Source organism: Bos taurus, chromosome 7 (genome assembly GCF_002263795.3).
Source record: "Bos taurus isolate L1 Dominette 01449 registration number 42190680 breed Hereford chromosome 7, ARS-UCD2.0, whole genome shotgun sequence".
In the NCBI taxonomy this organism is placed as follows: Eukaryota; Metazoa; Chordata; class Mammalia; order Artiodactyla; family Bovidae; genus Bos; species Bos taurus.
Window position 1 is genome coordinate 47,223,699 of NC_037334.1, and position 142,829 is coordinate 47,366,527.

At 46.6% G+C, this 142,829-nt stretch overlaps 3 protein-coding genes and 1 long non-coding RNA gene across 7 annotated transcripts; 2 read left to right on the forward strand and 2 right to left on the reverse strand.

Moving 5' to 3' along the window:
* Positions 1–27,527: 27,527 nt before the first annotated feature.
* LOC132345750 (uncharacterized) lies at positions 27,528–28,400 on the reverse strand. Its single transcript, XR_009495272.1, has 2 exons — positions 28,178–28,400; positions 27,528–28,022 (listed from the first exon to the last, which is right to left on the reverse strand). It is a non-coding gene; the product is annotated as an uncharacterized lncRNA (long non-coding RNA).
* Positions 28,401–28,457: 57 nt separating this feature from the next.
* Positions 28,458–33,781, forward strand: LOC112447422 (uncharacterized). Of its 2 annotated transcripts, XM_024995180.2 has the most exons (3): positions 28,458–28,601; positions 31,297–31,740; positions 33,033–33,781. In XM_024995180.2, exons 2-3 carry the CDS (start codon positions 31,297–31,299, stop codon positions 33,309–33,311), a joined length of 723 nt encoding a protein of 240 aa, XP_024850948.1. In that variant the 5' UTR covers positions 28,458–28,601; the 3' UTR covers positions 33,312–33,781. The 2 variants fall into 2 exon arrangements, with proteins under 2 accessions (XP_024850948.1, XP_059744727.1); XM_059888744.1 differs by having other exon boundaries at positions 28,458–31,740.
* A 712-nt stretch (positions 33,782–34,493) lies between these two features.
* SLC25A48 (solute carrier family 25 member 48) lies at positions 34,494–85,860 on the forward strand. Of its 3 annotated transcripts, XM_059888155.1 has the most exons (9): positions 34,494–34,578; positions 42,494–42,608; positions 45,814–45,857; positions 50,744–50,815; positions 53,043–53,301; positions 68,277–68,534; positions 71,217–71,350; positions 82,439–82,568; positions 85,107–85,855. In XM_059888155.1, the coding sequence occupies exons 2-8, from the start codon at positions 42,515–42,517 to the stop codon at positions 82,559–82,561; spliced, it is 984 nt and encodes a 327-aa protein (XP_059744138.1). In that variant the 5' UTR covers positions 34,494–34,578; positions 42,494–42,514; the 3' UTR covers positions 82,562–82,568; positions 85,107–85,855. The 3 variants fall into 3 exon arrangements, with proteins under 3 accessions (XP_059744138.1, XP_059744139.1, NP_001030386.2); NM_001035309.2 differs by lacking the exon at positions 34,494–34,578 and having other exon boundaries at positions 42,431–42,608; positions 85,107–85,860; XM_059888156.1 differs by lacking the exons at positions 34,494–34,578; positions 71,217–71,350; positions 82,439–82,568; positions 85,107–85,855 and adding an exon at positions 69,822–71,200 and having other exon boundaries at positions 42,234–42,608.
* Positions 85,861–101,777: 15,917 nt separating this feature from the next.
* On the reverse strand, positions 101,778–105,148 carry IL9 (interleukin 9). The gene is made up of 5 exons (XM_015472222.3): positions 104,596–105,148; positions 104,445–104,480; positions 104,328–104,360; positions 103,205–103,336; positions 101,778–101,982 (listed from the first exon to the last, which is right to left on the reverse strand). Exons 1-5 carry the CDS (start codon positions 104,707–104,709, stop codon positions 101,872–101,874), a joined length of 426 nt encoding a protein of 141 aa, XP_015327708.1. The 5' UTR covers positions 104,710–105,148; the 3' UTR covers positions 101,778–101,871.
* Between the last annotated feature and the right edge of the window lie 37,681 nt (positions 105,149–142,829).

Here is a 142,829-nt window from a genome sequence, read left to right on the forward strand (position 1 = left end):
CCATAAGGGTGGTGTCATCTGCATATCTGAGGTTATTGATATTTCTTCTGGCAATCTTGATTCCAGCTTGTGCTTCTTCCAGCCCAGCGTTTCTCATGATGTACTCTGCATAGAAGTTAAATAAGCAGGGTGACAATATACAGCCTTGACGTACTCCTTTTCCTGTTTGGACCCAGTCTGTTGTTCCATGTCCAGTTCTAACTGTTGCTTCCTGACCTGCATACAGGTTTCTCAGTTAGTTTAGAACAAAACACAAAAGGCCTTTTCATCATCCTGAGTCCTCTCCTGCTCTTCAGCCCGAGGGGAATTAGGGTGGCAGACATGAGGCTTGCATGAAGCTGATGATATTCAGCTCTGGTAGATCATGTGTGTCCCCAGCCCATGGGAGAAGTGCAACCCACCCCAGGTCAGCCTCCAAGGTTCCTGTGGCCTCCTGTGTGGGTGTAAACTAACAGCAGGTGGGTTCTCAGGAATGCCCTGTGGACTGCTGTTTTCATGCAGTTTGGAGCAAAGGAGGAAATCTTCGGTACTAAAGGACACTGGAAAGAGTGTCCCAGAGAAGCAAAGTTGCCAGCATCTCCTTCCTCTCAGCAGTCCTCTTCATTCACTTCAACTGGTTCTCTCCCTATAGACCCAGGGATGTATAGACAACAAACGGAGCCTGCTTCCAAATTGATATCAACCCTGTAGAGCTCTTCCCAGCATGTTAAAATCTGTCCATCCTTTTGTGACCTTTCCTCATTGCCTGGCCTGTATTATTCAGTTACCTGGAGTTGGTGCCTCAGGATTGCAGTTGTCTCTGGACCTTCCTTCTCTACAGTTTATTCAGGGCCAAGTCCTGGTGGTTCCCCCTTTGCAGACTTTTCCTCCTGGATCCCTCTTCCTAACTTTCACTCCTGCCCCCTCCGTGGGCCCCGGGCTTTCTCACCTGCGCTGTTGCAACCACCTCCTTACTCCCCCCCTGCTCCCAGCATCCCCTCCCGCCTCTTCCCACCAGGCGTCCTGCAGGTTGTACTTTTCACAGTGCTCTCAGCTCCTCACGAGTCTACTTGAAAACTTTCCACGTCTTTCTTGGCCGTGACCCTGAATTGTCGATTTTCTGATGGAATCAGAGCATCCTTTGTTCCAAAGTTTTTTCATTGTTTTTTTTTTTTTTTTATTCCATGGGATTGTAGAAAACATCTCCCACCAGGCACACCCTACTGTTTTTGTGAAAATTATAGGCTGCAAATAACTGCTTAAGTCAACTGCCAGACGAGGTACTCTCTTCAGAGGGAAAATTCCAGCTGTTGAACAAGTTTATGGCTTTATTTTTGGAGCAAAGAGTTCATCAAGTGAAGAAGAGAATTTTCCAGGTGCCCCAGCTCCATTCTTACTGTAAAGCACATGTGTTTGACTGGGCTACTTCTTTCAAGGACAAATTTATGACTCCAGTACATAGCCACCCCCTCGTTGTGCGCCTTCTGCAGCCTTAACAGTAGACGCTTTGGAGAACACACAGACAGAAACAAAGACTTAGAGAGGACCTAAAGAAGAAACTCGGAGAAGGCAATGGCACCCCACTCCAGTACTCTTGCCTGGAGAATCCCACGGATGCAGGAGCCTGGTGGGCTGCAGCCTATGGGGTCGCTAAGAGTCGGACACGACTGAGCGACTTCACTTTCACTTTTCACTTTCATGCATTGGAGAAGGAAATGACAACTGACTCCAGTGTTCTTGCCTGGAGAATCCCAGGGACAGGGGAGCCTGGTGGGCTGCTGTCTATGGGGTCGCACAGAGTCGGACACAACTGAAGCGACTTAGCAGCAGCAGCAAAGAAGAGACTAGCCACCTCCCCATCCTAGCTCACTCCTCCTGAAATTTGAGAGCTCCCTGCCTCAGGCTCTGAGTTGATACTTTGTCCTGAAGGTAATATCTAGCCTCAGCCAATTTGTTCCCCGAATCTAAACAGTTTCAGATGAGACCCACCTAAGATCAGCTTCCTCCCCATGCACTCTTGCAGGGAGAAGAGGGTACCCAGAAGAAGTTGGCCAAGATCTGTGATCAATCCATGCTAGCCTCTCAGGTGGCCTGCGTTTCCACAAAGCATCCTGGACACAACCCAGGAAGTGTGTGCAGCTGTCCTCTCCCCCAGACCTCACTTCCTTCAAATGCCCCTGTGCCTCACCCCTGTGTCTTATAGATGGATGGACCATCCTCAGCGGCCACCATGCAGGGAAGCCCCATATTCTAGAACTTACCCATTGTCAGGCAACTCCCTCAAAACTCATCCATTCTGTGTTCTCCTCTCCCTAAATCCTACAATTAGCTGGTTGGATAAACTAATTTACATTTTGGGTTTAGTGAACTGTAATCACTCAGTGTTAACCTCATACCTTGTTACTCAAAATGTGGCCACAGACCAGCAGCAGCTGCCCCGAGAGCCTGTTAGACATGCAGAAGCTCAGGCTCACCCCAGACCTTCTGAATCAGACTGTACAGTTTAACAAGATACCCTAACACACATGAAAGTCTGAGAAGCAGTGAGACTTAACAGATATTTTTCCCCTTTTCAGCGGATTACATTCAATGTGAGACATTTCATGTTAGTGATGCCAGTGGTTTGGCATTTTCACACTTTTACTAAGCCTTTTCACCAATGTGAGCTTCTGTGGTTATCAGAGGAGCTGGACTATGCGTTTCTGGAGGCTCCAGGGACCTGGGAGATTTCTCCTGGCACCCGCCTTTAGGCCTGGCATGTGACCCCAGTTTAATTAGTAGGTGAACAAATGAATAAATTAACGGACCCCTGAGGGAGTAGACGGCAGACATTCTTTCCATTTTGCACATGAGGAAACTAAGGCTTAAATAGGTTGAGACTTGCTCGAGTTTAGTTCATGAGAACTGAAATTCCATCACTGACTTCTAACTTCCTGTCTCCAAGTGATGGAGACTTTCTGATGTCTGTTTCAGGGAGGTTTGTGTGGTCCTCACTCCCCCTGCCCCCACACCCCTTTCCTTGTCATAGTTGTGTAGTCTTTGTTACTCAAAATGTACCTTCCTGCTCTGGGGCTGGGTGGGTGGAGAATACTGCGGCACTCTGCATAGTCCACCTGAGCCCCCTTCCTGGCAGGCTGCCGCAGACCTGTGGGCACAGGGTTCTCCCCTCGGCACCCAGGTGGCCAGCTGTGGGAAACCATGCCGGAAGCAGTTCTAGGAATAGGAACTCCGGCTGCTCATCTCCCTCACCCCTCCAGGGAGGAGTACAGACAAGGCTTATTGAGAATGATTTCTCAGTTGTGAAGCTGGAATCATCTACCCTGGAACACCCCTTCCCTTTGAGGGTACTGGGCTCTGGCTATCCTTGTGGAACAGGTCAGGTGTGACCTGGTGCAGAGAGGCACATATTCACTTGCTTACAGGGCCCTTGGAGAGAGAGCAGAGTAAGTAATCAGGCAGAAGTCAGAAAACCCAGGGCCACAGGAATGCACTGAGCTTCCCACGGGGAATTACTGCAAAGGGTAGAAGCAGATGAGGGCTTTGCCTTCCCACTGACTCCTCCAGCCCCAGTCCTTGACCTTACGAAAGGGGTACATGGCCAAGGAAGCGGCCAGGAGGATAGATATCAACTTTCATAATTCCCCTCACCTTGTACTTCCTGTAATCACTCCAGCTCATCCGCAGCTGGAAGCCTGCCTTGATCTCAGGCTTGAAATGCACACCAACCCCTATGGGGCTGGCTATCATCATCCCGCACACAGGGTAGCTTAGGTGCCCTGGCTGCCCAAGCCACCGAGGAAAGTTAAAAACACTAGTGAGAGTTGACACTCTTTTTCCCCCCCTCAATTTCTTTCTTTCTTTTTAAAAATAGTTGTATTTATTTTTATTTTTGGCTGTGCTGGGTCTTTGTTGCTGCATGGACTTTTCTCTAGTTGTGGTGAGTGGGGGCTTCTTTCTAGTTGCAGTGCATGGGCTACTCATTGTGGTGGCTGCTCTTGTTGCACAGCACAGCTCTCAGGGGTGCTGACTTCAGCAGTTACAGCACACGAGCTCAGTAGTTGCAGTCCCTGGGCTCTAGAGCACAGGCTCAACCGTTATGGTGCACAGGCTTAGTTGCTCTTTCGCATGTGGGATCTTCCTGGCCCAGGGTTTGAACCTGTGTCTCCTGCATTGGCAGGCAGATTCTTTACCACTGAGCCACCAGGGAAGCCCCTGTTTCTATTAATTTATTTTTGGCTGTGCTGGGTATTGCTTTGTGCGTGGATTTTTTCTAATTGTGGTGAGCAGGGGCTACTCCTCATTGTGGTGCACAGGCTTCTCATTGCAGTGTCTTCTCTTGTTGCGAAGCACAGGCTCTAGGTACATGGGCTTAGTTGCTCGACAGCATGTAGAATGTTCCTGGACCAGGGGTCAAACCCGTATCCCCTGCATTAATAGGGAGATTCTTAACCAGTGTACCCCCAGGGAGGTCCAAGAGTTGGCACTCTGTGAACACTTCCTACCCCCGGCACCTGGCATCAGGTCATCAGATCCCCACCACAGGCCAAAGAGATAGGAAGGCCCTCTGATTATCCCCATTTTTAAGATGAAGCAAAAGAAGCACAAAACGGTGATGTGATTGCCCAAGGTCACACACTGGTGGGTAGAAGACCCCTGTAACCACGTCTGGGGTTAGTGAGTTAGGTGAAGACAGCATGGCTTGGGGAAGGAGGGGTCCCTGCAGCCCTGGACACTATCAAGGTGACCTGCAGACTACACTCTGCCCAGTGCTCTGGGCTCAGGCCTGGGGTGTGTGTGTCGGGGCCAGGGGATGACACTAGAGAAATGATGCTGAGGGGCAGGGCAAAGGGTCTGAGCTTCCCCACAAGCAAAGGGAACCCTTCAAGGAGTATGGGAATCTGACCCATGTTGCAGGAAGGTAAAGGGATGGCATCATGGCAGCCCAACTGAAGAAGCAGAAGATTGGAGGCCAGAGGCTCGGGGCAGACAAGAGGAGGTAAGGGATGGACTGGGGCAGAGAGAGTGGGGCAGGGTAGACAGACCACATCTGAAAGAAATAGCAGAGGTGCAGTTAGTAGAATGTGCCTACTGGTCCAGTGTTTGAAATGGTTCCTCTTCTGGGCTGGGCTTTTAGCCCAGAATGGGCAGTTCTCTGTCTCGTCTCTCTGTGAATGTGGGAGTCAGTATGACAGGGATGAATTAGGTCGGGTTTGTGTTCAGGTTCATGGAGTATGCCCAGGGGTCCCCACCCCAGCCAGAGTGGCACAGCTCTTCCCAAAAGCCTACCGTGTGGTGAGTGACTGATGGCTCCCATTGGCTTTGGTGACCTTTTCACCCCCACCTTCCCACTGCTCCCAGCTCTCCCCTCCCCCCTACCACTTGGCTGAGCCACCACCCCTTCATGGACTGACACAGACACTGCACCGGAGCTGCTGAATGGGCTGCTGCCCAGGAGGGTGTCAGGAAGCTATGGCTGGCGGAGGTGACTTCACCTCTCAGGACTCTCTCAAGAGCTCCAGGGGAAGTATGAAAGGTTTGGATATGGGAGAGTTGGCATACAAATGCACTTGTAGGAAAAAGCAAATTTCTTAAATTACTAATCCATCCGTTCTGTGCTAATACCTCCTGAAAGAAAACTTTCAACTTGGATAACACTGCCTTTTCTTGCTTGGAATCAATCACACCTGTAATTAGGAAACTGTGCCCCAGTGAAGCCGTGGCCCTGGGTTACAGAGCTGACTTGACCAGGGCATAGCTTTGCGCCCTTGCCCTCGTGCAGTCCCGTTTCCCTGGGCTGCATGACTCCTTCTTTGTGTCTCCTGGCATTTACTTGGTTCTCATAGATGCCTGTCAAGATTTATTCTTTAATTCCTAGCACTGTTAACTGTGCCAGTCTCCCAGAGTCTGTTCTCCAAGGCTTTGTGGTAGACATAGCTTGGGCCCCTTGTCACCAAGTGGCCTGTTTCCACTTTGAAACACAATTCTCAGTGCTGAGAAGACATTTTGACCAAACTGTCCTCCTTTCCTTAAGGTAGAGGCTGTTTCCTACAGGGAAAAGTCACCTTCAGTCTTCCCTAGCCCCCTACTCCAGGGCATCCCTCAGGATCCTCCTCAGGGAGGATCAGTGCAGGACTGAGCACATTCACTGAGAAAACTCAGGAGAGCTGCTCAAGCCCCCACCATGCACATGGTTGGTGCATTGACATAGACAGCTGAGGTTTTGATGAGCACCTTTATATGGGCCTGCGAGTAGGTGGTGGGCTGGGTTTCAAAGAAAGTGAGCTTATTGCTGACCTAAGCACTCAGCAGAATCTCCTGAGCAGCCACAGAAAAGGGAAACTGTTCAGTCATGTCTGACCCTTTGCTACCCAATGGACTGTAGCCCACCAGGCTCCTCTGTCTATGGGATTCTCCAGGAAAGAATACTAGAGTGCATAGCCATTCACTTCTCCAGTGGATCTTCCCGATCCAGGGATTCAACCCAGGTCTCTCGCATTGCACACAGATTCTTTACCATCTGAGCCACCAGGGTAAGATGAAATTCCCCACAGGGACCACTCTCTGATCTCATTGGTTATCATGTCTTTACACCCTAGTGTGAATGAGTCTGATGCTGTCTGAGGAGTAGAGTGTAAACCTCTCTTATGGTACATACTATGTCACTTAAGTCGTGGTTAACTCTTTGTGACCCTATGGACCATAACCCTCCAGGTTCCTCTATCCATCAGATTTTCCAGGTAAGAATACTGGAATGGGTTGCCATACCCTCCTCCAGGGGATCTTCCTGACCCAGGGATCGAACCCATATCTCTTGTGTCTCTTGCATTGGCAGGCAGGTTCTTTATCATTAGCGCCACCTGGGAAGATGGTTGGCTTTGCTTTCTCTTCAAGAGGTTTCAGACATCTGTGAGAGGAACCTTGTCCAGCTAAGAGTCTTTCCTGATATTGTGATAAAAAGGCAGTCCCTAAATTTATCTATATCAAAGGTTAATAAGGGATAGACCCATGGGTCTGAAACCTTAAGTTACAAGTGTGGGATCTGGTTGTGGGAAACTCCAGACTAGGAGGAGTGGCCCTTGTGACCATTTACCCCAAGCTGCTGCCAGCATGACAGCCCCTCAGTAGCAGTGTTGCTCAGCCTATTTAGATATTCTCCCCATAACTGCTGCTGCTGCTAAGTTGCTTCAGTTGTGTCCGACTCTGCTCGACCCCATAGATGGCAGCCCACCAGGCTCGCCCGTCCCTGGGATTCTCCAGGCAAGAACACTGGAGTGGGTTGCCATTTCCTTCTCCAATACATGAAAGTGAAAAGTGAAAGTGAAGTCGCTCAGTCGTGTCCGACTCGTAGCGACCCCATGGACTGCAGCCTACCAGGCTCCTGCATCCATGGGATTTTCCAGGCAAGAGTACTGGCGTGGGGTGCCATTGAAATTTGAGTACCACAGATACATCATAAATCTGTTTGTGTACTATGACCTTTTGGAGGGCCACAGCCATTACAGTAGCTAAGACTTCTTGTTCCCCAAGAACCGATTTTGTTCTGTTGGTGAGTATCCCTCTCACTGAGAAAGCTTGTTCTCTATCCTGTCCCTGAGCAGTAGCTATGCAACTTCTGTTTGGATGTCACAAGCGTCAGGCAGCTCACTACCTACCTCCTTCTCAGGGTAGCCTTGGAATACTACTTGGCAAGAGAGAACTCTTGATACACACAACTTGAATGACTCTCTGGAGAATTATGCCAGGTGAAAAAAGCCAGTCCCAAAAGGTTACACACTGTACGATATCATTTATATTATGTTTTGGAAATGATAAAATGGAAACCAGATTAGTAGTTGCCAACGGTGAGGTGTGATTCTAAAAGGGCAAAGAGAGGGATGCTATGGCTTTGGGACTGTGCAGTACCTACACATGTAATAAAACTATATTGAGCTGAACACACACACACACACAAGTACAAGTTAAACTAGGGAAAATCTGACAACAATCAGTAGATTGTATGATTGTTGGTATCCTGGTTGTGATTCTTTTAAATTTTTATTGGTGTATAGTTGTTTCACAGTGTTGTGTTAGTTTCTACTATTTAGCAAAGTGAACCAGCCACACATATACACATATCCCCTCTTTTCTGGTTCTGATATTGTGCTATAGTTTATGAGATGTTAGCATTGAGGGAAATAGGATGAAGGCACAGAGAATCCCTCTGTATTTCTTAAAAATTGCATGTAAATTTACAATTGTTTCAATATACAATATTTGATTTAAAAAATAATTAACTTTGAAAATAGAAATGAAACAAATTAAAGAGCCTATGTTTTCATTTTATAAATCTAGGATTTGTTTTTCTCCCTGGAATTTTCTCAGAGCCCATATCAACTGTCAAATCAGTCTGATGGACTTAAAAGACCTGTAAATGAGCCCACATATAAGTGAGCCACTCCTGTACCAGAGGCAGCAGAAGTGTGCATCCCAGTGCTCTGGGGGTGGGGGTGTTTGCTGGTGGGTTGGGGGAGCTGTTCAGGCATGTAGGAGAAGCAGGAAGAATGAAAACCTGGCTTCCCTCCCTGCCCATGAAGCCCCAAGGGGAGAGATGAAGGGAGGTGACGGGGGACAGGAAAGGATGCTCCCATGTCCCCCTGGGAATTGACCTTCAAAGGACCAACAGGAGAAAGAGGGGAAGGCGTTCAAGCTGCTACACGTAGAAGGAGCCAGGCAGAAGTTAGCAGCCCTCAGAGCTTTCAGTCTGGGAACTGCCTGGACCTGCTCAGGAATGTGGGAGGGGGTTGGGCAGCCTGGAGCTGTTTCTGTGGCTTGCACCCACCCTGCCCCTCCCCTCCTCACAAGGCCAGGACACGCACCATTTCTGCAGCAACTTGGAGCTCAGGGGTGAGGAGGCTCTGTCTAGCCCAAAGCAGAGAGGGCTCCGGCCCATCCAGAAAGGAACCAAATTCTAAAGGGGCTCATAGATCTGTTAGATCAACAGTCCCCTCCTCCCCAAATCATTTGTTTTGAAAACTACATGTAATCCATTTCATTCTTAAAGCTGGCTGAGTTTGCAAAATGCAGTAGCCCAACATCACTGCAGCCCCTGCTTATTTTAGTAGCTGAGCTCCTTGATATGAGGTGGGGTCTTTCCCCAGTATCCCCACCCCAGGTGGATCCAGGTGACTCAGACTAATTTCTTAAGTCCAGAGTGGACTGAAGTGGACAGCTGCCTGGACGCATGCACGGAAGGGGTTAGCATTGCCCACATGCCCTTCTGTTGCCAGAACACAGCCGAGTTGCTTTTTAAGCATCTGAAAGCCTTGGCTGATGTGGAATGTGCCCAGGCCCTCTGTGAAAGGAGGATATGGATTTGGTGATGGGTCCAGGCCCTGTACTGAGTACCTCATAGACACACACACAGCCCCACTCAGATGTGGGTCCTCCGCCCCACTTCAGATGAGGCTCACAGAGATGAAGGAGCTTGCCCAGGTCCCAGCACTGGCCATGTTCACCCTGAAACCCAGGTGTGCCCAATTCCAGAGTCGAGCTCTACACCACCTGGCTGTCTAATTTCTGTCTACAGGTCACACTCTCCACGGCCTCTTCATGCCCCTTTCTCTACCCCAGTGAGGCAAGGAAGGTGGCGATTATATCCCCTTAGTAGAGAGGAGCCCAGATCCAGAGGGGCGGCATGTGCTGAGAACCCCACAGTTGGCCGCAGAACTGTCCCCAATGCTGAACTTCACTGTCCTTCCAGCTAAACCATGAGGCTCCTCCTGTGACCTGAGAGACTTATGTGACTGTCACTTATACACATTTACAAAGGAGGAAGGCGGCTGTAATGGGAATCAGTGTTCTGTGACGCCGGTATTTCCTCTTGCTGGTACTTAGTGACAGTAGGTTCCTCAGATGGTTTGATGCCCAGAGGAAGTTTCACAACACCTTTGGTACAGGCGTCCATCTGCCCTTGCACAGCCCAGCTTCGGCACCACCTTGGTGGATCCTGCTTGCCTGATTGCCCCACAATCCATTGCACAGAGATGCCAGGGTGGGGCAAGAAGGGAAAAGAGGAAAACAGCCCTAGGAATCACTAGACTCATGCCAACAAAAGTGAGGAGTGGAAGGAATTGCCTGGTGGTCCAGTGCTTAGGAATCTGCATGCCAATGCAGGGGACATGGGTTTGATCCCTGGTCTAGGACGATTCCACATGCCTCAGAGCAACTCAGCTGGTGAGCTGCAACTTCTGAAGCCCGTGCGCCCAGAGCCTGTGCTCTGCAGCAAGAGAAGCCACCGCAATGAGGAGCCTGCATGCCACAATGAAGAGTGGCCTCTATTTGCTGCAACTGGAGAAAGCCTGCAAAAAAGCAACAAAGACAGCACAACCAAAAACAAATTAATTAATAAATAAAGTGTTTTTTTTTTTTCCTAAAATGGGGAGTGAAGCAGGGGGTATAGGTATGGAACAAGGCTGCTTTGTTTTCCTGGAGGTGGGAGAAGTGGACACCTCCAGTTGGAATCAGAAGGCCTGGGTTCTGGCTCCACCTCTGACCCTGACCCACATCCTTTTCACATTCTTGAGCATATTGGGGTACAAATGCCACCCTGATGAAGGGGTGCTCTTAGGAGCAGGTAGCAGAGGGGGACCTGGCCAGAAGGTTCTGAGCTCCAGTTCCCATTTCAGCCAGCTCCATCTGATTCAATTCACCTCTGTCTGATTATACAAGGGGGCCCAACCTAAGATTATTCTCCAGAGGATTCCACAACTAAAGCTGGTTGAAAGTTCCCAGCTAGATGGTCTGAGAACTGCACAATAGCAGCAGACCTCTGCTCTCCAAAACCGAGTGTAAGAGCCGGGAGAAATAAGAAGTAGGGATAATTCCTGCAGGAGGAGGAGACTCGTCAAGGGAGTGTGGGTCAGAGAAAGGGAGAAGAGGTGGAAAAGAACCGTGTGTCCACAGAGGCTGCTGACAGCTTTGCTCACTGACTGGACTGATGCCAAAGCTCTGGGATGATTACCTGGACGCAGCCCAAAGAAGATGTAGTTGTGATGCCCTGGAATTCCTCTCTGATTATTATAATAAGATGTGCTCTGGTGATGGCATGTTGCTGAAAACCAGAAAGGACCAGCAGGGGGGGCCTGCAGCCCAGGTGTGTGGGGCTTCTCCCAGCCTGGGCAGAGTTCAGTCTTCATCCTACAGGTTCCAGGTACCACGCTGGAGGGAAGTGGTACTGTGTGGTTTTGCCTTGGTTGTGAACAATTTCAGAAGACCCAGAGCAGAGCAAAAGTTGAAAATCAATTCTCCTCTCTTCCGAATCTCTGTGTGAGCATGTTAATTGAGCGGGCAGGGGTCAGGAGTCTGTATTTCTCTTTTAAATTTCTAACATTTCTCATTCACGTTTGCTTGACTTGAAGACAGCACTGTGTCGGGCTGTCTGGGTCTGTCTGTTGCCCCAGCCACCTGAAGTTCCATGCTGCCTGTCCCCAAGCTTCTCATGCTGTTAATAGCAGTTGGTACCTTCTGGGCAGTTTGACCTTGTCAACCAGCTGTCTGAGGAATCCATCAGTGGTGTGTGAGCCCCGAGGGAATTTTATTTCCTTCCTCTTTCCAGGCACTGGGTTGCTCCTCCACATCATTCATTACAGCAGGCAGTCAGGAACATGGTGTGGATTTGCATCGCCGTGTCATTTACAAGGACATGTGGTCTTGGACCTTGGGCGAGTTACTTGTTTCTTCAGAGACTCAGTTCTGTCCCCTGGAGAGATACATTGAAGTTTATGGACTCTGCTTGGGAGAGGCCACAGGAGCCCAGAGTCTGAGCCCCATCGTGGCTCAGCCGAGGGCAAGGCTGGCATTCTAGGGCACCTTGCAAGATCCTCGACTGTCAGGACAATGATGGGGGCTCACTGCTGTTATCCAAGTGTGAGTGATTATTACAGGTCCTGCATCTCTCCACCAGCTGCCCATGCCACAGGGGTCACCCCAGACAGGGCCTGATGTCTAAAGTGCCCCCTTTGGTCACTACATAACATCTGCTTTTCTTCCAAGAAGCCTGCATGGCTGGGTATCTTCTGGCTGATGAAGTGGCCAGCCCTGTGGGCTCGACCTGAGGGTTCAGAGTTTCTTGATTCACAGGCTCCTTGAAGGCTTCTGTTGTCATGGTCTGGCTCCCCCCAAACTTTCCCTTTGCCCTGTGTTTCTTAACCCATTATGCCAAAAGGTTTGATGACAAAGCCCAGCAATGCTTTTTCACTGGCCAGTCAATTGGCTATGCTTTCAGCTTCTGTAAATTTGCAAAAATCCCTCTTCAATAGGTCGTGTTGGGTCTGGAGCCATTTTGACTGGTAGCAAATGGGAAAGGCGTACTATCAGAGAAAGAAGAGAATGAACGAGGGGGACAGCTCTAGGGGGCGCCAGGGGCCCCCGAGCAACACCCACTCCCTTATGATCCTCCCCTCTGCTTTTTTTAACTTAAAAAATGGCATAAATTACAATATAACAACCGTAACAAAAATGTTGCTTTAATCATTCCTAATCCCATCAGTCAGGCAAATCAACTGGTTTTAATTTTCGCTTCCAGAGTTTGTCTGTAAGCAGACGTTTTTCTAAACAGATGTAATTGGAACACGGTTTTGCATTCTGTGTTCCCCCTTCTCTGCTAAGCCTGGCCTCACATTGCTACAATCTTCCTAGGTATCGTTTCTAATGGTGCACTTCATTGTGGCCTCTGGAATTCACTTACCACCCCCGTAAATAGCTATCACATCATTACTTATAAGAGCTAAAATTAGCTGGGAAACAAGTATCTGGGTTATTCTATAATTTCCCAGTGTTATTGAATTCTAGAAGTATCTGGCCTTAACATGCTTCTCTGGGAAGGCATGCCACTGTTCCCAGCCTGGAGCTGTTCTCCATGCCTCCTGTGTAAGTAAATACATTTTATATTTTCAGAGGAGGCTCCAGCCCAACCCCTTTGTCTGTCAAGAGCACAACCAGAGGTTGTGACTTTTTTGAGTATGAATTTACCTTCTTCACCATTTCCTCCTCCATCATCAGCAGCACCACCTTACTAAGAGGTGCCATTTGTTGAGCTTTTACCCTGTGCCAGGCACTGTCTTTTTCATCATTATTTTGTGTCACCCCATCACTTACTACAGTCTATCCTGTCACGGATGAGCACAGTGAAGCTCAGGACGCTGAAGTGGCTTGTGTGAAGTCTAGTAGCTCTCGAGAGTGAGAGGCCTCGTCCAGCTCCCAAACCCCACCCTGGGAGGCATCCCTCTAAGGTGACCGAACCTTTGCACCATCTAGCTCCTCACGCAAGGGCCTTTCGTCCAGGGCAGACTTTGTTAAGGGCTCCCAAGGTGGGCTTCTGGGCCCAGGGAGCCTACTGTCTTAGTCCTTCTGGCTGCTGTAACAGAATACCACAGACTTGGAGCTTCTAAACAACAGAAACTTATTTCTCACAGTTGCAGAGGCTGGGAGGTCCGTGATCACAGCACTGGCAGATTCAGGGTCTGGGGAGGGCCTACTTTGCTGTAAACCTCACATAGCAGGAAGGCAAGGGAACTGTCTGGGTCCCATTATAAGGGCACTAAATCCATGCTGAGAGCTCCACCCTTATGACCTCATCACCTCCCTACCTCCTAGAGTTGCTTTGGGCATTAGGTTTTGACATATGAATTTTAGGGCCACAAACATTCAATCCATAGAATGCACTTACTACAATGAACCTTTCTCTTGAGGTTTGAAAAGCAGAACTTTTCCCACCCCACAGGAACCCTGGGCAGAATGGAGAGCCTGTTGAAGATGGGAGTCCAGCGGCCATGTTTCCTTTACAGAAATCGAGGCCCAGAGATGCCAAGAGATGGAAAGTGCCTGGCCCAAAATTGTGGGGTGGGTCATTGGCACAACACCCACCCCACAGGAGCTGGGTCTCCTGACCCTGTCCTCCTCACTGGGAAGTGGTTTCAACACACTCCATCTAAACCTGAAGAAGAGGCCTTAGAATACTCTAACATCTCTGTTCTTAGAGCATGCTGATGCTGTCACATAGACCATGCAGGACAGGAACAGGAGAGAAGGCAGTCACTGAACCCAGCCTGCTGGCAAACAGCATCGACTCAGAGACTTCAGAAAAGCAACCCTGACTTGGCTTGTCAGACTCATTACAAAACTTCCTACCAAAGGGATTGCTGAAAAGATGGGGGCTCTTTGCTCTTTTGAGTTTCCCATAGGCAGCCAAACCCCTGAGAGGAACCTTTACTATGACCACAGCTTTTCCTGGGTAGAATTAAAGCTGCTACAGGAAGACACAGCTTCATTCACTGATTCTTTCACCAAGTCTTTGTGGAGACTTTCTGTGCCAGGTAATGGAATAATGGGGGAATAAGACCAGCTTCCCGTCCTTATGGAACATCCTATTTGGTGGGGATAACAAACTAGGACACAAGACACTTCCTGAAGATCCGTGCTTAGAGGGAGGAGGGAGGCGTGATGGGGACAGTGGGTGGAGGTGGGGCAGGAAACCAATTTGGAGGGAGTGGTCTGGGGTGGACGGCCCTTCTGGGGAAGAGGCACGTGTGCTGAGACCCAACAGAAGCAGCTCAGAACTGGGGGCCGAGCACTCAGGCCTTAAGGTGGGAAACAGAAAGAAGAGCAACACGACAGGATGAGATGCTATTTTAGGTTCAGTGTTAGTGCTGTTTCGGGCAAAGAGAGAGAGCCGCTGGGGTTCCTGGCCTGCCTCACCTTCTTTACTCACCCACCTGTATTCCTCCTTGGTGTCTGTGCATCACTCCCATCGTCACCTGTGTGCATGCTCCAGGGAGCAGCGTGTGGCCAGACGCTAGTGCCTGCAGACAGTAGCCCTTCGAGGTGCAGTGCTCCCTTCAGATTCTCCGTTCCCTCAACCTGATGGCTTGTGTACATCTCAGAGAGCTGCCTCCTCATTGGAGGCCGTTAACAGATTGAAACAGCTTTTCTTGGATTTTGTAGAGTAATAAGTCATGTTATGTTTACCTTTCGGAGAAGGCAATGGCACCCTACTCCAGTACTCTTGCCTGGAAAATCCCATGGATGGAGGAGCCTGGTAGGCTGCAGTCCATGGGGTCGCAAAGAGTCGGACACGACTGAACGACTTCGCTTTCACTTTTCACTTTCATGCACTGGAGAAGGAAATGGCAACCCACTCCAATGTTCTTGCCTGGAGAATCCCAGGGACAGGGGAGCCTGATGGGCTACCGTCTATGGGGTCACACAGAGTTGGACACGACTGAAGTGACTTAGCATAGCATAGCATGTTTACCTTTTGGTTCCTAAGTTCTAGGGTTTGCAGAAAGACCACCTGTGGTTATTTAATTGCAGAAAGCTGCTCTTATTAAGGACTTGTAGCTCAACAGCCATTAGTTCTGAGACAGCCCTGACCAGGCCCTGCCTACCCATTTGCTGGTTCCTCATGGGTGTGAACCGACTCCCAGATCTCAGTGCCTGTGGGCAGGGCCTATCCAGGTATGCACTGCACTGAGGCTGTGCTGCTGAGGTCTGGGCCTGGCTCAGCACTGACTGAGGAGAGGCCCTGCCAGCCCGTCTCCTCCCATCCTGAGGATGCAGACAGGGCAGGGGGTTGATAGGGAATCCTTCCCCTTCCCACGGCCCTGACTCTGGCTGCCACTTCGACAGTGAGGCACTCATGGGTATAGACAACACACTCGATCTGTGTCCCCTGCAGGATGCAAGGCATTTAATGAAGACCGCAGTACACGGGCCCATGTCTGCTGATTTTCTGCCTCATCTACTTCTTATTCTAATTAAACCTTTTATTTCAGGATCATTGTAGATGTACATGCAATTGTGAGCAATAGTATAGAGAAATCCTGCATACTGTTTATTCAGCTTCCTCCAACAGTAATGTCTTGCAAATAATGGTGTTAAACATCTTTTCATATGTGTTTTGCCCATCTGCATATCCTTTTTGGTGAAATATCTTTCCCTGTCTTTTGTCCATTTTCTGATTGGATTGTTTGGGGTTTTTTACTGGTCCATTTTGTAATTTGTTTACCTGCAGGGATAATAGTCCTTTGTCAGATAGGCAGTTTGCAAATATTTTCTCTCACTCTATAGCTTTCTTTTTCATTCTCTTAGCAAGGTGTTTTTCAGAGCAAGAGTTCTTAATTTTGATGAGGTCCAATTTATCAATTTATGGAACAATTTTTGTTGTTACATCTATGAAATCTTACTTGGCCTTGAAGACTTGTTTTGTTCTAAAAGTTTTATAGTTTTAAATTTATGTCTGTGATACACTTTGAGTTAATTTTCAAAATAAAATGTGAGACTTAGGTTGAAGTTCATTTTTGTAACCCACAGATGTCCAATTGGTCCATCACCATTTGTTGAAAGGCTATCCCCTCTAATGATTTGCTTTCTCACTTTTGTCAGAAGTCAGCTGGGCATGTATGTGCTGTGCTTAGTCGCCCAGTCATGTCTGACTCTTTGCAACCCCATAGGCATGTACATGTGGGCCTATTTCTGGGTTCTTTTCTGTTTCACTGATCTATGTGTGTCTCCACCAACATCACACTATCTTGGTTGCTGTAGTATTAATACATAGTAAATCTTAAAATCAGGTAGAGTGATTTTTCTCATTTTATTCTTTTTCAAAAATTATTTTAGCTATTCTAGTTCCTTTGTCTTTCCTTATAAATTTTTAAATAATCTTGCCTGTATCTTTAAATAATCTTGCTAGAACTTTGATAGAAATTTTGAGTTGTCTTTTTATAAATAACTTTTGTGTAGCTAGCACATATTTTGTGTATTATTTTTAGTAGGACTGAAATTTTTAAATTAGCAAAAAAGAGAGATGATAGCATATACAAGTACACCAAAACATACATATTCTGCATAATCTATTTCATAACCAAGCTGTCTTTCAGTTAATATATTGTGACTCTTTTTCCATAGCAATGAACACATTTTTGTGTTATAATTTTAAACTAATTCATAATATTTACCTGTGTGGGTATAATATCCTTTATCTGACCAATCTCCCATTGTTCAGGTCAAATATTTGGTCAAATTTTTAGGGACTTTTTAAATTTTATTTTTCATTGAACTTATTTTGTTATAAACAACACTGTGATAACTACCTTAAAGCCATATCTCTGAAAATATCTTCCAATTATTTTCTTAGGAAAAACTTTTTGAGTAAATAGCTGTTATCTTCTAGACTTATGTTTTCCTGAACTTAGATGGAGATCCAGTTCCCAGAACTGAAGATGTTTGTTTATTTGCTTGAAAGAGGGTTGAACATCAACCATTTTTACCTCTGGCTTGCCTTCCATCCCCGTTTATCCTCTTGGAATGCCTCCCCCCCAACCTCAGACTTGGATTGCAGGGGGGAACAGATGAGACATCCAAGTTCTCCACAACTCTCTGCTCTTAATATCTTCTCTGAGGCTCTTGCTGTAGTTCAGAGCTCTGTGTCCTATTTCTAACCCCAGATGTAAACCAGATGGGAAACGGATCCTGTGCCTTCCTCTTAGATTTCCCCCACACCCCTGCATTTGCCCAGTGAGTCTCTAAAGGTGGTTCTGCCTTTCTGGAAAAAGGTGCACAGGGACTCATGGGCCCCCCTTCCACCTCCATTGTCACTTATAAGCCTCTCCCCCCAACCCAGAGTAGCCTGTGACTGTTTTCAGAAAATTCTTTATGGGCTTCAAAGAGTAATAGGATAGTTTTCTGGGATGCTTGTTAAAATTCTTGAATATATTTAAGGGATTTACATTTTCAAAGAGAGAATGTTTTCTGTTTGATGTTGAGAAGTTTCTTTTTTTTTTCTTTCCTGTGAATTTAAATAATTTGCTTGACTTTCTAGTGGAAAGACCACAGAGTTCTTACATTCTGGATATGGCATTTGTTAGACTCTTTAATGATTGACTGTGGGGAATGTGTGTGTGTGTAAATGATTTTGAAATATGTTTTCAAACCAGTGGCCATCTGTAAGTTGTCAGCTTTAAAATAAAAAAAGATGTCTTGCATGAATAGAAGTTTCATTTCTTTGAAAGAAATGGTCACACACAAAAAAATCAGAAATAATAGTTTAAAATGATCTTTAATGATGACCCAAAATGTGCCTTCCAGAAGAAATGGAATCAGTCTTCCCCCTTGTGGATAACAAGGAAAGTACCTATTTTCCCCACTGAAAGTTACATGAAAGAGTTCTGAGGGAACTGTAGGGCATACGACTTTTCTTCCTTCTCATTTAAAAGTAATAGTCAGTACATTTTACGTAAAATTTGTGTTGAAGTAATAGAATATCTCCATAATAGCTGATTGGCTTTATGACTGGTATTTTAAAATACACACACAAAATAAGTACAAAGGTTAATGTCAGATTATATGTATAATTTACACAATATTCTTTCCTATCTATCTGTTGGAGAAGGCAATGGCATCCCACTCCAGTACTCTTGCCTGGAAAATCCCATGGACAGAGGAGCCTGGTAGGCTGCAGTCCATGGGGTCACTAAGAGTCGGATGCAACTGAGTGACTTCACTTTCAATTTCACTTTCATGCATTGGAGGAGAAAATGGCAACCCACTCCAGTGTTCTTGCCTGGAGAATCCCAGGGACCGGGGAGCCTGGTGGGCTGCCGTCTATGGGGTTGCACAGATCTATCTGTCACTTTAGAGATTCCTGACCCATGTCCTCAGAGCCCTGGCAGCCCTGTGGGAGAGGTCACTCTTCATGTCCCCATCTAGGTCCTGTGAGCTGAGAGGTTTGGGGTACTCTGAGAAGTTGTGGACAAGGAGCCTGGGTACCCATGGGAGAGGTAACAGTAATAATTACTGTCATCTGGTAGGGAGGTTACTGTGTTCCAGGCATTCTTCTTATCATTTATGACTATTCTCTACATTAATTCTTGTCACAAGCTTAGGCTGCTATTATTCCCACTTCACAGCTGAGGACTCTGAGACTCAGAGAGGGCTAGTGGCAAAGTCCCTGCAGAGGACAGGGGAGCACAGGAGCGGCTCTGGGAATCCGGGGAGGCAGGAAGCCGTTCTATCTGTGCACAGTCTGTGAAAGGGGGACAGAAGAGGGATGAGGACCTGTTATGAGCCCAATTGTATCCCCCTAAATTCACGTTACAGTCTGACATCTAGTACCTTCAAATGTAATTTGGAGATAAGTTCTTTTTTTTAATTTAAATTTATTTTTAATTGGAAGATAATTATTTTACAATATTGTGTTGGTTTCTGCCATATATCAACATGAATCTGTCATAGAGTCCTTAAAGAGACAGTGAAGGCAGAACGAGACCATCAGGAGGGGCCCTAATCCATGATGTCCTTATGTGTATGTGTGCTCAGTCACGTCTGACTCTTTGTGACCCCATGGACTGTAGCCCACCAGGCTCCTCTGTCCATGGAATTCTCCAGGCAAGAATACTGGAGTGGGTAGCTATTTCCTTTTCCAGGACATCTTCCTGACCCAGGGGTCAAACCCGCGTCTCCTGAATTGGCAGATTCTTTGCCATTGGAAGCCCGTAGAGGCACATGACGGTGTCCTTATGAGAAGAGGGGACTAGGACATGGACATGCGCGTGGGGCGACACAGAGAGAAGGGACCCATCTGTAAGGGGAGGAGCAGGGCCTCAAAAGAAATCAGCCCTGCCTGCGCCCGGACCTCAGACTTCCGGCCTCCAGGACTGCGAGAAAATAAGTTTGAGTGTTTACATCACCCAGTCTGTGGGATTGTATTCTGGCAGCCCTAGCAGATTAATACAGCCTCTGGGGTCACCTAGGAGGTTTCTTGGAGGAAGGCTGCTGGCTTGCTCGGGTGGGAGTAGAGCTGCCATGAGACAGCGACACAGAGGGCAGCGTGCCAGGTCTGTTAGGGGCGTCGCAAGTTCAGTTTCCCAGGGGGCACTTGGTTAGTGGAGAGAGGAGCTAGATGGTGAAGGGCCTAGAATGCCAAGTCAAAGAATTTGGATTTGGTTTCCTAAGCAAGAGGGAGCCATCCAAGGTATTTCAGCAAAAATAGTGATAGGATAAAATCAGAATTTTAGCAAGAGAGGTCTGGGAGCCGGTTGGGTTGGCAGGGGAGTATCTGAAGGTTGGGACCAGCTGAAAGAGGGTGCAGTTGTCTGGGTGAGAATTTTAAGGGTCTAAGTGAGCATGACTGGGAAACAGGTCAGAAGTAGATCCCCAGAAGGAACAGTTCATGGGTGACATGGCAGCCACACAGTAGGGCTCCACGTGGCACTGTCTGAGGCAAGAGGTGTAGGGGGAGGCAAGGGTCAGAGAAAGAGGAGGGCTTGGGTAAGAGCTATAGCGCCCCTAGTGGTACCTGTCCGTTACTGTGACTGGTGTGTATAAAAGTCTTTGTTTTTTTGTTGTTGTTTTTTTATTTTTTTTTATTTTTAAACTTTACAATATTGTATTAGTTTTGCCAAATATCGAAATGAATCCGCCACAGGTATACCCGCGTTCCCCATCCTGAACCCTCCTCCCTCCTCCCTCCCCAACCCTCCCTCTGGGTCGTCCCAGTGCACCAGCCCCAAGCATCCACTACCGTGCATCGAACCTGGACTGGCGACTCATTTCATACATGATCTTTGATTTGACACTGAGCCATGTTAGCGTCTTGAGATCAGCCAGGTGAGAGTGTTTATACCAAGGAACCATCAGAGCTTGGTCGTGTTGTTTGTTTTTGAGAGCTGGTTTACTAGAACACCACTGAGCAAAAGGGATTTTAGGGGGATAATTAAACTGTTCTCTATTTTTTATTGACATATAGGAGATGTACAATGTTGTGCTAGTTTCAGGAGTACAGCACAGTGGTTCAGTTATACATATACACGTATACATATTTTTTAAAATTCTTTTTCCTTATAGGTTATTACAAAATATTGGGTATTTTGTAATGTTGCCTGTGCTATACTGTAGGTCCTTGTTGGTTACCTATTTTATATATAGTAAAGTGTATATGTTAATCCCAAACTCCTAATTTATCCTTCTCTACCCTCCTTTCCCCTTTGGTAAGCATAAATTGGTTTTTCTATGTCTGTGGGTCTATTTTTGTCTTCTAAATAAGTTCATCTGTGTCTTTCTCTTTTTTAGGTCCCACATATTAGCAATATTATATATTTGTCTTTGCCTGGTTTACTTCACTTGTATGATAATCTCTAGGTTCATCTTTGTTGCTGCAAATGGCATTATTTCCTTCTTTTTCATGGCTGAGTAATATTCTATTGTATTTATGTACATCTTCTTTATCTATTCATTTGTTGATGGACATTTAGGTTGCTTCCATGTCTTGGCTATTATAAATAGTGCTTCAATGAACATTGGGGTGCATGTATCTTTTTGAATTGTAGTTTTCTCTGTATATATATGTCCAGGAGTGGGATTGCTGGATCATGTGATAACTCTATTTTTAGTTTTTTAAGGAACCTCTATACTGTTCTTCCTAGCGGTGATACCAATTTGCATTCCCATCAACAACATAGGAGGTTGAATGGTTCTATAGTTTGATTAAGGTCAGATTACATGTTGGTGTGTGTTTGTCAAAATTTGTAGATCTGTACACTCAATAGGGTACATTTTATTAACTAAAAGAGAGAGAGAGATAACTTAAAATATTTATAAATTAACATAAATTTATATGAAAATGCAAAGGACATACCATATGTTGATTTTTATATTTTAAAACTGTAAAATATTTTTTTCAAGACTAAAGCTGACAGACCCCCATAGCTTATTTCAAGGCATATAATAAATTTATAGCAGTGGTTCACAACTGAAGACTATTTCCCCCCTCCCCAGGGACACTTGGCAATGTCTGTGGACATTTTTGGTTGTCACAACTCAGGAGCGATGGGCGCTACAGGTATCTAGAGAGTCGTGAAGTCATGAAGTCGCTCAGTCATGTCCGACTCTTCATGACCCCATGGACTGTAGCCCACCAGGCTCTTCCATCCATGGAATTTTCTAGGCAAGAGTACTGGAGTGGGTTGCCATTTCCTTCTCCAGGGGAATCTTCCCAACCCAGGGATCGAACCCGGGTCTCCCGCATTGCAGGCAGACGCTTTACTGTCTGAGCCACCAGGGAATCTAGAGAGTAGATGCTGTTAAATATCCTACAGTGCACAGAAGAACCCCCACAACAAAGAATCATCTGGCTCAAAATGTCAGTAGTGCCAGGATCTAGAAACTCTGATCACAGTAGTCGAGGCAGTGTGGTATGTATGGATCAACAAAACAGAACAGAGAGTCCAGGAAGTATGGACCTACTCATCTATGATTTATTTCTCACAAAGATGCTAAAGTATTTCAATGAGGGAAAGGAAAGTCTTTTCAACCAGTAGTGTTGTCATAATGAATATCCAAATGGAAAAATAAATCTTGATTCCTATCTCAAATCATATCCATTAACTCAAAAGAATCACAGACCTAATATAAAAGCTAAGGCTATAGAGCTTCCAGAAGATAACACAGAAATATATATTCACAGACTTGGGGTGGGCAGAGATTTCTAAGGATACCAAAAGCACAAATGAAAAAAAAATGTATTTCATCAAATTTTAAAATTTCTGTCCCCTAGAAAGATGTTGTTAAGAAAATGAAAAGGTGAGGCACAGCTTGGTAGAAAATATTCACAATTCCTATTTCTGACAAAAGACTTGCATCCAGCACGTATAAAAGCTCTTACAACGTAACAGTAAGACAACCTTACAAAAATATATATATTTTGAAAAGGGGGTTTGTGTGCCTGCATAATAGCATAAGCTTACTATAGTTCATTCCTCCCATTGACTGTAATTCAAGATTCTGAACAAGATACAAAAACCAACTACCTAAGAACTCTAAAAAGTAGAAACAGATTGTGAGAAGAGTCAAAACTTGGACAACTGATCCATGCAGGGATGGTTTTACCAGGTTCTTTTCTCTGTGTGTCTGTCTGTCTGCTTTGCATAGAGGGCCAGCTACAGTAGTACAGTAGCAAAAGCCGCAGTGGCAGGAAGCGGACTCTGGAAGGACAGAGAACATGGAGGAAATCCAGGAGGAGAGAGGGCCAGAAAAGAGGTCCTTTTTAAAAAAAATAATAATAATTTTAATTAGAATATCGCTGCTTTACAATGTTGTGTTAGTTTCTTGCTGTACAGCAAAGTGAATCAATCATACGTATACACGTAGCCCCTCTTTTCTGGATTTCCTTCCCATTTAGGGCACCAGAGAGCACTGAGTAGAGTGCCCTGTGCTCTATAGCAGGTCCTCATTGGTTGTCTGTTTTATATATAGTAGTGTATTTAGTGTTAAGTCTTGACCTAACCCCTGAGCTACACATGAGTGGGACAGACCCAAATCAGCACAGCCAAGCTTTGGGGCCAAACTCAGGTTTAAACCAGGTACATGAAAACTGTTTAAAAATGAGTTTTATGCTTTCAGGGACCCATCTTTTTAGCCTGTTCACTAAATAATGTGAGCACAGGACAGACCCAAACCACCACTGCAAGACAACAAAGGCTTAGAAAACTGAACTCAGATTTGAACCACTGCATACAGAAGGTAAGACAGAACTTGCAGCTTGAACCTGAATTGATTGCCTTCTAAAACAAAAGCATCAGCCGTCTCCAGAAGATTCTCTACAGGACCCAAATCTACAACATAATATTCGTAACGTCCAGGACATTTCAAACTTACCTAGCATATAAAGAACCAGAAAAATGTGGCCAGTTCTCAAGGGAAACCAGATGTTAGTTCCAAGGTAAGCCCGGTGGCAGCAGTGGTAAAGAAACCGCCCGCCACCGCAGGAGACACAAGAGACGTGGGTTCAATCCCTGGGTCAGGAGGATCCCCTCAGAAGGGCATGCCAACTCCAGTATTCTTGCCTGAAGAATCCCATGGACAGAGGAGCCTGGCGGGCTTCAGTCGATAGGGTCGCAGAATTGGACATGACTGAAGCAACTTAGGAATCAAGGTAACCCATGTGTTGGAATTATCAAAGACTTCAAAAGATGTGATAACTGTGTTCCAGCAGGTTAAAAAAATGTTGGAAATGATTAAAAGGATAGCAGTTCTCAACAGAGAAATAAAACTATAAAAAAGAACCAGATGGAAATGTTAGAACGGAAAAATTCAAAATCTGAAATTAAAAAGTTCACTGGATGATTTCAGTAGCAGATTGGTGATGGCAAGAGGAAAAACCTGTGAACTTGGAGAAATCAATAGAAACTAAACAATCTGAGGAACAGAGAAAAAAATAAACTTAGAAAAAATGAACAGAACTCCAGGGATCTGTGGGAAAATGTATTTTTAAAAAATAACATGTGTGTTATTGGAGTCCCAGAAGAGGAGAAGCAAGCTGGGAAGAAAATATTTAACAAATATTTGGCCTAAAGCTTCCCAAATTTGATGAAAGAAACTGACATATTCAAGAGGCTCTACCAATTCCCAAAAGGATAAACTATGAAAAATAATCTATTGTGACAGAGAGCAAGTCAGTTGCCTGGGGATGGACCTGAGGGAGGGACAGAACAGAAGTGCAGGAGGAAATTTGGGGGGATGATAAAAGTATTTGTTAACCTGATTGTGGTGATGGTTTCTCAAGTGTGGATATAAGTGAAAACTTATCAAATTGTACACTTTGAATAGATTCAGTTTACATTAATTTTTTTTTTTTTTTGCCATGCTGAACTTGTGGGATCTTAGTTTCCTGACCAGGGATCAAATCCGGGTCCCTGGCACTGAAAGCCCATGTCCTAACCACTGGACTGCCAGGGAAGTCCCACCAGGACTTTAACAATAACAATAGAGTTGTTAGAGATGGCAAAAGATTTGGACAGAGATGAAGATAACATAAATGGACAACATGCCCGTGTTTGTTGTTCTGTTGTCCAGGTCGGGTCTGACTCTTCAACCCTGTGAACTGCAGCACACCAGACCTCCCTGTCCCTCACCATCACCTGGAGTTTGCCCAAGTTCATGTCCATTGAATCAGTGATGCCATCCAACCATTTCATCCTCTCTTGCCCTCTTCTCCTGCCTTCAATCTTTCCCAGCATTAGGAAAAGACCATGCACATGAAAAGATGCTAAATATCATTAGTAATTTATGCAAATTAAAGCCATAAAGATACACCACTACATACCCACTAGAATAGCAACATTTTTAAATGATGGTGAGAATGTGTGATGGGCTTCCCTGGTGGCTCAGGCTTTAAAGAATCTGCCTGCAATATTCAGGAGCCTTGGGTTTGATCTCTGGGTTGCGAAGATACCCTTTGAGAAGGGAGCGGCAACCCACTCCAGTACTCTTTCCTGGAGAATTCCATGGACAGAGGAGCCTGGCAGGCTACTGTTATAGTCCATGGGTTCGCAGAGTCGAACACGACTGAGCGACTAACACACACACAACACACAGGAATGTGAAGCAACTAGAACCTTCATACATTGCTGTTGGGAATGTAAAGATGGCGTAACCACTTTGGAAAGTTTGGCCGTTTCTTATTTAAATATGCACTTGCTATGTGACCAAGTTGTGTTTTTTTTTTTCATTCATTTGGTTTTATTTATTTATTTTTGGCTGTCTGGGTCTTCACTGCTGTGCAGGCTTTTTTCTAGGAGCAAGCAGGGGCTACTCTTTAGTTGTGGTGCGCAGGCTTCTCTGGTTGCGGAGCACAGGCCCTAGGGCACGAGGGCTTCAGGTGTTTGTGGTTCCTGGGGTCCAGAGCACAGGCTCAGTAGTTGTGTCACTGTTGAGCTTAGTTGCTTTGCAGCATGTGGAATCTTCCCAGACCAGGGATCGAACCTGTGCTTCCTGCATTAGCAGGCAGATTCTTTAGCACTGAGCCACCAGGGAAGCCTGTGATCAAGCTATTTGAATTCAAAATATTTACCTGAGAGAATTGAAGACTATGCCCATGTTAAGTCCTGTATATAACTATTCAGAGCAGCTTTTTATTTATAATGGAAACAATGGAAATGCCTCTACACAGATGAATGGATAAACACATTGTCATGCCATACAATGTTATACTGCTCACCAATAAAAAGGAGCAAACTGTGCCACAGTAGGAATGAGTCTTAAAATGTGGAACTAAAAGTCACATGTTAAAGAATACATATTGTGTGGTTCCATTTATTCTAGAATGTATCTTTACCATCAAAAAGCAAATCGGTGGTTGCTTGGAGTTGGGAAGCAGAGAGAGGATTACCTGAAAAGAGGTATTTCTGTATATTAATTTTAGGGTTGTCACATGGGTGTATAGATTTGTTACTGTTGTTCAGTCATGTCTGACTCTGCAACCCCATGGACTGCAGCCCACCAGGCTTACCTGTCCTTCACCATCTCCTGGAGCTTGCTCATACTCATGACCATTGAGTTGGTGATGCCATCCCACCATCTCATCCTCTGTCTCTCCCTTCTCCTCCTGTCCTCAATCTTTCCCAGCATCGGGGTCTTTTCCAATGAGTTGGCTTTTTGCATCGGTGGCCAAAGTATTGGAGCTTCAGCTTCAGCCTCAGTCCTTCCAATGAGTATTCAGGGTTGATTTTCTTTAGGATTGACAGATTTGATCTCCTTGCTGTCCAAGGGATTCTCAAGAGTCTTCTCCAGCATCACAATTTGAAAGCATCAATTCTTTAGCACTCAGCCTTCTTTATGGTCCAACTCTCACATCCATACATGACTGCTGGAAATACCATAACTCTGACTATGTGGGCCTTTGTCAGCAAAGTAATGTCTCTGCTTTTTAATATGCTGTTTAGGTTTGTCATAGCCTTTTTTCCAAAGGGACTTCCGTGGTGGCTCAGACCCAAAGAGCAAGTGTCTTAATTTCATGGCTGCGGTCACCATCTGCAGTGATTTTGGAGCCCCCAAATAAAGTCTGTCACTGTTTCCATTGTTCTCCACCTATCTGCCATGAAGTGATGGGACAAGCTGCCATGATCTTAGATTTTTGGTGGACCATGTACTTTACAGTGTATATAAATTAGACCTTGATTTTTTTAAAGATGATTATAGCAATGGCAACCCACTCCAGTACTCTTGGCTGGAGAATCCCATGGATGCAGGAGCCTGGTGGGCTCCAGTCCATGGGGTCGCTAAGAGTCGGACACGACTGAGCGACTTCACTTTCACTTTTCACTTTCATGCATTGGAGAAGAAAATGGCAACCCACTCCAGTGTTCTTGCCTGGAGAATCCCAGGGACGGGGGAGCCTGGTGGGCTGCTGTCTATGGGGTTGCACAGAGTTGGACACGACTGAAGTGACTTAGCAGCAGCAGCATATAACATGAATTAAAATTATTATCAAACTAAAGAGATCAAAATAATATGGCATTGGTACCAAGCGAGTCAAAGAGAGGGACAAAACAATAATTTCAAGAAACTGACTTAAGTTTGAAACAGTTAAGAATTTAGAATGTGGGTTATGCTTTGGTATTTTAAATCAGGTTGAGAGAGAAATGATGTATCCATAAATGATGTTGAGTCAACTGACTAACCATTCAACATATAAAAACTAGAGCCTTATCTGTTACCACTTACAAAAAATAAATTCCATATGGATTCAGGAATTGAGTCTATTAAAAGAGAAAAGCTGACAGAGAGATGGGGGAGTCCTGCCTGGGCCTAGGGGTCCACTGAGTCACACTTTGCTTGGAATCTCCCATTGGGTAAACCTGTGGTCCTGGAGACGCCCAGGCCTTGTGCCCCTCACCTCCACTCCATGGTAGGCTGGGGATCTCCTGTCTTGAGCCCTTAGGCTAAAGACTAACTCTGAAGTCTGCTTCTCCAGGCTGTCCTAGTACTGAGGCTCAAGTCTCCAATCTGTACGGTGGCCTAATAGTGATGTACTTTGCAGCTTGAAAGTCTGTAGAGAGGACTGTGTGGGAATCATTCAGTGGGGTAAGAAACCAGGCAAGTGATGACAAATGCCTATCTCTTTTCTCTGAGCAGGAGCACCAGGCCTGGGAGAGAAGCTGGGGCTGCTGGCTCCACGGGAGAAGGTAGACGTTTGGCACAATCAGTCCTTGCACAGCCGTCTCACTTCGTGCTCACTAGTGACCAGGGAAGAACAACAGAGGAGGGGCCACAGAGATGGAGACCAGAGATTCAGGCCTTGGCTGCATTCCCAAGGAGCCTGAGGCATCCAGGTAAGGAAAAGTCCAGATGGTCCCAGGCAGCAGAATAGATACTTAAGACCCCTCCTCACCTTCTTCTGGAGGCCCTGGGGGACTCTGTGAGTCTCCGGGCACAAGTCTCCCAGTGAGTTCACTGGCCCCATCATGGAGAACTGATCTGATTTCCGGAAGATGCCTGCCTGCCCTTTGTCCCCCTGAGCCTCTGGGAAGGCTCTGGATTCAGCTGAATTAAGAGGCAGGAGATGATCAAGGTGTTGGGTGCTTGGGCAGGAGTCTCCATGGTAACAGAGCCATCTGGCTTTCTTGCCTGGCACCAGGCCTTGTGACTTCATGATGGAATCTTCTCTGCCAGGCACAGAGGTTTCCCAGGGGGAAGAGGAGGCCAGGAGGAAGGGACCTGCTGAGGAGGCTTTGTCTTTTCACCCAGAGTTTGAAGATGAAGCTTGATCTTATCATGACTCAGGGCTGCTGCTGACTCTCCAATGGCCGCTGGAGGTAGCATCTGGGGGGAGATAGTGTAAACAGCATTGTGCACTGGCCACCTTTGGCTGAGCCCCTTGGAGAGTTAGTGGAGGCAGCTCTGACCTCCTTCAGTCCAGGCTGGCTGGTGGAGTGGAGCCAGGACCCAGGTGGGAAAGACTGAGGTCTGGGAGAGCTGTTGGCCCACCACTGGGAGGTCCACACTGGGCCAGCAATACCACATGGCAGGAAGGGCAAGGCCTAGGTGAGCCCAGCCCACAGAGGGTGATGGGCCTCTCCCCACAAGCTGCTCGCCAGAAGAGCCCTGCCAGTCTTTATCCTTGTGTCAGAGCCCTTCATGCACACAACCAGCCATCCACCCAACCCGTGTGAGTAGTGTCTTAGGCCGCTGAAATAAGTCACTGCACACTGGGTGCTTCACACAGTGCAAACTGCTTCTTTCACAGTTCTGAAGGTCAGGAGCCAAAATCAAGGTGCGGGCTGGGTCCTTCTTCAGGGCTCAGAAAGAGAGTCTGTTCCTGCCCCTCTCCTAGCTTCTGCTGGTTGCTGGCGATCCTTGGCATTTCTTGGCTGTGTCAGCATTGCTCTGATCTCTGCCTCCATTGTCACGTGGCATTCTCCCTGTGTCTGTGTCCAAGTGTTCTTCATCTTATAAGGACACCAGTCATTGGATTTGGAGTCCACTCTAAACTAGGATGACCTCATCTTAACTGGGTTCCATTTGCAAAGGGCCTGTTTGTAAGTAAGGCCTCATTCACAGCTACCAGGGATTAGGACCTCCTATCTTACAGGGGATGTGGTTCAACTCTCGATGCCATGTAAGTCACGGTGAAAAGGCTTCAGAGCAGGGCAGACTCAGGCTCAAACCCCGGCACCATTGCTAGTCTGTCCTGTTTTCTTGACCCAGCAAAGCTGGAAAGGCGAGTCTGTCCTCATGTGCTTCTAAGGACTCCCAGAGAGACAGGACTCTCTGGGAGTGCCCATGGGGTGTCTGGGGAGTGGCAGAAACTCAGAAAAAGTGGCTTGAGTGGGGCATGTGTGATTCAGAGGAGGGCCTGGTCCCCTGTCTCCAGGAGCTCACGGTCAGCAGGGTAGCAGGCACTGACCAAGGGTTAAGACTTGGGACGGGGACCTTGTGCTCAAGCTGTACACAGGAGTTGGGGCAAGCATGGACCACATGGCCTGTGGCAGAAGGTGGCACTCCAGGCCCAGAGGCCCCATCAAGGATCAAGAAGGCCAGGGTCAGAACACAGTAGGTCCCTCCTGTGTGACCCAGAAGCCACGTGCACAACCCACAGACCCCACTATATACCCATGGTCCTGACAAACAAAGGTGGAACATGGGCTGGCCTTTCACTGACAGGTGCTCTGGGTACCTCTGTCCCCTCAGGGCCTGGACAGCAATTCCTCATTCTCCACCCCACCCTGCCCTAAGACATGGCTTCTCCCTCCTGGTGACATTGAGTCTGGAAAGGACTTTTTCCTGGCCAAGCCCAGTTCAGCATTCTTTCTTTTTTCCTCTTTCTTTCACTTCAACCTTCCTTTTATTCTTTCATTATTTGGTATCTACTGTGTGTCAGGGCTGTTGTAGACTCCAAGGATATAGAAGACAGATGGGCCTTGCCTGCTGCTGCTTCTGCCTAGGTGGAATTTATAAACAGTGAGATGAAAGGCATTAATCGAGTCATCATGCAGATAAATGTTTCACAGCAGAGGAATGGGTGCTCTGAAATGAGACGTCCCAGGGTGGTGGGAGTCAATGGTAGAGTGACACAACCAAGCCAGGAGTTAGGGAAGAGACCCTAAGCCAGGAGCTGGAGAAGTTGTCAGCTAGGAGAAAGGAGAGGGGAGAGAGTCCAGGCAGGAGTGTTAGCACATGCAAAGGCCCTGTGGCAAGAGGATAGTTGGCAAGTAAGAAGGACCTAGAGAAGGTCTGCATTGCTGGAGTGGACAGAGTGTAGGGCATGCGCATGTGTGCTAAGTCTCTTCAGTCAAGTCCAGCTCTTTGTGACCCCATGGACCATAGCCCACCAGGCTCCTCTGTCCATGGAGCTTCTCCAGGCAAGAATACTGGAGTGGGTTGCCATGCCCTCCTTCAGGGGATCTTCCCAACCCAGGGATCAATCCCACCTGTGGCTCCTGTGGCTCCTGCATTGCAGGCAGATTTTTTTTTACCGCTGAGCCACTGGGAAGCCCATAGGGCATTCTAGATGCACTGAAAGTCAGCAAGTTAGACCCATCACTTGTTGGAAAAGTATCAGTTGAGTGAGAAAAGACTGCTCACACATGGAGCAGGCAGACCTCTGATCAAAAAAACTGTTTCAGTGTAGAAGTGAAGGGCGAGGTGATTCAGAGTCAGCTGGGAGAGGTGGGGGTTGGAAATGCTCCTTTTCGCTGAGAGGCTAAGAGCAGGTTTGAGCACAGGCTCTGGAGCAGGACCTACTTGCTATGACTGTAGGAAGGACAGGAGGCTGACTGGCGTCTCCAGGAGGGAGAAGGAGGCACTGTGAGACTGCGGGTCCAGCAGGCTGGGTGCCCTGGGGCTTGTGGGTAACCTGACCCTGGCTGGGAGCCACCCTGGGTTTAACCAAGCAGAGCTGCATTTGGAAAACCCCTCTAGCCTCTAGCGTTGGCAGGAGCAGGGGAGGGAAAGCTGGAGGGGCTGAGGGAGTTGGGTGCCATGACAGATGGAACACCCTTCTCTTCCCAGATGTCCCAGGAGAGCTGCAAGGCTAAGCCCAGAGTCTTGTCCTCTCCGAGGCTCCTGGAGGAAGACAGCCCAGAGTTCCCATCCCAGCAACTGCAGGCCACCAGTTCAGGGGGCAGTGAGTCCCTCAGCAACCTTGACCTCTCCCATGGGCCCCTGGTGGCCCTGGAGTACCTACCCTTCTTCCGCACCTACGGGCAGCTCCTGGCTGAGGAGGAGTTGGCCCCACAGCCTGAGGCCTTCAGGGACCAAGGAGGAGACCAGAGTGTCAGAGAGGAGGACTCAGAGCTGCCCAGCGGCTTCTTCCCCTACTATCGCTCCAAGGAGGAGAGTTTCCCCAGCCTGGCCCTCCCTGGCAGGTCATGTGCAGGCTCCCGGGGCCCTTCTACCAGGAGAGAGGTGCAGGCCTGCCGCTGCTGCACAAGGACAATCAGCGGCGACGGCTCTGTGAGTCAGGGAGACGCAGAGGGTGTGTGGGGCAGCACTGGGTGCCCTGGGCCCAGGGAGACAGAGGGTGTGCACGGCAGCACTGGGCACCCTGGGCCCTTCAAGTCAGGGAGACACAGAGGGTGTGCGGGGCAGCACTGGGCACCCTGGGCCCAGGGAGACACAGAGGGTGTGCGGGGCAGCACTGGGCGCCCTGGGCCCTTCAAGTCAGGAAGACACAGAGGGTGTGCGGGGCAGCACTGGGCACCCTGGGCCCAGGGAGACACAGAGGGTGTGCGGGGCAGCACTGGGCACCCTGGGCCCAGGGAGACACAGAGGGTGTGCGGGGCAGCCCTGGGCGCCCTAGGCCCTTCACGTCAGGGAGACACAGAGGGTGTGTGGGGCAGCACTGGGCGCCCTGGGCCCTTCAAGTCAGGGAGACACAGAGGGTGTGCGGGGCAGCACTGGGCACCCTGGGCCCAGGGAGACACAGAGGGTGTGCGGGGCAGCACTGGGCACCCTGGGCCCAGGGAGACACAGAGGGTGTGCGGGGCAGCAGTGGGTGCCCTGGGCCCTTCAAGTCAGGGAGACACAGAGGGTTTGGGGGCAGCACTGGGCGCCCTGGGGCCCTTCAGACCTCTCCCAGGGCCCTGACCCCGGCAGGCTTGGCCAGGCCCCCCATGGCCAGCTGGAGCAGTGTGTCATTGGTTAAGAGCACAGAAGCTGGAGGCAGACTGCCTCACTTAATCCTAGCTCGGCCACTTACTCGGAAAGTAGCCTGGGAAATGTGTTTTAAGCTTCATGATTCTCAGTTTCCTTATAAAGACAGATAATAGTGGTAGCTACTATTTGTTTAGTTCTTAGGATCCCAGACAAATGATTCATGTGTGCCATTTCATTTTTCCTAATAAGACTCCTATGAGGTGGGTGTTATTATTCCCATTTTATGGAATGAGACTTGGAAAGTTAAGCAACTTGGCCAGAGACGCTGCTATCAAGAGCAGTCCTGGGATTTGACCCAAAGCCCGTGCCCCACAGAATCCCTAATAGCCACTTCCAGCACCATGAAGCTGGCACCGACCCCTGTGCCTGCAAGATGGAGGTGGTGGGATGAGTGGGTTCTAATCCCATTTGGGAGCCCTGGGCGGGGGGTGGAGGGGGTGACCTGCACCGCTGAGAGCTTCCCTTCTGTAGATCAGGCACGCCTCTCCCTTCTGCTCCTAGTGCTACTATGGAGTGGAGGCCCAGGCCAGCCCTGGGTGTCAGGCAGAACCTGGAAGCCTGGCTGACCTTCTTGTCTCCCCCTGGCCCAGGCTGGCCCAGCAGACCTCACCGCTGGACGCTCTCACTCAGCCGCCTGCTGCCCTATCCTGCTGGTCTCAGCTGGGCATTCCCATGACAGTGGCCTGGACGCCCCTCTCTCCAGCAACGCTGCCTTCAGGCCCCAGTTCCTCCTTCATGCTTCAGGATTTGTGCCTTACTACAGAAGCCCCGAGGAGGGGCTGCACCTAAGCCCTGGGCCCCCTGCCTCTCCACTGTGGGGCCAGGAGTCCACAGGAAAGCTGCCCAGGCCCAGGGCAGCCACACTGTGAGGGAGCAGGAGCTGGTGGTGGCAGGAGCCACCAGCAGACAGCCCCAGCACCTGATGAAGCACACAGGAGGGGAAGTGACTGGGGGCAAGGCTCCAGGGCTCAGCTTGTCGTGGGACTGGAGCTGGCCTGGGACTGCAGCCCCCAGGCCTTCATTTTCCCCTCTGGAGGGAGGCACCCAAGCCCAGGCTCTCCTGTTGGTCTCGAAAGAAGACCCTGCACCCTACTAGTGGGTGGCTTGACCCTGGGGTCTGAGTCAGCAGAGGAGAGCTCAGCCTGCATCCCATGTTCAGCCACACCCCCAGGAAGTGACCCTGGCTGCTCCCACTCCTCTCTCCTAGCTGGAAAACTTGCCCAATGGAGGGCAGCTGTCCCAGGAGTGCCTCCACAAAGGGGAGGGAGCAGGGTTTGCCTGAACACTTGAGAGGTGCAGAGATCAGAGACTGGTTTGTAAATAAATCATTCCACTCCCAGGGTTGGACTTGGTGCACTCACTTGATGCTTTGGAGTAATACTTGTGGCTTCCATTTATGGAGCGCGTACTGTATGCTAGGCACCTCACTGAGATCATCTCCATAATCCTGAGGTGCAAACACTGGTGTCATCTGCATTCTACAGCTGAAGAAACAAGCTCAGGGAGGTCAAGTAACGTGCCTGAGCTCACACAGCTCATAGAGAGCAGAGCTGGGAGACCTCACACCCAGGTCCATTTGACCTGGGACCCTGAGCACTTGAGCACTTGCCCTCATGCCCCTCCTCGGGGAGTCTTGACACAGCCAGGGGAGAGTGAGCTGCTGCCCGACAGGCTGCCCTGGACCTGCCCCCGCCTCCCTCCTCCTCACTGCCCCTCTGCCTTTCCTTCTCCAGCTCCCTGCTCTTTGGAGCAGCATATGTCTGCCGAGCCCCTGCCTACTTGGACCATGTGGACATGTTGTCTGGTGCCCCGACTGCAGGTTCACCCCGTGTACCGCAGCAGAGGGCCCTGAGGCTGAAGCAGGCGGGTGCGGACCATGTGCTGCACCCGGGGCCGTGCACGTGGACGCTGGCCCCTGCTGAAACCGTCCTCTAGTGCCCGGTCACGCCCGCCATGCCCCATGTTCACAGCCACTCTGTCATGCAGTGCTGGCTCCCTGTCCCCGTCTCCTGACCCACACACCCTGGTGGCTGATTTCTGTTCCTGACCAGGGGGATGCCTGCACCTGCTCCCCACTCTTCCTGAGGATGGGGAAGTTGAGGAGGATGGGAAAGAAAGCAGTCACTCATACTTCAGGTACATGCAAGAATTTCTTCTTAAAAAAGGTTTCGTTTGTGTTGTTTTCTACGATTTCCCTTTGGGCTGGGAGACTTGGGGTTGGGAGTGTGGTGGATGAAATCTAGTGGCCTTTCTGGAAGACTCATTGGCTTGGCCTGAGGGGATTGGCCTGACCCCTTGTGTGTTCCTCAGAGCTGGGTCTAGGCTGGGTCTGTGCTGGCCGGCATCCTTGAGCCCTCACTGCCCTCAAACAGTTAGGAGGTGTGTCTGGGTGTGTGTTAGAAACCAGGGCCATCCTCTCCTGTGCTTTCTGAGCCGGGCCCCAGGGATGACTCCCTGGTCCTGTGTGTGGGGCTTGTAGAGTGCACATCAGGCTGGGAGCCCTGCCGCCAAGCACCATCATCTCCAGAGCAAGCGGGCGGGACCTCACTTGCTCATGGGGCTGAAGAGACCCTGGAGCTGTTCAAGACTGGGAGCTCTCTTGAGGGAGTGGTTTGAAGGAAGGATCTGGGGCAGAGAGGTCCTGGGTGGGAGGGTGGGAGGGCTTATCTTCAAGAGCAGGTTGCTTCTCATCCATCCAGCTAGCACCAGCCGGGAGCTGCTCTGGGTCAACACAGACATGAACACACGTGAGAACACCGAGGCTGGAACAAGGTTGAGAAGTAACTTCCATTGAGTGCTTATTGTGCGCCAACCACAGTGCCAAGCACTGTACGTCACGCAACATACTGAGTTTGGTGCCACTTCAGCTAGGTACTGTTAGCAGCTCCATTTTACAGAGAAGGAGGCCCAGGCACAGGGGGATTAAATGGCCAACCAAAGAATACAGAGATGGAAAGCTACAGTCCACAGGGTTGCAAATAATTGGACACGACTGGCGTCTGAGCACGCACAGAGCACAGACACTTAATACAAGCACAATAGTTATGAGCATGGACTCCAGAGCTGGGTAGTGTTTTGATCCTGGCTCTAATGCTTTCCAGCTCTGCATTCTTTGGCTGGCCATTTAATCCTCCTGTACCTGGACAGCCTCCTCTGTCAAATGGGGCTGCTAACAGTACCTAACTGAAGTTCTACCGAACTCAAAATCAGCATCTATTTCCATGTAATATATTGGGCTTCCCTGGTGGCTCAGATGATAAAGAATCCACTTGCAATGTGGGAGACCTGGGTTCATTCTCTGGGTTGGGAAGATCTGCTGAAGGAGGGCATGGCAACCCATTCCAGTAATCTTGCCTGGAGAATCCCCATGGAGAGAGGAGCCTGGCAGGCTATGGTCCATGGGGTTGCAAAGACTCGGACATGACTGACTGACTAAGCACAGCACATGTAACATATTATCTCAAAGCTTAGTTATGTTTATGTTACGTTTGCTAGCTGCTCAGTGGGCTTCCCTGGTGGATCAGATGGTAAAGAATCTGCCTGCAACGCCGGAGACCCAGGTTTGATCCCTGGGTTGGGAAGATCTCCTGGAGAAGGAAATGGCTACCCACTCCAGTATTCTTGCCTGGAGAATTCCATGACAGAGGAGCCTGGCAGGCTACAGTCCATGGGGTAGCAAAGAGACACCACTGAGCGACTAACACTTTCAGTAGCTTAACATAACAACAAACATGAATTTTCTCCCAGCATCAAGGTTCTGGAGTCTGGGAGCAGCTTGGCTGGGTGGTTGTGGCTTGGCATCTCTCATGAAGCTGCAGGTAAGATATTGACCAGGGCTGCAGTTGCTTGAAGGCTTGACTGTGGACTGGAGGATCTGCTTCCTGCCTCACATGGTTGGCAAATCTGTGCTGGTTGTTGGCAGGAGGCCTCCGCTTCTCACCTGTGGGCCTTTCACAAGGCTACCTGAGCAGCCTCACAACATGGTGACTGGCTTCCCCAGAATGATCGATCCCAGAGACAGAAGCTGGGATGCCTAATACAGCTGAGCCTTCAAAGTCACATAGTGTCACCTCTGCCATACTCTGCTGGCCACACAGGTGAGCTCTAATTCAGTGTGCAAAGAGACCTCACAAGGGTGTGAGTGGTCAGAAGACCATCATCTTGGAGACCGGCTACCATAAGATACAGTGCCAGATTCTGGGGGTTCATGGGGAGAAAGGGCTCATTCACCAGATCAGGCTCTGTAGTTAGGGTAGGAGAGTCAGAGGGAAGTAGTCTTAACTCTACACTTGGGAGGAATGTGCTAGATAATGATTGTATCCCCAGTCCCCAGATTATACCTAGTTTCTGGTAGGTTCAGTTCAGTTCAGCCGCTCAGTCACGTCCGACTCTTTGCAACCCTATGGACTGCAGCACGCCAGGCTTCCCTGTCCATCACCAACTCCCAGAGCTTGCTCAAACTCATGTCCATCGAGTCGGTGATGCCTTCCAACCATCTCATCCTCTGTTGTCCCCTTCTCCTCCTGCCTTCAGTCTTTCCCAGCATCAGGGTTTCTGGTAGATACTCAGAGGTTAATTGTTGGATAAAGCCATCAATAAGGCAGAAAAGGGTACCAGTGTGATTTTATGTGTCTAAAGTTAGGGGAGGAGTGGTCATTATGAGGCGCTTGGGTGGCAGGCAGGAGGGAGAAGGTGGGGGTCCCCTTAGGCAGTGTTCCTGCAGTGGAGAGAGGGCTGGAGCTTGCCTGCTTTGCCAGGAGACCTGGCTTCAGCAGAACCACATAACCATGGGGCAGCGGGCAGCTTCCCTTCTGTCCACTCCCCTGCAAATGAACTTGAACCTCATTTAAGGCTGGTTCTCTTCAGCCTTCTCCCTTGGCAAATCATTTGTCACTTAGGAAGTCTCTATTTTGGAGAAAATCGAATCCATATGGTTTTGAGATTTTATTCTTTGAAGTCTTTTTCTTTGTAGTTGCATCAAAAATGAGATGTCCTGGGAGTCCTTCACATCTCCCCTCTCTTAAAAACAGGAAGTTGCTCTTTGCCATGTTCATGCTCACCCTGGAGCAGAGAGCCATGGGTTTGAGTGGGTTCAGAGCTGAGTTTGTTACCCAGACTCTTTCTTCAAGGTGTGGGGTCTTAAGTCTGGTCTCAAATTTCTTTTTTTACTTTTAAATATTTATTTATTTACTTAGCTGTGCCAGGTCATAGTTGCGACACACAGGATCTTTGATCTTGGTTGCGGCATGCAGGACCTTTAGTTGCAGCGTGTTGGATCTAGTTCCCTGACCAGGGATCAAACCTGGACCCCCTGAATTGGGAGAGTGGAGTCTTAGCCCCCGGACCACCAGGCAAGTCCTCATCAGGCCCCTGAGAGGTTCACTCTGGCACCCTCAGACTCCTCCTGAGCCTCCGTGTCAGCACCTCTTTCAGTGCCCAAGTGTATACTGGCTCTGACTGCCAGCCTAGCGCCAGGGAAAGTAGGCCAAGAATCCCTCCCCCTTGCCACAGGTAAGCCTTTCTTTTCCTCGAGAGCCCCAAATGCTGTGCAGCAGCGCCCTCTGCTGGCGTGTATTAGGAAGACATCCACCTCTGGCATCTTCGTGATCCAGAATTTCAGACTTCTGCTTTGCTACAAAAGGCAGAGGGGAAATTGAGGCCTGGACCCGCCCAAGGTGCCCCCAGTGAACAGCAGCACCAGAAGCAGAGCCCAGGCAGCCCAGCATCCTGGCAGCTGCTTGCCCCCCCTCACTTCGCAGCCAATCACCTCTATTTTTTGACTTGGAGCATCAAATTGAATGGACCCTAGACCCAAATAGTCAGAACATGGCTTTGAATAGACTTTCTTAGAGAACTGTAAGTAAGGCAAGGAATCCTGCCCCAAATGAAGAACTTCAGTAGCACCTTGAAAATCAGAACCAGACTCAGGGATGGGACCCCAGAATTCCCATTATCTGAGGCTGGCACAGAGTGATGCAGGAGGTACAAGCACCCAAAGAAGAAAGACAGCCATGCCCATGGCTACGGGGAGTTATTAAAGGTCCCTCAACAGAGGGGAGCAGGGCCATCTGAGCAGAGATGCCGAGTAGAGGAAAGACAGGTGGGAGACAAGGTTGTGGGGGTTGTGAGCTGAGAGATGACGAATGTAGCTGGGAGAGGGCCAGATGAGGGCCCTGAGCGTCCCCAAATGGAAAGAGGAGCAGGGGATGAACTCTGAGGATAGAGAGAGAGCAGGGTCTTTGCCTTGGGGGGTCAGGCAGGAGCAGCAGCTGGCCCAGGTACAGTAGGTGGGCGCAGGCAGGGGACCTGGGCTTGGCCTAGAGTGTTGAGGATGTAGAGACCTGAGGCTGGAGAGACTCAGGGTGCAACCAGGAGGCACCCATCCTGGGGGCCTTCCCTGAGTTCTGCCTGGCACACAGCTCGCCCAGTGTTCTCACAGTCGCCCCCTGTGGCGCCTCAGGCGAACAGTCCCCTCTCTGACAGAGACCTTCCTGAGAGCAGAGACTGATGCCGACTAGAAAGGACAAGTGAGAAATGGGATGTGCACCACTGATTGTCAGAGCACCGCCCATCTGCATATCCTCATTGCCACTGTGGTAGAAGCTGCTCTGGGGGCTACCTTTGGGGAAGGAGCTGAGGAAGAAAGGAACTGAGGGATCTTTCTGGCCCTAGCACCCCAGGGAGTTGACATCTTTGCCTCAGTTGCTTTACCTGCTCTCTCCCAAGGGTGGCATCCAGTGTGCACGGCAGCACCACAAACACTGCTCCAACGTAGGGATGCCAGGACCAAGCAGCAGCCCAGAGCCCGCCCAGACTCAGCGTCCTGCCGGGTCTAGGCTTCTCTGGCCAGCCCCCGGCTGCCACGAGAACCGGCTCCTCCCCACCTCCCTTGGTGGGGAGCCTCATGGGAAGATCTGTGGCCCACGTTTGGGGATGGAGCACAGAGCTTCCTTCTGGAAAGGAGCTCACACCCTTGGCACTGCTGCAGCTCATTAGCAGTTCAAGCAGCTGCTTTCTGGGCTCAGGAGGCTGTCCCAGGGCTCTGGGGCCTCTGCCTGCCAACTCGGGACCTTCCTGTTTGGTGCCAAACTGAGGGACTGAGGGAATGACAGCACCACCTCCCCCAGCACCTGCTGGGTGGTCCTCCAAAAGAGTGGACCTGGGGAAACTGGCAGCCTTGCCACCCGTGGATGGGCTCCAAGGTGAGTTCACAAAGTGACCACTCTTTGGAGACCTTTGATTTCTCATAACTGCCCTGGCATGTGTCCCAAGCATGGTGGGGCACAGTTTGGTTGATTGCTACTGGCAGCCCTCACTTGTCTCGGCCCTTTTAGGATCAAGCCTCAGTGGCAGACTCTGTCTTGCTTTGGAGGAGGGAGCCCTGGGCAGCCGTTGTGCCATGCTGACCTGGAGGATGTGACATCGCTGTGTGTGGGGGAGAAAGGCTGGGCCCAGCAGAGGCCCCTCCCCCAGACCTTACCCCCTGCCATTTCCTGCAACCTCAGGTGCTAAGGCCAGATGCCCTGCTGGGAACTAGCAGGACACTGGGGGTGCCAGGGAGCCCTCACTCCACATAGCTAGATCATGATTCTAGTAAGCATGTACCTCCAGCTGGAGCCTGGCTGGGTACAAGACCTGCCTCCAGAGTGGGACTGAGAGAGAGATGACTGTCTCCCCCCACCCCCGCCTTTCAGGCTGGACAGTGCAGGCTTGAGCCTGAGCCTGGAGGGAGCTGGGTCCCTGCAGAGTTTGACATGACCTTGGACCTCCAGGTCCTGCTGTCTCTGGGCCCAGGGCACTGAGTGGGACACAGCTGGGATGACAGTAAGCATCCTTGCTTGGAGATGGACAGGGAAGAGAGAGTCTGTGGCTGATGGGGCTCAGCACAGGCCCTGGGAGACATGAGCACCCCACTGCCATTTTGAGGCAAGGGGCTGGACAGGAAGGTGGGAGGGATGAGAAATGTGTGCAGAAAGGTCAAGAGCAATCTGTTAGGTTGTTCCTAGAATGCCTCCCCAGCTCACAGCTCTGGGGTCATAAGACCCCTGACCAGATAGGGTCTCATTAAACCTCCCTATGCCCTCTATGAGCCGCCTTGTCTCTGTTTTACAGGTGTACACAGTAAAACCAGCAGGAGATTCTTTGTGACCTAACGGTAGGGTCTGGCTGGGCAATGTGAAATCTGCAGGGCATTCTGGGAGGCTGGAACCACTCGTCTCCCATGTGGAATTTCTTCCTCAGGGAAACCTCCATGTTGGATGAAGTTTGCTCATTTATCAAGGATAAACTCCCTGACCTAAAATCAGTTGGCCACCACATCCACAAATTCGCTTCACAGCCACACCTAGATCAGTGTTTGATTAAATCACTGGGTACTGTCGCCAGCCAAGTTGACACCTAAGAGTGACCATCGCTGGGGTGACGCCAGTGCCTCCTCACAGCTCCTGTGAGGAGAAAGTGAGACTGTGCATGGACTCTGGCTTGAGCATGTCTTCAGGGCAAGGCAGCACGGGCTCCATGGGCTTGTCTGGAGCGTGTGGGCAGAGACAAAGGGGTGTACATTTGGGGTTGGCAGGAAGTGTCTCAGTCAAGGTGGCTGAGCTGGGTTTGGGCCTGCTTGTCTGCTGGGGACGGGGACTGGTCCAGATGGCCTTGGGAGTGAGGCACCAGTAGCTTCTGGGACCTTCGAGGTTCACACTTCCAGAGGCACTGTGTGCTTGCTACCTGGCCACCCAGACGTCATGTCTAGGCAGCAGTCAGAGGAAACTTCCAGGCTCACCTCACCCCTCCTGAAGGCCTGGCCAGGGACAGGCTGAGAGTTTCCAGGGCCTTAGAAATTCCTACCTGGCCCAGGTGCTCTCAGCAGGGGACTCTGTGCCCTCAGCCAGGGGTGCTGCCGGACCTTCAAATCTGGTGGGTTCTCCCCTGGGTGGTCCACTGTGGCAGCCAGGTCTTTGGGAATAAGCTCAAATCCGTCCATGCACCACTAAACTTATATTCAGGTGTGACAACTTTCATCTCCTAATTTGACCAGTTTTCTAAAATATTAAAATCTATGTACAATTTATGTGGCATACAATCATTTTCCTAGGAATGGGGATAGTGGTAACACCTATTTCATAGGGCTGCTGTAGGAGTAAGCCCAGGCACAGTGAAGATGCCTGATTTCAGTGCTCAGGACATGTTGGACATTATTAAGATAGTATTTAGAGACGATTTGGAGACCACCTGGGCTAGGTATTTTCCACACATTATTTCAGTGATTCAGGAACAGACCAGATTTTGAAACCTGGGGGCTTGCGAAAGATGTGGAAGGTGGGGCAGGATAGAGCCCCTGACTGCTAAAGTTGTTATGGAAAATTGTCCTTTGTATTTTATTGCGAAGCTGTCCATGGCTTTCGATCAGCTCACAGAATTGAGAACTTCCGGTTTAGTTGATAGTTGGATGTGTGTGCATGCTAAGTCGCTTCAGTCATGTCCGACTCCGACCCCATGGACTGGAGCCCACCAGGCTCCTCCGTCCATGGGATTCTCCAGGCAAGAATACTGGAGTGGGTTGCCATTCACTTCTGCAGGGGATCTTCCCAACCCAGGGATCAAACCTGTCTCTCCTGTAAGTCCTGCGTTGCAGGCAGATTATTGACAACTGAGCCACCAGGGAAGCCCTGATAGTTGGACATTCAATTACAATTATTTCAGCTCTGTTTTAGCTGAAAAGAAGATGTGTCCATCCAGCTAAATAATTCAGTCACAGAGTGACCTTTGTGTTTGTAATCAAATACTTCCCGACCTCAGATAGGGCCTTCCTCTTTACCTCTTGTCGTTTGAAAAACGTCCCTGAAATAATTTCCAGTGTCTCAGAGACGTGAATAACTGCAGGTGGATACTCCCTCGCTGGCCCGCGCTCTGTGCCTTTAAGGTCCACTGGGGGCGTGATGTCAGCCGCCCGCGGGCACCCGAAGCGGGGAGTGGGGCAGCCCGGGGTGGAGGAGGACCTGCCTGCAGGGAATCCGTGTCCCTGACTTAACCCGTCTGGCGCGCTTGCCCGCAGGTCCTGTCCAGAAGACACTGAATGGGCACTGACCCAGCTCCGGGAAAGCGAGGCGCCGCGGCCGGGGCCATGGGCAACTTCCAACTGGAAGACTTTGTCGCGGGCTGGATCGGAGGTGAGCGCACCCCAGGACGGGAGGGATGGAGGGACCCCCAGAGGTGAGTGTGGACTGGGACAGCTCTGCGCGACAGGAAGAGAGCGAGGCGGCGGGCGCTGCACGGACGGAGTCTCCACGCGGTGCCTGATTCGGGAGCTCAGCTACTGCCCACACACTACCCAGGCGCGCGCCGCCCGCCGCCAGGCTGGTCTTGTGGCTCCTCGCCTGCTGCCGCGAGCCCCACTCAGATTCTTCCGGAGCCTGCGATTGCCTCAAACTTCGGGTTTACAAAACTTGATCCTGATCCGTAATGATTAAACCGCCCATCAAAGTGGACAGCCAATGGAGCATCCCGGCGTGTACACTCCCTTCGGCGCCCCGATGCGCACCTGAATTTGGGCACTCCTGGGAACTTGTAGGTGAGGGTGGCGCTTGACCACCGCACGCTCCGCGCGCAGGAATGCGGAACCCGGCACCACGGTCAGGCTGGCTCTTCGGGCGTCCGGCTGTTGGGGGAGCTGGAGCGCAGAGCTGGGGACCCAGTACTGGCAGCAGACGCCCCCTGCCAGACGGGAAACCCTTACGGTTTTCAGCTGCTGCCAACTGTCACACCTCTCCTCTGGCACTGTTGGGCCGGCTGATCCCTACCTACCGCTCCTGGAGCCGCTGTCTGCTGGATGTGTTTGCTTGGGCAAGAGTCACATCCACTGCCTCCCTTCTTCATTCTTCTCTGTCCAGTAGGGGGTCGGTCTGTCCCTCCTCTTAGTTCAGCTATTGGAGGTTTGAGAGACTTCGCTTATAGTAAAATAAGTCTTTCTTTTGGCTCCATCTAAGAGGATCATTGGGTTTCCCTGGTGGCTCAGCGGTAAAGAATCCACCTGCAATGCAGGAATCGCAGGAGACATAGGTTTGATCCCTCGGTTGGGAAGATCCTCTGGAGGAGGGCATGGCAACCCACTCCAGTATTTTTGCCTGGAGAATCCTACGGACAGAGGATCCTGGAGGGCTACAGTTCATGGGGTTGCAGAGTCAGACAGGACTGAAGTGACTTAGCATGCATGCACACAAGAGGATCATCAGAAAAGAAATGTTGATGAATGCAGCCGCTCCCCAAAGACAGAGTAAAATACTGACATGCTTAGGTAAAGGCTGTGGCCATCGTGTTTGTGCCCCACCAAGTGTCCTAGGTGTGGAGACCAGGAGACTTGTAGGAAAGGGAAAAACAGAAACAGCATCTGGAATGGGGGGTTCCTCTTCTGGTGGCCCCTCCCACCTAGCAGGAGGCCATGTCTGTCCCCCACAGGTGGCTGTAGGGCTCCTGTCTCTCACCCTCCCAAGCAGAGGTAATTTCTTTCACTGGGGACAGTTCTGTTGCACAGGCTCCCTTGGGTAGGGCTAAATTTACCAGTCAAGGGGCTGTGCCCAGAGACCCAGTGGGCACACCCAGGCCCTCTTCAGACAACCTTTCAGCTGTTGAGAGGGAGAGACTTTCCTTGACTGCCCCTTCAGTAGTCTGACCAACTTCAGTAGGGCTGCCCCGGGTGTAATTTGAGAAATGTCCTGGTGGGTGAGGCTACCAGAGTGGCTCAAAATCTCTGATGACACAAAGACTCTCTCCACCTCACATGGCAAGTAGTGGGTCATCCTTTATTCTGAGATTGGTCTTACTTTGTTTACGTCAACAGAGTTTTGCTTCCATGAAATGAAGATGAATGTAGTAGCAGGGAATACTTAATCAGTATCAGGTGCTGTCGGAGAAGGCAATGGCACCCTACTCCAGTACTTTTGCCTAGAAAATCCCATGGACGGAGGAGCCTGGTAGGCTGCAGTCCATGGGGTCGCTGGAGTCGGACACAACTGAGCGACTTCACTTTCACTTCTCACTTTCATGCATTTGAGAAGGAAATGGCAACCCACTCCAGTGTTCTTGCCTGGAGAATCCCAGGGACGGGAAGCCTGGTGGGCTGCCGTCTATGGGGTCTCGCAGAGTCAGACACGACTGAAGCGCAGCAGCAGCAGCAGCAGGTGCTGTTTAAACACTGTGTGCTCAGTTGCTCAGTTGTGTCTGACTCTTTGTGACCCCATGGACTGTAGCCCGCCAGGCTCCTCTGTCCATGGGATTCTCCAGGCAAGAATAGTGGAGTGGGTTGCCATTTCCTCCTCCAGAGGATGTTCCCGACTCAGGGATTGAACCCACATCTCCTGTGTCTCCTGCACTGGCAGGTGGATTCTTTACCACTGTGACACTTGGGAAGCCCCTAAATGCTATATGGTTACTTTTAAAGCAACTTTATTGAGGTTATTTTACATATCATAAAATCCACTCACTTCAAGTGTACAATTTAGTGATTATTAGTAATTTTACTAGGTGGTGCAACCATTACTGTAAGTTAGCTTTAGAACATTTCATCCCCCAGTAAGATCCCTCACACCTATTTATTGTGAAACCCCATTCCATTCCTCTCCCTCTGGGCAACCACTAATCTACTTTCGGAATCTGTTATAAATCTATTGTCATGGAGATTTCCCTCTATGTTTTAGTATATGATTTCTATAATTTTAGTGCTTCTGGATAGGTCTTTGGTTTCTTTTGAGTTAACTTTGTCTACGGTATGAAAGTGAAAGTCGCTCAGTCATGTCCAACTCTTTGTGACTCCCTTGGATTACAGAGTCCATGGAAGTCTCCAGGCCAGAATACTGGAGTGGCTAGCCATTCCCTTCTCCAGGGGATCTTCCCAACCCGGAGATCAAACCCAGGTCTCCCACATTGCAAGTGGATTCTTTACCAGCTGAGCCACAGGAGGAAGCCCAAGAATACTGGAGTGGGTAGCCTATCCCTTCTCCAGCAGATCTTCCTGACCCAGGAATCAAACCAGTGTCTCTTGCATTGCAGGCAGATTCTTTACCAACTGAGCTATCAGGGAAGCCCCTATATGGTATGAAGGAGAGGTCTAACTTTATTCTTTTGCATTGATACCCAGTTATCCCAGCACCTTTACCTCCCTTTCTATAGCGTACTTGTCCTGGAGGCAAGGCCCAAGTTTTACTCCATTCTCTTTGCCTTGCTCTGTGTGTGAGCCCATGCCTGAGGGTCCCTTCTGATGACTGGGCATGGACTGAGCAAGTGAATGTAAGTGCCTGGGTCCTCTGTTCTGTCTTCGAACAGCTGGTGCAAGTTCGAAGTCCAGGGGCTGAGTAACCAGCAAGTCTTCTTGATCCCCAGGTGCAGCCAGCGTCATCGTCGGCCACCCTCTGGATACAGTCAAGGTATGGTAGCCATGTCACCACTACCTTTTGGAAAGAGGCCTGGAGCTAGTCTGCGTCCAGTAGTGTGCCTGCTGTTTCTGATCCCCAGAAGGTCGCCAGCCCAGGGCCAGCTCTCTGTGCCAGTCCATGGGGGTGGAGAGCTAGGAGGCCCGACCTGGAATGCTCTACCCTCATTGCTTGGCAGTGATTTTGTTTTCATGAATGCTCCGTTTCTGCCTCTAGGTTCTCAGGAGCTTCAGGGGAGGGGGTGAGGGCACTGGGAGTGTTCTCCTGCAAGCCTCTGTGAAACTAAGGAACCAGAAAAGGCTTCCAGTGTGAAGTGGCATCTGAACCAGCCTCTAAGGTCAGGCGATTGGAAAAGATATCCCAGGCACGGTGAACAGAACGGCAAAGGCACTGAAGTGGGGAGGCCGCCTGGGGGTCACGCTTAGGAAAGGCCAACATGGCCAGTTTTGCTGATGCCTCAGGTTTCTGAAAGCAGCTACGGATCAGAATCCAGGAAGGGTAGGTGGTCAGTCAATCCTTGTAGGCCTTGAATATCAGCTTAGGACTCTGGACCTAGGTTGGGAACAGGAAGCCACGGTAACTTGATGGAGCCAGCAAAGCCCCTTAGCATTGGAATCACCCACGCCCCTTGTTCTACACGTGTGGAAACTGGCCCAGAAAGGGGAAGGGCTCACCCCAGGTCACGACAAGTTGAAGCACTGAGAAGTGAGGTGCTGCAAAGGGACATGTGATTCCACCCCTACCCCTGCCTCCTGTCCCCTTGCTAAGCAGCACTCACAGTTATACCCTGAGAAGGTGGCCACTAATAGTGCCTCCTCACCTTGACTTTCACGTGCGTATCTAATGCTCTGCCAGGATTGTGCACAAAGAGGAACCTCTCAGGCCCTCCTCCAGGGGCTGCTGCGGCCCCCTTTCTCCCCATCTTCCTCCCCATGTGACTCTGGGCCCCTCCTCCGTCAGAGCCCAGGCCTGCTCTCTTCTGATGGGGAGGTCAGCCTACATGTCTAAATAGTTGAAGGTATTTCCTGGCTCCTCGACTCCCTCACACAAGCCCAGCCTTTTGCTCATGTATCAAACACATCCTGGATGCTTTCTCCAGGGCAGAGGTGGTGGACAAAGCAAGTCCGGTCCCTGCCTCTGCAGATCTAACAGCCATGTTTTTGACCCAGGCAACCACAGCCAGTGTGTTTCCCCGATAGAGTATCCTTCCCTCACCCACAGCCTGGTCAGGGGCTGGTAGAGCCTGTTTGGAAGCCCCATCCTCATCTCCTGCCCCTGGCGTGGCAAGCCTGGCCACCCTGTGCCACATGTCAGCTGTAAAGGATAAGACTCTCCTCCTTTTCTCCACTCGTCCCCCTGAACCTCTACAGGGAAGCTTTCCCAACACATAAAAATCTAGTCTTTGTTCCACCTAAGAACCTCTCTGTTGAGAGTACCAGCCTGATGATGCCACCTTCCATGGCTGGCCTCTGAGTCCAGCCCGGGGCTGGCCTGGGGCCCTTGTTTCTCTCTAGAACATTTTCTTTCCTTCTGGCTGGCATTTACTCTAGAGTTCCTATTCACTGAGAAAGGTCTGGGCCAGAGTCCTAGAGTCAGAATAGCCTGGAGTCCAGTTCCCACTTTCTGTATTTTCTCCCTGAACCTCGCCAAGCCTCAGTTTCCTCATCTATAAAGTGGACTGTGAGCCCCTTCCCCCAGTGGGGCTGTCATGAAGACTGTCACGTTGGCAGCGAGGGTAGAGCAGTGAGCGAGCCTTTCTGTCCTAAAGAACACACGTGCTGGAGTGCGGTGATGCAGACAAGCGACTTGTCCCCAGGCTCCCCCTGAAAGAGCCAAGCTGGAAGGATCCAGGCTGCTGACCTGGGGCAGAGACTCCCACCCTACAGGTGGGAGAGCCAGGCTGGCTGCTTGGGGCAGCAGGGCTGGGGTCAGGGTTCACTGCGGGCTCCTGGCACACCTGGTATGCTTAAAGTTTATGTCTGATGCAGTGTGACCAGGGTTTTCTAATCAGGGCTCAGCTCTCTATAGACCAGCGAGAACACTGTAAGAAAATAAATTTGCATTGTTTTAAGCCACTAAATTTATCATATGTTGTTACGGCAGCAATCAGAAACCTACACAGGGAATCAGTTTTTTCATCAGTGAGGTGGGGATAATATCCACACCTCATAGCATTTGTGGGATTCTGTGAGATAAGTTCCATAAGATGCCCAGTATTTCCCCACGTATGCAGTAGGCGCATATTATGTGCTAGCTCCTGTTGCAATTGGAGAACCTAGAGGTTTGAGCTGTGCTGCTGGCATGGGTGTCAACTTCCTCAAGGGCTGACAGATCTTTGCTCTGGTCTAGGCCCAGGGTGGAATATGCCCTGGGCTTTTCTGTGGCCTTACTTAGACCCTCTGCCTGTCTACAGATACCCCAGTCAGCAGAGTCAGCCTCCATTAGAGTACGCCATCATCTCATCCTCCAGCCCCTCAGTCAGTAAGTGCAAAGGGCCGAGTGCCAGGGCCATGCTCTGCTCCAGGGATGAAAGGAAAATACAAGATGGCCCTGTTCCACAGGGGGAACCCAAATACCCTACAAAGCCAACGGAGGTGACAGAATTCCAGCAGAGCTATTTTATATCCTAGCAGACGATGCTGTTAAAGTGCTGCACTCAATATGTCAGCAAATTTGAAAAACTCAGCACTGGCCACAGGACTGGAAAAGACCAGTTTTGTTCCATTTCCAAAGAAGAGCAATGCCAAAGAATATTCAAACTCCTGTACAATTGCATTCGTTTCACCTGCTAGCAAGGTTATGCTCAAAATCCTTCAAGCTAGGCTTCAGTAGTTATGTGAACTGAGAACTTTCCAATGTGTAAGCTGGGCTTCAGAGAGGCAAAAGAACCAGAGATCAAATTGCCAACATTCATTGGACCATGGAGAAAGCAAAGGAGCTCCAGAAAAAACATCTACTTCTGTTTTATTGACTATGCTAAAGCCTTTGACTATGTGGATCACCACAAATTGTGGAAAATTCTTAAAGAGATGGGAATAACAGACCACCTTACCTGTCTCTTAATAAACTTGTATTAGGGTCAAGAAGCAACAGTTAGAACTGGACATGGAACAACTGACTGGCTCAGGATTGGGAAAGGAATATGTCAAGGCTGTGTATTGTCACCTTGCTTATTTAACTTCTATGCAGAGTACATCATGCAAAATGCCAGGCTGGATAAAGCACAAGCTGGAATCAAGATTGCTGGGAGAAATATCAACAACCTCAGAAATGCAGATAATACCACTCTAATGGCAGAAACTGTAGAGGAAGCAAAAAGCTTCTTGATGAGGGTGAAAGAGGAGAGTGAAAATCTGGCTTGAAACTGAACATTCAAAAAACTAAGATCATGGCATCCGGTCACATCACTTCATGGCAAATAGAAGGGGAAAAAGTGGAAACAGTGACTGATTTTATTTTCTTGGGTTCCAAAATCACTGTGGACAATGGCTGCAGCCATGAAATGAAAAAAAAAAAAAAAAGTTTGCTCCTTGGAAGGAAAACTATGACAAATCTAGACAGTGTATTAAAAAGCAGAGACATTACTTTACCATAAAAGGTCCATACAGTCAAAGCTATGACTTTTCCAATAGTCATGTATGGATGTGAGAGTTGGACCATAAAGAAGACTGAGTGCTGAAGAATTGATGCTTTCGAACTGTGGTGTTGGAGAAGACTCTTGAGAGTCCCTTGAACTGCAAGATCAAACCAGTCAATCCTAAAGGAAATCAGCCCTGAATATTCATTGGAAGAACTGATGCTGAAGCTGAAGCTCCAATACTTTGGCCACCTGATATGAAGAGCCAACTCATTGGAAAAGACCCTGATGCTGGGAAAGATTGAAGGCAAAAGGAGAAGGGGGCGGCAGAGGATGAGATGGTCGGATAACATCACTGACTCAATGGACATGAGTTTGAGCAAACTCTGGGAGGTGGTGAAGGACAGAGGAGCCTGGCGTGCTGCAGTCCATGGGGACACAAAGAGTATGACATGACTTAGCGATGGAATAGCAACAACAGCAAAACAGATAGGCAGATCACATCACTGGAGCACTGAAGTTCAGACCCAAAAGATGAGCTGAAGAAGCTGAATAAAGAGCCTTCCAGGGGAGAAATGTAGGTGGAATGTTCTGGAAGCAGGAAGAAACTGATGGTCCAGGGTCCAGGAATGTGTTAAGTGATAGGCACAGCAGATGTGGAGGAAATTGCCTGGAGGTGGTGAGAGGCACCACAGAGGCACCACCCAGGACCTCTGTGGTGCTGGTTCAGGGTGGGATTTTTCCGATTTTGGAGGGAGGCCTCTGCAGAGCTTGATACAGCAGTGACAAACATTCATCGTTGTTTGGAAAAGATGTTGTGTCGATACAGAAAAAGGAGTGAGCAGGGGAGCAGGAGGCCATCGAGGAGCCCAGTGCATCACTGCGGGGATAGATACGGGGGTTCTGTATTTGTCAGGAGGTGAGGTGAGCAGGCCACTCCCAGGAGTATTTGGGAGGACAGGGTGCTGGACAGCAGACAGGCTGGAGCCACAGGTTAGCTCTTGTATTCAAGATGCAGCAAAACCATATGTCTCCAAACCAGTGTTGTTCTTGTGCAACAAACTGGCCTGTCTTCTTCTCTCAGCTCGAGGGGCCTCCTGCTGTATTTAGCAAGGGGTGAATGGGATGTGTAGGGAGGCGGTGCAGGTAGAAGACGGAAGGCCAGCCAGGCTGGGACGGGGTCACAGGGGCAGGCCTTCCCCTCTCTGGGGCCCTGTGCTGGGAGCCCAGTATCGTGGGAGTGGTGGGGACATGACCTGTCTCCGCCTAGCCTTCAGGCCCTTGCCTTTGCCTCTCTCCGCAGGCTCGCCTGCAGGCCGGCTCTGGCTACGGGAGCACCCTCAGCTGCATTCGCACGGTGTACAGGAGGGAGAGTGTAAGTGCTCCTGGCGGGAAGGTTCTCCTAAGGGCCAAAGTCACGTCCTCACCCCCTGTTCATGACACTCATCACCTTTGGCTCAGTGTTCCCTGTTCATCTCACACCACTCCTCAAATATTATGTATTACCTAAACTTAACCCTGTCCCCGGGTGCAATAGTATTGAGGGAAAAAACTGTGCGTCATCTCTCTGGAGAAATGTTGAGGCACTTAGGAACATGGAGTGGAAAATTCCTGCAGAAACAGGGTGACCTGTCAGGTTTTCAAAACCAGAGGAGTGGCAGGTAGGCCATGTGTTCACGAGCTCCCTTTATCCCAGAGTGGGGCGAGGGGTGGGAGTGGGGTGATTCTTCTGGTCCCAGGCACCCAGAGCAGGATTGTATCACACGTCACTCCAGACCAGGGGACCCAGGGGTTTTCTCTGCAGAGGAGAAAATCTGAGTAACAGATTTTGTAGAAGCATCAGGTGCCATTCTTGAGAATGAGTATGTGCTTTTTGAAGACTTTCCAAGACTCCTCCTTGGGGAATTGTCAATAAATTTTAAAAGTTAGGATGAAATGAACTATTAGTTTAAAGAAATAGGCATAAGCAGAGAACAAATATATGGATACCAGGAGATAAAATGGGGGTGGGATGAATTGGGAGATTGGGATTGATATATATATATATACACACACACATTACTATGTATAAAATAGATAACTAATGAGAACCTCCAGCATAGAACAGGGCACTCTACTCGGTGCTCTGTAGTGACCTAAAAATGGGAAGGAAATCCAAAAAATTGTAGGTATATGTGTACGTATAGTTGATTCACTTTGCTGTAGAGCAGAAACTAACACAACATTGTAAAGCAATTACACTCCAATAAAAATTAATTAAAAAAAAAAAAGAAATAGGTGTAAGCCCTGTGGCAGCACTGGGCTTTTCCTTGAGTCACTGGGAACATGACCCCCTTATTGACCTCTGTCCCCACCAGGCTCCCTCCTGGGAAGTGGCCTGGAGCTCAGGAGTCTCCTGCTTGCACCTGGAGTTTCTTCTCCTTGGTTGAAGTGTGTCTTGTGTCTGCATGTTGTTCTGATTCTCTGGATGGTCTGCTCAGGGTGAGCCCTGCAAACCCAGCACTAGCTGTTCTGGTGTAATGTTGTCCTACTCCTCCATCCTCTGAATGGCAGCTGTTGATTCTCCTTTTTGGGACATGTGCCCTGGGGTTTCTGTGGGGACTGTTGCCATTCCTCTAAGACACGGTGGTTCAAAGCTAAGCGATGTCCCGAGTTATCTGAGGGGCCTTGTAGAGGAGGAGTCTGGAGTATGGTGAGTGCATGCATGTGTGTTTGCATGCACATGCGTGTGTGGACGCTTGTGTGAGGTGGTGTCCAGGCTCTTGTAAACAGGGTGCAGGCATGCAGGTCAGGCTGAACTGGCTTGAGTACAGCCTGGAGTTTTTACAATTGCTTCCCAGTGCTTTTTCACCTTTGGTGCCCTGTATGTGGCCCTGACTCCTCCAAGGGCCTCTGGAATTTTCCAGGCTCAGTGGCACATCTGTGGTGTCTGCTGAGAATGCAGGATGTGTGTACAGAAGCCTTTCATGCTGTTCATTCGGGGATTCTCCCTCCAGCTCTGTCCCAACAAACGCACATGCTCAGGGGCACCCAGCTACCTGCTGGCCCAGGTGCCCCTGGCAGGGCTGTGGACCCTTCACACCCCACCACTACAGACTTAGCACATTATATTTTACTTGCCTGTCAGTCTGTCTGCCTGGATCCCTTCCTACCCCGCCTCCAGATTGTGAGCTCAGTGCAGGCGTAAAGTGCTTCTTTCTTGTCCTGCAGGGCCTGGCGCGTGCCCAGAGAATGCTTTTGTTGGAGTGGCACATGAGCAGGGAGCATGTGGTGCTTGGCAAGCCCACTGCCCACTGGGCCTCCATGGGCTGCCCTCGGCCACAGGAACCCTGCCGCTCTGGTGACAAATGCAGGTCCCAGGCCCAGCGCACCATGGCTCAAGAAACAGCTTCATGTAGAAGCCAGTTCCTCCTCAGGGCAAGGATGCTCTCTTGCTCCCCTGTTTCTCCTTTCACATCAGCACCCTCTTATTCTTTCCATCGATATACTGGCTTGCTTTTCCTGTGGTGTCTCCCCTACCAGGCCATGGGCTCCAGGAGGGCAAGGTCTGTTCCAGGGGTGGCATAGGCCCTCATGCGTCCTCCTCCTGGGTCTCCCCACAGGTGTTTGGCTTCTTCAAGGGCATGTCCTTCCCCCTTGCCAGCATCGCTGTCTACAACTCGGTGGTGTTTGGGGTCTTCAGCAACACACAGAGGTTCCTCAGCCACCACCGGTGCCAGGAGCCTGAGGCTGGCCCACCCCACGTGCTGTCTGACCTGCTTCTGGCCAGCATGGTGGCCGGCGTGGTCTCTGTCGGGCTGGGTGCTCCCGTGGACCTCATCAAGATCCGGCTGCAGATGCAAACACAGCCATTTCAGGAAGGTAAGAGGCCGGGGAGGTGGCCTGGTGTCTGGGCACCTGTGACCCTCTCATGGCTTCCTAGATCTGGGATTTGGTTAATATCCTTTTTATGGAGCAGGGCATCTATGTCAAATCATTTTTATTGATAGTGGTAACTCTCATTGGTCAAGGGTTTACTATGTACCAGACGTTTGTGAAGAGCCCCACATATGTTCTCTTAATTCGTCTCAGAACAATTTCCTGAGGCGAGAGCTGTGGTTGTTTCCATTTTGCAGATGAGAAAACTGAGGCTCCCAGAGGTTGAGATACTTATTCAAGGACACACAGTTCATGACTGGCCAGTCAGCACCAGCTTTATAGTTTGTAGCCCCTGGCGTGAAACAAAAATAGTATCTTGATTTCAAATTAGTAAGAATTTTAAAAGGGCAAGAGCAGAGCATTAAGTCAAGTGAGGGGCCCTGTGTGACTGTCCAGGTCTCAGAACCACACCTGCCCCTCACACCAAGGAGTGCAGCCAGGAGGCCTTGAGCTGGGTTGGCTGCTGCTTCATGAAGTGGGTGCCCCCACCGTGCCATCCACATTCCATTAGAGTTTCATTTCTTATCTCTGTGTAGCTAGCTACTCTGCCCCATGGTGAGCTGGAGCTGACATCTCCTCCCTGCTGTAAAGAGGTGCGTGCCTCTTCTCCTGGGACCAGTTTTGATAAAGGAGGTTGGAAAGAACAAGAAGGCACTTACTGTGTGGACAGAAAGGGCCAGCTGTAGAGAAAGGATGAGCTGGGGGCTCTTAGACAAATTCCAATACCTTGGAGTTTGGTCCTTGGCTCTCATTTTACTCTGCCTCCTCAGGGAAGATACCATCCCTTTCTGGGCCTCAGTCTCCTTATCTGTATGATGGAAGGACTGCGTCTTGGTCCTTCCTGTGACCTCAGATATATACCTGACAGATGTTGTGGATAAGACCCCTCTGCTTGGCCACCTTCTAAGTGGCCTCCCTGTGAGCCTTCTGCCCACAGAGGCTGGGTGGGGAGTCAGCTGTGCTGGCCCATGGCTGAAGCCCCAGAAGGTCACTCAGGAGCATCCTGGGCCAGTGCCTCTCCTCCCCCGACTGCTACCCAGGCTCCTTGGTTCACCTGCCCTCCCTGCTCAGCTGGGCAGGTGTCCAGGGCAGGTCTGCACACACTCCAAGCATGGTGCTGCTGCTCCTCACAGGGGCCCCTCCTACCCCAAGAACAGGAGTCACAGCTGCTAGGTGCTCAGTGCCCCAGGGCCCATGGTCCCTGTGAGCATGCAGAGAGATGCAGGGCAACACTGAGATGGTTCACCCAGAGAGTCACGGAGCGTGCCCCCCTGGGGGCCACCGAGGAGATGCAGTGCAGGGGCATCCGCACCCCCACCTGCCTAACACGCTGAGTCATGTCTTGGTGCCTTTCAGTTTGACCAAAGGGTTGCACCTCTGAGAAGAGTTCGAAGCTCACTGATATGGTCCTGTGTTAGAAGCAGAAGCAAAAATGTAGAGAAATGAAGGGGCATTGTGAGCAGGCCTAGAGTGCAGGAGTCCTGACCCCCAGGCTGGTTTTTTGTGCTCTCCTGTCTACTTTCACAAAGTTGTGTTGGTCTAGGGTGCAGAGTAGGTTTCTCTCCATAAGGCTTGGAGCTCTTTGGGGTCCACGTGTTGGATGAGTCTCAGTGATGGGGCTCCTCGGTTCATGGGGGCAGCCCTGCCCACTTCACAACCAAGGCGCCTCATCCCGGGAAGGGGAGGAGAGCGGGGCAGGTGTGCATGTGTACCTGTGAGGGCCCCCAGCCAGCCTGGACACCCAGGGAGAGTGCTGGGACACAGGATGCCGGGACATTCGGAGACAAGTTCATCGGTGAACTTTCTTGACAGTGTGGGTTCCATCCTCTGTTCTTCCCTCGCCCACCTACACTTTCCCTGAAGAGGGTTCTAGAATGGTGGCTGACTTAGCAGGCTAAGACCTGAGCTACAGGAGTCCTGAAGCCGGACTAGAAGTCTCCGCGACTAGAGGAAGGACGGGAGCAGCTCCAGAATAGCCAGATCCAAGAAAGGCCCCACCCCTGGGTGTGCAGGAGCCTGACTTTTAGGGAGCTGAGCAGCCTCCGTTAGCAGCTGCCAAAGCTGCTAAGTGCTCATCGTGTCCTGACACTGTGTTAAGTGCTGTTTACGCATGGCCCCATTTAACATCCCCCCGACAGTGTGAGGTTCATTTACCCGATACACAGTAGTTATGCACTTGCTGTGTGCCAGGCCTATGGCTAAGTGCTGAGACCACAGTGGTGGACAGAAGACTCTGTCCTGTTCCTCTTGCAGCTCTCCGTCCAGCAAACAGGCAGACAGGCATTGGGCCACTCCAGATAGGGTGGGGGAGAGTGGAGGAGGTTCTCAGCCAGGCTGGGGGTCAGGAAGGGCTTTGGGGAAGGTGGTGAGAGGGGTCAAAAGAGGGCCTGGAGGTCAGGACTGGGCACCTGCTCAAGGCCACACTGAGGGCCACCTGTGCCTGCTCGCCTGGGCCCTGGGGGCCTGGGGCAGAACTCCCTAGAACTGCCATCTGGGACGTCAAGACTCTTGTGGAGCCCTTGTTAGCTGGATAAGCCCTCTGAGCAGGGAGGATGTGGGAACGTGCGGCTCTGTTCTTCCCCAGCATCTCATCCTACTCCTGTATGGATGGGGACCATGGCCCAGGTTGTAAGTTTATCTATGATACCAGAAGGAAACCGGTTCTTAAGCAAACCCCTTGAGGCAGCAACAGAAAATGAAAATGCACTTGTTCTGTCCTTTCCAGGGTGCCAGGAAGCTAGCCTTTAGGGAATTCAGGGAAGGCTCTTAAAAAGAGACCAGGGGAGGCCCTGCACACAGAAAAACTTTTCTCAGCCCTTCTAAGCTCGAAGTCATCAGCACCTGGTCCCAGCGGGTTATCTGACAGTGCAAACACAAAGGAGTTGACCTGAGTGTGTGGAGAGAAGGTAGAAACCAAGGCTGGAGGGTCCCCCTCGGCTGTGCCCCTAGAACCTCCAATCTGGACTAAGGCAGAACACTCCTGGCCATGGGGGCAAGGAGCCAGTGTTTACTCAAGCTTACCATGCGGCAGGCACTGTGTAAAGAGCTCATGGTGTTTAATAGTCACGAAAACCAAGTTCCTGGACGTTTACAAAGGGGAGACAGAGACACAGGGAGATTCCACTGCCTGCCCGAGGTCCCTGCCCAAATCGGGGGTGGAGCTGGGACGAGGGCCCAGGCAGGTGACTCAGGACCACTGATGCTGTTTCTGCTTCTGCCCCCAGGGTTTTGTAGAAGCTGAGGCTGCAGCGACTTTGGTAACATCTGGGCCTTTGCAGAGAATCATCATATACAAAACCAATTGCAAACTTTGAGGGAGGGAAGGGAAGTGGGAACTTGACTCTAAAATGACATTGTTCAAGTAGTGGGTGCAGCCCGTGGGCTCCAAGGGGTGGGTCTGAATTCTGTGGCTTTGGGCAGCTCTTCTCTGCATGGCCACTCTTCCTTACCTCCCTCATCCCCTCAGATGCTTGAGAGAGGGGGCTTTGGTGACTGTGGGTGCTGGGCAGGATCAACTACTGGGGAAAAAGCAGGGGAGGCAGGTGGTGGGTCATCAGGCAGTTCTTTCTGCCCGGAATCCCTCCAGAAGTAGAGGAAGGATGTGGTTTTTCTTTCACTTGTTCCTCAGAAACCCTCTAGGCCAAAGGTAGGGGGTAGACTCGCTGGGCCCAGGCAGGAAGCATCAGTAAGCACGGGTGCCTGGAGAATGCACCCTTTTCCATTGTTTGAACACCTGCAGCCCTCCGAGCCTGTGCTTCATTTTCCCCCTTCTTATAGAAAAACAAAACATGCTTACTTTCCATGTCACTCTGGTATTAGAAATGCAGTCATTTAGCCTTGGTGCCTGGGAGGCAATGGGGAGTAATGGGAAATAGTTGCAGGTTGCCCAAATCCTCTCTAAGGGGGTGGCTTCGACTCAGCTCCAGCCGACTATTGCCACACAGCCTGGATCTTAAAAAAAAAAAAGAAGGCAGAGAGCTAGATTTTCCCAGGGTCTTTTAATTGGAAATTGTCAGATAATTCAATCAAAACCAAAGTCAAATGCAAACCAACATTAACACCATGTAGCCCAGACCATTGTGTGGATTAGACAGTGTGGGCTAGTGGTTAGCTGCCAGCTTGTGGTCTCTGCTCTGAGCCAAGCCCACTCTCCTTGACAACTGTGCTGAGATGGGTAAATTTAAGCTGCCTTGTGCGGGGCTTGTGGGATTGCTCATGGCTTGCAGCTTTACCCCAGAATTGCCAGTCCACTTCCTGGGTGGTGACAATGGGGGTCTGTGAGAGACCACGCTCCATACTGAAGGCAGGGGCTAGAGGCCTCTGGCTTCCCTGTTTGGGGGCAGATGTCAGGTGGAATGCAGGCCATGCTGAGGTGAGAACCCAGCTCATCTGGTTGGAGACATGCAGATATAAAGCCATTGAGTTCATCCTGATTGTCTGAATGTGGAGGGAAAGAGTTTAGCCATCCAACCAAGTACAGTCACCATTAATACATTCGTGTATTTCTTCTTCCTTTTCAGTGTGCATAGATGAAATGTTTTAAGAGGTTTTACTCATATTATCTAGACAGTTTCATATCCTGTTGTTAACAGTGTAACGAACATTTTCCATGTTACTAAAATAACATTATAAAATGAAAATAGATGGATAATATTTAAAACAGATGTACAATAGTCCATAAAATACACACACGTATTTTGAGAGGGATGATATAGCGTGATAAGAATTCAGTTTCTGGGGTTAGACTACCTGCTTCTATTATCTTCACCGATCGTCAGGAAGCCTCAGTTTGTGTGCTGTGCTCAGTCGCTTCAGTAGTGTCAAACTCTTTGCAACCCTATGGACTGTAGCCCGTCAGGCTCCTCTGTCCATGAGATTCTCTAGGCATGAATATTGGAGTGGGTTGCCATTTCCTACTCCAGGGATCCCTGGATCTTTCCTATGCAGGGATCAAACCAGCATCTTTAGGTCTCCTGCTTTGGCAGGTGGGTTTTTTATTTGTTTGTTTTTTACTACTAGTGCCACCTGGGAAACGCAAGCCTCAGTTTCCTCATCTGCAATACGGGAATAACAAGAGTAGCTCAGTCATAACTGGGATGGGATAGAATCATGCATAACACACGAAGATCTGAGCACAGTGTCTGATACATTGAAAACATGAGATAAATGTTAGCAATACAGTTAAACTTATTATTTAGAAGTCTTCCTACTAATGTAAATATAGGTTGTTTACAGTTTTTCCTCTTTTAAAAATAGTGATGTGATCAGCAAATTTGTCCATAAAGAGTTGCCTTCATTTGCAGTCATTTCCCTAAATGTGTGGGCTCTTTGATTCATGAGTAGGTCAAAGAGTATGGTCATTTTTAGGATTCTTGGTACGTGCTGTGAAATTTGTTATATAGAGGAGTTTTACCAAATGATATCAGCATTTACTGAAGTTTAAAGGGAATGTCCATTTGGCATTGCCCACCCCTCATGAAAACTCCCCGGACGGCAGTTATCCTCATGAAAACGGAGGTTTTCTCCCTGGGGTCTCTGTCACTTGGCCTGAATTCTTTCAGATCTGGCCTTGACAGTAAGGTGCCTGTGAAGGTGCCGTTTTCAAGTTACCATTCCCACGGGCATGAGCTGCACTAGGCGCCCTGCTGCGCCCGTGCTGGAATTCGGGGCTGAGGTCCAGGGCCAGCAGTTCTACCTGGGCCAAGTCACATCCAAGAGCCCAGTGGCCAGTGACACTCACTCCTCCCCCATCTGGGAGCTTTCAGGTCTGTGTTTTCATTAAGAACCTAATTAATGTGCAGATCACAAAGCCCTTAACACCACAGGAGGCCGGGGTTTGGGGGACTGGAGGAGGACTCAGCATTAACTCTGTGCTGACCTTTGCAGGAATTCCACCAGGCCCAGCTGGAGGCAAAGGGCTGAGTGTTATACCTGCTTAAATCCTCTCTTCCATTCATTCACTAGCATTTTCCCAGTCTCTGCAATGAGCAAAGCTGAGTGGGCACATCAGGTATCAGACACACACAGGCCCTGTGTTCATGGAGCCCTCAGTCTGGTGGGGAATCAAATGTGCACCGGAGTGAGAAAGGCCTGTGGAAGACTCTGGAACCTCAGAATCTGGCTCTGCACACGAGGAAGGCTCCAGAGAGGAGTGGTTGTCAATTGGGTGCTTGAATATTGGCTAGGATTTGGAAGTGGGGAGGGGGAGGTCTTTTAGACTGAGGACCGATGGAGGGAAGGAGTCAGGGGCAGGAAGAGCGGGTCTGTGTAGGGATGAGTGGGGAAGGGTGAAAGATACAGGGTCAGGTATGAAGAGCTTGGATTATTAGCTGAGTGTGAGTTTCTGTGCTATTCTGCAGGCAGTGGGGTGTCTTGGACATCAGCATGACCTGAGCAAAGCTGTGTGTCAGGAAGTGATGAACCTGACGTTCAGAGGAATGGAAGGGGTGGGAATGGTAGAGGTAAGGAGGCTGCTGCCACAGACCAGGCAAGAGGCTGGGAACCTGTCTCAGGGCCATGGACTTTGGGAACACAGGGGAGCGGTAACTTAAAGAGGCATAGATAATGCAGAACCAACAGGCCAATAAGGAGAGAAGAAAGTGTTGAAAATGACCCAGGATTTCAAAGTTGGGTAGCGACGAGGGAGGCAGTACCACCTACAAAGGAAATGGAACAGCAGATGAAGCCTGCGAGACAGAACTTGGTGGGAGTGGGTCAGCACGCATGCTCGTTGTTGCGGTTGACGGTTTGGATCCCGGCTGGAGAGGCAGTCTCAAGTGAGAGTGTGGAGACTTGGCCTTGGTTCCTGTTCTTGGGGAGAGGGGAACTCCAGCTGAAATGTTAGGGCAGGAGATCTAGACAGGAATCTGACAGACGTAAAAGTGACAGCTGAAGTCATGACATTAAGTGCAAATGCCAAGTTGAGCTGCAAAAACAAAGAGGGGACTGGCAATGAGAAAACGCTGTGAAGAAGTTTGAGAAGGAGCTGTACTGACGCTAATAGCTATAGTTAACAAGTGCCGTGCCTGGCCATGCGTTCTGTGCTAACACACACCCTGAGATTCAGTCGCCACAGCAACTCTATGAAATATGCACTGTCAGTCTCCATCTGGTGGGTGGGGAAACAGACGCTGGGTTTAAGTGACTTATCCGTGCTCTCTGGGCTATTCTGCCCCAGCCTGTGCAGTTCCACACCCTGGAAACACAGTCCTGAGAGACTAGTGTCACCATCGTGGGGAAGGAGAGGGAAAAGGGGAGAGCCGCTGAAGTCAGGGTGACAGTGAATGGAGACCAAAGAAAAAGACTCTTTTCCAAATTGGGAGAGAAGAAGGAAAGAGATAATTGAGAGAGAATTTCGAGGCAAGAGGAAGGAAGTTGAGGGAGCCTGACTCTACCATATTTAATATAATCTGATGGAATGAAGGGTAGAGAGTGTAGCCAGGATTCGAGGAGGAGAGGGTCCTACTATCTGGATGTGCCAAGAGGGGACATGCTGACAAGGGCTGGGTTGGATGGTAAGAGTGGGGAGTGCCAGCCGAGGGTGATCATCAGCCATTCACCTGAACACAAACCCCATTTGAGTCTGGAAGGCTGTCTGATGACAAAATGGGGTGAAACCATTTCTGCGATTTCCATGGACCTTCAGAAATGTCTGACTGGGAAGGGCAGTAACTGTGCCTCAGAGGCCCTGACTACATCAGTTTGTCTCTTTGGCAACATAGTTTTATTGCTCCCATAAAGATGTGAGGCTGCTCAGAAGCATATTTATCTCTAGGCAGGTTAGCCATCTGATACTTTCTAAGGATTTCCCAGTTCAGGGCAGGAATGATCGATGCTAAGCTCTGTAAAGAGATATATGTTGCTCCATCAGTTTCTAAAGAAGGAAGCCTATGGGAAGGCAGGAATTCTTGGAATGTGACAAGTGGCACAGAAACCACAGTTGGGGCCTTCTTCTCAAGTAGGCTGTATGCCAATAGGAAGTGAGGGCTGGAGCAATGGCAGCCCAAAAGTGGAGGGAGGTGTTTTGTGAAGAGGCTAAGCATATAGCCATGCAGTTCAAGAGGCACCCTTGAGTTCTGGACAGTTTGAATCTTTTTCAAGCTGTGGTCTCACATAGCTTGCCAAAATTAATGAAGATGTACACAACGTAACGCACCATTGTACAAGTTGCGTACAATAAATACGGACACACCCATTTGTTCTTTCAATTGACAAGGGCAAATATTGTCTTGATTTCTACTTGATGCTAGTGTTGGTAGCTCTCAGTGCTGTGTGGGTACCCACAGTCTTCCATAGGAGGCTTGGCAGGTCATGGCAGGTCACAGCAGGGCAAAGCTGCCTGATATTGGCAGGTCTGGCTCTTCTGGAATCTGAAATTATATCAGGACAAGTTAATAAAGACAATAGTGGTAACTATTTGCCTCAAGTGAAATACATTTGTACAACACACATTTTGGTAAACTGTACTTGCCAAAGTGCATTCTCAGTTAATTTGCACAGAAGCCCAATGAGGATATGGAGAGGCCTCTTATTCTTCCCCTTTTGTATATGACAAGGAGACTGAAGGCTAGTGTTGGGGAGTCTTTTTCATTAGGTTGTATAGAAAATAGCAACTGAGCAGCAGAGCAAACCCCAGCTGCTCCTAACACAGAGCTCTTTCTAGTAAACCATCTGCCTATCATGGACTCTTTAGATCATGAGAAAACTGCCATACCCTCTACAAACAGGAACCAGGCCAGAGCTTCCCATTGGTAATATCCTGGGGAGGGGAACCCAGGGTCCCCCAGCCTGTTCAAATCCAAACCACAGAGGTTATACCCAGCCTGTCTATTGTAGGATGTCCATCCATAGTACTGGATGCTTCCACAGCATCTTAGGCCAGTGTGGAAGCTTACACCATGATTTGGAAGTGTCTTTTAGTCTCTGGCACAAGGATCAGACAGGGCTGGGCTTGGAGGAACGTCCATCATGGGAGATGCGGCTTTGGGAGGCCCCCCCTGCTAGAGCTGTCGATCAGATGCTCAAGTGTTCTCTGAATGGTGTTGAGGCACATAAAGCCCACAGTGTCAGGCACAGGGTCACAGGGCCGGTTCCAATACCAGAAAACTCACTGAGCCAGTTAGGGGAAAACCATGTGCTCCAAAAACAGAAGCAACCAAAACAGACCATGACAGGGGTACAGCCTTGGCAGGCACTAAGGGTCCTGGTTTTTTCTATGAGTACCTTTTTAAAAACATTATCTATTTTATTTGGCCATGTTGGGTCTTAGTTTCAGCCCTCTGGCTCGGTAGTTTGGGAACTCAGGCTTAGCTGCCCATAGGCATGTTGTGTCTTACTTCCCCGACCAGGGATCGAACCGAGTCCTGGAAGGTGGATTCTTAACCACTGGACCACCAGAAAAGTCCCTACGAGGACTTTTTAAATATACGAAATGGAGTCCAACCCATAGAACAGTGGCTTTACTTAGTGTCCATGATTAAGAAAACGCATACGATAAGAAACTACTGTGGATTATCAGTGTATTTAAGTAATTTTTATTGAGTTCCCACAATAGCACCTACACATGTGAGAAAAATGGTCAGACACGTGTATGAGATATTTGAGGAATTCTATCTGTCTTCAAGGCTTGTGGATTGGTGGGTCCCTTGAAGTAACCCCGTGCTCCCGCCTTGCACTTGAGAGCCTGCTGGCCCAGGGGTATTTGAGCACAGAACACTTGGTGAGCCTGCACATTGTTGACTGGGGACCAGCAGGGCCTCATCTGTGGGTGGCTGACTTGCTAAGGATTTTCAGGAGAAACTGATGTGTTAAGAAATGGTGTTGTGTCCACCTCCAACCCCCACCGGCAAACAGAGGAGATCTGGTGTCCCTGAGGCCTGGGCTCTCCTTACTTCAAGTGGCTCTGTGACTAGTCACTGTGCTTCACCTGACTTTCCTGTCTCCAAGGCCATGACCCACTGAAGACACTGAACAGCACTGCCCTAAGAAGGAAAGAGTTAAAAACTGTTTGTGTTCGTCTGGGAAGGGTACCGTGGGATGCTGCAGCAGGTCCCTGGGTTCTCAGCAGAGGGGCGCCAGAGGCAGATCTACAGGGACCTCAGCCTGTGTCTGGGCCAGTGTAGCCTCTCTGAGGTAGGAGGATCCCCCAAGGAGTGACTGTGTGGGTACCTGTGAGGACTGGCTAAACCTGGACGCCCCCATCCCCTGAAGAGTTCTCTGAAGAGGCACCTGCCATCAGAGGGGCCTCCTGGCCCAGGCAGGAGCCAGCAAGCCAGGTGCCAGATGCTGCTGCTGAGCAGTGGGGCCAGATGGCCACAGCGTGTGGTCCAAGGAGCGATGCTGCTGCTGAGCAGTGAGCCACATGGCACAGCGTGTGGTCCAAGGAGCGAGGAGGGGACTGGGCCGAACAACACAGGGGAGCCCAGAGGAGGGGTCTTTTTAGAACTGTGGAGGCTTCCTGTGCTCTTAGGTGAAGGTGAGGAGCAGAGTGGGAGGTGATATTACTGACTTTGAATATCCTGCCTGTCATGTGGGCTTGACTTGATCCTAAATGAATTTAGGAAAACAAAGAAAACCACAGACATCATGAGTGTTACTGCACCTATTATAGTAAAAGGCTCTTAGTTTAAAGAGGACAGTAAAAAATGGCCTCAATAGCAAAGCAAATAGCAAAGCATTCAGGGTAAGAAATAATCAAAATTTGATTCATCATCTTATCCTTACTTCAGAACAAAAAGTTCTCATGAGGGAAACTAAATACATTTCACCCTAGAAGGAAATATACCTAATGTGAACCCCTTCACAGGCATGTGTGCACCCCCAAGCCCAAGCCCTGGAGGTTCCTGAACAATAGGCTGAGGGGAGGTTCAGTGTGAGCAAAGTACCCACCTCCTTCCTTGGGTTCCTTGCACAAAGACATACAAATTCACATGTATTGGTTGTGTATATTTCTGAGAGCTGCTTGCCAGCAACCTCCCAAGTCAGTTTTTAAGGGTCACCAAAATGTGTTTTACCCAGACTAATACTGGTCCAGAGTTAGAGTTACCAGAGGCTCCGATTCAGCGCTTTTCTAAGTCTGGCTGCCAGGTCTCCCTGGCAACACCTCCATGAGCCATGGAGCATCTTGTGGTTTGAGCAACTGATCAGAATGCCTGCCGTCTTCTGCCTCATGGTCCTGTATGAACTGTCCATACCACTACACTAAAGTAGGTGGGCCTGTGACAACTGTCACCTGAAAGAGATTTGCTTTTCGTCGGGTGACACATCGTTGACATCACAGAATCCTTTTACCTTGAAAAGCAGGAGAGGCTAGGTAGCCTTCAGAGTTTTGCTCTGCCTGAGTGACCAAAATGGCTTATTTCAAGCATCAGATGCCATTTTCTCAGTAGGATAGGGTACTGGTGCATGTCATGGTCAAAACTCACGAATTGTGCACTTATCAGCTACACCGTTTATGGGATGTAAATTACACCTCAGTTGAAAAAACAAGCTAATGAAAACAAGTAGAGGAGGCCAGAGAAGACAAAGGGAATCTTGAGGTTGATTGGTCTTCATGGGAAAAGAGGTGAGACTGGAGAAGGGGGAAGAAGTCCAGCCAAGGATGCATCATCTCAGTGTAATAACAAGGACACATCAAACAAACCTCAGATAAGAGGAGTTCTGTTAACAAGAAGGGGGTGGTGTACTTTTAAAAAATGTCATTGTCATCATAAAAAAAAAATAACAAAGCAAGGCTGTGGAAATGCTCCAGATGAAAGGAAGCTACAGAGACATGACAACGAAATATAATACCTGATGGACTGGATTGTGTCATGGGGGTGGGGAGAAACACTCTAAAGGTCAATGTGAGATCACTGGGAGCATGAGCACAGACAGTACATTAGATACAAAGATTGTCCGTGTGATTATGAACCTGGCTCCTTTCCCACAGCGTGTAGAATGGCATCCTGATTCTTAGGAAACACAGACTGAAGAATTCAATGGTAAGGGCTATTTTGTATGTAACTCACCCTGAAATGGCTCAGAGAATAAAATTATATATTGTATGTATGGGCCAGAGAATTTCCTTCTTGCTTATTTTGGGAGAAAAACAATGAAAGTACAGATCTGGTGCTGGGTTGGGTCTTGATGACAAGGTTGGCTCTCGGTTTGGCCAAATGTTTTTCCCATTTTATCAGACTCTCTCGTTCTATCAGTAACTCCTGAAAGTCACATCGTACCCACAACTGATTGATGAAAACCTTGACTCCAGGTCGGGTCACTGTTACCTGGAGCTGAACCAGGCAAAGTTTAGGAATTGGGACAAAGGCATCTGTTCAGTTTAATTGCACACCCATGTTTGAGTGAGGAGTGGAGGAAGGGTATGGGCAGGGAGGGAGGGAGAGGACACACAAACCATAAAACAAATAAGGTAAAATGTTAAAAATAGGTGCGGGGGTAAATGTGTAAATATAGGTGCGGGGGGTTCTGTGTCAAATTTTCTCTCTTTTTTTGTACTTTGTTTTTTCAAATTTGAAATTATTTCCAAATAAAAATTTTATTTACAAATGTCAGGGGTGAGCTGCAAGAAGTTGAGGGCTTCACAGTATCACCTTGTGTCCAGAGGCCCTGACAATCAGCTCAGACTCATGTCAATGTTCCAGGTCAGAATTATAATTATATTGATGTAATAGTTGTAAATGGATCATTTTCAAGCAATTAAAGCTAGATTGCTTATGTTATAACCCTAGAAGAATATGAGAGAATTTCCTTATTGCTTATTCTGAAAAGAAAAGGGAAAAAAAGGCAGATTTTTTTGATAAAGCCAGTTGGTGGTTGGACAGGTGTTTTTTTTTTTTTCCCAACATCTGTACCTCCAAACAAGCAGAATGTTAACAGGAGCTGTCCTTCAGTAAGTGACTTTTGAGCTCTACATCATACTCATAGTTGATTCATGAAAACTTTGACTTTGGGGACAAATCACTGGTACTTCCATGTGAGCATGGCCCAGGCAAAGTTTATATGTTGGGACAATTACAACTATTTGGTTTAATGCCACATTTTCCCAGGATGACCCTAGTGGTATCCTAGTGGCTTTGGGAGAGAAACGAGTGTTCAGTGATCTCCCAGAGTGCTCTCAAAGACTGCATGCAGTATCTGACCTTGCCCTGAGCTCAGAGTGCCCTGTGCCCCTAAATGTGGCTGCCACACCTGCTCATTCCCTGCGGGATCCACTGTGAAGGAGAATGGGACTCGGCCTCCCGCAGTTGGCTTAACACACATGGCCTTTATCCCTCTCTTCCCTCAACACAGGAAGAATATACGGGACTAGTTTGTCAAAGCAAATTTTCCAGGCAAATAGAAACCTCCCCCTTGACCTTGTCTACATCCAGGATAAGTGAAAAGGACAAGTTGTACTTAACTCCTAAATTTCCTGTTTGGACTGTGGCATCATGAAGCTGAGTATTCTTTCCTGACCTTCATCTGATAAAGATGGGGCTGTTTAGGGGGCTTGGAAGTTCACCTGTGTAACGAAAATGATCTGTCTCTTAGCCAGCATGCTGTAAAAACCCAAATGAGCTGGTGCTTCCGGGGAATTGAACCCAGGTGACAAAATGGGCATGTGGTCACAAGCAAGCTCCATTCTGTTTCTGTCCTGGTCATGTCACCTTAGTTCTCCAAGAAGGGAAAGTTGAGAATATGATCTGCTTTATCTGCACTGGGACTGGGAGGTCTCTCTGGCCACGAGTCAAAGCTATGCCAAAGGTCTGTAGCAGAGTAGATGAGCATCAGACAGGGAGATGAAAGGAGCCAGGTGGAAAGGATTAGAGTCATTGCTTTCTATCTACATATGTCCTGAGAAGACACTACCAATGTAACAACCAGACCAAGACCAATGATCTGCCAGCAGAGATCCCAGTGGTCAAAGAAGGAGACAGCACTCTGTGCCCTGGACTCTGAGGGGCCAATGGCACAGGTCTGCCCTACAACTGTTTCAGGGCACCGCCTGGCCAGGGCTGGAGTGAGTCAGTGAGACCATGTCCAGCCTTCCAGCCCGTCATCTGGTCTCAGTAATGCTCTGGTGAGACCACTGCACCCCTGCAATGTTCCTAGCACCATGCTGAGCTCTTTATAGGTATTACCTTGTTTATATTCACAACAGCCTATTCTCATTTTTATTTTTAAAAAATACAATTTCCTAACTTTATTGAGATACGGTTGACATATAGCCTTGTATAAGTTTAGGGTTCACAGTGTGATGATTTGGTGCACATATGTGTAGTGAAATGATATCAAGATAAGGTCAGTTTGCACATCCACCACTTCACATAGTTAGCATTTTGTGTGGGTATGTGGTGAGAGTATTTAAAATCTACTGTGTTAGCAACTTTCAGTATGGGCTTGTCCTCTTTTCAAAGGTAAAGAAATAAAGACTTGAAAGGTGCCTACCAAGGTCAGAAAGTTGGTAAGCAGGGCCAGGATTTGGAGCCAGGACAGTTTAGTTTTAAATCTCATATGATTTTTAGCATGCTATGTACAAGTAGACACACACATACCCACACAGTGTGTTGGACTTTACAGCCTGTGCTTCAAGACAGAGCTTGGTCTGGCTCAGCATGTTTGTTCTGAGACATCGTGCAGTCACACCTGCTCAGAACGTCATAGTGATGGTTGACGGAGAACCCCCGGGCATCCTAAGGCAACAGGTGTTTTATCACCTGGTGGGACTGCCTCCAGTCTGGCGGCACATGCTGGCAAGGGCTCCGCGCTGGGATTTCAGAATCCCCATTTGAGCTGCCAAGACAGTCAGAAGGTTTGGTAAAAATCAATTGGTGACGTGAGTGGGAACTCTCAATGGGCTGGGCTGGACTGCCTCAGTGCCAGAGATGGCCAGTCTCCTGCCTTGGGCCACTTGCCACCTTTTTGCTCTGTCTTTGCAGCCAACCTCGGTTTGAAGCCCAGAGTGGCAGCTCTTGGGGAGCAGCCAGCCTACCAGGGGCCTGTGCACTGCTTCGCAACCATCGTGCGGACAGAAGGCCTGGCGGGGCTGTACCGGGGAGCCAGCGCCATGCTGCTGAGGGACGTTCCAGGCTACTGCCTCTACTTCATCCCCTACGTGTTCCTGAGTGACTGGATCACGCCCGAGGCCTGTGCAGGCCCCAGCCCCTGTGCTGTGTGGCTGGCGGGCGGAATGGCGGGTAAGGGCAGCACAGTTGATCCCTGACCCTGTGCTGACCACTGCAGCGGGCCAGTGGGGCAAGGGCAGGGTTCATCCAGCCACTCTTCCAACAGTTCTTTGTTAAGTACCTGCAATGGTCAGACCTGGGGTTCCTTGGTGGCTCAGTGGTAAAGAACCTACCTTCAAAGTAGGAGATGCAGGGGACTTGGGTTCAATCCCTGGGTTGGGAAGATGCCCTGGAGCAGGGCATGGCAACCCACTCCAATATTCTTGCCTGGAGAATCCCCATGGACAGAGGAGCCTGGCAGGCTGCAGTCCATGGGGTCGCAAAGAGTCAGATATGATCACAGCGACTTAGCACACACATGCACTCACACACACACACACGCATGCACATACACACGGTCAGACCTAGCCAGGCGGAGGAAGGACTACGGATGAGGAATGGCCCCTCTCTTTCTCCCCGCACCTTCTCTCTGAGTCCCTATTTGGGCTCTTTCTGTTTTCAGTTGGAAGGTATATTTTGAGCACTCACTCTGTGTCAGGTAGCGCTGAGCTTTGAAAAGAAAATCTGTTATCATGGTCCACCTTTTTAAAATATTGGCACCCTGCAAGTCTTTCTAACATGAGGATTTAATTCTCCCCTGAATGTAGGAATTATTCTCCCCATTTTTCAGATGAGAAAACTCAGGTTCAGAGTGACCAACCCAAAGTCACACAGCTAATGCAGACAGTGGAGTGGGGACACTGCCGTCAGAAAGAGCCAAGTTCAAATCCACACTTAGTCACGTTGTGGCCATGGACTGGTTACTGAACCTCCCTCCTCAGAACCCACGCTGCATCTCCATGTCACTTCAGCTGGAAGTCAGTGACCTTGCGGTGGTTTCGAGGCCATCAGCAATCTGCTTGTTACCTTTCTGCACTCCTTTTCTGCTCATGTCCCTTACTTAGTTCGGTGTCAGTCACACTGGTCCATTTCCTGCAACTTGACCGTGCCTGGCTCCCTCTCCACCACAAGGTCTTTGCACTTGCTATTCTCAGGGCTTGGATTTAGCAACACATAGGCCACCAGTGACTTTGACAAGATTTGGAGGAAGAGAAGGGTGTGAGAACCTGACTGAAGTGGGATCAAGAGAGAATGGGACGAAAGAAATTGGAGAACCCAAGTACACACAACACTTCTGAGGGATTTGACTGCACTGTACTGGGGAAGAGGGAAACACAGCTATAGTCAGAGAGGGGATGGAAGTCAAGAGAGGATTGCTTCTTAAGAAGGCTGATAGCCTGGTATGTTTGATATTGACAGAAAAGATCCACTGGAGAGAAGAAAATCATCATGACGTCCCTGGTGGTCCAGTGGCTAAGACTCTGAACTCCCAGTGCAGGGGACCCAGGGTTCGATCCCTAGTCAGGGAACCAGATGCTGCAACTCAAGATCCCGTGTGCTGCAACTAAGACCCAGTGCAGCCAAATAAATATTTTTTAAGAAAAAGAAAGAAAATTGTCATTCTTTCTCCTCCTCATCATAACCAGCTGTGCTTGAAACAGGAAATACATAACAGAGCCTACATCTTAGCCACCAGACCCCAGTGTTCCCCATCCCCCTGCATGTCTGAGGCCTGGCCTGTGCCAGCTCCCAGTAAGTGCTCAGTAAGTGCCTTTTGGCTGAGAGGGCAGACAGGCCCCTACTGCTCTCATTTCTGGTGAGAACAGATGCATGTAGCCTGGCAGGCAAACCTGTTTTTGTAATGCCCAAGCCCATGGGCTGAGAACAGAGGGATATGCCAGGGCAGCACCTGGACTGACTCCAGGGAAAGCAGCCCCATTTATCCTGGCAGGAGGCAGGAGACGCCCAGAGGGTTCCCAGAGGACCAAGGCTGGGAGGCCAGGACGGGCAGGGAGCTGGGGACAGGCTAAGGCCTCATTTGGGAGCTGCTGGGCACCAGTTACAAAACTTTGCAAACCAGCTGCCTTGGACTTTGGCATCAGTTTGTTTTTGTCTCCCCGTCAAAGAATGTGCCAATATCTGTGTTTACAGAATAACCTGGTGCTGTTTTCTTAGAGTCCTTTAAAGTCACAAAAGTGCTCAAACTGGGACACCTGAGCTTTATCCAATGAAGAAGACTCAGTGGCACATGGTCCCAAGGGTTCTCCTATTCCACGTCACTGCAAAAGATAAGAGCTCTTTAAAGACCTGCCCCTCCCCCTTCTCTACGATCCCTCAGCTGGCCAGCAGCCTATCTCCAAGTGTTTGTTTAGTGTCTCTGTGTTCAAAATAAATTGTGCCTGTGGGGAGCTACCAGCCTTCAGCCTCAGGCCTCACCCTGGACTCCCTCCCCTGTGTGTGCTTGGAAAGTACTGGGCCTTTTCTTCCAGTAAAAGCTGTCAATACAGGCTTCTGTTTACGAAGCATTAGCTACGCACCTGGCTCTGTGCTAAATGCTTCATTTGCGTTAGTTCATTTGTCCTCACAGCAATCCCATGAAGAGAGGTGCTGCTGGCGCATTTTACAGAAGACAAACCCAAAGCCTAGAGGAGGCAGAAAATTTCTGCAGAGTCCCACAGCATGTGGTGATGGAGGGTCAGGGACCCCTTTCCTAGGCCCTGACCCTGAGCTCTTTCCAGAAATCTACAGGGAGCCAGTGCCCCTCCAGACCCTGACCAGCTAGCCCCTCATAGCTATTTGTCTCTCTCTTTACAGGAGCAATTTCTTGGGGAACAGCAACTCCTATGGACGTCGTGAAGAGCCGACTGCAAGCTGATGGGGTTTATGTAAACAAATACAGAGGTGTCCTGGACTGCATGTCCCAGAGTTATCAGAAAGAAGGTCTTAAAGTAAGCCCTGCCGCAGTCACGTGTCAGTGACGTCTGGGGTCAGTGTCAGTCCCCAGAGGGCTGCTGCTGCTGCTGCTAAGTCACTTCAGTCGTGTCCGACTCTGTGCGACCCCACAGATGGAAGCCCACGAGGCTCCCCCGTCCCTGGGATTCTCCAGGCAAGAACACTGGGGTGGGTTGCCATTTCCTTCTCCAATGCATGAAAGTGAAAGTGAAGTCGCTCAGTCGTATCCGACTCTTTGCGACCCCATGGACTGCAGCCTACCAGGCTCCTCCGTCGATAGGACTTTCCAGGCAAGAGTACTGGAGTGGGGTGCCATCACCTTCTAGAGTTACACTATTACAATCATTGATCATATATCGAACTATACATTTGAGCAACTGCTTCAAGGGCTGCTGCTGCTGCTGCTGCTGCTAAGTCGCTTAAGTCGTGTCCAAGGCAGGGTCAGACAAATGCAGGGATGTCAGACTTTAATAGAGAAACCAAAGTGCTGGTGGTTACCGTTTACCGAGCACAATGAGCACTGCCTCTGGGGAGCTGCCAGCCTTCAGCAATGGCCTCACCCTGGACTCCCTCCGCTGTGCATGCTCAAAAAATACTGGGCTGAGAGGTTCAGAGAGGACTGGTAACCAATCTGAGGTCATACAGCTGACCTGTGATAGAGCCAGGGCCTGGACCCACCTCCAAGTCGCCAAGCTTGCCTCCTTATCCAGTCCTGTGGAAGCTCTATAGTCAAATCCCACTGGCCTTCGAAGGCAGATTCCCTGGGGATTCCCAGTTCTTTTGCCAGATCGCCAGGCTGGGAAGCCTGATGTGGGGCCTAGAGCCTTCACAACAGTGGGAGAAAATCTTTGGTATTATTGTTCTCTGGTTTGTGGGTCACCCACCCGGTGGGTATGGGATCTGGTTTTATCGTGATTGCACCCCTCCTGCCGTCTGGTTGCAGCTTCTCCTTTGTCCTTAGATGTGGGGTATCTTTTTTTGGTGGGTTCCAGAGTCCTCCTGTTGATAGCTGTTCAACAACTAGCTGCGATTTTGGTGTTCTCACAGGAGAAGATAAGCACACATCCTTCTACTCCACCAACTTGAGCCAGTCCCCTGCCTCCTCAGCCAAATAGGCTGGGAACTCCTTCCTCACTCCCTGCTCAGCACCTCACCCTCACCCCTTTGCCAAGTAAGAACTCCCAGACCCGCCACAGTCACCACATCTCACAAGTTCCAGTTTCCCCATCTGTCTGCTGCTTTCCACCCAACGCCAGCCAGACTCCATCACCTCTGGTCTTGGCTATTGAAGTAGCCTCCAGCGTGGGCTTGTCTCCCTTCTCCTGAACCCAAAGGGCTTATCCTAAATCCTAGCCTCTTCTTGCCTCTAAACTATCTCAGAATGAAGATCAGGTTTCCGCGTCTAGTGTCTAAGGTTATAAACGAATTCATCCCTATCTATCTTGCCTCCCATGATACCTCCTAGTCCCCTCATACTTGCTCTTCCTCGAATGGGCCCCTGGCTTTCTTGTAGTGCTTCTTAGAGGCTTTCCTGGTGGCTCGGTGGTTAAAAAAAAAAAAAAATCTGCCTGCCAATGCAGGAGACGTGGATTCCATCCTTGGGTCAGAAAGATCCCCTGGAGGAGGAAATGGCAACCCACTCCAGTTTTCTTGCCTGGGAAATTCCATAGACAGAGAAGCCTGGCAGGCTACAGTCCATGGAGTTTCGAAGAGTCAGACATGACGTAGTGACTAAACAACAGCACAACTTGAATCATCAAACTTGAGTTCCAAACCAGGTCTGGCTACTTGTCAGCTAGGGGAATCCAGGCAAGCTTTATCTCTCGAGTCCTCAATTTCTCCTATGATGACCATCCCTACCATAAAGAGAAGAGACATTTGAAGGTTACATTGAATGAGGCATATAAAAAGTGCTCAGTTTAATGCATAATACATAAAGAACATTTAGAAAGAGTTAACTTTTTAGTATTAGCATTGGTATTTGTATTTATTAGTACTAATTTACTATTGACCTCAAGGCCTTATCTAATATGGCTGCCTCATCCCAAACCCTCCATTTTTTACTAACTGCCATCCAAGTGTGTTCAAATTTCTATTTTTTTGCTCCAGTGGAGGGCCAGAACTTCTCCTCCAGAAACCCGGACTTCCACAAAGGCTGTGTGTGATACTGCCCAAGTCAGTGTTCTCCAGGCCCTATAGCCAAGAGTGGCTGGAAACTTTTCACAGGCCACTGCAGATTTCACTGCCAGGACTGAGGTCTGTCTGCCTATTAGCTGACACACAGGTGGGCAGGATCCTGTTGGGTCCCTTGGTGTAAGGTGCTGGATCCCACAACTCCCTAGAGGCACCTTTGTTCGTGGATGGTTGTTTAATTTTTGTTGTTGAAGTAAGGGCAAAACGAAGGGTGTCCTGTGCTGCCACGATGCTGGTGTTACTCTCCCTGTGTGTCTACCGATTGTGAGATTTTTATTTCTTCATACACCTTCAAATCACTGTCTAGTGATATTTTATTTCAGCCTGCAGGACTCTCTTGAGCTTTACTTACAGGGCAGTGTTAGTCACTGAGTCGTGTCTGACTGTTTGTGATCCCTTGGACTGTAGCCTGCCAGACTCCTCCATCCATGGGATTCTCGGGGCAAGAATATTGGAGTGGGTTGCCATTCCCTTCTCCAGGGGATCTTCCCGACCCAGGGACTGAACCCAGGTCTCTCGCATTGCAGGCAGATTCTGTACCGTCTGAGCCACAGGAAAGCTCTTAGAGGGTAGGTCTAGTGGTAATGTACTCCTTCAGCTTTTATTTATCTCTCTTGAAGGATAGTTTTTCTGGATATAGAATCCTTTTTCAACAGTTTGTATTTTCTTTTAGATCTTGGGATATATTGACCCATTACCAATCATTGAAGTCTCTGATGAGTAATCTGCTGAAAGTGTTATAGAGGATCCTTTGCATATAATGAGTCACTTCTCTCTTGCTGCTTTCAAGATTCTCTGTCTTTCAAAAATTTATTATAATGGGTCTTAGTGTAGATCTCTTTGAGTCCATATTACTTGGAGTTCATTGAGCTTCTTTGATATTTACATTCCTGTTTGTCATCAAGTTTGGGAAGTTTTTGGCCATATTACTTCAAATACTCTCTGCCTGCCCCCCTTCTTCTTGGACTCCCACAATATACTGCTCCGCTTGAGAGTTTCCCACAAGTCCCGTAGGCACTGTTCACTTTCCTTCAATGTTTTTTCTTTCTGTGTCTAAGACTCAGTGATTTCTCTTGTCCTGTCTTTGAGTTTGCTCATTCTTCCCTCTACCTGCTCAAATAAACCTTTGAATCCTTCTGGTAAATTTTTTTCATTTCAGTTATTCATTCAGTACATTTCAGCTCCAGAATTTGTCTGGTTTCTTTCCAGGTTTTCTATTTTTTTATTGATACTTCTGTTTTGTTCACATGTCATTTTCTTGACGCTCTCCACATCTTTAGTTTTTCAAGCATCTTTAAGAAGGGTGTTTTAAAGTCTTTGTCAAGTAGATATGCTATCAGGTCTCTTTGGGGGACATTTTCTGTTGATTTTTTTTCTTTGAGTCGACAATACTTTCCTATTTCTTACATGCCTTGTAATTTTTTACATTGAAAACTAGACATTTGTGTCTAATAATGTAGTAATCTAGAAATCAGATTCTGTCTCTTCCCCAGGGTGTGGTAGGTTTCGTTTTTGATTGTTGTAGGCTATCTCTGTGCCAAAGATCAACCTGAGGTGTAAACTTAAGGTTTTCTCAGGTTTTTTCTGAGCCTGTGCCTTTCCCTGGGCATGCACGGTCACTTTTAATTTTCCCCATACATGCAGTTGCTTTTGAATTTCCTAGCCTTTAATGTCTGGCTCTCAAAAGAGGAAAAAGAGAAAAATGAAGGGAAAGGGGTCACCATTCCTTTAAATTCCCTGGAAATCACTTCAGCCAGAGGAGGAGGGGCTTGCAAAATGGAGGGGGATGTTAAACAAGAATGACTGTCTTCCTTTTTGCACCTCGTGATCAGAAACAGCAATCAGTGGCTAGGAGCAGATGTCTAATATATTCGGAGGATGAGGTTTTCGCTGCCCACCCTGGTTCCTGCAAGCTGTGTGCAGGTTGCTCCAGGAACATGTGCACAGCTGCCTGCCAAAGGGCTTGGAGTGGGGGATAGGTAGCTGCTACTGTGCTGAAAACTAACGTTGACCAAAATTAACCACTTCCCAAATGCTCCCCTGGAACTTGGAAGCCTTCAGTAAACTCCAGGGTTCTAAAGTAGTTACATCAGACAAATTCTGTCAGTGTAATAGCTTGTCTAGGTGAGGAGACAGAGTCCTGACATCTTCTTAGAATTCTCACTTCAGTTTTTCCTTCCAGTTTTATTGAGATATAATTGGTGTACAGCATTGTGGATGTTTAAGGTATACAACATAATGATTTGACTTACATATATCATGAAATGATTAACACAATAAGTTTAGTGAACATCCATCATCTCATACAGATATAAAACTAAAACATAGAAAAACATTTTTTTCCCTTATAATAACAACTCAGGGTTTCCTCTCAATCACTTTCATATATGATGTATAGCAGTGTTGATTATATTTATCTTATTGTATATTACATCCCTAGTACATATTTATCTTATAACTCAAAGTTTGTGCCTTTTGACCACCTTCATCTAATTTCCCCTCCCACCACCCTTCACTTCTGCTGCTAAGTCGCCTCAGTCGTGTCTGATTCTGCGCAACCCCATAGACGGCAGCCCACCAGGCTCCCCTGTCCCTGGGATTCTCCAGGCAAGAACACTGGAGTGGGTTGCCATTTCCTTCTCCAATGCATGAGAGTGAAAAGTGAAAGTGAAGTCGCTCAGTCGTGTCCGACTCTTAGCCACCCCATGGACTGCAGCCCACCAGGCTCCTCCGGTCCATGGGATTTTCCAGGCAAGAGTTCTGGTAACCACAAATCTAATGTTTCTTTCTGTTTGTTTGTTTTAGAAGTATAATTGACCTACAACACATTGTTAGTTCCTGGTACACAGCATAGTGATTTGATTTTCCCGTACATTTCAAAATGATCACCATGATAAGTCTGGTCACCATCTGGTCACTGTACAAAGATATTACATAGTTATTGACTATATTCCTCGTGCAGCACATTTTATACCCATGACTCATTTATTTTGTAACTGGAAGTATGTACTTGGTAATTTCCCTCACCTGTTTCTCTCCTCCTCAACACTCTTCCCCCTCAAAACCACCTGTTTTCTCTCTGTATCTATGACTGTGTTTCTGGTTAGTCATGTTTGTTCATGTGTTGTGTTTTTTAGACTCCACATATAAGTGAAATCATACAGGTTTTGTCTTTGTCTTATTTCACTTAGTATAGTACCTTCTAGGTTCATCCACGTTTTCACAAATGTCAGGATTTAATTCTTTTTATGGCTTGGTAATATTCCATTGTACATACATGTATCTTCTTTATCCATGCATCAGTTGATACACACTTAGATTTCTTCCATATCTTGGCTACTGTAAATAATGCTGCAATGAACATAGGACTGCATATATCTTTTCTAATTAGTGTTTTCATTTTCTTTATGTAAATACCCAGTAGTGGAATTAGTAAATTGTGTGGTTGTTCTATTTTTTAATTTATTTGAGGAACTTCCATACTATTTTCCATAATGGCTGTGCCAACTTACCATTATGAACACTTTTCTCCACATCCTTGACAACATTTGTTATTTCTTGTGTTTTTGATAATAGTCATACTGACTGGTGTGAGGTGCTATCCCATCATGTTTTAATCTGCATTTCCCTGATGATTAGTGATGTTGACCACTTTCCATGTGTATGTTGGCCATCTATATGTCTTCTTTGGATAAATGTCTATGCAGGTCCTCTGTTCATTTTTAAATCAGGTTGTTTGGTTTTTTGATGTTGAATTGTATGCGTTCTTTGAATATTTTGAATATTAACCTCTTATCAGATATATCATTTGCAAATATCTTCTTTCACTCATTAGGCAGCCTTTTTCTTTTGCTGGTAGTTTCCTTCACTGTGAAAAAGCTTTTTAGTTTGATATAATCCCATTTATTTATTTTTGCTTTTGTTTTCCTTACCTGAGGAGACTGCTCATAAAATATTGCTAAGACTAATGCCAAAGAATGTACTGCCTTTGATTTATTCTAGAAGTTTTATAGTTTCAGGTCTTACATTTAAGTCTTTAATGTGTTTTGCATTTATATAGGGTGTGAGACAGTAGTCCAGTTTTTCCAAAACCATTAATGAAGAGGCTGTTTTCTCCCCATTTTACATTCTTGGCTCTTTTGTTGTAGATCAATTGCCCATATAAGTGTGGGGTCATCTCTGGGCCCTCTGTTCTGTTCCATTAATCTATTTGTTTGTTTTTGTACCAGTACCATACTATTTTGATTACTGTAGCTTTGTAGTATAGTTTGAAAGCAGGGCATATGATACTTCCAGCTTTGTTCTTTCTTAAGATTGTTTTGGCTATTCTGGGTCTTTTGTATTTCCATACAAATTTTAGAATGATTTGTTCTAGTTCTGTGAAAAAATGTCATTGATATTTTGATAGAAATCACATTTAATTTGTAGATTATCTTAAGGAGTATGGTCTTTTAAATAATATTAATTTTTTTAATGAGCATGAGCATGGTGTATCTTTCTATCTCTTTGTGTCATCACTGATGTCTTATAGTTTTCCAAGTACAAGTCTTTTACCTCCTTAGTTAAACTTATTTCTGTGTATTTTTTAGGCAACTATAAAAAAGACTGTTTTCTTAATTTCTCTTTCTGTTAGTTCATTGTTAGCAACAAATTTCTGTATATTAATTTTGCATCCTACAACTTTACTAAATTCATTGAAGAATTCTAATAGTTTTTTGGTGGCATCTTTAGGATTTCCTTTGTGTAGTATTATGTCATCTGCAAACAGTGACAGTCTTACTGCTTTTCAAATTTAAATTCCTTTTATTTCCTTTTCTTCTCTGATTGCTGTGGCTAGGACTCCCAATACTATGCTGGATAAAAGTGGTAAGAGTGGATTTCCTTGTCTTGTTCCTAGTCTTAGAGGAAATGCTTTCAGCTTTCACTGTTGATAATGAAGTTAGCTGTGGGCTTGTTATATTTGACTTTATTATGTTGAGGTATATTCCCTCTATACCCACTTTATTGAGAATTGTTATCACAATTGGATATTGAATAATTGTCTTTTGTATTTTTTTTTGTAGCAGAAGCACAGTTTGTGGTTCAACCAACAAGTACAAAGGGAAACATAAGAGAGATTCAAAAGAGATGCTCAGTTTTTGAGATATTCTGTTTTCCCAAGTATTAATGTGTCATATTTCCAAAAAGTCTGCAGGAGCAAAATATATTGCTGATATCATTTCCTACAAAATTTACTGTGTTGTTAAACACAAAGTCCTAGAAAACAACTGAGGTCAGATGATTGATTTCTTAATCTCAAAAGTGTCTGACCCACAGTGTATATTCAGACAGGTTTTAAGTCGTAATAGCAATATTAAAGCTGATTAACTACATTATTGATGGAGATTAATTATTTTTATTAACTGATTAAAAATATTATAGTATTTATAATATAAAAATAGGAAGCTTCAAAAGGTATAAGAGGGACACAAGAGTGTTCCTCCTGTGACCCCCAGTCTTTTCTCAAAGGCAATCAGTTATGAGTTTCTTGTGATATATTTTCAAATATTCACAAACTGTGCATGCATATATGCATGTATATATATTTATGTGTGTTTGTATAAGTGTTTGCATATAAACATACATAGTAACATGAAAAAAATCCTACACATCCCTGGAAAGTTGGGTAGTCTCACCATCAGATCCCCAGCAGCAGCAGGAAGAGCACCTTTTCCTGAAGCCTGGGGCTGCCTCCAGTCCCAGTGTGCTTATTGCTGGCTTTATGGAGTCCCCATTCCCAAGGAGTTCTGCTGCAGCTCACTGAGGCTGCAACCTGTTCTCACTTCCCTATGGAAGAAGAACTCGATGTAGTAAAGAACTGGAAAGGAGTGAAATAAAGATGATGATGCCCAATTTTAGTAGCCCCTTATAACTCAGTGATTACCAGGAAAGCAGTCTTGATGATGGGGGAACTAGAAGTCCATGGACTTCGGGGGCAGCCCCAAGTCAGAATGGTAGAAAGATGGGGTAGTTTGGGATCCATTCTCTGCCTGCTTTGAGGATCATCCTGAACCACATGGGTCATAGCTCACACTTGGAGAGCTGTCATCTGCAATAAGGAGGCTGAAGGAGTGACTTGATGTCCTCTAGCTCCACAGAAGTGACTGCTTTGAGTGGGATCAGGACAGTTGGGTGAGACTGGATGACTCTAAGGAGAGATGGAGAGGACCATTTGTAAGTAGACAAGCTTCCTGAGGCATCAGGGTTGGTTGCTCTTTGGTTCTGCCACTTGGGGGATCTGGAACCTTTCTTCTGCTCTAGGAATCCCCCTTCGCCACTGCCACAACCACCACCAGGACTCTTTTGGCTCAGAGACTTGTTTTTTCTCATTAAGGAATTTGTTCATGTGTTCATTCACTCATTCCTTCACTCATCTGCCCATCCAACTAGCCATTGATTCGTTTAATAAGATTTATAGAGGATCTTCTAGACCAAGCACAGTGCAGGTGCTGGGGATTCAAATGGGAGCCATACACATAGCCCAGCTCTCACTACTCTGATTAGGACTATTAATGAGTGGATAGACAAGTCATAGGTGATTGGAGGATGGTGTGAGAAGGGCTGTGATGGCAGAGATACCAAGGGCACAGAAGGCAATGGGTCATAATCCTACTTGGTGTGGCCGTGGCAGGGCTACCAGAGGGTAAAACCGAGTCTGGAGGCCATCCCAGCACCGGGGACCAGAAGAGGGTCAGTGGTGGGAGAGAGCTGGCCCGGCAGGAGGAATGGCAGGCCAATATACTGCCCACAGTGTCAAGTGTAAGAGGCAGCTCAGAGAAATGCAAGGAGCATGTGGGTCCTGGAAGGTCAGGGAAGGCTATGGACTTGATCTTGGGAAGTGGGGAGCCGTTGAGGAATCATGAGGAAAGACTGTCTAGTGATCTTGTGTTCCAAAAGCCAGGGTAAAAGCCAGCAGGTCTGCACTCTGCTTGCCATCTTTGGGCCTCACAGCAGAGCAGGCCACAGCCGGGGGGAGGTCCTCTCTGGCTGTCTGAAGTGGCCCACCGCTCCTGCATGGCCCAGTGCTGTCGGGGAGGAGGATCCCACTCCAAGCTGGGTCCTGCCTGGCCTGCCTTGTCTTGTGGAGGTGTACACGGGAGTCCTCTGTGTACACCCAGCATGGAATTTTCCTCTCGGAGCCTGACCCAATTCCTTGCTGTTATTCAGTCACCCTGGGTGAATTCCATCTCTGTGGAATTCCAGAAAGGTTAGACATTAGAGAGGAGTGCTAATGTTACAAGGAGCCTGCTTGCCCCTACCTGAACGCTTCACTGTTTGTCTTGGCCACTTGCTCATCTCTGTGGATCTTGGCCCATCAGTTCCCTTCCCTGGGGCCAAGGCTTCCCCCCAACCCTGGGTATACTGAGGCCCTTCTCTCTCCTTCCTGACAAAGCTGCATGTCCCAGGCTTCCACGAGTGTCACGCTGCAGACACCTCTCCTGAAGGGATGTCACCTGATGTCCTGGCCCATGACAGTGGTCTGCACCTACCCTGACACTAGAGTCCCAACAACTAAGGAAACTGGGTCATGCAAAGGGCTGGACTTCTACCTTCTGAAAATTAAAGTACCGAGAAGCACTATTCACAGACTACAACTGAATAGTAAATTATACAGGCATCAGTTAACAGGTTACCTCTTACACCCGACAGTTCTCAGGTCATTCATGTGTGAGTAGCGATTTGCCTTCAGATGTGTCATCTCTTCCCAAAGAAGACATTTAATGACAGCTCCTCCCCACCCTGGGGCTTCCCAGGTGGCGCTACTGGTAAAGAACCCTCCTGCCACTGCAGGAGATACAGGAGATGCAGGTTCAATCCCTGGGTTGGGAAGATCCCCTGGAGGAGGGAATGTCAACCCATTCCAGTATTCTTGCCTGGAAAATTCCATGGACAGAGGAGCCTGGAGGGCTACAATCTATGGGATCACAAAGAGTCGCTCATGGCTGAAGCAGCTTAGCACACCTCCCCACCCCACCCCTCACCAAGGCCTTTATTTGTTTTCATCATGTTATGGGTTACACTGCAATTATTCCTGAATGGGGCTTATGTCCCCAGTAGGTTATAAACTTCCCAAGGGCTGGGACCACATCACATAGATCAGTGTCTACCCAGCACCAGGCAGGAAGAGTCACAGTGAAAGGGCAGCACTCCCTAGGGGTGATAAATCCAGTCTTCTTGTATTAAAGGCAGAGTTTAGCAGCTCAGTACAGAGACGCCTCAGCATTCATGATGGAAGTGCAGTGCTACTCTGTATGAAGTAGTGATTTCATACACTATTGTTAATAAGGATGGTGTGATTTGTCAACAGTTAAGGAGTGCTTACTGCAGGACACGCACTGTGAAAATGCCTTTAAAAGCAACATGTCATTTATTCCCTCAACAACTGTAGGAGGTCAATAGTATTATTACCCCCATTGGACAGGTGGGAAAATCGAGTTCTAGAGCCTTGGCCAATTTCCCAGGTAACATACTGCTAACTGGCAAAGCTGTGCCTGGACTCCACATCTGCCGTCTGGAGCATGGCCTGAATTAGCTCCCCCTACCCTGCCCCTTCTGGGACGTCCTGTGAAGCACCAGTCACAGTGCTTGGTCAGGGCCTGGTGCCCTGTCTACCACTGCAGAGCGTATGGAGCTGTAACTTGCAGTCCTAGAACCAAGCATGTGTTCGCGTGCTCATGAGAGAGAGCACAGTTTTAAGCAAGCGAACGTGGTGTTCACGGGACTCACCTGTGAAATGGTAGTATCTAGCGCATGCATACTGGGCCTGCGAAGAAACGTGCCTTCAGAAGTGATGTGGATGGGGGCGGAGGGTGCCGGTCCGTGTCCTGTGATAACCCCGCCTTCTGCCAAAGGTGTTTTTCAGAGGCATCACGGTCAATGCCGTGCGGGGCTTCCCCATGAGCGCAGCCATGTTCCTTGGGTACGAGCTCTCGCTGCAGGCGATCCGTGGGGACCACGTGGTGACCAGCCCCTGAGCGCCAGGTCAGTGCACCTCTTTCCCTGCCACTTGTGCCCTCCCGGAACTTAAAACCCCTTCTTTGCGTGAGAGTGGTGTGGACTTCGGAAATTTCCCTGTTTGTTTCCTGTTTAATCTGTGTGTGTTCAGGACTGGAATTGCCACCCTTCTTGTCATCAAAAAACTCTTCTGAAATGCCCACCTGTGGCTGGTCATGAGCTAGGCGGTCAGTAACTGAGGCCGGCCCAGAACTTACCTGTTTGTAGCGAGCTCATCTGTCTGTTTCCCATTCAGCCCTTGGAGAGAAGTGCATTAGCTTCACCATACAAATTCAGTAACCCAAGATAGAGGTCTCGAACCAGGGTGCCCACCCTCTGGTACACTGTCTCTCCACCTCACTACTGAATAGGCTCCTAAAGAACAGCCTTTGCCACCATCTCTGCCTCCCATACCCTCTCCTTTTCCTGTTCTCATTGTAGAAAAGTCACTGCAACCAAAGGGATCTGAAAACTGAAGTCTGAATAAGTGACTGCCTCGCTCCACTGCCCTCGATGGCTCCCGATTGCCCTCTAGGTTAAGTGTCAGTCCTTAAAGCCCTCGTCCTCAGCAGCATCCTGAACACACCACCCTCACTCTTGCCTCCGGGCCTTTGTGCATGCTCTTCCAGCCTGACACCTCTCCTCAGACCTTCCTCTTGTCCTTGGCCTCGCCAACTCCTCTTTGTGATCCAGGCCCTGGTGTAGGAGCCTCCTCCTGCAAGAAGCCTGCCCTGATGCCTCGGCCAGGAGGAGGCACACCTGCTATAGGCTCTGCTCCCAGTCAGCTGAAGGTTCCAGGGGAGCTATAACTGGTTTTCTCCTTTGTATCATTAGTGCTTCCCATGAAACCTGGCGCACAAATGGTCGCACAGAAACATAATCGAGTAGATGGATGACCAGCTTCCAATATCCCCTCAATTCCTCCTCCTCTTCTTCTCCCTTGTTTTCCCCTTCTCTTGTTTCAGAGCTCAGAAGACAAAGTGGAATGAGTCACTGAATTTTCTGGAAAACAAGAGACCATTTTGCTTCAGTCATGGCGACTGCAGATTCTCTTAGAAAGGGTGGTTGGTCCTCACTAGGAAGGTCTAGCCAACCTGTCTGCTGCCTGTCCTGTATAAGAGCCCAGCTAGGATGCATGGATGGGGCCAGATCCTAGAGCCAGGGGAAGGGCAGGATGGATGAGGCTGATGAGAGTGAGTCCAGGCCCTGCCCCGGACGCTTGCTTTAGTCACATGCTTTAGCTTTTTATTAAAGCACCTACATCCACAGCCTTCCTGGCTTTTTGCCCTCTCTTACAAAAGGGAAAGGGTAGCAACACATTTTGCATAATTAAATACCCTGGGTAAAGAGTCACTGTTACTTGGGTCATGTTCAGGACAAGGAGGATAAATCTGGTTCTTAAAACTTTTCAGATACTGACCACATCCTCCTTTTAACAGATGAAAGTGGCTTTAAAAAAATCCTATCATAAAATCAATGCATTTTAATGTAGGAAAACATAGAAAATGCAAATAAAAAGAATAAAATAAAAATACCTTTAATCCCATGGCCTTGTTAATATTCTTCCAACTTTTTTTTTTATCCCCCAATTGGGATCCAATGTTATACAATGTTTTATAGCTCACTCCTCCCATTTAATAGTTCAGGACCATTTTTCCATGTCATTAAACTTCAGCTGCAAAGGGTTTTAATGCCAAGGCTTCACAGATCCCAGAGTTGCTGGACACTTTCCTGAGCCATGGCCCCCTGCCACTCACGGCCACCCTGGTTTGGCTACTTCAGGAGGAAGGAAGACGTTTCCAGCAAGCCCAATTCTGATTGTCTTGGATTTGGCCTTTCAAAGCAGTGACTGGAAGTTTTTCCTTCTGAAAATGCTCTGATAAGACAAAGGGCACAAATGTCTGTGTCTTTCCTGTGCACGGGTGGGTGGGGCTAGTGCCTCTCAGGTGGAGGAGGGAGTTCCCAGGAACTCTTCTGGAGCCTTGTCTTGAACAAGCCTCACACAGAGAGTTCAGCTTCCTGCTCTAACCCAAGAACACCAAGGCCCTTCAACAAGTCCTGGATCTGAATTTACCAAGTAGCGCTGAGATCTCTGGCAGCAGTAGCAGCCATGCTTTGAAGACAAGGGAGTCAATTCCCTCCTTGTAGCCTAGACTGAGGACAGAGTGGGGTGAGGCAATTAGAGAATTAGGGAGCCCTGCAGTTCCTAACAAGTGGTGGGATGCTGTCTATCTCGAATGATGCTGGCCCACCATCTGCCGTGACATTCGAACTTCACTGGCCCTCTCTCAATTTCAAGAAAAGTTCATTTTCAAGGCAAGAAGATACATTTCCCCACCCCCCCAGCAATGTCTTTCATTGAACTTTTACAAAACAACCCTGGACAATCTCATAGCCCCTCCCCAGCCTGTTCTCATGGTAATACTTTGCCCAGTGTTGCTTCACAGAAGCAATTTGACTCCTAGATCTTGCTGACTGATAATCCCAGTGAGATGACAGTCTTAACCTTTCCTCCTTTTTCCCCAGGTTCAGCATCACCTGACCAGAACCTCATTCCGCGACAGCCGATGCTGATGGTGGCGGCATCTCCAGAGCCTGAGGTGGTGAATTGACTGAAGAGAGAAAAGGCCTCTGCACTGACCCTAAGCCAGCCGGGCTCACCTTGAAATCCCTTCTTGCCCAGCATTGAGTGCAGGTGGGGTGGGCATTCTCTGGACCTTCTTTTCACGTGGAGAGCAAAACAGAACAAAGTGAACTCCTGATCCACAGTCTGATTTCCATTATGATGTCATTAATCTAAATTTGACTTCTCACTGGAACCACGCTGGAACCACGTGGGGAGACCACTGCTCTTTTGCTATTATGTGTCCATGACGTCACTCCTGCTTCTGTGCCACCAGAGACTTCCCTCATCAGTCCTGCAGCCCCTTCCTCCTGAGGTGAATGCAGTTTCTGAATCCTTCTCAACACGGTGCCCTGGGGAGCTACCATCAGCCAGCCTGATGCATCCGTTCCCAGCTAAATCCCAGTGGGGAAGGTATCTTTAGATTCCGAATCCCCTACCCTTTTTCCCCCCTTGAAAGGGTCTTCCTTGATTTTTCCACAGCCCCCCATCCCCCTTGAGTGATTAAGAGCATGTCTCTGAAAATCCCCTCTCCTAACAGGTCCAGGACAAAGCATGGCTCTGGCGCAAAGTCGAAACATTCAGTCTCGTCAGTTTATCCTGTTACTGTAGCAAAGGGTTCCCTGCTTGAAATAAAACCCTTAGTATGGTCTCCTTGATTTTTCTCCTTTACTACCGCTGGCCTTGCAGCATCCCAAGGCAGCTCTACGGGCTGTGGTCTAAACTCTCCATCCCGCCAACACCAGGGTGTTTGCTCATTCCTTCAGTCATCAAACATTTTTGAGCATTTACTCTATTTCGACGCTGTCCTTGATGTTGGGGACAGCCTTGAGGGTCCCCCGTGGTCCTGCTCCGGCGTATGAGAGGCAGTTCTGTTTACACGAGAGTTGGGTCTGCATGCATCACTGGGCTAGGTGGGCACTGTGGATGCTGAAGAGAGGATGACTGGCATCTGGTCCATTACCAGGGGAACCTGAGGTGTTTTCTGTCACACAACCAGAGCATGTTAATTAAGTCCTCCTCAGTTGGATCATTGCCTAGTGCTGCTGCTGGTTGCCAGTTTGTTTCGAAGTAGTGTTGTATTCGCTGGGCCAGCTAGGGTATTCTCTTGGGTGCTCCTGATGAGCTGAGATCCAGAATAGCCTTCTTCAGGTAGAACCTGTCCCAGAGTCTCTTGATCATCTTGGCTCTTCTCCATGATTGAAGGAGGTAAGTTAAAATGGAAATATGATGTTGGCAGTATATTAAGTGCAAAAATAAAGTAGCAGGATAAAACATGATGTTTTTCATTTTTAAAAATATGTTATATAATATTTAAAGATGGATAATTACATAGACATTGAAAAGAATCCATAAGGAGACACATCAAACCTAATAGTGGCTATTTTGGAAATATGGAACTGGGGGAAGACTTTCAATTTCTACTTTGATGATAATGGTGATTTCTCTGTGCACCATTATAGAATTTACATTTTTTTTTACGAGTGTGTATTAATTTTGTACTTTAAAAAAAATAAAGGTACATTTATTTTCAGAATCAGGTTCTGTACTAGGCACTTACTTCTCAGGCTCCTGCTGGCTCGGCTGCACTGGCCAAGCTCACCCAGGCTCTGAGCAACAGCTGTCCTCTGCCCACCCTGTCCTGTCCACCCCGGGCCAGTTGTACACAGCCTGTAGCACACTTTCTGTGTACATACACGTACACACACACAGAGGAACACCTGGGCTGGGAAAGGATGCAACTCTACCTTAATGAAGGCACTTGACCCCAACCCAGACAAATCTGGTATGTAGCCAGTCCTGGGAGCAGTCACCAGACAATAGCCTTCGCTTCCTCTTAGATTCTCCTGGAGGAGATAATATTGGGGAATAATTGGGACCAACCGTTTGGGGGTTTCCTTAGTCCACACATAGTAGCCTTTCTTTCACTCAACCCGAAAAAGCATGTGTTGAATCTGACTCTGCTTATTGCTTGTGCTAAGTGGTGGGTGACCCAGGCAGGGACCCTGCCCTCAGGAAACTTAGTACAGGTTGATTCTGTGTCTTCATTAGCAATATGTTTACCAATGAAATTCCATTTTTAAGGGAGGCTGAAGAGAGAATTTCATGTCGCGCACCAGGTCTGGTGTCTGCATCCTGGGCTTGAAGAACTTCAAACTTGCCCTTTTACCTTCCCGGGGACAGCGAAAATAATGCCAGTGACTGTTCCTCGACAACAGAGGTTCTCCACCATGCTCCTTCCACCCTGCAAAACTATGGAGGGCTGCAAGGGATTTTTGTTTATGTAGATTATAACATTTGCAGAAACTAAAATTGATGATTAAAAAAAACTTTTATTGGAGTATAGTTGATTTAGAGTGTTGTGTTAGTTACAGGTGTATAGCAAAATGAATCAGTTATATGTATACATGGGCCACTCTTTTTTTTTAGATTATTTTCCCATATAGGTCATTAAAGAGTATTAAGTAGAGTTCCCTGTGAGATGCAATAGGTCCTTATTAGTTGTCTATTCTATTTGTAGCTGTATGTAGTATTGTGTGTAGGTCAGTTTCAATCTCCCGATTTATCCCTCCTCTCCTTTCCCCCTGGTAATCATAAGTTTGATTTCAAGATCTCTGAGTCTGTTTCTGTTATGTAAATAAGTTCATTTGTGTCATTTTTCTCAGAGTCTGCATATGAGCGCTGGCCTATGATATTTGTCGGACTTATTGAATTTAGCGTACTAGTTTCCAGACTCATTCATGTTGCTGCCAGTGTCCTTGTTTTAGTTTTTATGGCTGAGTAATACTGTTGTATATATATATTGTATAGATGTGTATACACGACATCTTCCTTATCTAGTCCGCTGTTGATGGACGTTTAGCTTGCTCCCAGGTCTTCGCTACTGTAGATAGTGCTGCAGGGAACATTGGGGTGCATGTGTCTTTTTGAATTATGTTTTCCTCCAGATATATGCCCAGGATTGGAATTGCTGGATCTTGTAGTTCTATATTTAGTTTTTAAAGGAACCTCTGTACTGTTCTTCATAGTGATTGTACCAATTTATATGCCCACCAGTGGTGTAGGAGGGTTCCTTTTTCTCCACACCCTCTCCAGCACTTACTGTTTGTAGATTTCTTTGATCATCAGCATCCTGACTGGTGTGAGGTGATAACTCACAGTAGTTTTGATTTGCATTTCTTTAATAGTTAATGATTTTGAGCATCTTTTCATGTGCTTTTTGGCCATCAGTAAAAACAGATTTTTTAAAGTATTTGTTTAAAGTATAGTAAGAATGTTAGCATCACATATTTTAATGAAACAGTTACTTTTTCCAAACAAAAACAAACAATGAAAAGGGTTGCACTGTTTTACATTTTTGCAAATCTTCTAATATCTGGCTTAAACAGAGGACAGTTGGATTCCATATCTGCTTCTGCTTTCAGTCAGTTGGGATACCTCTTGGCATGAAGTTTTCTGAAAATTCCACTGTACACTTGCGATGAGAGTAAAAAGGCAGATGACATCTTGGTGTCATATGAAAATAGTTTTGAGTACGGCTCTCTCTTTGAGAACACCTGATATGCATACACACACACACACACACACACTTGATATGCACACGCACGCACGCACACACACACCCCCCCCCCCCCGAAAGTGCTCTTGGCTGATAAACTGTGAAATCGCCACTAAGTGGCAGCAGAGATCAACTAAATGCACCATATGTCGGCGCTTCTGGTACCTTGCGGCATTGGCGTCACTGGTGAGAGCAACTGGGCCCCCTGACACTTCTCTTCCTGTTTTCAGGGTTTCATCATCTCCATTATTGTCACTGTTCTTTTACTTCTCTGTGGTGGAACTAACTTCAGGCCAGGGAGACCTTGTCTTGGGTTCTAGCTCCAGGTCTGTAATCAGCTACCTTCATAATCTTGGCAAGATTTGGCCCTCTTGGACCTCAGTTTCCTCATCTGTAAAATGGCCACACTGGGTGGCTCTCCCTTACTTACCTTCCAGGGCTTCAGTAAGACTCTAGTGCTAAAGTGGTTTTGTAAAATGCGAAACACAGGGAGGTGGTGGTGGACGCTGGGCACTCTGTGATATTTCTTGTTCCTGGTTTCAGCCTGCCTTCCTCTCTCTGAGTCTGGGTTATTAGCATTCTCCAGGGGGTGATATGGAGTGGCTACAAAAGTGATGCCTGGGCCTTGTCTCTGCCTGTAAAGCTCTGACTTTTGCAATGCTTGGCTCCTAGGCCTTTGGGACCCCCAAGTAGACATCTGGTTTGTGAGCTTGATTGGGTGGATGTCAATGCCAGTGTGACCTTTCTGATGCCCAGGATATCTGTGGAGTCCTTGATTCAAGTCCTCTCATGTTCTGACTACCAGTGCCTCTCTCTGATGGGCTGATAATCAAAGAAGTTTCCAGCAAACACTTGGCCAAGCAGCGAAGTCCAGCCTGTGAGCACCTGGGAACCAGAAAACCCACTCAGACTGACTGCTTCCCGCCCTTAGCTGGGAGTAGGGAGGGCCCAGCTTGCTACGGGCTCAGTCACACCCATATCAGCCATCACATCACCATCAGTCACACTCACCCATCACAGGACCCAGCCCCAGTGCCCTGTGCTCCTGCTTCCTGTGGTTTAGGAAGACATCCCTGCGTCTTAGTCTCCTTTGTGCTGAGCCCAGCACTGGCGCCCGCTGCATGCTTTACTGGTGTTTACTGATTGATTTAACCATATCCTCAGGTGTACAAAAGATTTTTTAAAAAGAAAATTGCTTTTTTTTTAATTTAATGAAGTTTAGTTTTCTCCAAGCTTTCATTCTACCTGGTGGCAGAAAGAGTGATTTTGCCATTTCAGGTGTAAAATTCCAGAATTCCAAGTAAAATTCAGGCAGTTCAGTACTTCCTCCTCCTCCTCCCTCTCCTGGGGTGACTTTGAATTCTTGGGGCTTGGGGTTTGAGGGAGAGGCTTCTGGCTCTTGGCAGATGCTCCATCCTGGGCTAGCACTCTCCCTGTCCAGTCCTGGGGCATGGCCTCCCCTGCACGGTGGCTTCTGTGCAGACATCTTCATTCCCGTCTGGTCCTGGCCTCATGGCCTCTGCATGCCGTATCTGCCAACCCCGAGGCCCCTCTGACATTACTGTGCTCCATGACACATCTACGCCCTTCTTGGTTCTGTGGGAAAAGCTTTGCTGTCAGCGCTGAAACTACTCAAGGGCCGGCATCAGGTCCACCTTCCTGGGGCTCCCTATGCCACACCATTTGGTGAGTAGTAGGAGGCAATTTGGGTTGTAATCTCCCAGGGTGCACAAGACGTGCAGCTCAGGAGCCCTCCCTTCTCAGGTCCTCAAGCCTCTCTGGATTTCTGCCACCACCACTCCAAGGTCATCTGGGGGCCAGGCACTCCCCAGTGTCTGCTTCTACGGTGTTTCTCTTCCATGGGTCATAGAGTTGTTACTTCCTCCCCTAGAACTAGAATCTCTACATTTGGAAATTCAAAAGCCAAGAATTAATGTCTGTATTAATCAGTAAAGAACAGTCACCTCAACTGATGCAGAAAACGCATTTGACAAACTCCAATACTTGTTCATGATAGAAACGCTCAGTGAAAGAAAACAGAGTTTCCTCAACCTGATAAAGTGCATCTTCAAAAAGTCCACAGCCAACATCAAACTTATGGTGAAAGGCTAGATTCTTTCCTACTAAGATCAGGAACAAGACTCTGGCCATTTCTATCCAGCATTGCACTGGGTGTTGTAGACAGGGTAATTAGGTAAGAAAATGAAATATAAGGCATCCGCATTGGAAAGGAGAACTAAGCTATTTCTACTTGCAGATGATATGATATTGTACATAGAAAATCCTAAAGAATTCACTAAAACCTGCTATTCAATAGACCCAATAAACAAGTTCAGCAAGCTTTCGGATGTAAGATCAACCTACAAAAATAAATTCTATTTTTATAACTTAGCAATGAAGATTCCTGAAATGAACCCAGATATTCAGCAAACAATTCTATTTACAATAGCATTTGAAAAATGAAATATTTAGGCACATTTTAATAAAAAGAAGTACAGGACTTCTACACTGAAAGCTATAAACCTTATTGGAAGAAATGTTTAAAGCTCTCAATAAACAGAAAGATAGTCTAAGTCAGGGATCAGAAAATTAAATATTGTTACGATAGCAGTACTTCCCAAATTGACTTACAGATTTAATTCAGTCTCTCTAAAACTCCAAGCTACTTTTTTTTCCTTTCAGAAACTGAAAAGCTAATCTTAAAATTCATATGGAAACACCAAGGACCCAGAGCAACCAAAACAATTTTGATAAAGAAGAGTAAAGTTGGAGGACTCACACTTCCCTACTTCGAGGCTGTGGTGATCCACGCAGTGTGATGCTGGCACAGGATAGACTTGTAAAGCGACAGGATAAAACAGAGTCCAGAAACACACCCTTACATTCGTGGCAAATTGGGTTTTGATGTGGGTATCAAGACCCAAGATGTGGGTATCAGTGGAGAAAGAATAGTCTTTTCAACAAATGGTGTTGGGACAACTGGGTATCCATCCACATACCAGAAGTTGGAACTTTATCTCATACCATATACAAAAATGAACCCAGGACAGATCATAGACCTAGATGTAAGAGGTAAAACTGTGAAACTTATAGAAGACACAGAAATATATCTTTGTGACCTTGGGTTAGGCAAAGATTTCTTGGAATAATGAAAGTACAAGTAACAAAATAGACACGTTGGATGATAACTTCAAACTTTTGTACTATCAGTACCTTGAAGAAAAGAGACAACTCACAAAATGGGAGAAAATATTTGCAAAACCTGTGTCAGATAAGGTATTTTTATCCAGAAGATACAAAGAACTCTTACAACTCAACTATAAAAAGACAACTCAGCTTAAAAATAAACAAAAGATTTGAATAGGTATTTCTCTACAGGTGGCCAATGAGCACATGAAAAGATGTATCAGTAGTTATAAGGGAAATGCAAATCAAAGCTACCATGGGGTACCACCTTATGTCCAACAGGATGGCTACAGTCAGAAAGATAATTACAAGTGATGATAATTAAGTGGAGAAATTGGAACCCTCATACATTGCTGAGTGGAAACGAAAAATGGTGCAACTTCCTTGGTAAACTGGAGAAGGCAATGGCACCCCACTCCAGTACTCTTGCCTGGAAAATCCCATGGGCGGAGGAGCCTGGTGGGCTGCAGTCCATGGGGTTGCAACCAGTTGGACACGACTGAGGGACTTCACTTTGACTTTTCACTTTCATGCATTGGGGAAGGAAATGGCAACCCACTCCAGTGTTCTTGCCTGGAGAATCCCAGGGACGGGGGAGCCTGATGGGCTGCCGTCTATGGGGTCGCACAGAGTCGGACACAACTGAAGCGACTTAGCAGCAGCAGCAGCAGCAGCAGCAGCAACCTTGGTAAACAGTTTGACATTTCCTCAAAAGTTAAACACAGCATTACCATATGACTCAGCAATTCCACTCATAGGTATATACCTGAGAGAAAGGAAAACATTCACACGAAAAACCTTTATGTGAATGTCTGCATGCATGTGTGCTCCATTGTTCAGTCATGTCCAACTCTTTGTGACCCCACGGACTATTGCCCACCAGGCTGTTCTGTCCATGGGATTTCCCAGACAAGATTACCAGAACGGGTTCCATTTCCTCCTCCAGGGGAATCTTCCCAGCCTAGGGATCAAACCCATGTCTCCTGTGGCTCCTGCTTTGGCAGGCAGAGTTTAACCACTGAGCCACCTGGGAAGCCCTATGAATATTTATAGCAGCATTATTCATAACAGCCAAAGAACAGAATCAACGCAAATGTCTATCAACTGATGATTGGATAAACAAAATAGAGTATATCCATGCAATGGAATATTATTTGGCTATGAAAAGAAATGAAATGGGACTTCCCTGATGGTCCAATGGTTAAGACTCCAGGCTTCCATTGCAGGGAGCCTGGGTTCAATCCCATGTTGAGGAACTAAGATACCACATGCTGTGCAGCATGGCCAAATTAAAAAAATAATAATAAAGAGATAAATGAACTACTGATGCATACTACAACATAATGAACCTTGAAAGCATCATTATAAGTCAAAGAAGCCAGTCCCAGAAAAGCACGTCATATTTCATTTATAGGGGAATTCAGAAGGGGCAAGTTTATAGAGACAGAAAATAGATTATTAGTTGGTTAGGTTGTGGGAAGGGAGAAGAAGAAATGGCTGCTAATGTGTTCAGGGTTTCTTTTGTGGGTGATGAAAATGTTCTAAAATCAGACTGTGCTGATGGCTGCCCAGCCCTGTCAATATACTCAAAACCACTGAGTTGTACACTCTCAATGGGTGAATGGTCTTGCGGTTCTGCCGAGCACTCCCTTCCCAGAGGATGAAAGGTGTTGGTCTGGGATGAATAAGGAGGGGAGCAGCGTAGAAAAGGAATTGCAGGGCTGAGACCGTACAGTATCTTCCTGCCTCACACTGGATGGATGGGCAGAGAGGGACAGACCAACAGGTGCATGTAGGCTGGTCAACTTTCAGGCCAGCAGTGTCTGAGCTTGGCTTTGGCCCTTGGCAGTGTGCCCTGGTCTGGAATCTCCTGAAAACCAACCCTGCCAGGGACCGGGCAACATGAACAAAGCAGCTGGCTGTGTTGAGAGCCACCGCCCTCCTGTGGGTCAGATTTAAGAATGTAGCTGTAGAGTCAGTTGCCTGAGTTGGAATCTTGGCTTCTCCACTTGTGAGCAGTGTGCCCAGGAAGTTATATAACCATTCTGGGTCTTAGTTTCCTCTTTTGTGAGCTGATCATAATAACCTACCTACACCTACCTTGGAGAAGGGAAAGGCTGCCCACTCCAGTGTTCTGGCCTAGAGAATTCCATGGGCTGTATAGTCCATGGGGTCGCAAAGAGTCAGACATGACTGAGTGACTTTCACTTTCACTTTTCACACCTACCTCGTGGGCTTCCTGAAGTTTCAACTAGAGAGTGAACAAAACATCCTTCACCAAGTGCCTGATACATAGTAAACAGTAAATACTAGTCCTTCTTCTCCTGTCTACAAGGTGACTTGTAGATCAATCTCAACTCCCCTGCCACAGGAAGGAGAGTCATAACAGGTCATCTCACCGCAGACAGCCCTGAGAACCCTGCTCTGAGCTGGCTGCAGGGGTGCAAGCTGTGGGTAACGCCACTTTTGCAGAAAAGCCAAGGGAAACCACGAAGCTCTGCTGGTGACTAAGCTGTGACCGTGGGCCGCAGCTTATCTCTCTGCCATCTTCTCTGGCATCTGATCGTGTCCTTAGGTTGTGTTTTGAAACCATCCCCAGCTCCCAGCATGTGTCCTTGCTGTGATCCCCGTGTGAGGTGAGTGTTGCTGAGGGGGCGGCTTCCGAGGCTGCAGGCTGTAAACCTCATTGTGTAACACGACACAGCTCTGTGTCTGGGACCAGTCATTCAGAAAACCCAGATGGATGGAGAGACGAGCAGAGGGGGAGGCCCTGCTGCTGTGACCTGGATGCCTCGTGGTGGGCCGTCCAGGGAGCTACCGAGGTCTCTGACCCTCCTAGAGTTGCCCCAGCAAAGCCCAGAGAGGAGCCTGAGAGAGTGTTCCCCAGTTTCTGTAAGTGGGGTCAGAGCTAAAGAAAGACCCACAAATCCCTTATCACATTTCTGAAATCCAAACAGTCCAAGATTAATTGAGACTCATTTGTCTGCCAAGCCTGACTGCCTTGGTGATGGCTCTGTGTGTTTTGCAGAATATTAGTGTGTTTAATTACAGCATCCTACCCCAGGCTCTGTTTGAATGTTGTGTAATATGGCGTGTGAACAGCATAGTCTCTTTCTAAAAGGCTAAACAGTTTGAATTCTGAAAACCCTCTGGCCCCCAGGTTTTTGGATAATAGAATGTAGACCCATATTATCATGAATCTGTGTTACTGTTGGGCTGTCATCAGAAGAAGCACAACATAGAAACTTGATCTACACAGTGTAAGAAATGAGCAGAATGCAGAAAGCAAAGCATTTGGAATCAGAGACAACTGGGGCTGGATCATTACTCTGAATCTCAGAACCCATGGGACCTTGGGAAGGTCATTTAACCTTTTTGAGCTTTGATTTCCTCATCTGCAAAACAGAAATAATAATACCTGTCCCCTGCTGTTTACTAGGAGGTTAAATGCTCAGATGTAAAGAATCTGCCTGCAATGTGGAAGACCCAGGTTCGATCCCTGGGTTGGGAACATTTCCTGGAGAAGGGAATGGCAACTCACTCCATTATTCTTGCCTAAAGAATCCTAATGGACAGAGAAACCTGGCAGGTATAGAGTCCATGAGGTCACAAAGAGTCAGATGTGATGGAGCGAGTAACACAAAAGAGATAATACATGCTTAGCACATACAGAAAGAAGGAAGAAAGTGTTAGTCGCTCCATCTTGTCTGACTTCACTGTTGCCCTCCAGGCTCCTCTGTCCATGGGGATTCTCCAAGGCAAGAATACTGGAATGGATTGCCGTTCCCTTCTCCAGAGGATCTTGTCAACCCAGGGATCAAATCCAGGTCTCCCATGTTGCTTGGGCTTCTTTACCATCTGAGCCACCAGGAATCCAGTCCATACCGTTCAGTTCAGTTCAGTTGCTCAGTCATGTCGGACTCTTTGCAACTCCATGGACTGCAGCATGCTAGGCTTCCCTGTCCATCACTAACTCCCGGAGCTTGGTCAAACACATGTCCATCAAGTTAACGATATCATTCAACCATCTCATCCTCTGTCATCCCCTTCTCCTCCTGCCTTCAATCTCTCCCAGCATCAATGTCTTTTCCAATGAGTCAGTTCTTCACATCAGGCAGCTAAAGTATTGGAGCTTCAGCTTCAGCATCAGTCCTTCCAATGAATATTCAAGACTAATTTCCTTTGGGATTGACTGGTTGGATCTCCTTGAAGTCCAAGGGACTCTCAAGAGTCTCCTCCAACACCACAGTTCAAAAGCATTAATTCTTTGGTTCTCAGCTTTCTTTATGGTCCAACTCTTACATCCATACATGACTACTGGAAAAACCGTGGCTTTGACTATATGGACCTTTTAGAGCAAAGTAATGTCTCTGCTTTTTAATATGTTGTCTAAATTTGTCGTAGATTTTCCTCCCAGAAGCAAGCGTCTTTTAATTTCATGGCTTCAGTCACCATCCACGGTGATTTTGGAGCCTAAGAAAACAAAGTCCATCACTGTTGCCATTTTTTTCCCCATCTATTTGCCATGAAGTGATGGGACCAAATGCCATGATCTCAGTTCTTTGAATATTGAGTTTTAAGCCAGCTTTTTCACTCTCCTCTTTCACCCTCATCACGAGGCTCTTTAGTTTCTCTTTGCTTTCTACTATAAGGGTGGTGTCATCTGCATATCTGAAGTTATTGATATCTCTCCTAGCAATCTTGATTCCAGCTTGTGATTCATCCAGCCTGGCATTTCACATAATGTCCTCTGCATATAAATTAAATAAGCAGAATGACAACATACAGCCTTGAAGTACTCCTTTCCCAATTTTGAACCAGTCCATTGTTCTATGTCCAGTTCTAACGGTTGCTTCTTGACCTGTGTACAAATTTCTCAGGAGGGAGGTAAGTTGGTCTGGTATTCCCATCTCTTTAAGAATTTTCCACAGTTTGTTGTGATCCACGCAGTCAAAGGCTTTGTCATAGTCAATAAAACAGAAGAAGATGTTTTTCTGGAATTCTCTTGCTTTTTTCTGTGATCCAACGGATATTGGAAATTTGATCTCTGGTTTCTCTGCTTTTCTAAATCCAATTTGAACATCTGGAAGTTCTTGGTTCACATATTGTGAAGCCTGGCTTAGAGAATTTTGAGCATTACTTTGCTAGCGTATGAGATGAGTGCAATTGTGCGGTAGTTTGAACATTCTTTGGCATTGCCTTTTTTTAGGATTGGAATGAAAACTGACCTTCTCCAGTCCTGTGGCCCCTGCTGAGTTTTCCAAATTTGCTGCCATATTGAGTGCAGCAGTTTTACGCCATCATCTTTTAGGATTTGAAATAGCTCAACTGGAATTCCATCACCTCCACTAGCTTTGTTCGTAGTGATGCTTCCTAAGGCCCACTTGACTTCGCATTCCAGGATGTCTGGCTCTAGGTGAGTAATCACACCATCGTGGTTATCTGGGTCGTGAGCATATTTGTTTGTACAGTTCTTCTGTGTATTCTTGCCACCTCTTCTTAATATCTTCCACTTCAGTTAGGTCCATACCATTTCTGTTCTTTATTGTGCCTGTCTTTGCATGAAATGTTCCCTTGGTATCTAATTTTCTTGAAGAGATCTCTAGTCTTTCCCATTCTGTTTTCCTCTATTACTTTGCATTGATCACTTCAGAAGGCTTTCTTATCTTTTCTTGCTCGTCTTTGGAACTCTGCATTCAGATGGATGTGTGTGTGTGTGTGTAGTTGCTTAGTCGTGTCCAACTCTTTGCAACCCCAAAGACTATAGCCCATCAGGCCCCTCTGCCCATGGGATTCTCCAGGCAAGAACACTGGAGTGGGTTGCCATCTCCTTCTCCAAAAGGAACTGTAGAAAGAAAGAAAGTGAAGTTGCTCAGTCGTGTCCAACTCTTTGCAACCCCATGAACTATAGCCTCCAGGCTCCTCCATCCATGGAATTTTCCAGTTTCCATGGAACTCCCAGTATTGGAGTGGGTTGCCATTGGAGTGAGTATTGGAGTGGAATGGGAGAATGCCTTCTCCCATTCAGATGGATATATCTTTCCTTTTTTCCTTTGCCTTTTGTTTCTCTTCTTTTCTCAGCTATTTGTAAGGCCTCCTCAGACAACCGTTTTGCCTTTTTGCGTTTCTTCTTCTTGGGGATGGTTTTGTTCACTGCCTTCCGTACAGTGTTACAAACCTTCATCCATAGTTCTTCAGGCACTCTGTCTATCAGATCTAATCCCTTGGATCTATTTGTCACTTCCACTGTTTAATTATAAGGGATTTGATTTAGGTCATACATGAGTGTTCTAGTGGTTTTCCCTGCTTTCTTCAATTCAAGTCTGAATTTTGCAATAAAGACCATAGATAGTAAGGGCTTAATATTACATGAGTCATATTAAAACATAATAGTAAGTATATTATTTGATAGGCCTTTTTCATGGCGCCTTTTCTGTGGGACTCCACAGGCCAGCTGGGGAGCCCACACAGCAGCCAAAGCTGAACCGGGCCCTCAGTGCAGCCGGCAGGGCAGCCTCCAGTGCTGGGAGCTGGGCGCCAAGAGGCAGAGCCCTGGGGCCAGTAGGGGTCAGCCTTTGAGTCTCCGGGAGGAAATCATAGAGGAGTTGCTGGGAGATGCGCGTAAAAACAGTCATAGCTGGAGCCCAAATTCTATGGTTGTGGAAGATCCCGAGGAAGCCTGTACCCCACCCCTGCCACATGAAGTTTTCCGTTTCTCAGGGTCGACAGATTGTGACTGTCATCTGTATGGAGGTACGTGTCCCCTGCAACATGCCTGATGGCATTTGGTGCTGAGGGAGGACCAGGTTTAAAGCAGTGAACTGAAAGCCTCTGGACTTAGAGATCCAACTTGTTGCCCTTTGACAAACACAGCACTGAATTCATCACTGAGAAGCTTGTCTGTGTCAAAACCAAGACCAACATAGCCGTGATTGGATGTTCCCACGGACTCGCTAACAATAAAAAGCTCCCTTGACTTGGCCCCCTGTGCTAAAACTCCTCCTCTTTCCCTGTGCGGGAGGGGCTTGGATGCAGGTGGAGGGCGAAATCCAAGCCAACCCCTTCGCTAACCATGCTGGCCGGCTACGGGGACCACGCTGCCCACGCCATTAGGGAACCTCATCTCTGGCCAAGGCCTGTTTGTCGTGCAGGTCATGTTGGATATTGCTTGACACTGTAACTGGTGGAAATTCCTTTGAGCAAATCCCTTTGAGGAATCCTGGCTCTTGCTGCTCTGAGCTTTAGGTGTTATTGACATCAGAAGTACTGAAGGATGGTCTAGACTCATAGGAAAAAGAAACCATTTTAATTTTTTGCCAGTACCTGGAAAAATACTGCCCTGAATAGATTCCTCTAAGATCTTCCCAAGCCTCTGAGCCTTCAGGCAGTGGGGAGAAAGCCATCCTGATTGCCACACCACCCCAACCCCAAGACACTTCGCCCTGCCTCCTTCCTGCCTGTCACAGAGCCAGGGAGGCCAAGCAGGAGGGCTGCTGGCTGGCTGCCCACCCTCCACCACCTGCAAGGGGCCAGGTCATGTGAATCCCATGCTGTGGGCCCTCCTGGGGATGTTTGAAGGGAATTCACCTTTCTGAGCTTGTATAGTATGCTCTGGGTACCGTTCCTTCTACAGGTGGGCACATTCCCTGTCCACATACAACTTTGTACTTTGCTTTTCACCTTAAAGGCCTTTCATCCATTCAGTCAATATTTATAGAGCACCTCCTCCAGGGCACGAGCAGTGCAGGCCCAAGATAGGCATTCGGGACACAAACGTGAGCAACACAAAGTTCTCTGTCCTCAGGACAGTAAACAGTGACCATAATCAATTAGTACATGAGAGAGCATCCTAGAAGGTGGTGAGCACTGTGGCACAGAGACCAGAATCAGAGGTACTGATATGGGAGGGGGGGCAGGTTGAGTATTAAGGTGTGTGCATGCTAAGTCGCTTCAGTCATGCCTGACTCTTTGCAACCCTATGGACCATAGCCCACCAGGCTCCTCTGTCCATGGGATTCTCCAGGCAGGAATACTGGAGTGGGTTGCCATGCCTTCCTCCAGGGGATCTTCCTGACCCAGGTATGGAACCCTCACTTTTTTAACATCTCCTGCATTGGCAGGCAGGAGATGGATGGTTTAATAGTCAGAGTTCCCTAGAGAAATAGAACCAGTAGGATTGATGGATAGGTAGATGGATGGATAGATAGACAGGCAGATAGACAGATAGCTTTATTATAAGGAATTGGCTAATGCAATTATGGAGGCTGAGGAGTTCACCTCTCTGCACTTTCCAGGCTAGAGGACCAGGAAGCTGGTGGTGTAGTTCTAATCCAAGTCAAAGGCCTGAGAAGCCGGGGAGCTGGTGGTGTGAGTCCTGGTCTGAGTATTAGGAGACCAGCGTCCCAGCTCAAGCTGTCGGGCAGAGTATAAGTTCTTCTTACCTTTCCTTTTTGTTCTCTTCAGGCCCTCAGTGGATTGGATGCGGCCCACCCACACTAGGAGAGCATTCGCTTAATCCGATCTACCAATTGAGGTGCTTACCTCATCCAGAAACACCCTCATAAACTCAGAATAGTGTTTAGTCAAATATCTGGGCATGCCAGGCCTGGTCAAGCTGACACATAAAATTAACAGATAGCTACAGTCATATCATGGCAGCCAGACAACCTAGTTCAGAAATTCCTTTGGTATACCCCCTGAAGCTCTGCACCCCAGCTTGGCACTGCATCTGGCAGAAGTGGGCGCTAACTGAGGGTCCTTCAAGGGAGTGGATGACTGTATTGATCCCAGGGTTTATCAACTTTCTGCTCTGACCCAGATCATCTGCTTCTTCAGAATGGTCAAGGGCTTTCCTCTCTTACAAACACACATGCCCACATTCTTGTGTGTCCTTCATCTCCTGGCCTGACCAAAGTGCTGCCTTCTCCCATTTCAGATACATAGTTGGCTTTTCAGGACCCCAAATGCCTTGGCAGTGCCCTGAACATCCCTCCAACAGAACCCATAGATAGGGTACCTCAGGTCTGCCTTTGGCCTCCCCTACAACACCCTCAGACTGTCTGCCCACTCCCATGTACGCTTCCTAACAATCCCAGACACGGTTCATGAGGCTTCAAGTTTTTGTTCAGGGAATAAGCCTTACAATTATTACAGGAGTATTTGATCCATCAGGGGCTTCCCTGGTGGCTCAGACAGTAAAGAATTTGCCTGCAATGCAGGAGACCTGGGTTCAACCCCTGAGTCAGGAAGATCCCTTGGAGAAGGGAATGGCTACCCACTCCAGTATTCTTGCCTGAAGAGTTCCATGGACAGAGGAGCCTGGTGGGCTACAGTCCATGGGGTCACAAAGAGTTAGACACAACTGAGCGATCAACACTTTTCACTTTCACTTGACCCATCAGCTCATTGACAGAGCTTGTACCTTTCTTTCAGAGAAGGCAATGGCATCCCACTCCAGTACTCTTGCCTGGAAAATCCCATGGATGGAGGAGCCTGGTAGGCTGCAGTCCCTGGGGTCGCTAAGAGTCGGACACGACTGAGCGACTTCCCTTTCACTTTTCACTCTCATGCATTGGAGAAGGAAATGGCAACCCACTCCAGTGTTCTTGCCTGGAGAGTCCCAGGGACGGGGAAGCCTGGTGGGCTGCTGTCTCTGGGGTCGCACAGAGTCAGACACGACTGAAGAGACTTAGCAGTAACAGCAGTAGCTTTCTTTGTTCTGAGCATCAAGGAACAAATAAGCACCTGCAGACCAGATTGAGCTTTTTTCCCATATCTATTTATTCCAAAATAAAGACATAAAATTTTAAACAAATTATTACAGCTGATTTTGATTTAACATGGCTTATTTGATTTTTTAAATTACAACAACTTAAAGAGGAGGCTTTCTAAATTCAATAAATAGAATAAATAACATTTCAGCTTCATGCTTTGCCTCTCATTCTGTCATTCTGGAAACTTTCCAGCAGAGCCTTCAGAAATGTCAGCGTATTGCCTGTTGTGGTTCGGTTGCATGGCTGTTCACAGGCAAAAGACTGTGGGGATAAAAGTTGACAAAGGCAGAGTGACTAAAACAGTCTGGAGCCCAGCAACCCCAGAAACTGCCCTGCCTAGAACCTGGTGAGCAGGAGAGGGTGGTCATTGGGAATGGAGGGTGTGCAGGCAGTAAGGGGGCTTGAGGTAAGGAGCAAATGAATGAGGCTCCAGGGCTAACATTTTGTGTAGGTAGCATAGGTGCTTGACTTTGTGGTAGGATTTCAGGTGCCTGCTTGCCACACACACACACACACACACACACACACCCTTATCAAGGGGTCCTAAATCTTATTGGAGGATGTCTTCTTGAGATACTTTGAGGCTTAAAATTTTGTTATTTCCTGTTTGGTTGTCCTTCCAAGGTTGTTTTATAGCACAATGACTAAGAACAGGATTTGGCTGTTTCATAGACCAGAGTTCAAATCTCAACACTGCCATTTGTTAAACATGTAGCCTTGGGCAAATCAGTTAACCTCACTGAGCGTCAGTTTCCTCCTTCACAGCATAGGGTATAAGTCTGACAGTTGTCATTAAGGTAGGTATTCACTGAAACAGTATAAATGAAGCACTTAGAACTGCATGCTGTTGATGGCAGAAGCTTCTGCAATCCAGTAACTGAGTGAGGAAGGGCCCTTGTAGCAATAGTAATGCAATAGTTTACCCGCTGCCCTTTCCTCCAGGGTCTAGGGTATATATATACACAGGCATTCAGGGCACGTGACAAGCTTCCACCTGGATATGGATGTGTCTGCCTTTAAACACCTCCCAGTTCAGTGGAAAGAAAACCTGTAACTCACAGGTCACATCGTCTACTCAGCTAACTGAATCTCAAGGATAATTTAGAATGGTATGGGCTATAGCCCTGATTCTCAAGATTTAGCTTCTAATTACAATGTGGCTAGATTCTTTCATTATTCAAGAGATGGAGAGAAGTAAAAGCCAACAGAGAGGTGAGTGTTTTTTAAAATGAGATGGAACGATGGGCCATCTGGGCAGTTTCGTTCAGTTCAGTTGCTCAGCCGTGTCTGACTCTGGGATTCCGTGGCATCCAGGCAGAGCTCGCATTAATTCTCTTGTTCTGAATAAGTTTCTTAGATGTCTCTAATCAACTCTGAACTACCAGTTCCAACCTTATCAGCCTTTCCCATTCAGGTGGAGTTGGCACTGACATTCTCACAGGAATAACTAACCAGAGCACATCACAGATGAAAACACACTTACTCCGCACTTGTTGCTCTTGAGGGTCACGACTATTTTCTTCAGCTGGTTGACAATCAGGTGGAATCTCGTGCTCACTGTGGAGCTGCTCATCTGTGACAAACCCTCTTGGAAGCATGCTGTGGAGCAGTCGCCCTGGTAAATAACAGGGAGTTAGGAAAAGAAACACCCAGAGGCAGCTTGGAGTAGGAATCACAGAGAGAATGCTTTTAGAGGTGATTTTAATTTAACCAATGTAATCTATGTAATTAAACCAATGTAATCTTGGGCTTCCCAGGTGGTTCAGTGGTAAAGAATCCTCCTGCCAATCCAAGAGATGCGAGTTCAATCCCTGGGTTGGGAAGATCCCCTGGACAGGGAAATGGCAACCCACTCCAGTATTCTTGCCTGGAGAATCCCGTGGACAAGGGAGCCTTGCATCCACAGGATCACAAGTGTTGGACACGACATAGCAACGAAACCACCACCACCATTGTTTCCGCAGTAGCTAAAACTGTGGATTACAAACCCAGGGGATGGGCTAGGCCATGAATGTGTGGCTCCTCCCCAGAAGGTTTCCTCCCCGGAAACCCCTTTTACTTCCCCTCCACCCGCAATCTCAGATGCCCTATCCTTCCGGAGGGCAGCCGTCAAACCTTGCAATAGCCACTATAAATCAGCTAAAGGGAAGGACAGGGAGGGAAGGAGAGAAGCAGGGAGGGACAGACAGAGGGAGAGGACAGAGCATATGGATAGCTGAGGCCAGAGGAAGGACAAAGGGCTGTCGTCTTATCTACATTGTTTTGCAACCCTGGAGTTACCAGCAAATGCATTAGAAAATAATGTGCTATGAGCTACATCATTTATTCCATTCTCAGTCCCAGTTTGTGTACATGGCCACTAATCTCAAAACACATTCAAGATTCTTTTTATTGAAAAGTGTTCAGACTTCTCAAGGAGACTAAACGCAAAGAAATGTATACAGTATAGAATTTCAAGATTTTGAAAGGTTTTCAAAATTGTTACTAATCTGTAATGATTGTAATGAAGTCACACTTTCTTACTTAAAATACATCAAATAGAACAATTTTGACTTAAAAGCTTAAGAAAAAACAAGATCAAGATAATTCACTTTTACTATACTTACAGAGGAAATGGGCAGACACAAACAATCAGTCGCCTGCAAAAGAGAAATTTCAGATGTGAAGATCCCAGATGTGAATATTAAAATCAGTCTGAAAAGTTCTTAAGAGCATCTACTTACATTGGTGCTGCAGCTGCATTTTGAAGACGTGTCTTTCTAGAAAGTAGAGAAATAAGAACTCGTGAAGAGTGGTGTGTTTTTCATCCTCGTATATTTCACTTAAATTTTCAATCGCTGCCTTTCCCACTGGCGCCTCGCCTCTGCATCTTACCTGCAGGTTGTCGATGAGGTACACAGCATTCCTGATCCCTGTCAAGGTGAAACACCCCTGGCTGGCTGAAGAGCAGAGGAACAGGGCAGAGGCAAGGACCACAGCCAGGAGCATCTTGACACAGAGCTGGAGCTTAGTCCTCAAATGACTTCAAATGCCTTCAGATCACGTTGTATTTAAAGCCACAAACATGGGAAAACCCTGACATCAAACTGATACCAATGCCCACTTTTTCTCTGTAAGTTTGGGTCACTTGACATTGAAAAAAAAAATGTGTATGTATACATATATCTCAAACTGAGTCACTTGGCGAAGACTATGCTACCTTGTCCCAGGAAGTATCATTCCTCAGAAATGATGCTTTTCAAAAAGTTTGGTACCACGATGCTGTAGGAAAAGCTAAAGATCTTAAAACGATAATTTTTTTTAAGGTTCTGGTTGTGAGAGTGAAAATACTTTCCATGAAGCCCAGGTCTGTATTTCCCCCTTTTTCCTTTATTGGAAATGCTGATATAAGAGCCAGTCATCAGTATTCTAACGAAGGGAGGGGGGGTGGGGAAGATGAGAAATAGCACAGGAGAGTTGCCATGTCATCAGGGTTTTGCAAGCTCAGTCACATCATTGCATCATTGCTACTTCAGTCTAACTATATTCTGCTCCCCAATCTTAACCTTGTCGTCCATGCTTGGGGCCAGATTCTCTACCTCACACAAATGAAATGCATCTTTGAACAAGTGACTGAAGGAAGAAATCTTCAACTAAGGCATAGGAATGCAGCAGCAACGCCTGTTAAAACTGGCCCGGAGGATTCCTTGGCATCTTTAAGGAACTTCCATAGCACTGTGCAACATCCAGTTAAAAACTCTGTGCTCAAAATAAGATAATAGTTAACATTTATTGAGTACTTAGTACATACTCAGAGAAGGCAATGGCACCCCACTCCAGTACTCATGCCTGGAAAATCCCATGGACGGAGGAGCCTGGAAGGCTTCAGTCCATGGGGTCACTGAGGGTCAGACACGACTGAGTGACTTCACTTTCACTTTTCATTTTCATGCATTGGAGAAGGAAATGGCAACCCACTCCAGTGTTCTTGCCTGGAGAATCCCAGGGACCGGGGAGCCTGGTGGGCTGCCGTCTATGGGGTCACACAGAGTCGAACACGACTGAAGTGACTTAGCAGCAGCAGTAGTACATACTAGCCACAATTCTAAGCACTTTATGGAAATTAAGCCATGTAATGCATACAACCATCAAATGAAGTTCGTGCTAATTTGTCATCTCCTTTTTAAATCTTTTACAACACTGAGTGCAGCTTACCTTCTTGATTTTTTGGCAAAGCTGTTCTTATCGCTATGAGCCAAAAAGCAGTCTTAACTGTATCCTTAAGAAGTACGTAGTATAATTATCCTCATTATTTTATTTTATAGATGGGAAAACTAGGCACAGAGAGGCAATTTGCCCAAAACCAAATTTGCCCAAAAGTACACAGCCAGAAAGCAACAAATTTTGTCTTTAAACCCAGAAGTCTGAGTTCCAGGTCCAGACCTTCATATTTTGACTCTCCTGCTGCCCTGTGTGTGCGTGTGTGTGTGTGTCTGTCCGCCTTTTCCATCAGGATATGTGCCGCTTGGGGATCTAGCTCACCCCTGTATCCTCAGTACTAGGAAAGTGCCTGGGGAACAATGAGCCATTACGAAATGTTTTGGGGTCAAATCACTAATATGAAAAGTTTTCGAAATAGTAAGGAAGGTGAACATAAACTGAGATTTTATAAGGTTTTTAGATCTAGTTTCCAGGGTACATATTTGGAGGTGTGTGCACTTAAGAAAATGCATCTTCTACACAACAGAGACTGAAAAGGCACTTTGCTGGGCATTTGTGCCATAGTGGCCAACGGGCACAAGTCCATACGTTTCTCACCACTCTTCCTCCTGCTGTAAGAGCGTGTGACGTTTTGCTTTTCTCAGTGCACGTTGTTTCTTAGGGGTGATGACGGATCATTGGTGTGTGGCTGCACTAGAGAAAAGGAGTATCTTAGTGGCAAAAAATATAAAAAGAAATTGGCTTTCTGCTTAATTCCTCAAATCCCCCCACCTCTCTGACTTCCAAGCCTATGCTCTGCAGGCATGAAGAAGAAGGTTCAAAGGCCCCCTAGCCCCCTAGCCTATGTATGGAGAAGGAAATGGCACCCCACTCCAGTACTCTTGCCTGGCAAATCCCATGTACGGAGGAGCCTGCTAGGCTGCAGCCCATGGGGTAGCGAAGAGTCGGACACGACTGAGTGTCTTCCCTTTCACTTTTCACTTTCATGCATTGGAGAAGGAAATGGCAACCCAATCCAGTGTTCTTGCCTGGAGAATCCCAGGGACGGGGTTGCCTGGTGGGCTGCCGTCTATGGGGTCACACAGAGTCAGACATGACTGAAGTGACTTAGCAGCAGCCTATGGTAAACACTTTTATTACCAAGCCTGGTGTCTATTCCCTTTCCCTGAAGGTAGGACCCTGATTAGTTCAGGGTGGCAAGTGCCCAGCCAAACATTCACTTTTTAAGGCTCTCTTGCTGCTGCCGGCCACCATGTGACATGTTCTGTTCAATGTGATGTCTGTATAATTCTTTTGCTTTCTTGGTAGAAGGAGAAAAGAGTAGCTGAAACCTCCCCTTATCAGTTTGGGCATGGATGTGATGGCAGGAGCTTCAGCAGCAATCTTATAACCATGAAGGAAAGAATAAGAGAATTGCAACAATAGCAACACTAATACTTTACATAAACAGAAAATAATCATAAAAACGAAACTGTGAAACAAGAGAAAGTAATGATAAGAATAGAAGAGTGGTCCTAAATTCATGCTAGGTTTCACTGCCTACTGAAGACCCTGAACCTTGAAACTCAGTAAAAATGGGAAGCTCTTAATATAAATGGAAACTAGCACATGCTGGAGAGATGTTAAAGATATGTGAGAGTCAGATTGAACCGTTTTCCCTGACATCGTTGGAAGTTTTAAGAGACTTGAAAGGCCAGTCATCTCACTGCTTGAATCAACAGTATTTAATGCTGTGTGTATGAACCATGGGAAGCATTTGCCATAGCATCAGGTATACCTCTCACACTAAGGAAGTCTCCACTTATTGCACAGATGGGGGTGAACCCAGAAAGAAAAATGGACTCGTCCAAAGTCAGTTACTGAGGGGATTGTATAGTGTCATGATTAAGACCAGGAACCCTGAAAACAGACTGCCTGGATTCAGATCTTACTTCTACCATTTGTTAAACACATGGCCTTGGGTGGGTGTCTTGACCTCTCCAAGCTTCCATCTCTTGACCATAAAACAGAATGAACTGGGGATGGGGTTGTCATATATAAAGCCTATCTCAGAGGATTCTTATAAAGATTAAGAGAAATATTTATGCAGCAGATAATGTAGACTAAGTAGCTTCAGGTTGAATTTGACAGGACAATGCAGTCTAGTTTAGGACTCAACAACTATTTGGCCAGATTCAGTGTAAGCTCTGCAAGCTAAGAATAGTTTTGAATCCTTTCGAAGGTTTGTTAAAACGGTACAGATGAAACTATTTGCAGGGCGGGAATAGAGATGCAGATGTAGGGATTGGATGTGTGGGCAAAAGGTTGGGCAGGGAATAAATTGGAAGATTGGGAATGATGTATGTCCACTGCCATGTGTAGAACAGATAGCTGTGGGAAGCTGTTGTATAGAGCAGGGAACTCAACTCAGTGCTCTGTAATGACCTAGAGGGGTGGGGTGGTGGTTACGGGATGGGAAGCTGGGAGGGAGGGCCACGAGGGAAGGGGTATATTAATATGTACACATATAGCTGACTCACTTCGTGGTACAGCAGAAAGTAACACAAAATTGTAAAGCAACTATACCCCAGTAAAAATTATAATTAATAGATAAAAGAAAAGAAGAATTCATGACAGAGAATGTATGTAGCCTGTGATGTCTAAAATATTGACCCTCTGATCCTTTACAGAAAAAAAGTTGCCTACCCCTGGCCTAGTTGACATATGGCATTCCTTATTTTCAGAAGACACCGCTGGCTGTCTCCCGCTGCTGAGAAGGGTACAGTTAGAAGCTGGTGGCCCTGTGTCTCTTCTCCCATTATCCTGCTTATTCAGGTCAGCCCTCCATACAGACAGAAAGGGACTGGGGGCCTTGGAATCTTTGGCAGCCAGATTCCTTGAAACAAAGAAGGCCCAAGCGTAGGACTTCCTACTGCTGTCTATGGAGTGAACTTGGTGGTCCCATGAGCAAAGCATCTTCTCTTGGTATAGCCATGACCCACCAAGGAGTCTCAGGTAGGGCCTGGTTTACTGGGAAGAGCTTTACATAATGAAGTCAAAAGAAGTGGGTGAACTTACCTTCTTTTCTCCCCCTGGGCCTAATCCTGGCCTGACCAGCGAGTGAGCCTTGGGTCACCCACCCTCCCCCTGCCCTCTAAGAGCTGGTGCCGGGGAAAGGGGATCCGTGGACACTGGTGCTTCTTGGGCAGGTCATCTTGTCTTTCCAAGCATCAGTACCGCCCATGCTCACCTGCATAGGAGCCTGGGTAGATTACCTAGGCCTACCTCATGGAAGGACAGGAGTGTTCCATCTGGAATACTTCTTCAGGAACGAGCCATGTTTACATTTGGAGATTTGGTCTGATCTGATACAGACTCTGCTCATGCTCTGCTACTCTCACCTACCACCTACCTCACCTACCACCCTCCAGTCACATTGGTTCTTTCTGTATCCAGTCTCCAGGCCATTGCCTTGCTAAGCTCTGCCCAGAATATTCTTCTTCAGCTCTTCCATGGATGGCCCATTCTCATCCTTCAGGTTTCAGCTCAAAAGCCCCCTCCTCCATGAAGTCCTCCCTGACTACAGTAACCCTTGCAATGTTACGATTCTGTCTTAGGGTCTGTTCCTCCTGGTGGACTGTAAGTTCCACGAGAGCCGATATGATGACTGAGTCTTGCTCATCTTTGTATTTCCAGGGTGCAGCCTATGTTAAGTGCTCAGGAATTACTGGTTAAATGAATGAATGATGAATATATTCCATCTTGTTAAAGCTTAACATTTATATTATTTATGAAATGACCAATGCATATTCTCCATGGATCAGTAACAAGAAAGAGTGAATATAACATTTTAAAAACCCGAGCCAGGAAAGACTTTGAAGAGTGATTTTATCAATGAACAAAACAAACCCTCCTGTTCAGTAGTCTCTTGAGAAATTTGAAGTACTGTTAAATCTTCTCCCTTTCAATTCTCATTGAACTACACGAGGAAGGCATGTCGGGTGTGGAAACTTCAGCTCTGTAGAGGATGAAACAGACAGAGAGAGAGAGGTGACTGTTCTTTACAATTCTTTCCCATATCCCCACCCACTCAGTTATAAAGAAGAAAAGAATTAATAATATTTAAATGGTAGCTTTGCGATTCAAAACACCAGTAAACAGCAGATGTTTATCTACGCAAAGTCTACAACTTTTGTAGTTTAGCTTCTAGGATTTCTTTCAGTATGAAAATGTAAGTATGCAAATGATCTCTTACAGAGGAAATGCACCAAGCTCAGAAATTCATTACTCACCTACTTTATCAAGAAGGTTGGAGAGTAAGATGTTCACCAAGATGTAGCCTAGATAATATATTTTACAATAAATGACAAAAGACTATACTCAAACATTTATTTTGTTCTAAAGATAAAGTTTGACATTTTTATTCTGTGATTAAAAACCCATGTGTCATGGATTATTTCTCTGGGAATAAAACAAAATGGTTATTTGTTCTAGGAAGCCATAGTACAAACTGGTACACTGCCCCCCCCACCCCACAAAGGCACTCAGTTTCTAAGTAAAACCCATTCCACCTTTTTCTGTAAACAACCAAGAGATAACTAGTTATGACACTCCTCAAGCACTAATTTCTTAATCAGATAGTTATTTCTAGATTGGTATTTCCTGGTCAAGTGTGATGGGGCAAATCCCACTGGATGCGCTGTGGTGCCTCTGGAGGCTTCTCCCCCAAGGAGGTGATTTCTAGCTGGGTGCCCAGCACCCCTTTCCTCCCACCCATCCCTCCTAAGGAAATTCTGGGTCCCCTGGACACAGAAGCTACTGCTCCCAGACTGGCTCCCATGTGGTTTCCAGAGCTCCAAGACCAGCATCCTCTCCCCCTTCCCCTCCCTGCTTCTCCTCCTCCTCACTGATGGTGACTAACAATCCAGGCTACCTTCTGTTTTTATTTATTTGGCTGCGCCAGGTCTTAGTTGTGGCATGCAGGATCTTTGGTTGCAGCATGTGGGGTCTCTTAGCTGTGGCGTGCAGGGGTTGAATTCAGGGCCCCTGCATTAGGAGCTTGGAGTCTTAGCCACTGAACCACCAGGGAAGTCTCCCAAGCTATCTTTATCAATGAAGTTTTTACATCCTCCCATCCACCTAGCCCATCAGTACCTGAAACCTGCCCCTATGTTAATTAGAGACTGTGGGACCCCTTTGCTCTGCCAGTTTATTAGTGTCCATCTAATTAAGAAAGGATAAGAGCTCCTGTTCTGGATCCTACTGCGGAAGGCACTAGAATTTGTTGAATTTGCTTAATGTGTACAGGGTAACATGCTAAGCACTTTATGTATGTTATCTGACAGGCCTCTAGACAATCCTTATTAGCCCCATTTTATAGATGTGGAATTTGAAGTTCAGAGAGGCTGAGCGTCACCTTAGCCACACAGCTGTCAACTTGAGCTGCATTTATCTGCTTAGCTGTATTTCTGGACTCCTTGATTTGTCCTAGTGACTGGTCTACTTATACTGGTGCTATTGTACCATGATCTTGAGTTTCTGTGGCTCTTCTATACCTAAATATACGGCTGAGTGTATCTGCCTGCATCTTATTACTTGTCACTTTCAAAAGTGCCTTTGTTGCTGTTGTTCAGTTGCTTGGTCATGTCGAACTCTTTGCGACCCCATAAACTTCAGCATCCCAGGCTTCCCCGTCCTTCACTATCTCCCAGAGTTTGCTCAGACTCATGTCCATTGAGCTGATGTGCCATCCAGCCATCTCACCCACTGTCTTATCTCCTTCTCCTCCTGCCCTCAATCATTCCCAGCATCAGGGTCTTTTCCAGTGAGTCAGCTCTTCACATCAGGTGGCAAAAGAATTAGAGCTTCAGCATCCGTCCTTCCAATGAATATTCAGGACTGATTTCCTTTAGGATTGACTGGTTTGATTGCCTTGTTATCCAAGGGACTCTCAAGAGTCTTCTCCAGCACCACAGTTTGAAAGCATCAATTCTTTGGTGCTCAGCCTTCTTTATGGTCCAACTCCCACATCCATACATGACTACTGGAAAAACCATAGCTTTACTATATATATGGACCTTTAAGAGAAAAGGGATCTCTGCTTTTTAATACACTGTCTAGGTTCGTCACAGCTTTTCTTCCAAGGAGCAAGCATCTTTTAATTTCATGGCTGCAGTCACCATCCTCAGTAATTTTAGAACCCAAGAAAATTAAGTCTGTCACTGTTTGCATTTTTTCCCCATTGATTTGCCATGAAGTGACTGGACCAGATGCCACGATCTCAGCTTTTTGAATGTTGAGTTCTAAGCCAACTTTTTCACTTTCCTCTTTCACCCTCATCAAGAGGCTCTTTAGTTCCTCTTCGCTTTCTGCCATACGGGTGGTGTCATCTGCATATCTGAGGTTATTGATATTTCTCCCGGCAATCTTGATTCCAGCTTGTGATTCATCCAGCGTAGCATTTCACATGATAGACTCTTATTATAAGTTAAATAAACAGGGTGACAATATGCAGCCTTGATGTACTCTTTTCCCAATTTTGAACCAGTCTGTTATTCCATGTCCTTTTCTAACTGTTGCTGCTTGATCTGTGTACAGATTTCTCAGGAGGCAGGTAAGTTAGTCTGGTATTCCCATCTCTTCAAGAATTTTCTACACTTTCTTGTGATCCACGCAGTCAAAGGCTTTATTCAGACATTTATAACTCTAGAAGGTTTTAGAATCCTTTTCATAAGTTTCCTCCAAAAAATCATGTTAGAATTTTATGAGATTGTGTTCAATATAAATTGAATTTGGGAAAAATTGCTGTCTTTAAAATATTGAATTTCTCCACCCAGGATGATGATATGTCTCTCTATATAGTCAAACCTTTTTTATTTCCCTCAATTCAATTTTACAGTTCTTTTTTCATACAGGTCTTTCTTGCAGAGTCTTATGAAGTTTATTCCTAGATTTACCTATTTATGGGCTTCTCACGTGGCTTAGTGGTGGAGATAATTTATTGAAAACTTTTTATATCCTGGACATTGTTGTAGGCCTTAGGGATAAAGCAGTGAGCAAAACAAAGTGCATGATTTTGGGAAGCCTACATTCTAGAAGGCAGAGAAAGACAACAAACAAATGAACAGCTTGGTAATAGTCAGGTGGTCTTAAGTACCTTGAACATCAAAAGCAGGTGAGGAAACAATGAGTGGTAGAGGGTGAGAGCTAGGTTTTTACATTTTTTAAATTGGAATATAATTGATTTACTGTGTTGTGTTAGTTTCTGCTATACAACAGCACGGATCAGTATGTATGCATACATCGCCTCCCTCTTGGGCCTCGCCCCTGCCTCTGCCCATCCCAGCCCTGTCGGTCATCACGGAGCGCCAAGCTGAGCTCCCTGTGCTCTGCAGCTGCTCCCCGCTGGCTACGTGTTTTACACATGGGAGTGTACGTACGTCAGTACTGTGCTCTCAATTCAGCCCTTCCTCTCCTTCCCGCCCTGTGCCCACAAGTCCATTCTCTATGTCTGCATAGGGAGCTATGTTCTTGGAGGTGGAGAATGATTTCGTATCAAATCTCTGATACAGTGATTAGAGTAGAGGCCCAGAGAAAGTGGGTGAGTGAGTCAGGGAGATATCTAGGAGAACATTTTAAGGCAGAGAGAATAGGAAGTTTGAAGGTCCTGAGGATAGCGTGTGTCTACCATGCCGGACGAACAGCATGGAGGCTGGTATTTCTCTAGCAGAACGACTGAAGAAAAAAATGGAAATGGGCTCAGAGAGAGGACCAGAAGGCAAATCACAAAGAGCTTGACTGGCAGCAAGGAGGACTTGAGACTTTACTAGAAATAAAGTTGGCACTATTGGAGAGCTTTGAGCAGAGGAATGACATGATTTGACCTATATTTTAGGCCATGAAGAATAACTGCTGCCTGGAGAATAGCTGGGACCAAGAGTGGAAGACTCGATTGCCCTTTAGAGTTGGGTCTGCAAGGCTGCTATTGACCAAAGTGATATTAATAGTGGTAGATATATCAGAATATGGATGTATTTTTAAAATAGAGCCAATGGATTGTGCTGATCGCTGGCTAAATGATGAGAGAGAAGAAGAGTCATTAAGGACTGACATAAGGAAGACTGCAGAAGAAAGAGGTATAGAGTGAGAGGAGTTGAGGTGGGATGAATTTTGTTTTGGATGTGTTTAGTTTGAGATGCCTATTAAGCATCCAGGGGCCATGTTGAATAGGTAGCTGGGTATAAAAGGGTAAAGAAAGAGCTGAAGTGTTTACTATTTTAATAGCTGTTGGGTACAGGGTTATGTTTTCTAACTGGTTATTGTTAATATATATGTATAATAATCAGCTTTTTATATGTAACAAAAGACCATACCACCTTAGTGGCATGCAAAAATAATCATTAATTTCACCTGCATTTACAGGGTTCCTGTGAGCTTGCCTGAACAGCTCTGCTGATCTTTGGGCTCACTTATACATCTGCAGGTTTGCAGTAGTAGGTTAATCTAGCTTGGGCCCAGCTTTCACATGCCTGAGACTATTGGGATAACCCCATGGGTTATCCTCCTCATAGTAGTGGAAGATGTGTAGCAATAAGCCCGACACTTAGTTTCTTCTAAGCCTCTGTTTGCATCACTTCTACCTACATGCCAGTGCCAAATCAAGTCATATGGCTGATCAGTGAGCAAAGCAGGACACCTTGTCCATAGTGAGAGGACAGGTTGCAGTTACTGACAAAGAGAGTAGATATGGAAAGTAGGGAGGACCTAGGCCAAATGATGCAATCCAACACAAGAGAAAAACGATTAACGTTTGTATCTTTATCTTGCACCCTGCTAAGTCACTTCAGTCGTATCCGACTCTGTGCGACCCCATAGACGGCAGCCCACCAGGCTCCCCTGTCCCTGGGATTCTCCAGGCAAGAACACTGGAGTGGGTTGCCATTTCCTTTTCCAATGCAGGAAAGTGAAAAGTGAAAGTGAAGTCGCTCAGTCGTGTCCGACTCTTAGCGACCCCATGGATTGCAGCCCACCAGGCTCCTCTGTCCATGGGATTTTCCAGGCAAGAGTACTGGAGTGGGGTGCCATCACCTTCTCCATATCTTGCACCCACCAACTACCAAATCCTCCTCTTAGTTTGAATGTTTTTCAATGGATTCTCTTGTTTTTATTCCTTAATAGATGTTTTCATTTGAAAATAATAATCCTTTTGTCCAGGGATAGCAAATTTTTCTTAAATATCCAGTAAGTAAATATTTCAAACTTTGTAAGTCATCTGGTCTCTATCCCAGCTCTTCAACTCTGTTGCTATAGCAGGAAAATAGTTAGAGACATTACACATTTATATTAACAGTTGTGGCTTTGTCCTAATAAAAATTTATTTAAAAATAAATGAGTAATGAGCTCATTTGCTGACCTCTGCTGCTCTAATTAATTCCTTTAGAATACTGTGTCTGATTTCTTTTTGTCATTATTTTATAGCTAGGATTAAGGAAATGCCATTGTGATCATAGCAAGCCTTGTGGGCATTCACTTTACTGGTAATGCTTTCAGTGTTTTTTATTTAAATATCATGTTAGCTATTGATTTCTTCATAAAGAATTTGAATTTCTAGCTTGTAAGTTTTTATTAGAAATGATCACTTGGGAATGCATTTGAGTCAGTGCTAATGAGATGCATGACCCTAGAGCCTATTTTACAGGGTAAGGTAAGTCAGAAAGAGAAAAGCAAATATCATATTTTAACACATAAATATGGAATCTAGAAAGATGGTACAGATGAACCTATTTGTAGGGTAGCAATGGAGATACAGACACAGAGAAAAAACTTGTGGACATGGGGGTGGAAAGCAGAGGGTGGGACCAATGGACAGAGAAGCATGGAAGCATATACACTACCATATGTAAAATAGACAGCCAGTGGGAATTTGCTGTATGACTCAGGGAACTCAAACCAGGGCTCTGTGACAACCTGGAGGGGTGGGATAAGGTGGAAGGTGGGAGGGAGGTTCAAGAAGGAAGGGATATGTGTATTCATGTTGATATCTGGCAGAAACCAACACAATATTGTAAAGCAATTATTTTTTCAATTAAAAATAAATAAATTTAAAGAAATGAAATCATAGAAAAAGAAAAAAAAAGAAATGATCACTCAGTTTTATCCAGTGTGTTTTTTAAGTTCCTGTCCAGATCGCGAGTTTTATTTTTTATCTTTTATTCATGTGATAAATTATTTCAATAGATTACCAAATGTTGAATCATTCTTACAGTCCTTGAGTGAATTCTATTTGGTCATACTACATTACCGTTTTAATACCTTGCTGGCCAATTTGCTATTCCTTTTTTTGAATTTTTAATTTGTAATGCACACTGGGAGGTTTTCCTAGGCTCAAACGTCCAGCTAAATGTAGGCTCAACTAAACATTCAGACTCACAAGCCTATCCTAGGTCACACTTACTACCTGACTTCTCTGAAGGGTAGAAGATGGACATAATTTGCAGGAGGGCAGCGTTAGTCACTGTTCTCAGTGGGAGCTGTCATCCAGGAGTTGTTCCTTTAGCCCTCCATATGAGATGGCTCAGATGTGAAGAAGCAAGATTCCCAAGGGGAGGGGATAGGATAAGAGTGGCTTAAAGGCTTTGTACCCCATAGAAGCCAATATCTCTTGGAAGAGATCCCTGGGGGAGTTTCCAAGTCTCCTGCATTCAGGGGACCCCAAGGCTGTGATGTCCCCAGGAGGAATTTATAGTTCATTGGTAGTCCTCCCCATCCACACACTTTGCCAGTTGCACCCAGTTGATATTTCACCTTCATCTAGCGTTCAGGGAAACAGAACTACAAAGTTAATGGAAAGGCCGAATTCTCTTTCCAGAGGGGAAAATGGTTGTGTTAATACATTACCCACATTACCACATCCACCAGCAAATTCTTAATGTTTCGTTTTTTTGTGCTTTCTTTTTCAGGTTTTGGTCAGGGTTATGCTATCCTCAGCTTCCCAGGGGGCGCAGTGGTAAAGAATCCACCTGCCAATGCAGGAGATCCAAGAAATGCATATTCAATCCCTGGGTTGGAAAGATCCCCTGGAGAAGGAAATGGCAACCCTGTATTCCTGCCTGGGAAATTCCACAGCCAGAGGAGCCTGGTGGGCTACAGTCCACGACTAACACGTACATACTATCTTCATAAAGTGCATTGGGAAGCTTTCCATCTTTCTCTGTACTTCAAAGAGTTTAACTAGTATGAGAATTTTCAGTGTTCCATCATGCCTCCATGGAAAGCAGGGGGTTTTTCTTGTTAATTTCCCAAAACCTAGTGACAACAGTGCCTGCCTGCATGCATGCTAAGTCGCTTCAGCCCTGTCTGGCTCTTTGAGACCCTATGGACTGTAGCCTGCCAGGCTCCTCTGTCCATAAAATTCTCCAGGCAAGAATACTGGAGTGGGTTGCTATGTCCTTCTCCAGGGGATCTTCCTGACCCAGGAATCAAACCCGTGTCTCCTGCATTTCCTGCATTGGCAGGCAGGTTCTTTACCACTAACTCCACCTGGGAAGCCCAACAACATTGCCTGCTGCTGCTGCTGCTAAGTCGCTTCAGTCGTGTCCGACTCTGTGCAACCCCATAGACAGCAGCCCATCAGGCTCCAACGTCCCTGGGATTCTCCAGGCAAGAACTCTGGAGTGGGTTGTCATTTCCTTCTCCAAACAACATTGCCTAGGACACAGCAATTAGACTGTTTGCTGTCCTTTCCGTACTACTCAGAAAGGGGTCCACAGCGTTTTTCTAGGTTGCTGTCCTAACTTAATGGGAAACTTTCACAGTGTCCAGAGCCCTTCATGTCCTCCAAATGAAGAAGGAGAATGTCTTCAAATTTCTTGCAGGAGGAACCCACTTAGGTGGCACCAACCTTGACTGCCAATTTGAGGAGAACCTGGGAGAAGCTTCTGCTGGCAGCTCATGCCATTGCTGCCTTTGAAAGTCCTGCTGAGGTCATGTCATATCCTCCAGGATGACTAGCCAGCAGGCTGTGCTGAAGTTTGTTGCAGCCACGGGGAACCACTCCTATTGCTGGCTGCTTCTCTCCTGGAATCTTCACTAACCAGATCCAGACAGCCTTCTGCAAATTGCAGATTCTGATGGTTACTGATTCCAGGGCTGTCTGATTTAACCTGCCCAACGTTGCTGTGGATAAAGCAGACCCTGTGCCCTGTGGATGTTGCCATGCAGCACATGGGCAAGGGCGTTCACTCAATGGCTCTGCTGTATTGGATGCGGCTTAGGAAGGTCTGCACATGCATGGCCTCATCTCCCATCAGCACCCGCCAAAGGTCACACCTCCTCTACTTGTACCGAGACCTTGAAGAGATGGCACAGGAGGAGTAAGCTACAGTTGCAAAAGTTGTGACCACGGAGGAACTTCAGGGTGAGCCGACTGTTTCAGCTCCCGAATTTATGGCTCCTGAACCAGAAGCACAAGCTGCGCTGCAGCTTCAGGTGCCCTCTGCTGTATTTCCCGACTCCCTGCTGAGGAGGAGCCAGCCCACCTCCTAGGACCACACTGCAGCCAGTCGGTAGGGACATCTTAAGCTCTTCTTCCATAGATTCTCTAACAGAAAATGCAAATAAGGTTGACGGAAAGCAAACCATTTCTTTAAAAAAAAAATTGCTGAATGAATTGAATTGTCATAAGAACTTGTCCATAAAATCTGGTTCTGATGACTTTGGGAGGTTTACACTTTGGCATTTTCTGTTTCTTAGCTTTTTAGTGCTCTATTAGGTTTTTCACAGCTTGATTTATCTTTTTTTAATCGTGCATTTTCCTAGAAGATGATCCGAGGTTTGTGCTAGCAAAGTAGTGATACTGTGCATTTTGCCTACATTTTTTCTCTGAGGAAATGTGTAAGTAATTTGTATAGTTGTTTATTTTCAGAGAATCAAATTATGCTTTTATTTATTAATACTGTGTATGATTTTTCTTATTCTAATTTAGCTTTTTTGCTTCTTTATAAATTATTATTGCCTTTACTAATTCCTTCTCCTTACATGATTTAGATTTATTTTATTGTTCTTCTTCGAGCTCCTTGAATCACATGTTTGCTTCGTTTCTTAAACAAATAATAGCTCTGATTGTTGAGTACACCCATATGGAAGACACATGCCACATGTTTTACTTCATTATCTCGCTGAATCCTCATAACACGTGTAAGGCCTCCTAAGTCTCCACAAGGCCTCCTAAGTCTTAGTGGTTATGAGTGCGGACTTGAGCTACAGTTGCTGCCGTGTATAACTTGTGACATGACTTCTCTATGCTCCTATTTCTTCATCTGTGAAATGGGAAGATTACATAGCCTACATTATAGGCCTGTTACAGGAGAGAAATAAATGTGTACACACAAAGCCCATAAGACAATGCCTGGCATGTAATTTTCATTGTGGAAGTAGCTGATCTTATTATCTTCAAATAATAAGGAATTGAAGCTTTAGGAAGTTAACTTGCCAGGATCCCGTAACTGTTACTAGATAAGAAGCCACTCTTTTGAACACAGTCTGAACAGCCTTTGTAGATTTGGGGGTATAGGTTGCTCATTCTCATTAATTTCTTCAGTTCAGTTCAGTTCAGTTCAGTCACTCAGTCATGTCCGACTCTTTGTGACCCCATGAATCTCAGCACGCCAGGCCTCTCTGTCCATCACCAACTCCCGGAGTTCACTCAGACTCACGTCCATCAAGTCAGTGATGCCATCCAGCCATCTCATCCTCTGTCGTCCCCTTTTCCTCCTGCCCCTAATCCCTCCCAGCATCAGAGTCTTTTCCAATGAGTCAACTCTTCGCATGAGGTGGCCAAAGTACTGGAGTTTCAGCTTTAGCATCATTCCTTCCAAAGAAATCCCAGGGCTGATCTCCTTTAGAATGGACCGGTTGGATGTCCTTGCAGTCCAAGGGACTCTCAAGAGTCTTCTCCAACACCACAATTCAAAAGCATCAATTCTTCGGTGCTCAGCCTTCTTCACAGTCCAACTCTCACATCCATACACGACCACTGGAAAAACCATAGCCTTAACTAGACGGACCTCTGCTGGCAAAATAATGTCTCTGCTTTTGAATATGCTATCTAGGTTAGACATAACTTTCCTTCCAAGGAGTAAGCGTCTTTTAATTTCATGGCTGCAGTCACCATCTGCAGTGATTTTGGAGCCCCCCAAAATAAAGTCTGACACTGTTTCCACTGTTTCCCCATCTATTTCCCATGAAGTGATGGGACCAGGTGCCATGATCTTCGTTTTCTGAATGTTGAGCTTTAAGCCAACTTTTTCACTCTCCTCTTTCACTTTCATCAAGAGGCTCTTCAGCTCTCCACTTTCTGCCATAAGGGTGGTGTCATCTACATATCTGAGGTTATTGATATTTCTCCTGGCAATCTTGATTCCAGCTTGTGTTTCTTCCAGTCCAGTGTTTCTCATGATGTACTCTGCATAGAAGTTAAATAAGCAGGGTGACAGTATACAGCCTTGATGTACTCCTTTTCCTATTTGGAACCAGTCTGCTGGTCCATGTCCAGTTCTAACTGTTGCTTCCTGACCTGCATATAGGTTTCTCAAGAGGCAGGTCAGGTGGTCTGGTATTCCCATTTCTTTCAGAATTTTCCACAGTTTATTGTGATCCACACAGTCAAAGACTTTGGCATAGTCAATAAAGCAGAAATAGATGCTTTTCTGGAACTCTCTTGCTTTTTCCATGATCCAGCGGATATTGGCAATTTGATCTCTGGTTCCTCTGCCTTTTCTAAAACCAGCTTGAACATCTGGATCTTAATGGTCTATAATTTCAGTTTTGGTTTCTTCCTTGATGAAGTTTCTATTGGTTTTTCCTCTGTATGAAACCTTTTTATTTCTTCTTATCTATGTGATCTTCATCCTTGGAACTCATAAATTTCACCAGAATTTGTCTAGTTCTGGCTATTTTTTATTCCTGACCAGTACATACTCCATTTGACCTTTAGGTCATAATCTTTCTTCCAGTTAATATCTTTTCTATTCTTTTTTGGATCCCCGATCTTTGCTTTTCTCCTCCTATAATTCCTATTGTACATATTTTGAAATGCCTTAAACTTATTTTTCATGCCTTTGTTTTCCTCTTAACTTTCTCATCATTGCTTTTACTCCTGGTTTCTGGGGGAACTTTTGGATTGGTCCTTTAATTCTCAATTCAATTATCTGCAGAATCCAATCTGTTGTTTAGCTGCCTTTATTGAGGGCTTTTTTCCTTACCAGTGAGTATCTTAATTTAAAATTTTCAATGTGCATTTCAAATAGTATATAATAAGCTCATGAAGCTCATTATGCACCATTTTAATAAAAATGCTTAATTAAAAATTCCAGCCAAATGTTCATTTCCTTTAAAGTTCTTCTGCCCTGGATACAACCATCCAACTTCTCTTCCTCCAAAATCTGACACACATTGCCAAACCCTAAAACAGATTTTTGGTTCAGGCTCCCCCTTACTTAAGCATCTTTCCATCTTCTTTTTTGATCTCTGGTAAAGTTTTTAATCTTAGATAGTGTAACATTTACAACACAATTGTGAATATAGTACAGAAAGTTTTCATATATCCTGTAACGGGTTTCCCTGGCTATTAACACCTTACATATGGACATGGTACATGCGTTATGATTGATGAACCAATACTGATACATTATTATTAACTGAAGTCCTCACCTTATTCAGATTTTCTTAGTTTTTCCTTTATGTCCTTGTTCTGATCCTACCCACGATATCACATTACATTTAGTCATTATGTCTCTTTAGGCTCTCTTTGGCTGTGACAGTTTCTCAGACTTTCCTTGTTTTCAATGACCTTGACAGTTTTTTTGTATCATTCTTTTTTTTTTTTTTCTTAATTGGGGTATAATTGGTTTACAATGTTGTATTAGTTTCAGATGTACATCAAAGTGAACCTGTTAAACATATAAATATATGCACTCTTTTTAAGCTTGTTTTCCCATATAGGCCATTACAGAGTATTGCGTAGAGTTCCCTGTGCTGTACAGTAGGTCCTTACTAGTGATCTGTTTTATATCTGCTTATAGTCGTGTGTGTGTGTCAGAGAACTGATCGGGTATTTTGTAGAATGTCCATTAATTAAGATTAGCCTGATGTTTTTCTCATGATTACACTGAAGCTGCGTTTTTTGGGAGGAAGACCACAGAACTGTTATTTTTGTCGCATCACATGAAAGTACATGCATCAATATGACTTGTCCCTGTTGATGCTGACCTTGATCATCTGCTTGAGGTAGCATTTTTCAGGTTCTTATTATTGATTACTCTTTTCTCCTTTTCCCATACTGTACTCTTTGGAAGGAAGTCACCGTAAATAGTCTACACATAAGGAACGGGGAGCTATGTTCCATTTCCTTGAGGGCTGAGTATTTCCATAAGTTATTTGGAGTTCTCCTGCTTGGGAGATTATCTACTTTTGCTTTATGACTATGCCAAAGCCTTTGACTGTGTGGATCACAACAAACTGTGGAAAATTCTTCAAGAGATGAGAATACCAGATCACCTTACCTGCCTCCTGAGAAACCTGTATGCAAGTCAAGAAGCAACAGAACTGAACCTGGAACAACAGAGTGGTTCCAAATTGGGAAAGGGGTACGTCAAAGCTGTATATTGTCACCCTGCTTATTTAACTTGTATGCAGAGTACATCATGAGAAATGCTGGGCTGGATAAAGCACAAGCTGGAATCATGATTGCCAGGAGAAATATCAATAACCTCAGGAATGCAGATGACACCACCTGTATGGCAGAAAGCAAAGAAGAGCTGAAGAGCCTCTTGATGAAAGTGAAAGAGGAGAGTAGAAAAGCTGGCTTAAAATTCAACATTCAAAAAACAAAGATCACGACATCTGGTCCCATCACTTCATGGCAAATAGATGGGGAAATGATGGAAACAGTGAAAGACTATTTTATTGGGCTCCAAAATCACTGCAGATAGTGACTGCAGCCATGAAATTAAAAGATGCTTGCTTCTTGGAAGAAAATCTATGACCAACCTAGACAGCATATTAAAAAGCAGAGACATTATTTTGCCAACAAAGGTCCCTCTAGTCAAAGCTATGGTTTCTCCAGTAGTCTGTATGGATGTGAGACTTGGACCATAAAGAAGGCTGAGCATCGAAGAATTGATGCTTTGGACCTGTGGTGTTGGAGAAGACTCTTGAGAGTCCTCTGGACTGCAAGGAGATCAAACCAGTCCATCCTAAAGGAAATCAGTCCTGAATATTCATTGGAAGGACTGATGCTGAAGCTGAAGCTCCAATACTTTGGCCACTTGATGTGAAGAACTGATTCATTGGAAAAGACCCTGATGCTGGGAAAGAGTGAAGGCAGGAGGAGAAGGGGACGATAGAGGATGAGATGGTTGGATGGCATCACCTACTCGATGGACATGACTTTGAGCAAGCTCTGGGAGTTGGTGATGGACAGGGAAGCCTGGCGTGCTTCAGTCCATGGTGTCAGAGAGTCGGACACGACTGAGCAACTAAACTGAACTGCATGGGAGATTTGTCTCCTCATTTATTTATATTAGTACAAAGTCATGAAATTAATTTTACACTTTGGGTTACAATCCAATATGGCTTTATTTTGTTGCTCAGATTATTTCAGCTTTAGCCACTTGGGAGCTGTTTGTTTTTTTGGTCATACCACATGGCATGGAGGATCTTCCCTGACCAGGGAATCAAACCCATTGCTCCTGTACTGGAAACGTGAAGTCTTAACCACTGGACCACCAGGCAAGTCCTGGGAGCTGTTTAAATTGTCCTCTGTGTCCCTTTGGACCGCATCATTGTTGTTTTTTTGTTTGTTTTTTTTTTATTACTGTATTACTTTCGGTCACTATAAGATATTCCAAGCTTGTATTATCTATTTGCTTCCTCAATCCTAGAGTCAGCCATTTCTCCAAAGAGAGTTGATACCTTTTTGGGGGGATGGCATTAGAAAGCAAGATTGAAGCAAACTAGCTGTGTTCATTGCTGCTGTTTTTTTTTTTTTCTTTTCCATTATGCAGTTATATTTTTATCTGTAAGAATTGTTATATATTGTTTCCTTCCCCTAAGAGCCTGGTCTTACTTTATCGATACAATGTAAGAATAAGAATTATTAAAAATACATACACAGGAAACAGGGAGGGAAAAGTTCTCTTATGAAGTGCTTTTCGTTCAGGGTTATTTGCTCTGATTGTTTCATTGAAACCACTGAGTATTTTTATATATCTGGTAATTTTTTGCTCTGCTGATGCGTATGTTGTATGCGTCAGTTGTTCAGAAAGACAATCAGGATGGGTAGCTGAGATGGGTCCCAACAGGCACTATGTAAGCCAATGTCATTTCTTTCTGTCCTTAACAAAAATAGAAGACAGCTTTAGATGTATACGTTTTCTTTAGTGGCTTAGCAACTGAATGGTTTGTTCAGGACAAGAATGGTGCTGTAAGCTGAGCTGAGCTGATTGGGTAAAATTTCATCTTAGATCAAGAGCAAAGTCTCCTTCATGTCTTGGAAGTTGGACATTACCTGACACAGAGCCTCCCTCTAGGTGACATCTTGGCCATCAGTGACCTCACAGAGTCTCCCTCCACCCAGAGGACAAGCCCTGTCCTCAGCAGCCTCAAGGATGCAGATTTTAAGCAAGGTTACTAGATTCTACTCCCCTTGGTCTCTATCACCTGCTCTGGGTACTTTACGTAAAAATACTCAAAAAAAAAAAAAAAAAAAAAAACCCAAAACGAACTTTGTCCCTTCTCACTCCTTTTCAGTAACCTGCTCTACCTCTAGCTCCCTGGGAGGGTATGATGGCAATCCTTTCACTTACCCAGGTGAACATCTTCTCGTGGTGGGATGCCTGACCAGCTTTCCCTTACGCCAGTCCTACCTGGACCATTCCAACTGAAAACTGATAAAACGACAAGGTTGGCATATTAGTTATGACTGCCTGTTGTTCAGTCACTCAGTCGTGTCTGACTCTTTGTGACACCAGGGACTGCAGCATGTCCATGGGGCGTCCCTGTCCTTCACCATCTCCCGCAGCTTGCTCAAACTCACGTCCATTGAGTCCGTGATGCCATCCAACCATCTCATCCTCTATCGTCCCCTTCTCCTCCTGCCTTCACTCTTTCCCAGCATCAGGGTCTTTTCCAATGAATCAGTTCCTTGCATCTGGTGGCCAAAGTACTGGAGTTTCAGCTTTAGCATCAGTCCTTCCAATGAATATTCAGGACTGATTTCTTTTAGGATTGACTGGTTTGATCTCCTTGCAGTCCAACGGACTCTCAAGAGTCTTCTCCAATATCACAGGTCAAAAGCATCAATTCTTTGACACTCAGCCTTCTTTATGGTCCAAGTCTCACATCCATACATGACTACTGGAAAACCATACTGACTGCTGCATAACAAATTACTCCAAAACTTACCAGCTTAAAAATACACACGTTTATTATCTCATAGTTTCTGTCAGGAATCAGGAATGGCTTAGCCGGGTCCCCTACTTCAAGATCTCTCACAAGATTGCAGTCAAGCGTCAACAAAGGCTGTGTGGCCTCATCCAGAGACTCAGTTTTTGGGGGGAAAGACCTGCTTGCAAGCCCACATGGTTTGGGCAGGAAATCAATTCCTCAGGGGTGGCTGGACTGAGGACTTTGTTTCCTCTCTTGGTGAAGGCTGTCAGTTCCTTGTCACAAGGGTCTCCCTAATATAAGACCCATTGTCACCAAAGTGGCCTATAGAGAGCATCTGCTAACAGGAGTCCCAATCTGTTATAACCTAATCATAGAAATGATACCCTCACTAGGTCCAGCCCCTACTCAAGGGGAAAGGATTACATAAGAACAGGAATACCAGGAGATGGGGATCCTTCGGGCTATCTTAGAAGCTGGCCTACCACATGTAAGGCCTACTCCAGTCTCCAGCTAGGATACATAATTTTTTCTCTGGTGTAGTTGGGTTGATTCTGTGGGATGTTAGGAAAGAACACACATAAGACAAGTGGGCATAAAACATTGTCTTCGTCCTGGACTCCATGAGCTTGCTTTTTTATGTGCTGAGTTTGAGATTATGGAAAGAGCTTCTGGTGAAAATGGTCATCCTGTTGTTCGCTTAATAGTAATTCTTTTAATATTTCCTATAAGCCAGCTATAAAGTTAGATATTCTGTATATACTGTCTCTTAAAACATCACACCAATTGTTTGAGGACGGCATTGCCAAGTGGAATGTGGGCTTCAGAAAGTTGAGAAATAGGGAATGGTGGTAAGTTCCCAATGTCTGAGCATCCTGACACCCTAAGCAGCTCCCTCCTAGCCCCAGGGCTGGCTGACTCTTCTCAAAGGGGACAGGGCTCTGTGCAGTAACACTTCTAGACTGCAGTAGAGTCCACTTCCTGTGCACCCCTCCCGTCTGTTAACTCTATCTAATCGGCCTCATATGCAAACTATTGCCTCTGTTTCCAGTTCCACCTCTCTATCTGGTTCCCTTGATGATGGAATGCATCAAGATGACCGTCTCAGTTCCTGACTCAGTCTCCTTCTGGTCATGGCAAGCCCTGCTCCTCCTCCATGACTCGTGACAGGTCTCAGAAGCTCAGCTCACCTTAGAGGGCTGGTTTCTCACTATCTACTCCATAACCCGCCAGATTACTTAGACCTCCAGGGTCACTCAGCTAGTGAGAGGCAGAGCCAGACTTCAACCCACACTCTGTATCATCTCATTTCGTCTCTCAGGTTGACCATTAAAGTAAACAGATAGTTCAGACTCAAGCACTATTTGTATGGTTCTCTCCATAGTCTGTGTGCACGCTGAGTCACTTCAGTCGTGTCCGACTCTTTGCAACCCCATGGACTGTAGCCTGCCAGGATCCTCTGTCCATGGGATTCTCCAGGCAAGAATACTGGAGTGGGTTACCATGCCCTCCTCAGGGAGATCTTCTGGACCCAAAGCAAAGAAACAGTCACCTTCCTGTTCATGATGCTGCCTCAGAGGAGACAGGAGATCCCATGAAGGACCTTTAAAAGTTCTCAGTGACAGTGTGGGTCTCCAATAGCTAGTGATCATCAGTTCAGTCATCCCGATGGGCTTCCACTTTGGCTCAAAGATTGCAGAAATTGCTGAATAGAGTATCATCTTAGTTAAAAAGGGCTACACGATATTATGAAGTTTTGTTACTACCTAGTGGTCCTTTTAGATAAGGTATGTTTTATTCATTCCAACTCATTCTTATTATCCTTCTAAGGAAGAAGTTGGGGTCTGAGATAGGGCCAGGATCAGAGTGTGGAGAGGGTCCTTTCTTAGGCTTGCTCCCCTGGGAACGTTTGATTCAGTTGAACACTCCCTTTTGCTGAAGGCTTGCTCCTCTTGTGGGCCCAGTGACAACACATGCTCCTAACTGTCTGCTGTTTCCTGCATGGCTTCTCAGTGTCCTTCACTGGCTCCTGCTGCCTGTCCAGCCTCTCTGTACTGGGTTGTCCCAGCACTCAGTTCTGGGCTCTCAGCTCTTTTCTGCATGACTTAAGTGCTCTCCCTCACTCCTAGCTTTATCCCATCCACATTGCTGGTTACTCTCAATTGTATCTCCAGCACTGACAGCTTCAGCGAGCTATACACTTGTGTTTCAAGTGTAATACATTTAAAGATGTCTAGATCGTGTTTCCCTCTGAATAATTACGTCACCATTTCCCACAATCCCTTGGCCATAGCAATGTGACTGGAAAGAATTTTTATATCCTTCAACATATTAGAATTCTGCATATAGGGAGAAGATTCCATGTCCCCTACCCCATCTCTGCTATCTGGGCTGTGATGCTTGCTTCCAAGGGCAAGAGAAGAGTGGACCAGGATGAGTGAACCTTGGAAGCCCATTTCTTCTGGGACGAAGGGCTTGTTGGGGAAAGACGATGGAGCAGAAGAGGCAGATAATGAAAATTTTTATTCAGCCTACTTTGGAGACTAAGAGAGGAGATTGTCACCCATCTGGTCCTTATGCCAAACCGGCTGATGGGAGGCAGGTGGTGGACAAGCATATCAGAGTAAAGTTAGTGCTGTGGCATAGCCAGGCAGAGACAGGGGTAGGTGGTAGCTCTCTACAGCTACCCTCAGTTCCCATGTGATGAGAATGGGACTCAGAAATGCCCACATGTTACCAAAGTGTCCATGGATTATGGCTGGATGGAGAGCTAGTAACCATGGTCCGTCTAGTCAAAGCTATGGTTTTTCCAGTAGTCATGTATGGATGTGAGAGTCGGACCATAAAGAAAGTGGAATGCCTAAGAATTGATGCTGTCAAATTGTGGTGCTAGAGAAGACTCTTAAGAGTCCCTTGGACTACAAGGAGATCAAACCAGTCAATCCTAAAAGGAAATCAATCCTGAATATTCATTGGAAGAACTAATCCTGAAGCTGAAGCTCCAATACTTTGGCTATCTGATGCGAAGAGCTGACTCATTGGAAAAGTCCCTGATGCTGGGAAAGATTGGGGACAAGAGGAGAAGGAGGCAACAGAGGGTGAAATGGTTAGATAGCATCACTGACTCAATGGACATGAGTTTGAGCAAACTCTGGGAGGCAGTGGAGGACAGAGGAGCTTGGCATGCTGCAGTTCATGGAGTCTCAGAGTTGGACATGACTTAGTGACTGAATACCATCCATCCATAGGGCTACAGTGTGCGTTTGGGTCAGGAGCTAGGCAGAGGTTATGGGAGGTACTCAGAGGGCCTTAAAGAGCCAAGTGACCAGAGGCTGAATCAGCCAGGGAGTCCCAGAGCCTTTACTGACCTCTCACCAGCCCCTGGCCACCAGTGTCAGCAGTGAGCGCCAGCAGGGCAAGCAGTGACCAGGGCCATACAAACAAGGTCCCCTGATGTAGAGTCCAAAGGTGGCAGAAGACACCACAAGGTGCAAGACTCCTTCCAGGCACAGCTGAGTGTGCACCGTGGGCACCCACCACCCTGGGGGAGAGAGCAGTGTTGGGGCAGAAAGCTGAGAGATTGAATCTGTTTAAATGCTTCCCTCAGTGGAAGAAGACTAGACCCAGACTGACTCTAGTTCTGTTCCACCTGTCCCCATCCCTCAGTGAGAGAGGAATCCCGAGGAAGATCTAAGAGGCTACGGTTTCTTTGCACTTGTGAGTTATATTTAATGGAATGAAAAATGTCCTCAACTCTTAAGTCTGACTGTTAGACATCTAACCCGTATCTTAGGCTAACGTTGCCTAAATTTAATTCTTGATCCCTGTCTAAAAATAACCTGGCCCACTCCCCAATGTCCCTAGCTCCATCATGACAGTAACATACCCCATGAGTTTAAGGATCACCATTGATTTCTCCCCAGCCCCTCACATCTAATCCATCAGTAAGTCCGGCCATCTCTTCATCCAGGCATATCCTAAACCCATTTTTTTTTCTTTTCCACCATAATTATTATCTCTGCCAAGGTTATTTCAATATCTTCCCCTCTGTTCTCTTTCCTGAAGGTGCTTCCTGCCCATATGATACGTTGTGTGTGATAGAGAAAGATACCCCTTTCTCCAAGTGAATGTAGCCCCAAGCTGGACACAAGGCTTAGTGAATGGTGCAAAAGCTGGATTTCAACCCCACCCACCTACTCTGCCTGCCTTCCTTGCATAGGATCCAGCCTAAATGAACAGTACCAGCCACCCTTCTCACTCCTAAACTTCTCCCCATCATCCATACCCACCAGGAGCCAGAGTAATCTTTAAAAAACATGAATCAGATATCACTGCTCTGGAATACCCTCCATGTCTTACCAAAGCCCTTAGCACAGAACTTCAGCTTCCCACCCCTGTCACCTCTTGACCTACAGTGTCCTGTGTGCTGGGACCCCCGCTTCCCTCTCCAGCTTCATCATACTCCCTCGGAGTCACTCTCTCTCTTCCCTCCAGCATGATGCCAGAGCGTTCTCTGTGCTCCTACTGTTCCCTCAACCTGGAATATGCAGCCCGGCTCCTGCTTGTCATCCAGGTTCAAACTGAAATCTCACCTCAGTAAGGACTTCTCTAAATGCCCCTATTTACCCCACCCTCCTCCCACATCCTCTATCACATTACCTGTTTTGTTTCCTTGAGAGGATTTACCAACCTCTAAAAATCATCTTTTTAATGTTTTCATTTGTGTCCCCTCTCTCTGTCTCTCAAGAATAAAGGTTCCAAAAGCAGGAACCATTTTTGTCTGGTCTCCCTTCGTTTTCAGTCGTGAACAATGAAAGGCACATGTTTGTTGAATGAACGCTTGAAGAATGAATGGTGAAGATGCATGTGATGCTGTTGTAGATGTTTCATAAAAAAACTGCACTGTTGATCTGCAAAGCCAAGTCTTTAGTGTTTCTCTGAGAGACAGTGATGTGGCCCTACACACATACAGAGGGAAGAATAAGCACAAGAAATCGGTGAGTGGTTTGCTGGACACTGAACCATGCTATAAATTTCTCAGTAATAAATGATGTGGCTAATTGATACCAGTGACATTGCTGAACCTTTTTTGAAAAAAATAAATGTATTAATTTATTGGCTGCGCTGGGTCTTCTGTTGCTGTGTGCAGTCTTTCTCTAGCTGCGGAGGATGGGGGTCACTCTACTCTGTGGCACACAGGCTTCTCACTGTGGTGGTTTCTCTTGTTGCAGAGCACAGGCTCTAGGATGCTGGCTCAGGAGTTGTGCTCCCCAGCTCTAGCGCACAAGAGTTTCAGGAGTTGTGGCTCACGGCCGTAGTTGCCCCTCTGCACGTGGAATTTTCCTGGAGCAGGGATCGAACCCCTGTCCCCTGCATTGGCAGGCGGATTCTTAACACTGGATCACCGGGGAAGTCCTGCCATTGGTGAATCTTAACAAAGTCACACTTAGGTAAAGTTTTATCAGTATTTTAAAAGTTCTAGGAATAATTATAATAATGTACTCTGCTTGGAATACAAAACCTTTGATGAAAACTATTGTTGTCTAGATTACCATATGAGTTAAGGGAAAGCTTTCTTACCTAAAGAAAAACTTATTTGAACAAATGATTCACATACTATATTCTATTTTGCTAATATGATGAGGGTAAGAATGAAATCTCTCCCCTCTTCCTTTTAAATGTCTATATAACATGGTAGAAGATGCCCTTAGTTCTGTGTTTATGATACTAAGAAATCTTGATGGATATTGTCTTTTGTCACTGAATTTAAAACTAGAAAAGAGCAAGTTTTAAAGTGTCTGGGTGCTTTTACAACGTCATGCAAAACATATTCTCCTGGTGATCATCTTATTTTCTGACTCTGAAACTTTGTTTTTCATTATTTGTCTTCATCCTGTCTGTGGTTTAAAAAGTTTGATCACAAAGAATGATATAACATATACTAAATAATAATTCAAGTAGAGTAATCTTAACATCTATTCATCATCAAGTGTTCAAGTTTTCTAAAACATTATTCACTGTGTTACTAAATCCAGGAACTGACCACTTTCACACAGTTTACAGTTTACAGTCCTTGTAAATGAATATTACTCCTTGTGACTACTTACGTTGTAATCAGTTCATGGAACTACTACAGTTAGGGCATTTATCAAGAGTCAGCATCTTCTGTTACCTCATTTGCTCCTAATGTTCAATCCTCCACAGATGAGCTGTGGCCTGAGTCCTGACTTGACTCACAGTTTCTTCTGTTCAATGTAGGAAACACCGTAGTTGCATAACAGTCTAGGTTTCATGGTGTTTATTGAGATTACGGTATGATACTACTCATTAATACATACTCAGTTGAACAATATGAAAAGCAATTAACTTGTACTTGAGACCCACTCTCCTTTTCTTCTTCTTTCCTCTTTCTCCTCCTTACTGCCTGCTTTCCTTCCTTCTTCCATATGCATTAAGCCCGGTGTGAGGCAACTCCATATGAACACATTCATAAAATACCCTATTCTCTGCCTGGAGCACGGAAGATATTCCACTGGCAAAAGAAAAGAATCAAGTACACAGTTTTTGCTTTTGATCCTGATGTTACTGAATCTTTTATTTGGTCTTAACCTAGACAGAGGAGAAGGCAATGGCACCCCACTCCAGTACTCTTGCCTGGAAAATCCCATGGACGGAGGAGGCTGGTAGGCTGCAGTCCATGGGGTTGCTGGAGTCGGACATGACTGAGTGACTTCACTTTCAGTTTTCCCTTTCCTGCATTGGAGAAGGAAATGACAACCCACTCCGATGTTCTTGCCTGGAGAATCCCAGGGACGGGGGAGCCTGGTGGGCTGCCATCTATGGGGTCGCACAGAGTCGGACACGACTGAAGCGACTTAGCAGCAGCAGCAGCAACCTGGACAGAAATCAATTAGTCTAAACTCGCATATCCTATCACAGAATCTTTGGTAAATGGTCCTCCTTATTTTGCTTAAATAAATGAATTTTGCCATGATTTGGTATGGTATGAATAAGTTGGTTTAAAGCTCAACATTCAGAAAATGAAGATCATGGCATCCGGTCCCACCACTTCATGGGAAATAGATGGGGAAACAGTGGAAACAGTGTCAGACTTTATTTTTCTGGGCTCCAAAATCACTACAGATGGTGACTGCAGCCATGAAATTAAAAGACGCTTACTCCTTGGAAGGAAAGTTATGACTAACCTAGATAGCATATTCAAAAGCAGAGACATTCTTTGCCAACAAAGGTTCGTCTAGTCAAGGCTATGGTTTTTCCTGTGGTCATGTATGGATGTGAGAGTTGGACTGTGAAGAAGGCTGAGCGCCGAAGAATTGATGCTTTTGAACTGTGGTGTTGGAGAAGACTCTTGAGAGTCCCTTGGACTGCAAGGACATCCAACCAGTCCATTCTGAAGGAGATCAGCCCTGGGATTTCTTTGGAGGGAACGATGCTAAAGCTGAAACTCCAGTACTTTGGCCACCTCATGCGAAGAGTTGACTCATTGGAAAAGACTCTGATGCTGGGAGGGATTGGGGGCAGGAGGAGAAGGGGACGACAGAGGATGAGATGGCTGGATGGCATCACTGACTCGATGGACGTGAGTCTGAATGAATCCCGGGAGTTGGTGATGGACAGGGAGGCCTGGCGTGCTGCGATTCATGGGGTCGCAAAGAGTCGGACATGACTGAGTGACTGATCTGATCTGAATAAAGACCTGAACTATCATTTAGAAAGTGTTGAATAATTCACAAGACAGAGCATATAAAGCACAGTGCAGTATAAAATGTGTTGGAATGGGATCCAATAGATCTGATTTCAAGTCCAAATTTTGTCCCCAATGAGCTATGTAACCTTTAGGCAATCACTCCCTCTGTGTGAACCTCACTTTCCCCATTTGAAAAATTAGAAGATGTGTTACTCAAGACTCTTTTAATCAAAAGTGACAGAAATCCAGATAAAGCTAATTCAGGCAAAAAAAAGAGAAATTTCCAATCAAACATCTTCAGGCATGGCTGAATCCAGGAACCAAACAGCATCATTGGAACACTGTCTTTCTCTCTGCTCTGCTTGTCTCTGTATTAGCCCCACCTCTCCTCCTGCAGATGGGCTTCCATTGTGGACTCAAGGGAAGGAGCCACTGTAACCTCAGGTTTGTGCCATCCCAGCTTATTCACTCTAGAGGAAAGGACACATTTCCCAAGACCTGTATACCAATATGAGGAAATCGGAGACTGGGTCTGCTTTGGTCCTGTAGCTATCCTTTGGCCCTGTTTCTGTTGCTGAGGGAGTAGCTATTATCATCTTCCGTGTATAGATACCATGTCTACCGCTGAACGGAGAAGGCAATGGCATCCCACTCCAGTGCTCTTGCCTGGAAAATCGCATGGACGGAGGAGCCTGGTAGGCGGCAGCAGAGAGTCGGACACGACTGAGCGACTTCACTTTCACTTTTCACTTTCATGCATTGGAGAAGGAAATGGCAACCCACTCCAGTGTTCTTGCCTGGAGAATCCCAGGGACGGGGAAGCCTGGTGGGCTGCCGTCTATGGGGTCGCACAGAGTTGGACACGACTGAAGTGACTTAGCAGCAGCAGCAGCTACCGCTGAAATTGGCTTGGTGTGGGATCTTCTTGGCTGCCACCCTGATGTCTGTTTTCTGGCCCCAGAAAATAACTGGAAAGACGAGGGATAGCACTAGTGTGTGCTCTGCACTCAGCCTTTCCAGGCAATCTGTTTCTCCAAGTCTTTGCTAGATGAGGAGACCCTGAACCAGAAAGCCTTTAAAGTAAAACCTTTTCACCTTTAAAGTAAAACTATTGCTCATTTACTTTGCACATCTCTCCATCCCGCCCTCGTGGACGATAGTAAGTTTGATTGCTTACTAGGAGGGTTTCTATTGCCCAAAGATGTGAGTGAAGTGAAAGTCACTCAGTCATGTCCAGCTCTTTGTGACCCCATGGACTATAGCCTGCTAGGTTCCTCTATCCATGGAATTCTCCAGACAAGAATACTGGAGTGGGTAGCCATTCCCTTCTCCAGGGGATCTTCCCAGCCCCAGGATCAAACCCAGGTCTCCTGCATTGCAGGCAGATTCTTTACCATCTGAGCCACCAGCCCAAAGTGAAATGACTATACTGCGATGAAATCTGGCCTGAAACTCATACCTGCCTTCTCCCATCCAGTGTCCACTTCATACCACCATGCTTCTTTGCTCATACTGATTTACCACTTGGTGCCTGGGGTCCTGGGCTTCTCTAGTTTGGAGGCAGATGACAAATAGTTCCTTCTAGGCCCAACTTGAAAATTGTATTAGCTTTTATGACTTGTATTCCTAGAAAACAGGCATTTTTGGAGTATCCTGGCTATCAAGCTCAATCAAATAGCACTGCTTTTGACTATAAAGATGCCCAGAATGACTGTGTTGAATTATGGGAGGTTTTGTAAGTCATTTACAAGTACACATAAATCAAGGCATGAAATGTGCACCGAGGGGCCCACAGGACAGCAATTAACATTTAGGAACCTCGATTTTCTCACCTATAAAGTGGGAGAGTTAGACTAAATGACTTCTAAGGTCCTCCAGAAATCTGTGCATATATGATCTAAAGCTGTTGGAGTTTCTTTCAATCTTTAGACCCATGTCTAAATTTTTTTTTTTAAAGTTTAGAGCAGCTATCTGCTGGAGATGCTTGGGGTGTAGGGGTTGTGGGTGTCCAGCCTGCTGCTACTGCTGCTGCTGCAAAGTCGCTTCAGTCATGTCCAACTCTGTGTGACCCCATAGATGGCAGCCTACCAGGCTCCCCTGTCCCTGAGATTCTCCAGGCAAGAACACTGGAGTGGGTTGCCATTTCCTTCTCCAGTGAATGAAAGTGAAAAGTGAAAGTGAAGTTGCTCAGTTGTGTCCGACTCTTAGCGACCCCATGGACTGCAGCCCACCAGGCTCCTGCATCCATGGGATTTTCCAGGCAAGAGTACTGGAGTGGGGTGCCACTGCCTTCTCCGGGGTGTCCAGCCTACTAGACTCTATCTCCAGGGCACTAGCAGTCAAAGCCCTGACCCCCCAACACAGAGGTCTGGCTCGTTGATTCCTGAAGCTTCACCACTGGCACTTTATTCATTTGGTTTCTGGCTTTGATCTCTCCAAAAGGACATATAATAACTTTGGAAGAGGCAACTTGTTTAAGCTATAATCAGAGGCTTTCCTGTGTGCTAGTTTGAAAGCAAGAAGAGTGAGTGTTCTGGGTACCAGAAGAGGGCATTCAAGGTGCTAGAAGCATGCTCTTAGGAAACCAGGCGCCAAAGCCACGTTCTAAACATTCGGCAGCTTTGTAGGGGCTCAGTCACATAAAGAACACTTGTCTTTACACTATAATTGTGGTCAACACAGAGCATCTGTGTCACTCACACTTTGACCTCAGGAAAGCACTTTTGGTTAAGAAAAAAGTACCAAGAGTGAACCCCACTTCCTTTTCAGAGCCTTCTCTCAGCAATCTGCTCAACTCTGATGTGCTGAGTAGACAGGAAGAACCAAGTAAAAGCAACTGAGGTCACTGGCTGGCCCAAGGTTAGCACGACACTCTATTGATAGTCTGCATGTCAGTGCACTTTTTCTTATGCTAATGAGCAAGGCAACAATAGACTGTCTAAGGCTTAAATGCCATATTGTAAATGTCAGACTGCTGCGGGGCTTTTCTTGCATTTTTTGTTCCATTACAAAGGTGTCAAAAGCAGTGAGATCTTGAATCCATGAAGCCTGATTTTTAAAGTGATGTATAAGTACATGTAATTATGGTACTCTTTTTTAAAAAACACATTTTAAGCTGTTGCAATGAAAGGTATTATTTAACACTTAATTTCTAAGAAATGTAAAATGTATAATGATTATATGCTATCCTACGGCTAGAATGAGAAGTTGTCTCTGTGATTCTGTAGTGGTATTTGTCCTGCTTTTCCTGCAGCAGGAGTGGGGGAGTGGTAGTGACAAGTTGTACCAGCCTATCCCTATGTAGGCTTACTCTGTCCATCCATCCATTCACCCATCCACTTTCTATCTGTTGGAACGATTTTGTGAGATGACAAGACGTTCATTTACTCATCCCCTTTACAATTGCTCATTGAGTACTTGCTACGTGCCAGGCGCTATTCTGAATAGTGAGGATACAGCAGAGAATGAAACAGACAAAAATCCTGCCTGCCTGGAGCTTACATTCTAGTGGGAACAATAGATAAGAAAAATGTATCTGTGGTTGTTGTTATTGTTCAGTGGCTAAGTTGTGTCCAACTCTTTGCAACCCCATGGACTGCAGCATGCCAGGCTTCCCTGTCCTTCTATTAGAGGAAACACACTGACTAAAACCGCCCACCCTGGCCAGGCACCCTAGTAACCATTTGTGTGAGTTATTTTATGACAGGTGGTCCTAGGAAGGAACACTGAACTAACAAGCCATCACCAACCAAAAGAGTTCAAGATAGCTCAAAAGGACACACCGCATGTCTGACCACCTCCCAGAATCCTTCTCACTGGCATCCATCTTGGCTGAGCAATGCGTGCACTGCCAGAAAGGACTCTGAGTCAGCATGATTGGCTAAAGACAACCCAGAAACTAATCCCATCACCACAAAACCTGAGACCCCGAGCCACGTGGTAGAGCAGTTCTCCTGGTTCCTTTACCCTGTGGCTCTCTTCCTGGGCACCCTTTCCTAATAAAGTCTCTTGTTTCATCAGCACATGTGTCTCCTCAGACAATTCATTTCCCAGTGTTAGACAAGAGCCCACTCTTGAGCCCTGGGAGGTGTCCCTCTTCCTGCAATACTTCACTGTCTCCTGGAGTTTGCTCCAATTCATGTCCATTGAGTCAGTGATGATATCTAACTATCTCATTCTCTGCCACACTCTATAGTATATGATATAGTCATTAGTAACAAGGAGAAAATGAAGCAAGTGAGATTTGAGTAAAGCCCTAGGCTTTCCCAGTAGCTCAAATGGTAAAGAATCTGCCTGCAACGCGGGAGTTCAGTTCAGTTCAGTTCAATTGCTCAGTCATGTCTGACTCTTTGCGACCCCATGAACCGCAGCACACCAGGCCTCACTGTCCATCATCAATTCCCGGAGTTCACCCAAACCTATGTCCATTGAGTCGGTAATGCCATCCAACCATCTCATCCTCTGTGGTCCCCTTCTCTTCCTGCCCTCAATCTTTCCCAGCATCAGGGTCTTTTCCAATGAATCAGCTCTTTGCATCAGGTGCCCAAAGTATTGGAGTTTCAGCTTCAACATCAGTCCTTCCAATGAACACCCAGGATTGATCTCCTTTAGGATGGACTGGTTGGATCTCCTTGCAGTCCAAGGGACTCTCAAGAGTCTTCTCCAACACCACAGTTCAAAAGCATCAATTCTTCGGTGTTCAGTTTTTTTTATAGTCCAACTGTCACATCCATACAAGACCACTGGAAAAACCATAGCCTTGACTAGATGGACCTTTGTTGACAAAGTAATGTCTCTGCTTTTGGGAGACCTGGGTTCAATCCCTGGATCAGGAAGATCCCCCGGAGAAGGGCATGGCAACCCTCTCCAGTATTCTTGCCTGGAGAATCCCATGGACAGATGAGCCTGGCAGGCTACAGACCATGGGGTCACAAAGAGTTTGACATGACTGAGAAACTAACATTTTCATTTTCTGAAGGAGAAGAGGGAGTAAGCCTTGTAGGTATCTATGGAAAGAGCATTCCAGGTAGAGGGGAAAGTGAATGGTGAAGGCCTGAGACAAGAGTATTCTTACAAGATTTGAGGAACAGAGACTAGAGTGAAGGATGGAGGGAGGAGGGAGTAGAAGATGAAGTCAAGGGGATGGCGTAGCAGAGGACAGATTACAGGGAGGGTTCTTAGGTCCTTATAAGGACTATGTTTTACTCTGAGTGGAAGGACACCATTGATGGGTTTCAAGCAGAGGATTGACATGAGTTGACATCCTTACAGGAGTCCTCTGGCCCTCCGCATTTAGAATACATTGTAGACCAAGAGTGGAGGCAGGGAGGCAAATGGGAGGCCCCCAAACACTCCAGGTGAGATGGTAGTGGCTTGGACCAGAGTTGTGATAGTCAGCGTGGGGAGAGGTATTTAGATTCTGGACATGTTTCGAAGATAGAGCTGAAATTTGTTGACATATTTTACATAAAGTGTGAAAGAAAATAGAGAATTCCAAAGTTCTGGGCCTGTGAAACTAAAAACACAGTATTGCTATTTAATGAGATAGGAAAACAGCAAGAGAAACGTGTTTTTAAGAAGAGAATCTAGAAGTCACCTTGGACACAAGTTTGAGATGACTATTGTAAATCCAGCAGAAGTCAAAGGGAGAATTGGATATAAAAGTCTGGAGTTCAAGAGAGAGGGGAGGACTCGAGATCTAGATTTGGGAATCAATAACATATAGACTGAGCTTAAAACCAGGAGGAGTGATGTCACCAAGAGAATCAGTATAAATAGAGACAGAAGTGCTCCTAGAACTGAGCCGAGCCGGGGCACCCCTGCGGTCAAGAGGTTGAGGTAATGGGAGAGGGGGCAGCCAAGGAGAGGAGTTGTCAGAGCAATCGGGTTTGGAAAGCCAGAGACTGCATCCAGACTCTTTGCTGTGGAATAGGACATAATTAAACAGTGTATTCAAACATGTATGTTCATTGTAGCACTATTTACAATAGCTAAGACATGGAAGCAACCTAGATGTCCATCAACAGAGGAATAGAAAAAGAAGTTGTGGTACATATACACAGTGGAATATTAGAAGGGAACACATCTGAGTCAGTTCTCGTGAAGTGGCTGAACATAGAGCTTGTTATACAGAATGAAGTAAGTCAGAAAGAGAAAAACAAATCCCTTGTATTAATGCATATATATATGGAATCTAGAAAAATGGTACTGATGAACTTTTTGCAGGGCAGAAATAGAGATGCAGACATCGAGAACAGACGTTGGACCCAGCAGGGAAAGGAGAGGGTGCCACGAATTGAGAGAGAAGAATTGAAACATACATACTGTGCTCAGATGCTCAGTCATGTCCGACTCTTTGCGACCCCATGAACTGTAGCCCACCAGGCTCCTCTGTCCATGGGATTCTTCAGGCAAGAATACTGGAGTGGGTTGCCATTTCCTTCTCCAACATATACATTACCATATGTAAAATCGATAGCTAATGGGACGTTCCTGTATAACACAGGAGTTCAACGCGATACATGGAGAGCCTGGAGGAGTGATGGGGTTGGGGGCAGGGGGATTCAAGGGGGAGGGGCCATATGTATACTTATGACCTGATTCACATTGTATAGAAGAAGCCAACACAACACTATAAAGCATTTACCCTCCAAGTAAAAATAAATGTAATAAAATAGTGTACTCAAAAAAAAAAAAATCATTGTATGTTACTGTCCTATATCTAGAAAAGTGTCTGTGACTTGGGTTGAGAGTAGAAGAAACCAAAGCTAAAAGAACAAGCTAATGTGATGATTTCTGGTCAGAGAAAACTGATGCCTTCCCATCATTATTCCTACTTTGCAAGAGGCTGTGCATCAAAGTTTAAAATTTGAAGCATTTGGTATAAAAACTATTTGGGGATTTTTTTTTCCCTGACATAATTCAGAAGTAAAATCATTATAATTCTCAACATATTGCTATGGAATATTAGCCAAAAAAATCTAAATTAAATTTAGGCTTCTTGAAGATAGATTTTATACAGCTTCCAGAATATAGGGGAATCTGAGTTTGTGAAAAGGAACTTTTACTCAAATCCATTATCTTTTATGGATAATGTTCTAGCTCTATATTGAGAACGGCTAGGAAAAGTGCTAGGGACGGCATGAATATTGTAGGAGAACTGCTGTGGTTCATTAATTAATGTTTTTAGCGTAGTTCTCTAGGTAGTTAATTCAAGGAAATGTAACTAAATTCTATGTGAGTTAGTGACATAGTTGCACATCATGACTGTCACTTGTCAAAGGGAACCTATATATGGCATTCTACAAGCTTGATGTTAGTTATTTTTTTCTGGATTCCAGATGAAACCTCTGCTCCAAAGGGAATACATCAATATATTAAGAGTTTGACTTGGTTCCTGTCTGAAGCACCCATAGAAGTTTTCTGTTAAAAAGAAAGAGTCACTTTCAGGATATGACTCAACAGTAATTTGTTCTTAATGAAACACCCTTCATTCAATAGTAGATGGTGTAGAGATTTTCCTTTCAAAGGTTTGAAAAGTTCCCTAAAGGCAGGAAGTTGTAATTGATGTTGATAAAGGAAAGTGAGTAACCAAATTTTCTCTGAAGAGAAAACTTCTTTTATTAAACGTAAGGGCAAAAATGCTCAGTAAGGATTTGGGGATCTAAAATACACTTTTTCACTATGATTCAGCCCAAACTGAATACACGCTCTGTGAATCATCATTAAAGGAAGAAAATAGCTCCAACTCACACATGTGATCTGCTTCCCCCTTCTGGAGGAAAATCATTGCCCCTAAACCCAAAGCTTTGTGCATTCTCAAAAGCTTCATGCATTCTCAAGACTCTTCCTCAAAGCCCAACTGAGAGCCCACACCATGCCATGTGCTGGGTATGCATGGGGTCCGGAAAGAGGTGTCACTTGGATTTTTTTTTTTCACTTTGATTCTTATTTAACATGTTTTGCATACCTCATCCTATGTTTATAAAGCTCAAATAAGACTACTCATTTGAAAGAGTCAAAGCTGTAACACTCTCTGTAAATGCTGAGCTTTGCAATTTTACTCAACACAGGGAGTTCACACAGGGAAATATAAAAGCCAGACATGCTGTGCTTGGTTTGAATTTCTACTGAGGTAATACTTTCATTAACACCACCATCTAGAAGACGTGGTGGTAGGTGTGTGATTGATCGGCGGTGACGTGAGCAGTAGCGGACATTATGGTTGTGACATTGGCCTGTGTTTGACTGTGTGGCTCAATTTTTTTTTAATTTTACCTAATCATTTATTTATGGCTGTGCTGGGTCTCTGTTGCTACCTGCAGGCTTTCTCCTGTTGTGGCGAGTGGGGATACTCTTTGTTGTGGTGTGTGGGTTTCTTATTCTTTGTTGCCAAGCACGGGCTCCAGGTGCAGTTGTGGGGCACACAGGTTTAGTTGCCCCACGTCATGTGGAATCTTCCTAGACCAGGCATGGAACCCATGTCCCCAGCATTGGCAGGCAGATTCTTAACCACTGGACCACCAGAGAGGTCCCCCTGGGTTTGTTCTTGCTCTGTTCTCTGTGCTAGACTGCTTGCCATTGCTGTTGATTGGCAAACTCTGCTGATGTCTCTGAGCCTGTGTTTAGTGTCTCCTTGATACCTTGTATCAAAGAGCTATCCTATTTCTGTTTGCTTACTTATTGGTGTGTTTGCTGCCAGTCTACTGCTATCCTGTGATATTTAAAGTATTATTTCCCTTAAATATTATAGTATCTTTTCCATTTCTTCTGACAGTTGTAATGTAATCAACTGGCAATACAGTGTATCCTTTATGATAATGAATAATAATTATTAAAAACAAAACCTACTTTGGAGCATTTACTTTATAAAGCCAGTACATCAAATTAAACTATTGTGTATTTAATTTCCAATCTTAAGACATGGCATTTTTCAACGATTTTAAATTGCCATAGGAAAACATAATAAAGAGGAAGTTTTAACACATTGAAAGCACTTGCTGTTCTTTACAAGGAAAATATTTTAGTATTAAATTTTTCCTCTAATTAAACAGCTAAGAAATTTTCATTCTTGCTAATGACTACTTTTTGAAATGCCTTTAAAGATGGCTGATCACCCGAACAGCTATAAAACATGACCTACTAACCTACTTTTACCACATGATTTGAAATGACTGATCTTGTTTCTCTCTACAATCCCAGATTTGTGTGGACAGTCAAATTAATAATACACACTTTGCCTTTCATAGCTGACTACAGAAAATTATCTATAAATTAACTATTTCTATGAAATGTTTAGTTAAACATAGCAATAAATCAGTGTCCTTTTAAAATCAAGTATATTTGCAGAATCATTTACAAATTTATGTTACAGCTTTTAAAACTAGCTAATCCATGTTACAGCTTTTAAAATCAGTTGGAACACATAATTCAATGTTACAGAAAATTATCTTTAAAAATTACAAATTTATGTTACAGCTTTTCAAATCAGTGGGAACACACAGTTCAATGTCACATTTCATTTTAAAGACTTTGTACTATAAAAACTTGACTTAGAAAAGCATTAGTGAAAAGGAAAAGGTCAAAATCATTTTTCTTCTCTGTTTTAAGAAATGATAAGTTCAGATCCACAAGATGGTACAAAACAAGGCTACCTTACATGAGACTGAACACAGTGTTTATGGAATCTTGAGCTCCACACAACCCCTTGATTTTATTCACTTTTCAAAACAGGATAGTGGCTTTGAATCAGTATTGTCAGGGATGACTAGCCCTGACC

Coding starts and splice junctions, on each gene's coding strand:
- LOC112447422 (XM_059888744.1), top strand. CDS start 31,267: ATGACAGATGGAACACCCTTCTCTTCCCAGATGTCCCAGGAGAGCTGC. Junction 31,741..33,032: donor CAATCAGCGGCGACGGCTCT/GTGAGTCAGGGA, acceptor CCCCTGGCCCAG/GCTGGCCCAGCAGACCTCAC.
- SLC25A48 (XM_059888155.1), top strand. CDS start 42,515: ATGGGCACTGACCCAGCTCCGGGAAAGCGAGGCGCCGCGGCCGGGGCC. Junction 45,858..50,743: donor ACCCTCTGGATACAGTCAAG/GTATGGTAGCCA, acceptor CTCTCTCCGCAG/GCTCGCCTGCAGGCCGGCTC. Junction 68,535..71,216: donor GCTGGCGGGCGGAATGGCGG/GTAAGGGCAGCA, acceptor CTCTCTTTACAG/GAGCAATTTCTTGGGGAACA.
- IL9 (XM_015472222.3), bottom strand. CDS start 104,709: ATGCTCCTGGCTGTGGTCCTTGCCTCTGCCCTGTTCCTCTGCTCTTCA. Junction 104,481..104,595: donor ACCTCATCGACAACCTGCAG/GTAAGATGCAGA, acceptor TCTACTTTCTAG/AAAGACACGTCTTCAAAATG. Junction 103,337..104,327: donor TGTGTCTGCCCATTTCCTCT/GTAAGTATAGTA, acceptor GTTATTTACCAG/GGCGACTGCTCCACAGCATG.